The sequence below is a fragment of the Gadus macrocephalus genome, chromosome 5, assembly GCF_031168955.1.
Source record: "Gadus macrocephalus chromosome 5, ASM3116895v1".
NCBI classification, from domain to species: domain Eukaryota; kingdom Metazoa; phylum Chordata; class Actinopteri; order Gadiformes; family Gadidae; genus Gadus; species Gadus macrocephalus.
Window position 1 is genome coordinate 7,456,578 of NC_082386.1, and position 140,482 is coordinate 7,597,059.

The 140,482-nt window shown below is 43.9% G+C and overlaps 12 protein-coding genes and 2 long non-coding RNA genes across 18 annotated transcripts; 6 read left to right on the forward strand and 8 right to left on the reverse strand.

Moving 5' to 3' along the window:
• Positions 1-10,684: 10,684 nt before the first annotated feature.
• Positions 10,685-31,175, reverse strand: wdr35 (WD repeat domain 35). Of its 2 annotated transcripts, XM_060051938.1 has the most exons (28): positions 30,740-31,175; positions 30,540-30,657; positions 28,033-28,104; positions 27,596-27,688; positions 27,378-27,506; positions 26,707-26,840; positions 26,099-26,264; positions 25,479-25,624; positions 25,069-25,194; positions 24,519-24,704; positions 23,630-23,665; positions 23,453-23,513; positions 22,464-22,608; positions 21,576-21,657; positions 20,214-20,267; positions 19,968-20,077; positions 19,420-19,654; positions 18,245-18,325; positions 17,858-17,994; positions 16,568-16,771; positions 15,965-16,111; positions 15,226-15,358; positions 14,831-14,941; positions 13,627-13,791; positions 12,927-13,067; positions 12,429-12,585; positions 11,672-11,912; positions 10,685-10,916 (listed from the first exon to the last, which is right to left on the reverse strand). In XM_060051938.1, exons 1-28 carry the CDS (start codon positions 30,761-30,763, stop codon positions 10,766-10,768), a joined length of 3,585 nt encoding a protein of 1,194 aa, XP_059907921.1. In that variant the 5' UTR covers positions 30,764-31,175; the 3' UTR covers positions 10,685-10,765. The 2 variants fall into 2 exon arrangements, with proteins under 2 accessions (XP_059907921.1, XP_059907922.1); XM_060051939.1 differs by lacking the exon at positions 23,630-23,665.
• Positions 31,176-31,608: 433 nt separating this feature from the next.
• Positions 31,609-41,670, reverse strand: LOC132457660 (matrilin-3-like). The gene is made up of 13 exons (XM_060051940.1): positions 40,710-41,670; positions 39,130-39,705; positions 37,395-37,514; positions 36,874-36,993; positions 36,486-36,605; positions 36,178-36,297; positions 35,880-36,005; positions 35,390-35,509; positions 35,020-35,139; positions 34,708-34,827; positions 33,942-34,061; positions 32,858-32,959; positions 31,609-32,646 (listed from the first exon to the last, which is right to left on the reverse strand). Exons 1-13 carry the CDS (start codon positions 41,287-41,289, stop codon positions 32,591-32,593), a joined length of 2,400 nt encoding a protein of 799 aa, XP_059907923.1. The 5' UTR covers positions 41,290-41,670; the 3' UTR covers positions 31,609-32,590.
• A 975-nt stretch (positions 41,671-42,645) lies between these two features.
• Positions 42,646-47,715, forward strand: LOC132457661 (G-protein coupled receptor family C group 6 member A-like). Its single transcript, XM_060051941.1, has 6 exons — positions 42,646-43,049; positions 43,133-43,439; positions 44,690-45,487; positions 45,795-45,989; positions 46,243-46,360; positions 46,657-47,715. Exons 1-6 carry the CDS (start codon positions 42,868-42,870, stop codon positions 47,583-47,585), a joined length of 2,529 nt encoding a protein of 842 aa, XP_059907924.1. The 5' UTR covers positions 42,646-42,867; the 3' UTR covers positions 47,586-47,715.
• A 559-nt stretch (positions 47,716-48,274) lies between these two features.
• On the reverse strand, positions 48,275-48,737 carry LOC132457878 (ornithine decarboxylase 1-like; the record flags this gene model as incomplete). The annotated part of the gene is made up of 2 exons (XM_060052254.1): positions 48,275-48,415; positions 48,504-48,737. Coding segments are annotated over 2 exons (360 nt in total), but the record flags the coding sequence as incomplete, so codon positions are not given.
• A 5,360-nt stretch (positions 48,738-54,097) lies between these two features.
• LOC132457662 (G-protein coupled receptor family C group 6 member A-like) lies at positions 54,098-62,057 on the forward strand. Its single transcript, XM_060051942.1, has 6 exons — positions 54,098-54,317; positions 54,399-54,705; positions 58,573-59,367; positions 59,449-59,643; positions 59,894-60,005; positions 60,465-62,057. Exons 1-6 carry the CDS (start codon positions 54,136-54,138, stop codon positions 61,391-61,393), a joined length of 2,520 nt encoding a protein of 839 aa, XP_059907925.1. The 5' UTR covers positions 54,098-54,135; the 3' UTR covers positions 61,394-62,057.
• A 1,515-nt stretch (positions 62,058-63,572) lies between these two features.
• On the reverse strand, positions 63,573-69,836 carry LOC132457663 (ornithine decarboxylase-like). 2 transcript variants are annotated; one of them, XM_060051944.1, is made up of 11 exons: positions 69,683-69,836; positions 68,193-68,340; positions 67,924-68,061; positions 67,624-67,797; positions 67,218-67,390; positions 66,567-66,783; positions 66,395-66,478; positions 65,584-65,746; positions 65,263-65,378; positions 64,936-65,150; positions 63,573-64,781 (listed from the first exon to the last, which is right to left on the reverse strand). In XM_060051944.1, exons 3-11 carry the CDS (start codon positions 68,023-68,025, stop codon positions 64,643-64,645), a joined length of 1,383 nt encoding a protein of 460 aa, XP_059907927.1. In that variant the 5' UTR covers positions 68,026-68,061; positions 68,193-68,340; positions 69,683-69,836; the 3' UTR covers positions 63,573-64,642. The 2 variants fall into 2 exon arrangements, with proteins under 2 accessions (XP_059907927.1, XP_059907926.1); XM_060051943.1 differs by having other exon boundaries at positions 65,263-65,381.
• A 1,732-nt stretch (positions 69,837-71,568) lies between these two features.
• On the forward strand, positions 71,569-77,284 carry LOC132457671 (uncharacterized). Its single transcript, XR_009525739.1, has 2 exons — positions 71,569-71,674; positions 73,181-77,284. It is a non-coding gene; the product is annotated as an uncharacterized LOC132457671 (long non-coding RNA).
• On the reverse strand, positions 77,041-89,299 carry nol10 (nucleolar protein 10). The gene is made up of 21 exons (XM_060051946.1): positions 89,122-89,299; positions 88,950-88,995; positions 88,736-88,834; positions 88,497-88,574; positions 88,368-88,405; positions 88,071-88,207; positions 87,850-87,915; positions 87,584-87,644; positions 87,158-87,243; positions 86,782-86,860; positions 86,068-86,217; positions 85,667-85,733; positions 84,722-84,774; positions 83,547-83,673; positions 81,600-81,679; positions 81,365-81,463; positions 80,987-81,079; positions 80,061-80,228; positions 79,396-79,715; positions 78,439-78,541; positions 77,041-77,627 (listed from the first exon to the last, which is right to left on the reverse strand). The coding sequence occupies exons 1-21, from the start codon at positions 89,185-89,187 to the stop codon at positions 77,412-77,414; spliced, it is 2,232 nt and encodes a 743-aa protein (XP_059907929.1). The 5' UTR covers positions 89,188-89,299; the 3' UTR covers positions 77,041-77,411.
• Positions 89,300-90,371: 1,072 nt separating this feature from the next.
• On the forward strand, positions 90,372-98,222 carry atp6v1c2 (ATPase H+ transporting V1 subunit C2). Its single transcript, XM_060051958.1, has 13 exons — positions 90,372-90,637; positions 90,807-91,098; positions 91,742-91,809; positions 92,194-92,279; positions 93,342-93,436; positions 94,526-94,617; positions 94,723-94,818; positions 95,024-95,092; positions 95,707-95,799; positions 96,043-96,130; positions 96,364-96,461; positions 96,949-97,078; positions 97,767-98,222. The coding sequence occupies exons 2-13, from the start codon at positions 90,973-90,975 to the stop codon at positions 97,857-97,859; spliced, it is 1,134 nt and encodes a 377-aa protein (XP_059907941.1). The 5' UTR covers positions 90,372-90,637; positions 90,807-90,972; the 3' UTR covers positions 97,860-98,222.
• Positions 98,223-98,966: 744 nt separating this feature from the next.
• kcnf1b (potassium voltage-gated channel, subfamily F, member 1b) lies at positions 98,967-101,362 on the forward strand. Its single transcript, XM_060051959.1, has one exon. The coding sequence runs from the start codon at positions 99,431-99,433 to the stop codon at positions 100,796-100,798; it is 1,368 nt and encodes a 455-aa protein (XP_059907942.1). The 5' UTR covers positions 98,967-99,430; the 3' UTR covers positions 100,799-101,362.
• A 10,197-nt stretch (positions 101,363-111,559) lies between these two features.
• On the forward strand, positions 111,560-121,697 carry mocs1 (molybdenum cofactor synthesis 1). Of its 3 annotated transcripts, none has more exons than XM_060051960.1 (11): positions 111,560-111,910; positions 112,963-113,101; positions 113,644-113,811; positions 115,043-115,207; positions 116,509-116,570; positions 117,492-117,603; positions 117,924-118,036; positions 118,649-118,759; positions 118,956-119,076; positions 119,343-119,390; positions 120,053-121,697. In XM_060051960.1, the coding sequence occupies exons 1-11, from the start codon at positions 111,710-111,712 to the stop codon at positions 121,126-121,128; spliced, it is 2,316 nt and encodes a 771-aa protein (XP_059907943.1). In that variant the 5' UTR covers positions 111,560-111,709; the 3' UTR covers positions 121,129-121,697. The 3 variants fall into 3 exon arrangements, 2 of the variants coding, with proteins under 2 accessions (XP_059907943.1, XP_059907944.1); XM_060051961.1 differs by having other exon boundaries at positions 111,566-111,910; positions 119,343-119,405; positions 120,053-120,193; XR_009525741.1 differs by having other exon boundaries at positions 111,567-111,910; positions 119,343-119,489; positions 120,053-120,191.
• A 494-nt stretch (positions 121,698-122,191) lies between these two features.
• LOC132457676 (uncharacterized) lies at positions 122,192-125,395 on the reverse strand. The gene is made up of 4 exons (XM_060051962.1): positions 124,962-125,395; positions 123,728-124,006; positions 122,978-123,084; positions 122,192-122,902 (listed from the first exon to the last, which is right to left on the reverse strand). The coding sequence occupies exons 1-4, from the start codon at positions 125,201-125,203 to the stop codon at positions 122,667-122,669; spliced, it is 864 nt and encodes a 287-aa protein (XP_059907945.1). The 5' UTR covers positions 125,204-125,395; the 3' UTR covers positions 122,192-122,666.
• Positions 125,396-132,356: 6,961 nt separating this feature from the next.
• On the reverse strand, positions 132,357-133,189 carry LOC132457677 (uncharacterized). Its single transcript, XR_009525742.1, has 2 exons — positions 132,492-133,189; positions 132,357-132,407 (listed from the first exon to the last, which is right to left on the reverse strand). It is a non-coding gene; the product is annotated as an uncharacterized LOC132457677 (long non-coding RNA).
• A 262-nt stretch (positions 133,190-133,451) lies between these two features.
• Positions 133,452-138,896, reverse strand: LOC132457879 (uncharacterized). Its single transcript, XM_060052256.1, has 5 exons — positions 138,429-138,896; positions 137,607-137,870; positions 136,872-136,969; positions 136,512-136,787; positions 133,452-133,483 (listed from the first exon to the last, which is right to left on the reverse strand). The coding sequence occupies exons 1-5, from the start codon at positions 138,614-138,616 to the stop codon at positions 133,452-133,454; spliced, it is 858 nt and encodes a 285-aa protein (XP_059908239.1). The 5' UTR covers positions 138,617-138,896.
• Positions 138,897-140,482: the final 1,586 nt, after the last annotated feature.

A 140,482-nucleotide genomic window follows, 5' to 3' on the forward strand; every position in this document is an offset into this window, starting at 1 on the left:
CCTGGATTACACATATGTTGTTTGTGGATTTAAAGGATAATTTTTCATGCAAAGAAAACTAAAAATGTTCGTGAAGAAGTTTGATAATTTTAGGTTTTATGTGAGGCCGCTTTGTGAACTACAGCTCTTCGCTGCTCTCGACGCATATGATATACGTCACCACACCCGCCCTTGGAACTCGGCACAGAGATGGCGATCTCTCTGCCCCACTTCACCGCTTTTTCCAAGGGGAGGATAAAAGCATCGAAAGAGGTGAAAACCATTATAAATCGGGGCACGTGCAGAGTTTCAGTTATGCCGATGGGAAGATTGTCGGTCTTCTCCACGCCAGTCGCAGGGAGCGTGACGTCACATACGAGCCGTGTAGTCTTTCTCGTTGTGTTTTCTCTACAGCCTTTATCTGAACAATTGCACAATAAACGGTCGAACTCTTTGCATGAGAAATTATCCTTTAAATCCACAAACAACATATGTGTAATCCAGGGCATATAAAGACCGGGACCAGAAAATAATTATTTTCTCTCCATTGACACCCATTCATATTTTTCGATCTCATAGGTCCCATGAGCCCTACCGGAAGGGGCGTGACTTCGCCACTCTATAGCAGAGTTTCCGTTTTCGGTTATTACCGGTCGGAAAAAAATGAGGAGGACAAACAATTCTAAATGTCCCAGGTCAGAATGACCAGTGGCGACTGGTCATTAGGGGCAAGTCGCTACTCTCACAAGAAAAAAAGAAAAGAAAATGAAAATATATATAATATATAAAAAATAGAATATATATATATTTTTATATATGTATATATTTTATATATCTCCCCAGAAAATACTATAAAATAATAAGTTCGGCGCTTTTATTTAATTTTTAGTCGACCCCGGCTTGCATCTTCCGACTGAGTTCATCTGGAGGGGCAAGAGGGGCTCTAGCCCCACCAGCCCAATGCAATGTGTATTGGACTGGAAACATTGAAATGCGCATGCTCAGAGTGTTTCTCTGTTGAAGTGGGCGGAGAATATTTTACTTCTATGACAAAGATGGAGGCCTATTCAACATATTTGCATACTATTATTTTAAAAATGAAAGAGGGGTTTTGTTTTATATAATTTGTTTATTGTATAAGTCGCTGATGGAGGAAACCCATCGCAACGGAAATCCCGTTCGGATCCATCTGAGTGTGTGTGTGTGTGTGTGTGTGTGTGTGTGTGTGTGTGTGTGTGTGTGTGTGTGTGTGTGTGTGTGTGTGTGTGTGTGTGTGTGTGTGTGTGCGTGTGTTTCTATTCTATTCTATTCTATACAGTGTTACCCTTATATTTTATTTGACAAAGACAGCAGTGTTACCCCTTGTGTTTTTTTTCATGACGACCAACAAAAAACAACAGTGTTACCCCTTATGTTTGTTTTTCATGACGACCAATAAAAAACAACAGTGTTACCCCTTATGTTTTTTTTCATTTAGACCAATAAAAAACAACAGTGTCACCCCTCATGTTTCATTTGATAAAAACGACAGTGTTACCCCCTTTGTTTTATTCGATACATTTCCCTTAGGGATAGGGTGAGAAGCTCAGCCATCCGTGAGGAACTCGGATTAGAGCCGCTGCTCCTTTACTTAGAAGGGAGTCAGCTGAGGTGGTTCGGGCATCTGGTAAGGATGCCCACTGGGCGCCTTCCTTGGGAGGTGTTTCAGGCACGTCCAGTGGGGAGGAGACCTCGGGGAAGACCCAGGACTAGGTGGAGAGATTATATCTCAACACTGGCCTGGGAACGCCTCGGGATCCCCCCGTCAGAGCTGGTCAATGTGGCCCGGGAAAGGGAAGTCTGGGGCCCCCTGCTTGAGCTGCTCCCCCCGCGACCTGACCCCGGATAAGCGGATGACGATGAGGATGAGGATGAGGACATTTCGACAGTGTTACCCCTTATGGGTTTTTCATGACGACAGATAAAGAATGACAGTGTTACCCTTTACGTATCTTTTGATAAAAACGACAGTGTTACCCCTTATGTTTTTTCCCATGATGACTGATGAAAAACAACAGTGTTACCCCTTATATTTTATTTGACAAGGACACTTTTTTTTTTTTTATGTTTTTTTTCATGAAGACCAATAAAATACAACAGTGTTACCCCTTATATTTTATTTGACAAAGACAGCAGTGTTACCCCTTATGTTTTTTTTCATGACTACCAATAAAAAACAACAGTGTTACCCCTTGTGTTTTTTTTCATGACGACCAATAAAAAACAACAGTCAACCCTGTCGACGTTTATGCGGGGATCCGAAACTGAGCTGGTTAGAGTGTTAACCTACGAATTTATCAACCATCAAGACACTGAATAAATTCATCACAATGGTTATACTTGACTGTATAATTCGCATGAAATAGAAATAAGAGACTTCCAACAGAGGACATCAACCGGACTTGAACCCCAGTCTCCAGGGGGTTAGCTCACAGCTCTCTCCACTTCCCAAAGAGATTTTTAATTTAAATATGTCTGAGATTATATATGGCAGTGCAATAGACATGATAGCATTACGTTTAAAATTAAAGATATCGTGTTTTCCTCAGAAATTGAGCCGCGGTCTCCAGTGGGTTAGGCAGAGTGCACACCACTGCACCATTGAGGCGATGAAAATACACAATAATCAATCATCAATAAAGAGGATATACATGACATTAAAATGTATGTGTGTATTTCTATTATTTCCCTGATGTTTTTTTCATGACGACCAATAGAAAACAACAGTGTTACCCCTTATGTTTTTTTTCATGACGACCAATAAAAAACTAGTGTTACCCCTTATGTTTTTTTTCATGACGACCAATAAAAAACGACAGTGTTACCCCTTATATTTTATTTGACAAAGACAACAGTGTTACCCCTTATGTTTTTTTTCATGACTACCATTAAAAAACAACAGTGTTACCCCTTGTGTTTTTTTTCATTAAGACCAATAAAAAACAACAGTGTTACCCCGTATGTATTTTTTTCATGACGACCAATAAAAAACAACAGTGCATAAAAAACAACAGTGTTACCCCGTATGTTTTTTTTCATGACGACCAATAAAAAACTACACTGTTACCCCTTATGTTTTTTTTCATTTAGACCAATAAAAAACAACAGTGTTAGCCCATATGTTTTTTTCCCACGATGACTGATGAAAAACAACAGTGTTACCCCTTATATTTTATTTGACAAGGACACATGTTTTTTTTCATGACGACCAATAAAATACAACAGTGTTACCCCTTATATTTTATTTGACAAAGACAGCAGTGTTACCCCTTATGTTTTTTTTCATGACTACCAATAAAAAACAACAGTGTTACCCCTTGTGTTTTTTTTCATTACGACCAATAAAAAACAACAGTGTTACCCCTTTTGTTTTTTTTTCATGACGACCAATAAAAAACAACAGTGTTACCCCTTATGTTTTTTTTCATGACGACCAATAAAATACAACAGTGTTACCCCTTATATTTTATTTGACAAAGACAGCAGTGTTACCCCTTATGTTTTTTTTTCATGACGACCAATAAAAAACAACAGTGTTACCCCTTATGTTTTTTTTCATTTAGACCAATAAAAAACAACAGTGTCACCCCTCATGTTTCATTTGATAAAAACGACAGTGTTACCCCCTTTGTTTTATTCGATACATTTCGACAGTGTTACCCCTTATGGGTTTTTCATGACGACAGATAAAGAATGACAGTGTTACCCTTTACGTATCTTTTGCTAAAAACGACAGTGTTACCCCTTATGTTTTTTCCCATGATGACTGATGAAAAACAACAGTGTTACCCCTTATATTTTATTTGACAAGGACACTTTTTCTTTTTTCTTTTTATGTTTTTTTTCATGACGACCAATAAAATACAACAGTGTTACCCCTTATATTTTATTTGACAAAGACAGCAGTGTTACCCCTTATGTTTTTTTTCATGACTACCAATAAAAAACAACAGTGTTACCCCTTGTGTTTTTTTTCATGACGACCAATAAAAAACAACAGTCAACCCTGTCGACGTTTATGCGGGGATCCGAAACTGAGCTGGTTAGAGTGTTAACCTACGAATTTATCAACCATCAAGACACTGAATAAATTAATCACAATGGTTATACTTGACTGTATAATTCGCATGAAATAGAAATAAGAGACTTCCAACAGAGGACATCAACCGGACTTGAACCCCGGTCTCCAGGGGGTTAGCTCACAGCTCTCTCCACTTCCCAAAGAGATTATTAATTTAAATATGTCTGAGATTATATATGGCAGTGCAATAGACATGATAGCATTACGTTTAAAATTGAGCCGCGGTCTCCAGTGGGTTAGGCAGAGTGCACACCACTGCACCATTGAGGCGATGATAATACACAATAATCAATCATCAATAAAGAGGATATCCATGACATTAAAATGTATGTGTGTATTTCTATTATTTTCCTGATGTTTTTTTCGTGACGACCAATAAAAAACAACAGTGTTACCCCTTGTGTTTTTTTTCATGACGACCAATAGAAAACAACAGTGTTACCCCTTATGTTTTTTTCATGACGACCAATAAAAAACTACAGTGTTACCCCTCATGTTTTTTTTCAAGACGACCAATAAAAAACGACAGTGTTACCCCTTATATTTTATTTGACAAAGACAGCAGTGTTACCCCTTATGTTTTTTTTCATGACTACCAATAAAAAACAACAGTGTTACCCCTTGTGTTTTTTTTCATGACGACCAATAAAAAACTACAGTGTTACCCCTTATGTTTTTTTTCATGACGACCAATAAAAAACGACACTGTTACCCCTTATGTTTTTTTTCATTGAGACCAATAAAAAGCAACAGTGTCACCCCTCATGTTTCATTTGATAAAAACGACAGTGTTACCCCCTATGTTTTATTCGATGCATTTCGACAGTGTTACCCCTTATGGGTTTTTCATGACGACAGATAAAGAATGACAGTGTTACCCTTTACGTATCTTTTGATAAAAACAAGTGTTACCCCTTATATTTTATTTGACAAGGACAATTTTTTTTTTTTTCAAATGTTTTCTTTTCATGACGACCAATAAAAAACAACAGTGTTACCCTTATGTTTTTTTGGATAAAAACGACAATGTTACCCCCTATGTTTTAATGGATAAATATCGACGTGTCGTTTTTTATTGGTCGTCATGAAAAAAAACATAAGGGGTAACACTGTTGTTTTTTATTGGTCGTCATGAAAAAAAAACATAAGGGGTAACACTGTTGTTTTTTATTGGTAGTCATGAAAAAAAACATAAGGGGTAACACTGCTGTCTTTGTCAAATAAAATATAAGGGGTAACACTGTTGTATTTTATTGGTCGTCATGAAAAAAAACATTAAAAAAAAAATGAAAAAGTGTCCTTGTCAAATAAAATATAAGGGGTAACACTGTTGTTTTCATCAGTCATCAGGGGAAAAAAACATATGGGCTAACACTGTTGTTTTTTATTGGTCGTCATGAAAAAAAACATATTTAAAAAAATAATAATAATTTCCTTGTCAAATAAAATATAAGGGGTAACACTGTGGTTTTTCATCAGTCATCATGGGAAAAAACTTAAGGGGTAACACTGTCGTTTTTATCAAAAGATACGTAAAGGGTAACACTGTCATTCTTTATCTGTCGTCATGAAAAACCCATAAGGGGTAACACTGTCGAAATGTATCGAATAAAACATAGGGGGTAACACTGTCATTTTTATCAAATGAAACATGAGGGGTGACACTGTTGTTTTTTATTGGTCTAAATGAAAAAAAACATAAGGGGTAACAGTGTCGTTTTTTATTGGTCGCCATGAAAAAAAACATAAGGGGTAACACTGTTGTTTTTTATTGGTCGTCATGAAAAAAAAACATAAGGGGTAACACTGTCGTTTTTATCAAAAGATACGTAAAGGGTAACACTTTCATTCTTTATCTGTCGTCATGAAAAACCCATAAGGGGTAACACTGTCGAAATGTATCGAATAAAACATAGGGGGTAACACTGTCATTTTTATCAAATGAAACATGAGGGGTGACACTGTTGTTTATTATTGGTCTAAATGAAAAAAAACATAAGGGGTAACAGTGTCGTTTTTTATTGGTCGTCATGAAAAAAAACATAAGGGGTAACACTGTTGTTTTTTATTGGTCGTCATGAAAAAAAAACATAAGGGGTAACACTGCTGTCTTTGTCAAATAAAATATAAGGGGTAACACTGTTGTATTTTATTGGTCGTCATGAAAAAAAACATTAAAAAAAAAATGAAAAAGTGTCCTTGTCAAATAAAATATAAGGGGTAACACTGTTGTTTTTCATCAGTCATCAGGGGAAAAAAACATATGGGCTAACACTGTTGTTTTTTATTGGTCGTCATGAAAAAAAAAACATATTTAAAAAAAAAAAAAAATTGTCCTTGTCAAATAAAATATAAGGGGTAACACTGTGGTTTTTCATCATTCATCATGGGAAAAAACTTAAGGGGTAACACTGTCGTTTTTATCAAAAGATACGTAAAGGGTAACACTGTCATTCTTTATCTGTCGTCATGAAAAACCCATAAGGGGTAACACTGTCGAAATGTATCGAATAAAACATAGGGGGTAACACTGTCATTTTTATCAAATGAAACATGAGGGGTGACACTGTTGTTTTTTATTGGTCGTCATGAAAAAAAAACATAAGGGGTAACACTGTTGTTTTTTATTGGTTGTAATGAAAAAAAACACAAGGGGTAACACTGTTGTTTTTTATTGGTAGTCATGAAAAAAAACATAAGGGGTAACACTGTTGTCTTTGTCAAATAAAATATAAGGGGTAACACTGTCGTTTTTTATTGGTCGTCATGAAAAAAAACATAAGGGGTAACACTGTAGTTTATTATTGGTCGTCATGAAAAAAACATAAGGGAAATAATAGAAATACACACATACATTTTAATGTCATGTATATCCTCTTTATTGATGATTGATTATTGTGTATTTTCATCGCTTCAATGGTGCAGTGGTGTGCACTCTGCCTAACCCACTGGAGACCGCGGCTCAATTTCTGAGGAAAACACAATATGATTGACTGTGCAAAGTGCAAGAACCATTTCCACTACACATGTGCCAGAGTAAGAAGAAAGGTTGTGGATTGGTGTTGTGAACAGTGCAAAAAAAAACAAGTCAGAATGAAATGTTCTTCGAAGCAAATGATTTAATACAGTACTAATATTTTACATTTTAACACTTGAATGTGCAATTAATTAATTAATTAATGACAATAAACAGTTACTTACAGAATAAATCTAAATTAAGCTATCTTGGGACTATACATTTACAAAGGTCTGTTAGTGCTCCACAAACAATCACTATATCGTCTAACAGGTCAACCTGTGTGAGTGGAATAATAGTTGTCAGAATTTTAAAATTTTTCCATCTACCTATTATTCGTTCAATGTGTATTCTCACATTAGACAAACGCCTTGATATGTCCACTTCTTGAGCAGAGAGCTGCTTTTTACCTTTGGTAAAGTGAGGGATCCTAAGTGTGGCACCACGTGTGGCAAGCTCATCTCTGATGGTAAAACCCCGATCTGCTAGTATCTCATCATTATGCTCTAGAAGGTCATAAAATCCAGACTCAGCTGTAATTTGTTTGTCTGAAACTCGCCCACCCCAACCTGCCGACAGAAAAGAAATGGCTCCTGAAGGTGACATGCCAATCAAATATTTAATAGTGTTGTGGCTTTTATAATTCGAGTACGTCTGGGCTCTGGAGGTTAAATTTGTGGGTCTATTGATAAAAATGTCTGTACAGTCAATAATGCACCTGCAATGTTTATATTTAGGTTTAAAACATTTTGGCATATTCTTTAATACTGCATGCTTGCTTGGCCACTTTATGAGAGGCTTTAAAGTCGCAGACATAACAGGGAGCCAACTTCTCAAAATGTTTGAAATGTCACTTTCTGTGACATTAAATCTGAAAGCAATATCCTTGTTGCAGAGCCCTAGTCTAAGTTTCATTAGGACGATCAATAGATGATCCTTCAGGTTCATAGAGCCACGCACAACTGTCTTTAAGTTTGTGACTCAACCACTCAAATAAGACACTGGTCAGCCCTGTGAAAAACAGAACCTGCACTGCTTTACTCTTGATAGAGCTAAAGGAAAATTGTGTATTCATGAGTGTTGCCTTTAGTTCCTCATCCTCAGTTTTCAGTTTGTCGATCTCCAAACGCAGGTTGACACACTCTGTAGAAAGTTGGCTGTACTTGTGTTTCAGATCATCATGGAGAACCTTTGGGACTGTGGCTTCTGAAATAGATATTAGATAGTAATAGACTTAAGACTTAATAAAATAAGCACTGTCACTTGTTTAAGTTGAGCTTTTCTCAATATTTTTTAAGGATGTTTTCAAACAGCATGCGCTAAACAGAATAATGATCAATGTCATTAACAACACAGTTATGCTGTATTAAACAATATATAAACAAAACCTGATTCATCCTAATAATGACTGCCCTACATTAGTTAAGGTATTATAAGCTCTTACCAGTGCATTGATCAGCACCAGGCTCCATTCTGCAGTCATCTGAGGACAGGCAAGCTCCAGAAGCCTCATCACTAGCTTCTTTGGACCGCTGTACATCATCTGGTGGTCTGTGGATGTTTTCTTCCCTTTTCTTTTCCTTTTAAATCTGATACACAGAGATGAAGTCAAACAGTCAGTCCAAAACAGTTTAGTTGCTTGGTAGATCATAGGAGGTTATCAGGTACCAAAACCAAGTCAAGTGTAAATTACATAGCATAGCTTAACAGGGCTTCACAAGACAATGTAGACATTACAAAAATCTGGTCTGACAAATTATCTAAAAACTATCTGACCTTACTTGCCATACATTCTCTGCATTTTGAAGCATGCAATGTGATTCCAGTTAGCAACTAAATAAGGCTAAAGTGACAATATTTACCTCTCAAGTTTTGTATCTCCTTTGTCTATTTCACACTGGGTTGGAAAATAATAAGGAAAAGACAGAAGGTACAAAGTCGGGACTATTGAAGTCCATGGAGACCTCTCCTGTCCAAAAAACAATATTCTAGTTATTGACAGTACGATAGTGTAACAGGTAAATTTAGCCTGAGTTTGCCAAGCTTACGAGACTAGCTAGTCGTCAAGACAACGTAACACAATTTAAGGTAAGTTAGCTAAAACGACTAAAACTACATTATTCTGTTTTCTAGCGTTAGATAAGCGTACAACATTACCATTATTTTGTTGTTGTAAGCCAAACCAAGTGATGTGTCTGATTGAGTGAAGCTCTAACTTTAACTTACCTGATATAACAGGTACATTTAGCCTGAGTTTGCCAAGCTTACGAGACTAGCAAGTAGTCAAGACAACGTAACACAATTTAAGGTAAGTTAGCTAAAACGACTAAAACTACATTATTATGTGTTCTAGCGTTAGATAAGCGTACAACTTTACCATTATTTTGTTGTTGTAAGCCAAACCGAGTGATGTGTCTGATTGAGTGAAGTTCTTAGGTTAACTTACCTGATATGAAGTGTGAACTGCAAAGTCTGGCATTTTTAATAAGGTCTTTGTTCCAATCGGATCTTCTGATAGTTGGCATTAAACGAGTTGTTATCTGCTGGTATTCTGTAAAACTTCAGGTCACTGTTTACAGAATTACGATTCTGGCATCCCACGGCACAACACGACATTTTTCTGTTTGTCTTTTGCCACCGTCTTGCGCGATTGAACCTGTGTGACGTCGTTCTGACGTAAGGTGAAAATTGGTCTATATATATATATATATATATATATATATATATATATATATATATATATATATATATAATATAAAGTTAAATACATTTGCTCGCCTTGTATATTAAATGTTGTTGATTATGATTTAAGTTTTTATAGTGTATATTGTGAGGCAGAGGTAGGCTAATTCAATGGGTGCATTAGTAGCTTTACATATTTTCATAAACATATGGAAAACATGGGATAGGCCTCGGGATACAAGTAAAAAAGACTTTGTTCCTACCAATACCACATTTTCATTTGGTCTGCTGATAAAATAACTTTTGCATGCATTATGCAGGATTTCTTTCATGGTGGTTGGTGTTCATTCGTCTGTGCCCTCATTGCACTCAAGTGGGCCATCACATTCATACAGAGTATTCCCTTATGTCCCATCTCAATGTATTGATATGACAATAACAATTATTGCTGTCTTTTTATAATTCTAAGTTCAGCAGTTTTAGTTCTCAATTAGATATTTAATGATGATCGCCCAATGCAGCACAAAATAAACTAGCACTCGATCTTTCCTTGTATTCGCTTGTGAAGTAGGCCTACACTGACAATCGTTTCCATACACAAAAAAAATAATCTCTTTAATTGATTTGTCGATTTGTCAAAGTTATGATTTGAAGATAAGGGTGCTTATCTGTTTATTTATCTGGCATTTGTCTATCCGTTTTGTTTTGGATGCAATTATAAGCCCTCTCCATTAGAGGGCAGAAAGCGACCACATAATTGCTCGACTTGATGACATGCTGTTGAAGCATGAAGGAGCAAAACATCACATATTTTATGTACTGTAAAGCGTCTACCAAACAACAGAAACACATCAAAAACAGCAACATATAAATCCTGAGCAATCAAATGAAAGGCATAAACAATGTTTAATGAAAAAATATATGTACAGCAAGAACATTGAGCGTTGAATAAAATGACGTGATTGTCTTCAGGCCAGAGAGGAGTGGCACAGCGGGCAGAAGTTATATTTGCTGATCTCCTGCTCCGTGGCGCAGTGTTTGCACACGGTGCACATCCAGAACTGAAACTCTTGGATGGGCCGTCCCGTCACGATGCACGTCGGCAGCTTTCCGTCCGTCCTGCCGGGGGTACAGACGTAGAGCTGATAAGAAACGATGGACCGCTGGACGCACCGTGAGTTGGATGTAAGAGACTAGTGTAATCTGCAGAAGAAACTGCGTAGCATTGATGATAAAGTATTCACATTCGTTATTTCCTTTGTATTTAAACAGTGACACCCGCTGGCATTAGACAATGCACCACAATTGCATTATTAGACTCTGCAAAATACAAAAGAAGATCCTCCCAAAAGAAGGGAAAGAGCATTGTGTTCACGTAACCTGTTCAGATTACGTCAAGCACAGAAGTGACACAGGTGCGGAGAACAAAGGTACTTCCGTAAACTGGCCCATTATTTTGGCAACAGTGTGAAGGCTATTATCCTCATCCTCTTTGTGCAGACTGGTCTCAAGCACCTGACCTACATTACGTTAAGCCCTTAGTTGGCCCCGACAGCCCAGCTCAATTGGTTTGGCATTATTAATAAGAAATGTTTGGTCGTTATTGTCGATACATAAGCACTTCATGCAGCAGCTACGATATTATTGATGCATTACTGATAGACAATTGATCCAGTATAAAAAGCAATATCTATTCCACTTAGCCCATCACCAGACAGACTTATCCATTATGCTCTCATTCCTGGGTAAAGTTACCTGTGTTTTTCCCTGTTTAATTATTTACTCCAGGTAAATTGCTGATGTTTTTTTTGTCCCCAAAAACGAACCCCCCTGAACTGAACGCGTCTGCTTGAGAGTGCCCGCTGCCGGCTCACCCCTCGGGGGCGCTGTGGGGCTCCAGAGGGCGGCTGTCCTTGGGGCTGTGCTTGGTGAAGATCTCGAAGGCCAGGTCCTCGTACTGCTGCCTCTGCTCGGGCTCCAGGCTCTCCAGGGACTCCAGCTTCATGAAGGCCTGGGAGCAGGTGTAGAAGGCCCTGCTGGCCGCCGAGCACACGGCCAGCAGGGAGTAGATCTCCACCGCCGGGATCGTGTCCTCGTAGTCCCGTAGGTGGAGGGCTGCGGGGGTGGGGGCGTTAGGAGGTACCACAGTTAAAAGCTTTACCGCGCACCGATCGCATGTGGTTGAGTTTGCTGCCCCCTAGAGGTTTGAAGTATTGCAACGCGGAACTGTGTCCGAAGACGGTAGCACGGTTTAACCTTTGCATAGCAAGACTTAAAAAATACATTTAGCGAAGTGGATTATATGAGAAGCAATCAGATAAATAAAACCACCTTGCTATGCAAGCTAGCCAGTGAGCCAAGGCGTGGGCCCAACTGTTGCCAGCTGGTTGTTGAACTGCCTTCGCTCAGTCCTATTCCTCAATCGAATTGCATAAACATTTTCCAAACATTTTCTCCATTCACCTAAGCTGTTGTGCCCTTTTTACAGCGTTCACTTTGCATTACTCTTTAATCTGAACCCCCGATCCGTCGTCCGCGTCGCAGTATATAAACCGGTTCACAGCGTAGCCCTGCTGGCGTTGCAGAGGCCTCCACCATGCACGGTCTCACGTTCACTCACGGCCCACCTACCGGTCCGCACGGCGTCCTCCGTGTGGCCGTCTGTCAGCTGCCTCTGGGCCAGCAGGAAGAAGTGGTAGGCCTGGGCACCGCGCCAGGGGTTGTCCACCACGCGGTTGTCCGCGGGCGTGGCGTCTTCCTCCAAGAGCCCGTCCAGCGCCGACGTGGCCTTAAAACCCCCAGAGGGCAGTTCACTGTTAGCGCTGTGTTAGACAACAGTGGGTAGGACTGTGGAGTGGTATGAAGGAGGGATTCAGACAGTCAAAGTGTTAGACAGTCTAACCCTAACCCCTTTATTATGTGTCATTTTGTAGGGTATACATATCCACCTGCTAAATGTCCACAACTGCTTAATTGGGGTTATCGCTCATTTCTGAAAGATGAGGAACCTAAATCAACCTCTAACACGTGCAGGACCTGAAATGAGTGTAAACTACTTTACGGGGAGCTTGTGGTGAAATGGGAGTAGGCCGAGCAGTGACCCAGGGAGGGTGCGTTCCTGCCACGTACCTCCGACTTGCTCCCCTTGGCCTTGGTGAGCTGGGAGGCCTTGACCTGCTCGTGGTGGTCGTTGGCCAGCAGCGCTGCCAACACGTACAGCTTCTTCACCCTCAGCGGTCTGCTCCTCTTCTTGGCCTCCTCGCCTGCGATCTGGATGTAGTTTCCCCCGAGAGAGAAGTTAAATCTCCTGCCACGGCTTCAGCCTGTACACACAGGCTGTGCTGAGCTGCAGGGAGCTAGCTCTGGGATTGCTTTGTGCCAAGTGAGGAAATACGAAAAGGTGGATTGAAAATACTTGAGGGTTTTACTGATTTGTCCCTCTCTGGATAGTGGGAATGCAGAAGGACAACAGGATGAGGCCAATGATTAACGCAAACGAATGGGAAACCTTGAGGAGGTGAATGGCAAGACAGGTCGAGGGGAGAGACGGATCACTAGAGCTGCAGGGAACTGGAGTACTGCACAGCCAAGTTTACCATTTCTACACGAGGACAATTAAAGAAAATTGCCAATTTGGAAATTACATACGTTACATACTTTACATATTATTTTTAATACGAATCCAAATATAAATGATATTTTTCAGCTTCATAAATAAACAAATCAAGGAAACGGTTTCAATGGGGATTTCTTCAGTGAATATAATCAATGCATTTACTATAAGCACTGCCCTCATTAAGAAGGGGATCCGCTCGAGAAGGTGCCCCACCGTGAACATGAGCTTGGCGGCGTCCAGGAAGTGGTGGGCCTTGCGGTAGAGCTCCACCGCCTCCAGGGTCTTGTTCTTCTCCAGCAGATGAGACGCGTACTTGGCCAGCAGGGACTTGATCTCCTTCATGTTGTAGGACTTGGCCAGCTCCACCGCCTTGTTCCACTGCGGGAGGCACAGCAGGATGCGTTGACATGTGAGACAGACGCACAACGTTTACGCTCACCACACAGAGTGTGAAGTGTGCAGCATTGTAAATGTGTAAGGGGGGGGGGATGTCAAACTAATGTATGTTTCCTTAAACAGGGTTATGTGTTTTGATGTTGATTTGTGAGGTGCACAAAGAAAGTCTATGTTGTCACAGGTAAGCTTTTGAAAGCTATTAAACTGAAGGAAAAATAAAAATTTGGGGGGGAGCAGGTCTCTCAAAATCTTGTATAAATAATAAAAAATATACATAAAAAATATTATAATAATCATACCAAAGAAATAATATAGTATAAACTGTTCTTCAAGCTGAATGAGTGTTCAGAATAATTTCAAATCTCTAAACAAATGATACTATATATAAAGCTCAACAATATTTGAATAACTACAAACAGTATTGCGGAAACATGTTTGTGTTTGTTTATTGCATCCTGTGTGGTGTATTTCAAAGGACGAGAGAAACGTCAGAATGTCCTCCCTATTGCAATCATGCTGACAGTTAGAGAAAGCATCCTGCTCATTTTGTGGTCACCAAAAGAGAACATTATCACAGCAAGACCCACCGATTTAGCTTCCTCTCTCTGCCTAATAGCGGTCTTGCTGTGCTCTGAGCAACAGCCAGCTGTGGCCACAGAGGTTTGTACCACAGCCTCACAATGGAGGTAGCAATTGGTATAAGCTCTGACAAAGTAGGCTATCTGATGTCAACCATTCACATATCCTCTCAATGCAGATCTCTAAGCATAGCATCTCTTATTTATTAATTAATACTCATAATGAAAATGCTGTACGTACATTATATTAGATGTACGCAAAATAAGAAGAACGATTTTTTCTAAATAAGATAACGAAATGAGGTCATGGGCCGATTAATGAATCAAATCAAATGTGCCTAGTTTAATAGAAAACATCTCACATGGTACATACAATAATGACAGCCCATACATGGACACAGGGGAGATGAGGGCTGTGGGACAGCGGCGTGGTCCCGGCTCACCTGGTTGAGATGCACGCACACGTCCACCGCCGCCTTGGGCTGGCTGCACCTCAGGTAGGCCTTCACCGCCTGGTTACACAAGCCCACGGTGACAAACATCTGGCCAACGTCCTGACACACACACACACACACACACACACACACACACACACACACACACACACACACACACACACACACACACACACACACACACACACACACACACACACACACACACACACACACACACACACGTTTAACAATGTGAAGGAAAGGATAGGGTAGGATGGGACAGCTAGAGGGTCACATATGCATTGATCAAATGACACAATGCCGGACATGTGTCACATACATTTTTCTGTCACTCAACACAAGAATAGCAAATCGTCCATGCGTGACATAATGCAGCTCACTGGTAGCAGTTTGTGGTTCTCGGGCAGGGAGACGCAGAGTTTCTCCAGGCCGTCATAGTCCTCCAGCATGTAGTAGCACTCGGCCAACCGCTCCTGGTTCCGTCCCCGTAGGTAGTACTGCAACGCGTTCTGCCTAGAAGGAGCAGCAACCAAACCCGAGTTTCATCTTCAGTCATGCCCAGCTGCAAGCTGTGCCATTAAACAAGGATACCAATAAGAACCAAAAAAACAAGCAAATGAATATTTGTGTGATGAAAGTCCAAAGAGTCTCCTAGACTCTTTGGACTTTCATCACACAAATATTCATTTGCTTGTTTTTTTTCAATTCATCGACGTTGTGTCCGTCTTCTTATGAGATGGCCATCATGAAACAGTAAGTGTTAAATGTGTCGTTTTGTCACTATGTTCAGCGGAAAGTATTGTTTTTATCCTTAGAGAAAACAAAAAATTCAACCAGCTCAACCTCGTTCTTATCCAAATACAAGGCGATATGCTGTCGTGGCAACATGTACATTGCATTTTACAGTCAGGCCAGTTAGCACATGCCTATCTCCAAAGCGACTTACAAAAAAAAATCACACTTGTCACAAGAAAGAAGCAACTATATATCACTCTCGGTACAGTAAGGATGTTCATAGAAACAAGTGCCAAGCACTTACTATTGCTCGGTTAACCCATTCCCGTGACCAACAAAGCTAGCTAGGTTAAGATATAAGTACTATTTCTAACCCCTCCGTACCACTTCTGGCGGTCAGCGAAGTAGTCCCCGATGGCGTTGTGGGCCTGCTCCAGCAGAGCGTCGTCAGAGTCCCCCGAGCCCGTGGTGAGCAGCTGCAGCACGCGGAACCAGTCGCCCAGCTTGATCCGAAGGCTGATGGCCAGGTCCCTGCACGCACACACACACACACACACACACACACGCACGCACGCACCGAACGCACACAAGCTGTGGTTTTAATTAAAAAGGCACAAAAGTGAACAACTTACCAAGTTGATGACTTCTCATCATCTAACCCGACAACGTTGTTGTCCGCCATGGTTCCTCACATGGATAGACCAAAAAGGACATCCAATCCTTTTTCCTCTAGCATCTAAAGAAAGTACATACATTTCCGTACATACTAGGGACTTCGGTTCACAGCCTCCATCTTCCAAGTTGAACCCCTAGCTGTTCTCCATAGATGCCGACGGTGAGGCTGAACCCCCTTTTTAAAACAGTAAGAGAGAATGCTAAGCCTCCCTGTTGTGTGTTGGCCCACATGTCCCCTTGCAGTGCCTGGACGAGCACCGCATGGGGACACAGGTGCAAACGACCCCGTTGTAGTTTGGCACATGGGGTCACCTGCGGTCCATGTCGAGGTACATCCGCTCGGCCTCCTCGAAGCGGCTGAAGTAGGCCGCCACCTCGGCCTGCTTCATGGCCTCGCTCTGGAGCTTGGCCAGCCTCTTGACCAGCTCGATGCCTTGGTAGTCCTTGCAGTGGACGAACGCCTGCTCCGCCGTCTTCATGTCCAGCTGCTGGAGGGCTGCCTCCGCCAGAAGTCGCCTGTGAGGGGGGGGGGGGGGACAGTGTTACCAAGAGGATCAGTCACTGTGTGTGAACCTTTATCATCGCGTCCATTTGACGATGTGTAAAAATGAAAATAAACACATATGAAGCATATTTCGCAACCCATCCTACCCCATTGTAGTCGAGAATCTGGATTACAGGACATAGAGGCCCTAGAGCGATCACGATACCGTGATTGAATTATCTGTACTTCTGTTTCTGTGGCAGGTATGCTAGAGTGGGGTTGTCCTTCAGTGAACGGCATGCAGCTGACCTGATGCTGCCCAGGTATGAATATGAGAGCAGCCTCACTGCAGGCTCCTCTTCCTTGACGCTGATGTCAAATCATAGGCCTCTGCATCCTACACTCAAGGTCAATTCATACTGTGTATTCGATGGGCAGTAACCTAGCACGTAAAAGGCCTGCCATCGTTCAGTGTGCGTCTTTATTTTCCAACGATTTTTGCGAGGATCGTGGCAAGACACATTAAGAGATTTGTGAGATTTGTCACCGCACGAAAGATCGGGTTGACCTCGAGTACAGAGGATCAGCAGTCATTCATTCATGTGTTCAGCAGCTCTGGTGGACGACGCTTCGGAGGTTTCTTCTGAGCTTTGGGCGCGGATGCCCGGGGCCGGCGGCGGCTCAGAGTATTTGGAGGGCGGGTGTGAGAACTGAGGAGGCACCCAGAGTGCTCCCTCCGCCGGCGACATCACTCGGCCCGCTGCTCCCTCCGTCTCGCCGCCGAGACTCAGAGGTGCCCCCCCCCCCACACACACACACACACCCCGACGCCACCAGCACCAACACGTGTTTCAAAGGACCGTTAGCCATGACGTGTCAGCCATTATTTTAGTGTTCTTCATTTTTTTAGGGAACAAACACTTGGTTGGAGACAATGAAGAGTTCCTACTTTTTTCACCCCTAAGGCCCTACTTAACACACGCACACGCACACACACACACACACGCACACGCACACGCGCGCGCACGCCACCTGAGGTCCTATGATGAATGTTACATGGTACTGTACATCCGTCACACATTCCCCTGTATTGCTAGCCTGGAGGTGGTGTGTTGTACCAGAGCCTGGGGTGCGGGTTGTCCTCGATGAACAGCGAGGCGTCTTTGATCCCCACTTTCTCTATGAGGGCCCGGCTGTCCCTCAGGGAGCGGATCTCAAAGTTGATGAGGTAGTCCTTGTTGGGCATCTCTGGTTCCTGCAAGGGGGTCACATTTACATCTGGCCATAGTAGCGGACTTCCATAAACAACTACTTTGGCTTAATTCCATGGCTAAATTCCCTAGCTAGGTTCCCTAACTTTCTTCCCTTACCACTCAGTTAGTATGTTTCAGAGATAATCTTTAGTGTTTCTGGCCTGCTGTTGATTAACTCATTACTTAATACTCAATTCATCAACGTTGTGTTGAACACAGATCTTATTTTTCTGCACGAGAATAGACTTTTACCTTCATGATCTCGTCAAGCAGGACAGATTTGATCTCCAGATCCTCAAAGTTGCAGATGTATCCAGATGTTTGAATGGGCTCCTGATTTTTAAAGACGGAATAGATCAAATGTTATTACACATTTTATAACACACATTGTACAAAAAATAATGACGTCTGTTAATAATTATTGAATCATTATTATGAATATGATTGATGAATGAAAGATGTTGATGAAGATGTTCCACTGAATGAAAAACTGTGCCTTGGCTTCCAGGTGAGCTGCAGAGCAATGGCCGAATGTCATGTACAGCTTGTTTATAATGCTCTACCCGGGGTTCAAACTCTCAACCTAAGGATCACCTGTACAAGGCAATATCCCATTGAGCCACTGATAAACCTGAACTGCAGCATCATTCACATGGTCAAAATGTATATTGATAAGCACACAACATCCAGAAAACTCCAAGCAAGCATATACCTGAATGATCTTTGAAATTCTTCTGAAATTTAACATTTGCAGTCAAGAAGGAAAAATGGTTAACGAAGAAGTTCCCCTTAATGCCATACTGTCTGTGTCTGGGCAGTCAGATTCTTGGAAACGAATGAGCCGGAATGTTGATTGCCTGATGAGTTTCAGGTGCTGTTCAATGTTGTGTTTCATAAGTGGCAATGACAGAATGTCATGTTCAGATTGTTCATATTGCTCTAATCAGGATTCAAACTCTGAATCTAAGGATCACCAGTACACGGCATCATCCCGTTGAGCCACTGACATTCCTGAACTGCATGAAGCCTCATTCTCTCCAACTTTATTGGCCAATATTTCTCAAATGGAACCAAATAAAACAAGTTCTGTTTGATGATTTTTGTGAGGCTAGGTCTAAAGATTTCCTATGGCGATTTGGTGAATCTTTTCAGCATGTTTGGCTTTAAGACGAAATTGTGGGAAAAGTTAAAAAAAATTGGGCATAAGACCCAGGGTTTTATCAATGCATCTGATTCTAGAGATTAATATTAGGAAAGAATTTTGAGTCCAGGTCAATCTGGTGAGGAGAAATAAGGCCAATTCCTGGTTTTTATGATAGCGCCACCTTTGGGTGCAGTACCAGAACCACCCCCCCCCGGCCCTAACCTCCGGGTCCAGCCCCCCAGCCCCCACCCCCCACGGTGGAACCAGCCCCCCCGGCCCTAACCTCCGGGTCCAGGTTCCTGAAGACGTACATCCGGGTCTTCTCCATCATGGAGAACAGGTCCGGGTTGTCGTTGGCCCACTTCATGTCCCAGACGTCCTTGCGCTCGAACTTGGACGGATCTCCGGCCGCGGCGCTGGCCCCGCCCCCGCGGCCCCCGGGGCTGTCGGTGGGGGGGCCGTGAGCCTCCACATCCAACAGGGTCAGCACGCCGGCCACGTCGATGACCGCCAGGCGACTGAGGTCAACAGAGGTCAACAGAAGTCAACAGAGGCTCACTCCTTTCGGTTCACGTCTGTTTCCACCATTTAGTTTGACTGAGTCTCGGTTGGAAACAGAATGTAGTTTGGGTAAGCAAACAGTTACCACTACAAGTACAATGACTCGACAGCTTAGTATGAAAAGAGAAGATGCAAAAATAGAGAAGGGCATTAAACGTTCACTTTCTTAGCAATTTGGAACAGTGTGGATCAATTGGGGGCTGGGGGTTCATCTCAAAAGACAGATGGTGGTAGTTTAGGGCCAATCACAAGTGTCAAGCTGTTGCATACCTGGAGTTGCAGTTCAGGGACAGATGGTAGGCCCTGTTGTTCAGAGTGTATTTCTGGACCAGGACCATGGTAGGGAGGCTGTATCTGTGCACGGTGCCCGACTCACGGCCCTTTGAAATCGGACGACCACAGTCAAACGTACGGTACCACATCGTCATCTTCACAGAGTGCCATCGCAAACACTTGGTCATGTGGGGGATAACTATAATCCATTCAATATTCCTAAGAGAGCGTGAGCGTACGTACCAGCAGGAGCGTCTTATCGGTCGCAGTAGTACAGCAGATGGGATCTCGCGTCGCCTGCATTGGAGTTAAAAAGCAGTATTTCAACTATAACCATTGGTGGAGTGGAATACTAAAAAATACTCCAGATTCTCAAAAAATACTGAACTCGTTTTTAGGAGTGAAAACGGTCTTATAAAGCTAATGCATTATCCTTACAGACCTACATACTAGGGGTGTAACGGTACACAAAAGTCACGGTTCGGTACGTACCTCGGTTTTAAAGTTAAGGTAGGCTACGGTACAGGACCGACGGTTCATAGTTAAGGGGACATTTTTTAAAAATAAAGAATGGCCGTAGATCAGCAGCAATGAAAACACCAATAAACTTGGTTATAGTATTTGCATTTCTGAATTCCCAGACAGAGGTTGCTGAAATAGTTTAGTGAGCTGGGTTTGCACAGCTCGTTTTTTTTCACAGCAACGGTGATACACCTGGATGGTGCCTTTTCAAATGCGTGTGCATGTTAAAGTGCTGTACGGAGACACGGAGACCCTCTCCGTAGCTTACGTGCGCATCCAACATTTTTTATCTATCCATCGACGCAACGGAGACGGCAAGGGCTGCGATTGGTCCCTCCGGAATCATTTCCGGAATCACTTCTCCGGTTTAACTTTGCACCTTATTTACTTTGTACATTGTTTACTTTGAACATTAAGGACCAATAAAACACCAAATAAGATTTGAAAAGTTTATTTACAACACTGCTTACATGGTTTGAAGTGAACCTATAAGATCGATCGGGCGGCGAATTGCATTGCGTATCCGACATCCCAAACGGAGAACTCCGAATAATCGAGGGGTCTCCGTAGTATACTTTGGCTAAACGGTCCGGGGGGAACTCCGACTCCAAGTTTTAAATTCCGCATCGCAAAACAAGCCTTTACATTCGCCATATTAACGCTATGTAAGCCACATCTACGCACCGCGGTCCACCTCTGTAACCACCCAGATGTGCCTTTACCGTGACGGTTCGGTACAAATACGTGTATCGTTACACCCCTACTACATACTGTTCTATATGATCCCTGAGTCATTCAAAAATATTTTTTATAATCTGAAAGAATAGTTGATAAAACATGTTCACAGGTCTTTCTGTGCATGAATGTCATTTCTATCTGAAGTAGATGTGAGGCTCTTTTGCGCTTTGTTGTATGCTGTTTACTGCAATAACGCACTGTAAACCGCACACATACAAACTACACAATGTGTTCTCATTAAGGCGCGTCCAGAGGGAAGGGGAGTCTCTCTCGCGTGGAACGACTTGCCGTCCTGTGTTAGGTTGAATAAAAGAAATCCCAAATCAAAAGATAAAACCAGCTCACTGTGAAGGCTGTGGTGTAATCCAGCCCTCCTCCTCCACTCTCCCCCCCAGCACTGGACGGGGCGTTGTCGATATGGTACAGTCTGGACAGAGCGGCGAGACGGGACAAACCATTGAGACAGTGAGAGGGGAAATCATTTAAACAGTGAAAGGCTGTGTGTGTGTGTGTGTGTGTGTGTGTGTGTGTGTGTGTGTGTGTGTGTGTGTGTGTGTGTGTGTGTGGCTGGATGAGTGGGGAAATGGGGTGGAGGCGGTATGAGGGAGGGGGGGGGGGGGGGGGGGGGGGTTGGCACGGGTGGCAGGAGCCCTCTGGCAGAACCCTGGGCTCGGGCCCCTGGGGGGGACCAGTCTGGGACATAAGCTGGGATCCATTCAGCCACATGAATGGCTGCTCTTCTCCCCACCTCATACCGTCAGTGTGTCAACATCAGTGGTGGTGGCGGTGGCAGCAAATAGTCTGGAACGCACCCGAGTGTCCGGAATCAGCAGACCTGCAGCGATCTTGCCTCCCTGTCACTTTCCACACCGCGCAGGGTTTGTGTGTGTGTGTGTGTGTGTGTGTGTGTGTGTGTGTGTGTGTGTGTGTGTGTGTGTGTGTGTGTGTGTGTGTGTGTGTGTGTGTGTGTGTGTGTGTGTGTGTGTGTGTGTGTGTGTGTATGCTGTTTTACAAACATACCTAAAAGGATTTGTGAATTTCTACTGTCATACTCCCTCCAATCTATTTTCCCCACCTGGTATTTCCTGTTTTAGTCTTTTGGTCACTGGCTTTTCACTCGATTTTCCATGTATTTGTCTCGTCAGAGAGAATCTTGGAAGTCCAGTGAGCTTCTCTGTATAAATACCGTCTGGAGTGCAGCGAGTTTGTGGTGCGTTCCTGTCCGAGCCTCACCTTTCCCTGCCCTCCTTCCTGGTTCTGGTGACCTGGTTGATCTCCAGAGCGGTCAGTTTCTTGGCCACGCGGTACTGCCACGTGTAGAAGGCCTCCTTGGACGCTGCGATCACATGCGTCTTGGTCATGGTGACGTAGAGCGGATCTGACCCAGGAGAGCGGAGGGAGAGAGAGAGGTTCAGTACAGGGTCAAAGGGAAGGACAGAGCAGCCTAGAGCACGGATTGATCCATCGCTTTGATACTGAGGGCTGATAGAGCTGCTGCTCACACGCGTTGTGTTCGCTGAACTAGTTCACGTGGCCTTATAATTGTTTTATACTTTTTCTTTGCTTCAAATTTTGCTCATATTTGTCTTATCTTATGTTCATTTATCACAACGTAATTCAATTTGCTGCTTCAATTAAGATTTGTCCCGTGAATCAACTCAAACTTCAGACCGCAAATAATTCTTTCATGCGTCCCATTTCCTAGGGCATGACTAATAGATTGAACATAAATGACAAAACCATCTGGTTTGAACTGATTCTTTACCTATTTGTGATTACAGACAGCCTGTGACACTGGTGTGGCTATGAAGGCCTTGTTAAGCCACAGAGAGGAGAGATCTTCCCCGTAAGGTCCTCCTCCTGTTTATTTAGCATGATGCCATGATGTATGGCGGCTGTACACCCAGCCCTGCCATTTACATCACATGTCCAGATCTGGCCGTCGCCAGCGGTAACAGAGCAAACTTTTCACCAGGGTCATGGAAAAGGAATGCAGAATGTCTGCGCGAGATATAAAAATGGCCGCTGAAGGATGGAAAGGATAGAGTCATGGAAGCCCAAACTGTGCATTGAGGCAAACTTGCTGCTGAAACTTTATGGAGGACAGAAACATGCACGGACATTCTGGCAAATTCTATTCGTTGGAGACGGAGCCATCAAAAGTAGCTCTAGTCCGAAGCTAACATTTCAAACCATTTCTTGGCTGTCACCGACCAACTCACCGATATCAATGTACTTTGAATCCAAAGGTGTCCCGATGGAGTTGCACAGGACCAGCACGTACTGTAACATAGGCATGCATGGACACTTTAGCCCCACACACACTGCAGGTGAACACTCCTTGATGTTAGCCGTGTTGGGTTAAGTACGAGTGTCATTAATAGTGGTTTGTACGTTACCCTGGCCCGACTGCCCGGCTCTATCTCAGTATCCTCCTTTGAAGCGATAAGTCAGAAGAGAAACAGCCAGCAAGACATGCAAAAGAGTCAATGTGATCCAGAAGGTTGTTATCTCTACCATAATGTCTCTTATAGAGGCCTACAACATGCAAAGAGTATGGGTGATATTGACTAAATCACAACAGCACAATATATTTGTTATCAATATAATAAAGACATAAATGGGTTTACGGCGTAAGAACGGTTGTTTCAGTGATTATTAGTAATAAATACCAAGTAGGGAGAAACATGCATTTGAGTCACTAAAAATGATACATGCAAAGCATATGACCGCTGTCAAGGAAAATGCTATTACTTTTTTCTGTCATATCACTCCGCAAGTAGTCCGGTAACTTATCAACCCCAGCGTCGCTAAGCTACGTCAACGTCTTTGGCGGACTATTTCTCTGTTGATCAACACTACGAATGCTGGAAACAAATAAATTGTAAAAGACGCACCGTGTGAAGTAATTTTTTTGGCAATAGTTTCCATAAGCTAAAGACGTGTCTAGTTCACCGTCATGCAGGCTGTGTTCAGTAAAATAAATAGCGATCTGTTTTCGGCGCATGTAGGCCTATCTGCCTAAGCCCACATGGAAATAATTTAGATGTTGAATGTTGATAAAAAAAAAAAACAGATTGATTTCATACAAATCATTAAAGCCTCTCCCTGTGTCATTGTGTGTGTGTGTATATGAAGTGCATGCGTGGGGGGTTCTTGATTGACCGATTTGAATATTATTCGAATACTTCTCAGCGAATATTGAATAGTATTTTTGCCAGAAATGCACATCCCTAGTGTGTGCATGTACATGTGTGTGCGTGTGCGTGCGTGCGCGTCCGTGTATACCTGGGGGTGGTTCTCGTCTGCCTTGGTGGCCAGGATGCAGAAGTCTCCCGAGGTGGTGATGGACAGCAGGCTCTTGACGTACTTGATGAACTTCTCGTTGTTCTTGGTGTCCCAGAAGACCACGCAGTACTCCTGCCTCTCTGGCTTAGTGTAGGCATAAACCACAGTGCTGGAGCAGTACCCCCACTGAGAGAGAGAGAGAGAGAGAGAGAGAGAGAGAGAGAGAGAGAGAGAGAGAGAGAGAGAGAGAGAGAGAGGAAGGAAGGAAGGAAGAAGAAGAAAGAAAGAAAGAAAGAAAGAAAGAAAGAAAGAAAGAAAGAAAGAAAGAAAGAAAGAAAGAAAGAAAGAAAGAAAGAAAGAAAGAAAGAAAGAAAGAAAGAAAGAAAGAAAGAAAGAAAGAAAGAAAGAAAGAAAGAAAGAAAGAAAGAGAATATAGAATACAGAATACAGACATAATGCTCACGGTATTGTAAGACACTTAGGACAAAAGCACTCCCCTAATGGTGTGCATTATGGTATAGGCCGTGATCCACATGATATTGATGTGTACCTTATAATCTGGCCTAATGTTGGCGAAGTAGATGTAGGAGTCCACAGCCAGGCCGATACGCAGCCCCCCGCCCTCCCAGGCCACCGCCGTCATCTGCTTGCCCGGCACCTTCAGAGTCCTCAAGTGCTGTTCCATCACAACAACAAACAGAACGTCGTTACTTATTACAGCTTTGAAAGAAAATGTCAACGTTGATCGCACGTCCGGTGACATTGAAGGAGGGCAGAAAAGATGGAAGGAAAAGGTAGAAGGCAGGAAGGATGGAAGGATATAATGAAGGACGTAGGGATGGAAGGATAGAAGGACAGACGGAAGGAAGGAGAGAAAGGTGAACATCCTTGGTAATAACCACGAATGAACGGGAGGTGAGAATTGAAAAACTAATACAACACAACGAGCGTGTAGCGTACCTCTCCAAAGGGCGTGTAGAACTGGACCGCGTTGACCTCCTTGTCGGACGCGGGGGCCCGCAGCGAGCCCCCCACAGCCAGCACGCTGCCGCTCTGGTTCCACTGGATGCTCACCACGGTCATCAGCGTGTCTATGTACACCGGGTCTGGGGGCGCAAGACTCACTTTCACCAGCCTCGTCAGACCATCCTGACACCCACTCGTTCCGTTTCTCTCGGCAGATCGGTCAGGGCTCGAGCCCGTTGGAGGCCAAATGACCGAGACAATGGGTGGGTGCGCGAGGAAGGCGTAGGAATCGCCATCCATCAGAATTCTTTTTTTTTTATCAGAAATAGCCTGAATAACCATTTTAAAAGATGAACAGAAATCTGCAAGGACAAGGAGACGATGTTTTCTGTCTTTAGTTCCTAACGGAATCGGCGAGAGCGAAGGGAGCCAGAGCATCACCTCGTTATTTTATCTGATTGGCTTTTCTAAACCATATTGAAAATCAATCAACACCCAGCCGAGACCAGACTTAAATATATTGTGTCACGCAAACTCGGATGACATCTGGATGGTCTCACGGGGGCTCAAACTACTAGCGGGGGCTTTCCCTCCTTCACGATTCCTTCGCTTACTTTCGTCACTCTCGTAGCGCATGATCTGGCAGCGGCCGTTGTCGAAGCAGATGGCGAGGCAGGGGCAGTCGGGCTCCACGTAGCCTTCGGCTCCGGCGTACCAGTGGATGCCCGCGATGCTGATGGCTCCGTTCCCATTGTTCAGAAAGCCCACCGTCATCTTTACCTTCGGTGTGAAGAAGAGGGGAGAGATGTCTGTCTAATCTACGGCAACAGAGGAAGCTGTACTGGGTTTGGTATGGATGGTTCTGCAGGGGTTAAGACTAGCCCTAACTATGTGGGTCCACTTGGAATCATTTCAACTCAAGATGATCATTTCACGTGATATTGACACTCTCTATTCATTTGAATCTAAGTTAAAGTTAAAGTTTAAGTTTGAATGTAATATAAATAGAGGGGAAACATGCATCACCCCATTATTGCTTGTGAAATTGAAACCAATGACCGACAAACAATGAAATGGACTTCATCGCAACGGTTCAACTCAGTAGCACAGGGGGTTAAAAAAAAAAGGTATTTTTATCAACAAACTCCAGTCATCTACACCACGTCTAGCATGATGACCATGACACTATGCTGTTTCCTGGTCAACAGGCGAGGAGACTCACTATGAAGTTGCCCTGGTTGTCGTAGACGTGCACCTCTCCGTTGGCCATTCCGTACAGCAGGATCTTGCTGTCAGGTGACCAGGCCACGTGGGCCAGCTGAATGCCTTTCAGCTCCTTACCCCAAATCCGGTTACCTAACAAATACATGAAATCACTCATTCGATTCATCAGAATGTCTACATTACAAAACTACAGAAAATGCTGTGTTGTACACATTGTTACAACACAAACTGATGTGCCCTTTGTCCACTATGTGAACTTCTAACAAAGCCTTAGTTCTTTCCGTTTGCTAAGCCCACCAAGGAGCTTAAAGATTCGCAATTTCAGGTCTAAATAAATCTAAATTATAAACACTCCTTACCCCTACCTCTCCCTACTCCCTCAAAACACTTTCAGCCGTCGAAATGAGAGATTTGCTAATCTAACGTCATGATATTTCTCTACACTGTGTGTGTGTGAGCAAATTGACCTAGATCGCTGTAGCATTAAAGTTATCGACACCATGACAATATGTGTTTCAGAGCGCGCATAAAAAATAACCTTTAACATCAGGGTGCAATTGATAGTAAGCCTCAACTGACTCACTATTATCTTAGCATTATATGGTGTCTGATAGCGCTTCCCCATTGCTTTCTTCTAAGCCAGTGGAGGACGAGATCCAGTTTTCCTACCGTCCACTGATCCCACGATGACCGCCCCGTCTTCGTACACGATGCAGATCTTCTGGCCGTCGGCGTTCCAGCTCATGCTTCTCACCACCGACTTGTTCCTGTTGTTGATCATCTCCTCGTACCACGAGCCTTGGCGGCAGAACGACAATCACTCAATGGATCGAACATTTGTCTTTAGATGTGTTGTTTTTTTTAATGATCATTTTATTAAATCTTACCTTTATACAGCATCCACACAATGATGAGCCCATTCTGGTCACTGGTCGTCAACTTCTGATACTGTTCGTTCCAAGTGACCACTTGCACTGCGCCTGTGTGTGTGTGTGTGTGTGTGTGTGTGTGTGTGTGTGTGTGTGTGTGTGTGTGTGTGTGTGTGTGTGTGTGTGTGTGTGTGTGTGTGTGTGTGTGTGTGTGTGTGTGTGTGTGTGTGTGTGTGTGTGTGTGTGTGTGTGTGTGTGTGTGTTAGGGTTAGGTGTAGGAGTAAAGTGTAAAAGATGTGAAATGGGTCAATGCCGTTTCAGTTTTCAATTCATTCAAAGACTTTTGGAATGACTAAGGAATGTGTGGAGTGCAACACATACACATGCATCCAAAGACCTATGGCTAAATACTAAGAAGCAGAGGTGATCCATTATTTGATGAGCACGTGACTTACCACTGTGTCCCTCTAGAGTCTGATTCATCGACAGATTACTGGGTGCGGCGAGGCCTTTGAGTTTGGCATCATCTGTTGAGAATGCACCACAACAGATTTACATGCTGAAACACATGATATGACAACATGACATTTATGTTGGTGCTTTCGTGTTATACCCATGTTAATGAACCATGGCAGCTTTGGGAGACGTTTTAAAAGAATACTTCACCGGTGGAGACACGAATCTGTATTGAAAGTGGGTCATATATTTAGTCATATAGTAACATGAATTTCTAATTTTGTGCCTCCTTGACCGAGAAAAGGCAGACAGTTACTTTTTGGCGCTTGCGGATTGAAGACGACAGCTCCCGCAATGCTAATCAGCGTTCACTCCCTGAGGGACGTAACATAACAGCCAATCAGCGTTCACTCCCTGCAGTCCAGCGCGAACAGCAGCATGGAGGAGAAGTGACGGTTGAACCGCACAATTTCGATGAAACGGGGTAAAAATAATGTAGGTACTGTGTCGGACACAGGTGCTGGTCGGGTCGGACGCCTGAACAGCGCGGGTCGGTCGCGGGTTTTGCGATTGCGAGCGAGACTTCTCCGGTGCCGGATATGTTATTCAGGAGCAGAGGAGTAAACTAAAACCGTCCACAGTGGATGATGTGCTTTTTTTGCACAGCAATCTAAAGCACCACGCCAAACACCAGATAGTGAACTTTAGATTGGAAGTGGAAGAACCAGAGACGTCGGAGAACCAGACGAAGTCGTTTGAGATGATATTATGAATGAACGACTGCGTCAGGTTCTCCAACGTCTCTGGTCCTTCCACATGAATCGGAAGTTGCAGTTCAATCTGGAATTCAGAGAGCCAAGCCAAGGTTCTTCCCAAATTCCTTCTCCGAGAATCAATACACGGGTCTCCACATCGGCTGTTTCCGATTGTAAATTAGCTTCTAGCATGGTCGGAGGGCGTGTCGGTCTAGTTCTCTAGCTAAGCGGTGAAGAAACATGGCGGTTTACATCTTGTACACGAGCTCCCGCCCCCCTCATTCCCTATTGGTGGGCATAGAAATTTGCGGAACCAGTGGTTCCGCAAAAAACCTCGGCCCTTCTAGCAGGCAAGCAAATTTCTACTGACATGACGTCAAACGCGTCATTTGACGTCAGGTCAGGAGAAATGTAAGGAGGACAGCTGGGCCATGGGCAGACTGGGTTAGACTGAGGCCAGAAAAAACTTTTTTATATATTATAATAGCGATTTTATAATGATAGAACGCCGGTTCTGTATTGGTGAAGTATCCCTTTAAGTATATGAACATTATAATGAGTAAGGTTGCATATGAAATGCATCACATACTGTGGTATTATACGTTACATTATAAGTGTCCAAGAAGCATATCCCTCTTTCTGATGCCAAAATCCAAATAAATCAATATTCAGAAAGAGCTCCACATCCACACACATTGGGTCATTATACTAGACTGGGTAGCCCCGCTCATTATGCCGGCGATTTGAGTTCACCCTGCAGAAGGGTGAACTGCAGGGTGAGCAAAACATTTCTTTCTAGTCTTTGCGGGAGCCAATCACAAAGCTAGCTTTTCCTCCTGGCACGCTATTGGGTGGTTTAACACAATGACGACAGGGAAGCGACGGCAAGCAGCCAATTGCGTACAGAGTCATTTGAACTGGGCCCATTGATCAAGCCTCTTGTGCTGAAGAAAAATTACGGCGGCTTCCCCAGACCTTTAATAGGTCCATGCCCCAGACCAATGTGCAATCTATATTGAACAATCTACAATAGCCAGGCTAGCATTATACTACAAGGATCAGAGAAGCTTAACCTTCTCTTGGAGACCACCATCAACAACCTCTGCCCAGATGGAGCTCCACACATCCACAGACACCTAGCCACCGTTGTCCTCTGGTCGTGACCTCCAAGTGTATACTAAAAGGCACTCTCGAACTGGTTAGCAAAACCATAGGATCTTACTCATGTTTTCTCTAAAGGAATTTCATTTAAAGTGATACAATGGCATAGATTACTATGTTAAAGATCATAATAAGACTTTTTTTTAAAAAAAAAGGTTTATGGTTCACACCCCTTTAAGTGTGTATTTTTTTTAAGAATATGCCTATACATTTTTCAATATTATCATTGAAGAACCGTAATGGCTTTGGAGATTTGGTCCCAAGGCTGTAGGATTTGATTGTGGATATTCAACAGGTTATCTAAGGTTGAGTGTCGGTAGGCCTTTTGGCGTTGAAAGCAGTTATTAATGCCTTTCTACACTGAGGGGCTTATCATGGTGCCAAGAGACAAAAAATAAGGAAATAAATCCCTTATAATGACTACGTTCACAATTGAATATACTGACAGATTTATTGGTCTGGACTCTGGCTTTGGATTTAAAGCCTTTAATGTACATTCGAAATCAAATCGAGATCAGTAGCTTACTCCTGCGTGTTAGAATCTCCCAAATCTTTGGACCATTGGACCTCCAACAAGTACCACCTCGTACCTGTTTGGGTCTCCAGTTTGAGGACCCTGAGGAGGCCATCGTCCCCTCCACAGGCAATGAAGCCTTGGTCTTTGTTCCAGGAGACACACTTCAGATGGATATTGTTAGGGATCGCGATCTATGCAGACAGAGGAGACAGAGGATTAGTTGTTGTCTTTGCTCAATGCAATGAAGGTGCCTGAGGCGGAGGAGACACTCACCTTCTTGCTGAGATAGATGAACATGGCGAGTGGTCGGGATGCAGACCCCTCGATCTGACGTAGGCAGGTCAGTTAGGATGTCAATACTTTTGCTCGACGAACTATTTCGATGTATAATAATTATGAGACGAACATTGTCTAAACTTAACTAGGGCTAAAAACACTGCTTGGAAACCCCGTTAGATTAGCCCTGCAGACTGAGTGGACGGAGCTAATGCTGATGCTAATGCACGCAGAGCAGTGCAGCACATTCAAAGATCCGTCTGCTGCCGTTCACATCGCAGCAGTCGGTTTATTGGACGTTTTCTATCGATCTCATTCAGTAAGATACAAAAGTTAGGAGTTAGCTAATAGCTAGGTGAACTCTCATCAGCTCAGCATTTGGGAGTTTAGACCGGTCTCCCTTGGTAACCATAAACCGGAAACGGTGCTGTCAGGGTTGTCCTGGGTGTTGTAGTTCTGGTTGGTTTTGAAATTGCCTACAAGTCCCTCAGGGTTTGCATTGCTTTCTTTGACTATATATATATGTATATATCTAAGGAGCCGTTTGTCAAACTAAAATATGTTTTCCTTCCAGCTCTATGTTTTTAGAGAATAACCAAATCATTGAACTGGCTACACAGTCACACACACACATAGGCCCACAACCACACAAGAAATTATGCACATTTCTTAAATTCCAAAATATGAGAAAATCTGCTTCCAAATGTGCTTGATAAACGCCACTACATCGACACTACACTGCCAATCCAGTCAACACATTCCATAAAAATAGACAAGAAAGATTCTAAGAAAACAACAAGCCACAGAACACAAGTCAAGGATCAAACCCATGGATATCATAGATAATACCACGAATACACAATGTGTAAATAAGATACGTGTATTTATTTGGCAATGAGAAAATTGTTTAATATACTGTCAAAATACTACAGGTAACACAACTCAATGTTAACATATTTTCAAGACAAAGCCCTGAACCAAGCGACGGATGGGCACTGATCCATGTACTTCATGAATGCTAATTGGGCAGTGTTTTGGGGTCATTCATAAGCCGATCCTACTCGTTGATCATTAAACATGTATTTCTCTCTGTGGCCTTCTAATTATTTACACGTGAACTCTATTTCTATTCAACCAGAAGCTTCCTTGGAGGTTAATCACATTAGCTCAACAATCATGAGTTTCTGCAATTTGGCATTGTCCTCCCCTAAAAAGAGCATCACGTAACAAAATTCATAATCATGTAATGATATATTTTGTTTCTCAGAGATAATCTGCAGTGTTGTGCGGTGACACGTCCATGCCACTGCCCCGGATAATCACAGTTCAATCTCTCTTAGGCTGGATCTCATTAAAATACCGCTGAGGACACATTTTTAGATAGAATAAAAACATATGTGTGTGTTTGTCAAGTGTTTTTAATGAATGAATCTACAGTATATATATATATATTGAGGTCCAATATCTCCTAAATAATTAAACATTTTCTTTACAAGCAAACAAAGTATCCCGTTGATCCACTCTCATCAACCCAACATCATGTTCATGTTACAAACTTTCCTGCGTTACACATTGCACACATGGAATATCAACTGCTTACTTCCAATCATATTTCCAGACTTATCAAAGCTCAATATATCCAGACATTACAGACAACAGTGCCTGCATGTATACTGATATATATGCATAAATAATGTGTTATGATGAAGGTAAAAAAGTACCATACAATGATGCACAATATTAATTCAAATTGTATTTTGAGACTAATAGATTAAATAGAATCTGCGCATTAAAGTTTGGCAAATGACCTTGCCAAACATTATTCTGGGTGCTTCTCTCTCATTCTCTTCAGGAGAAATTCTGTTTCTGTTCCATCTGAGTCAGCTTGGTCGAAATCTGATCGAGTGGACCAACTGTCAAGGATATCAACAGCAACATTGTGGCAGTCTGCGATTTTACATACTGATGTTTACCATTGATATGCATGGGAAAATATTGCTTTGAATAATCAAATCCAAATATATTTCCATCAATAAACTTCCAGTCGACCAGCCATTCATTCACCCAGTCCCAATTCATGTCTTTATCAAGAATCTTTCAAGTCGAAAAGGATATGTTTTTTGTTCAGGTCCTGGAAGGTAGACTGGACTTTTTTCTGGAATGCCACTTGAGCTTCACACATGCAAGCGTCTTCAGTTATTTCCCCACGCATTTCCTCTGAAAGGAGAATTGCAACATTTTGTAAATAATAATAATATATAAATATATAAATACACATACATTACTTTGCAGACGTCTCTTACTTTCTGTGTACAAGTATGATATCAAATAAACAATGATTCGATTTTAAAAATGGACGTACGAGTTACCGTGTTTTACAAAATTTACAAAAAACAATCTGAAAATCATTAATTGAATCTGCAGCATTAATCATTTGTTACAATATTTATCTTGTTTGTTTTGTGTTAGTGTGATTGGGATGCATTATGATCATTGTAATCATTCCAATCCAGTGTCACATATATAGGCAAGAAAAAAAAAGCATACATTAAAAAGCATTCATACGATACATTCAAACTCAAACAGTGTAACCGCAAATAATTGATAATTAATACTGCTACCATATGTCCGTAGCACATTGACCTGGGTATGATGATACATAAGAAAACAGACAAGACAGCAGATCCAAAGCATCACCAACTTCCACTTTATCTTGAAATGATGGCTCATTCCATCACTTCCCATAATTTGTTACCCTACTTTATACCAGCACAACACATACATTATATCATCAGGTACAGTAGTAGTGATCTACGTATAATTCTGAATGCAATTCTTCCAGCAGCATTGATCTCCATACCTGGCCAATGCAAAATGAGTGACACTGAATTGAGACACAGAATACCCAGAACCTGATTCAGGGCAACTCGAACCCATCATCAAATGATGATGATGCATTAAGATTTGGTGATTCTCCAGAATCCTTTATTGCAATAGTTTGGAGGACTTGACTGGAAAGTAAAACTCATTTCTTTCAAATTGTCTTTGCTGAAACTGCTCATATATGTGCTAAATATCGTTAAGAAAGCGCCTTAATTAGGCTTAGGCATAGCTTAAGTCACACAATGGAATACTGTGTAGGAAAATCAAATGAATCCTAGATGCAATTCATAATGATGTACAGAAAAAGATAACTCACGTGAACAAGTGGCCTGGTCTGCGTTCAAGACGTATCCAGTGCGACACTGACAGACGTACGAGTTACCGTTATTCATGCAGACGTGCTGACAGTTATTTCCCAGAGCACACAGATCACCACCTGGAAAAAAGATTGATTGTTTCATTAACTGGTTGTTAGTTGTCTATTTTCATCCAAGAAAGTGTACAGCTAGTCCAATACATTCATGTGATAGACAATAGTTTGGACACGTGCAATTATTGCTCAGCATCTAGCTTCCATTTTTCTCCCGAGCGCTGAAATTACTGTATTGCTTTAGTGCTCAAATATTGTAAGGAAATGTTTGACAGATTGATGCATGCATTTTCAACTGTTGAAAAAGCGGGGGATCTCATGTGAACTAGTCCCCTGGTCTGCATCTCCAACTAAAAGTATATTTCATTGGATTTGTCTCCTTTCATTGTCTTTGTCTGATTCAAAAACGTGTGTAACTATATTTACTATCAATTTAACACACTGTCCTGAGTTTGTTTCACTTAGTTCAGCTTGTGTTCCACTTCAATTTCCCTCATATTTAACTAACACCCTAGCCTAATCTACAAGTCCTGAACTCCTCCATCCACAACTCTTCAAGCAATCTAATCTGTTATTCTTTGAGCAGTTATTTTGGCCCAGACCGGAGACTCAGTGACACTTCAAATCAAGCTGTGTCAATGAACCAGCACTCATGATATCACAACACTTAAATTGTTTCCTGCAATCCAAAGATTAACCATGAGCTGCTCACGTGAACAAGTTCTCTGGTCTGTGTTCAACATGAATCCCGTTCGGCACTGGCAAGTGTACGAGTTGACGTTGTTGACGCAGATGTGCTGGCAGTTGTGTCCTTGGGGACAGACATCCGCACCTGAAAAATAAGGTTGTTATGTTGTGTTTTGTAGTTGTGTCCTTTGATGATATAGAACCCTGCACAACTAGTTGTGAGGTGTATTGACCATGTGAACAACATTTTAAATCTTTTGCTGGATTGTGAAGATATGTAGTCCAATAATATGAGTACACTCCACCAAATATTAATGGAAACATTTCATGTTCTCACGTGAGCAAGTTCTCTGGTCTGCGTTCAACACGAATCCCGTTCGACACTGGCAAGTGTACGAGTCACCTTTGTTAACACAGATGTGTTGGCAGGTGTTGCCCTGAGAACACACATCTGCGCCTGGAGACAAAAAGGTCCCAATGTGTCATTGGGTTTGAGTTATTTTGTTGATGCTTGTTGCAGGTATGATTTTTCTGTTCTAATTACTTTTGTGGCTGTTAAATGTCTGTCATAAAACAAAATGTTCAATTGTAGGCCCACATCATTTGACTGTTAGATAATTGGCCCCTCCCCCTGATGCCTGTAGGTAAACATCAAGAGGTTTAGAGAAACTGACAAAGATATCTTTATGAACATTTGATTTTCTCACGGGAGCAGGTGCTCTTGTCAGCGTTCAGCGTGAACCCCGTGCGACACTGGCAGACGTACGAGGCACCGTTGTTGGCACAAATGTGCTGGCAGTTGTGTCCTTGTGCACAAGCATCAGCACCTGGAAATAAAATGTGTCATTGTTTGACGTCGTTTTTTATGACACAATTTTTCTTTTCAATGACAGGAACTTTTGCAGGGTGCTTTCACACCAAAAGCGGAGTGAATATTGTTCTCGCGTTACTTGGGCGAGATTGCTTGCCCGAACCGCAAGCTTTTCTCGAGTGATCAATTCAGCATCAGGAGAAACTCGCAGGAAAGTTCAAATATTCCAACTTGAGCGACGAATCTCCATCATTCGCATGAGTAGTATCATCCGAATTTGATTTGCATGGACTATGAATGTATTTGTGCCGCACCTTCGCTCTTGGTGTGAACTCATGATCAGAAAAATATGTAAAAATTGTTTGCAGCAATAGCAATATTCTTACGTGAACAAGTTTTCTGGTCTGCGTTCAACATGAATCCCGTTCGGCACTGGCAAGTGTACGAGTTCACGTTGTTGACGCAGATGTGCTGGCAGTTGTGTCCTTGGGGACAGAAATCCGCTGAAATCTCTGAAAAACAAGGTTGTGATGCGATTGTTTTTAGTAGGTGTCTTTTGATTGACACCCTGAAACAGCAGCGTTGAATTATTTTGCAGCCCATTTGGCGGCCAAGTCCCTTCTGATTTGTATGCATTGGCCGAATGAGGCAATAGCTCATTTGAATTGATAGTAATCTACTCACGTGAGCAGGTGCTCTTGTCGGCGTTCAGCATGAACCCCGTGCGACACTGGCAGACGTACGAGGCACCGTTGTTGGCACAAATGTGCTGGCAGTTGTGGCCTTGTGCACAAGCATCAGCACCTGGAAATAAAAAGTTTGTTGTTGTTATTTATGACACAAAATAACAGTTGAATTGCTTAAAGGTTTGTCAGCCATCCAACTTCTTATTTGTACGTCGTTATACCGAATTCAGAGTATTACGATGTCACTGTCAGGGTGTCTCAGAAAAATGTGTAAAAAATGCGTTCCAGCAATAGCAATAATCTCACGTGAGCAAGTTCTCTGGTCTGCGTTCAACACGAATCCCGTTCGACACTGGCAAGTGTACGAGTTGCCGTTGTTGACGCAGATGTGCTGGCAGTTGTTTCCCTGAGCACATACATCACTACCTGGAAATAAAGATGGTTTCCTTCATTATTTTTGCAAGAACATTACAACATGGCCATTTGTATTGGCTATGTGACCTTAAAAGGGTAGTTGCAAGGATGCCCTGCATTTACAGTATAAATCATTGGGGGGACGGTGAAGCTATAGGCTATAATGCTATGGCTTCACTCTGAGTTAAAGTTTAAGTAAAAAGCAATTAAATACACAACATCAAAGGTGGTGACTTGACCATTCTTTGACCAGCCAGAGAAACAAACATTAAGTTCATACGTGAGCACGTTTTCCGGTCTGTGCTCAAGGTGTAACCCTCTCGGCACTTGCAGGTATACGAGTCGCCACTGTTGACACAAATATGCTGGCAGCTGTGTCCTTGGGAGCACGGATCGGACCCTGTGAAGAAGTCACATGTCTCACTGCCGTTGCCGGCTGCCAACAGCCAAAGGACCCCTTGGCTTTTTTCTGGAAAGTTTCTTAAAAGCTCCCACATAATGATTGGACATATAAGGGTTAGGGTACGTGAAACTCACGTATGGCCCATGTATCCTACTTTTCCGATTTTTGTATCGATAGTTGCTATATATGTTGTAAGAATACAATTGTGTGGAAATGTCGGTGACACAAAACACAAAAACAAGACACAAAAACACAAAGAATTAGTCACAAGAGTCGATGGAGAGTTTGACCAGAAGGAAAAATTCCACATCAACTCTTGGTCCATGGTGGAGAACCATAGAGGGCCTGAGCCCCACAGAGGTAGAAGGACAAAAAGACACCGAAAGGAAATGTCTTACGTGAGCATGTCTTCTTGTCCATATTCAAGACATAGCCCACACGGCACGTACAGTAGAACGAGTTGCCGCTGTTGACACATGTGTGCTGGCAGTTGTGTCCCATAGAACATGCATCCAGACCTGAAAAGAGACACTTTCCATTTCTCATTGGCTACCTTGACACTGACAGTGCTAGTAATTCTGTTAGTGTGTGTTAGTTTTGGGTTATAAGCATATTAATTCTATGGTAATAAAGCGATGTGCAGTGCTGATTATTACGAAGCAGATAGACAAGATCAAAGATCACTTTAATAATAATAATAACACACCTAATTACCATTTATAATTCAACCAAAACAGCTTTGTTTGGTTGCAAATAAAAATCCCACGAGTTTAAAACAGACTCTTAAGTTTAAACAAAGAAGTAGTGAATGTGGTAACCAGTTCAACTAAATTCCACATTTCGTGATGTGCGTTGAGCAGAGGTATGGAGGCGAGAGCACTAGCACCCTGCATCAAGCCGCAAAGCAAATACGCTTCTCCCAGCAAATAGCAGAAAAGTGAATGACCGTAAATAGGTGGTTTTACAGTGCCTAATCGCTCGTCTTTATTAATGCTGCAATGTGTACGATTTAGCCCTTCCCAATTGGTAGGCGGGAGACTTCTGAATTTGAACCACTCAATAACCGTATTTTCTTTACACTCTAATTTTCTAGCGTACTAGCAAAGTTCGGCTGGCTGGGTGGCGTGAGTGGTAGGGGTCATGGGTGCGTCGATAGTACGATTATTCTTAACAAAGAGAGAGGTACGGGTGGCACAGCGTTATTTATTCGTAGAATATATCATTTTTAGGACGTCTTTTTATCGATAACATTATTTCAATAACTGTCCAGCAGCATTGACTACCGATGTGGTCAGGTTAATTCACGCAATGATCTAGTTGAAATGTTACACATTGCGACTTCAAACACACCATAATTAAAGAGGTATGTTCGCTGTCTAATGATCTCATGATCGTTAATTTCATTTGAGCATTAAGAGAAAATATCGCGCTGATATTAGCCTCGATGGTCCTTAAATGTAATCCCCCCTAACAAGTTACCCCTTACACTGTGATCAAAGAGCACTGTTGAGACGCGTTCTTATCTAGGCTTAATGTTTTTGGTAAGATGCTTTGTTAGCCGTTACCTCATTTGAGCACTCTAAGCATCTTTTGTAACCACATCAGGTTACCGAGCAGTGTGCACAGGGCCAGGTCAAAGTGCCGTGCAGGAGTGCCAAGAGTTGAGCGAGGCCTGTAACAAGTGTGGGCAGCATCATGCTGGGCTCCAAATCATTCCAAAGTGGTTAAAGTTAGATAGAGTTCACCCTGGCTGATCAGTTGGAAGACCAGATTTGTGTTGTCTTCTTTTGGTGAGTTGAGTAGACCATCCACACATTAAATGGACACTTTGTTAGTGGATGATGCAGCCAATGGCAGCATACTGGTGATGCTATAACTTTATTTTTGCCATATGCCTTCTACACCTAAGAAGAACACGGGTGACTTTGGAATGGAACAGGCCCTTTTTGATGCTAGCCCACACAATCACAGGCGCTTTCAAAAAGGTTGAGTCTGACATACCGGTGGTTTCCTCCTTTTTCTCATTTCCGTTATCAACTCCATTACCGCCGCGATTGGCAACTACGCCTACTCCGGAGTCAAACACCCCCCCGTATGCCGCTGGCGTCTCCGCACTCCCCCCATCATCCTTACCGCACAAGGTTTCCCTAAATTTAGATGCAAGCTTCTCAATGACCCCATAGGTCTCCACATAGAAGACGTGGTCATCCAGAGGGGGGCTGGCCATGAGCCGCAGGGACTCCATGTCGGCTCTGTCCACGCCCACCGCGTAGATCTCGATGCCGGACGCCCGCGCCGCCGCGGCCACGTCCTGAACCTTGTCCTGGGGCCGGCCGTCCGTGACGATGATGGCCACCTTGGCAATGTTCATGGAGGCGGGCCGAGCGCCCGACTCGGCGGTGAAGGCCCGCTCCATGGCGGTCTTGATGGCCAGGCCCGTCATGGTACCCGACGAGAGGGGCTCGATGCGGGCCAGCGCCTGCTTCACGGAGGTCTTGTCGAAGTACGTCTTGAGCATGAAGTCGAGCTGCACCGTGCTGGCGTAGTTGACCACGCCCACCCGCGTGGAGTCCTGGCCGATCTCCAGGTTGTCCACCATGTCCTGGAGGAAGTCCTTGGCCTTCTCGAACTCGACGGGCCGCACACTGCGAGAGCTGTCTATGATGAACACCAGGTCGATGGGCCGGTTCCTGCAGTTTGACCTTGCCGCTGTGTAAACGAGGCGTACATTGAAAAAGGTATTTCAGTTGATACAGGATGAACAATAAACGTGAAAGTGTGTTAAATTGAGTCTCTCAAAAATAGATTAATGAGATGGGATTATGAGATATGTATCATTTGATTATAAGTAAATAGAATAATTTGCCTAAAATAATCCTATGTGACATTTGGAGAGCAAGTTTCAATTACTAATTTTCAGAAACAAAAGGGTGGGGAGGCAAACGCGGATCTTGGCATGCTCGACTGAGAGGTGTGATTTAGCCTTCACACACACACACACACACACACACACACACACACACACACACACACACACACACACACACACACACACACACACACACACACACACACACACACACACACACAGGGCGACGGACTGCGGGGGAAAGTGAGGCAGTCCTGGGGGGGCCCAAGGCAGAGGGGGGGCCCATGGCAATAAAAAAAAAAAATATATATATATATATATTTTTTAATATTTTATTTGAATTATCCACCAGCCCATAGTGTTAGGAGTCGCACACGGCCACGTCTCCTACCCCCCCCCGTCAACAATTCAGCGCAGGGGGCTGGTAGGGGGAATTCGGGGGGGGGGGCCATCAGTACCTCTTGTATACAGGGCCCAGGATTTGGTGCAACGGCCCTGCACACACACGATATGATAGTATCCAAGCTTTTCTAATTGTTAAAAAATGTATATCAATCTATCTTTTAAGTTATGTATTTAATATCGCCTTAGTATAGTGTAACAGTCAAACCTATAGTCATATCCTATAGATATGACTATAGGAAATTATAGAATAACATTGTTCGCAGGATGATTATAAACGAATCTATAAACTGATTATATTTAAGAGATGGAATTTGTTTTTCACTTGCCATTTAATTTGTTTTTAGATGTGTTGTGCTATCAACTACCTTTTTGGTACTTGTTGATATGGCCCAATGTGCACACAAAAAATGTGTTCCAATTAATAGGGAAGTGTACTCACCTTCTTGCTCTGGAAGATTCTGCGATAGATGGTTGCTGACTTCCTTTCGCCGAGCTTGATTAACCGACTCTTGGTTGATTGACGCTTGGTTGAATGGCGCTGTTCTGATTGCATCAGGAACGACTGGCGATAGCTTGATTGGTGCTTGGTTGATTAGAGATTGGTTGATGGGCGCTTGTTTGACTGGCGCTTGTTTGACTGGCGCTCGGTTGATTGGCGATTGGTTGATTTGCGATGGATTTGGCGCTTGGCTAAATGGTGCTTGGTTGATTGGCGCTTGGTTAAATGGCGCTTGGTTAAATGGCCGAGGACTCTGCTGAAAGCCTTTGACCGTATATTCTCTTGGAAGGATGGTTTGGAACGATTGTCCATTTGGAAAGGCTTCTTTGAACCTGGGATCAATCATTTTAACATTTTGAAAGCTCTGATAGACTCTTGGCGGTACGTGTGGTCGCCCGGGATTTAAAAACCTGTCCGCGGGTCGGTGACTCTGATAAGCTCCATAACGTTGATAAGTCCCCTGCGTTCTGGTCGCCAGCATGCCAATCCAACAAACAAGTCCACCGATTAATAGATTCATTTTGCGCGCCCAAATAGTTATCTTTCAGGGTCGTTGCGCCTCTCGGACTCCCTGACAGCGTTGAATGTTTTATATGCCCTGCTCTGCGTGGGTGTCAAGCCATTGCCCAATCGAAAGGAGCAATCGCGTCCATGGTTCAGTAGCCATGACTACTAATTAACCCACATGTCAAGATTTGGACTCGCAACCGGTTGATCGGTCGAGCTGTTAAACTAGGCTATAGTCAACGTTCATATAGTAATACGTTTGCTTATTTTAGCTGTAATGGACCTACTAATAGAGCATCTGGCAAAGCAGGACGAATGGAAAATAGTTCATGGAAAGTAGTGATGACACGCTTACATGAAAAACTGGAGAAAGGGATGGCCTATAAAGAGACTAAAAAAGCAATGTATTAACTCTCCTCATTTGTTAAAATAATAGAAAGTGCATTGCTGTGATGTAGGCCTATGTAGCTAGGCTACATGGAATAGATCTAACAGCACTGCGGATGAAACGTTGCCGCAGGTGTTCCAAAAATTATGGAACACTACTTTTGACTGACAGGCATACATACTATAAATGTATGCCTACATGTAGTATCCATGCCACATGCCTTAAACCTATTTGAACCACCGCTGACTAGTAGTGAGTGGCAATCAATCCATTATGTCCCCAAGCATAATGCAATGATGCAACCTAACCTCTGTGTTAAGTCTGTTATTTTTGTTTGTTGTGTCTTGCAGGCCTACACGTGTAGCCTAACGAAAATATGGAAATGTCTTTTTTATCATGCACTATCGATTTTTAGGCATATTTGAAAGTTTAGGCCTACTTGCACCCACAAAAAAACACTAGCTTATATGGATGCAATAAATTGGTTTGGCTTTGTTTGTTGTTTTTCATTTTTTCCAGCTTCCGTATTAGGATAACCAGAGGGTAAGTTTAGCTATTGAAAAAACAGATGCTGAAACAAATGCCATCATGGGGGCACCGTTGATATGCATCGTGTGAAACTTGTCAGGTTTCCATTTGACTGTCTTGCTGATGATCAGTTGTTTTGTAGACTGATTCTGGTACCTTGACAGCTCTGACACCTAGTGGTTAATATATAAATGTACAAAACTGGCCGGATTATTTGGGCCTGATGCATCCATCATGGCGGGATTTTGGTTGGCCTACACAGTGTCATTCGCACAGTCTTACTTGCATGGTTAACTGAGGCATTGTTCCCAACTTAATTTCACAGAGCTAGCAGAGTTTCGGAGCTATTCAAAACATGCTGCCATTAGTTTTGCACACAAAAGTCCAGGCACACACATTGGCACAGAATATCCAATGCTCAAGAGACATTCAATTTAATGTTCATATTTATTTGTATAGCTCCCAGGCTGCAACTTGAGATAAAAATAGATGCTTTGCATATGAAGTGGCATGTATTTGACTTATAAAAGGGACCTGGGACAGGCAAGGGAAATAGTTTCTCTGACTTCCCCTATTTACAGATTATGATTGTCTCTTTCAGGGAACTGAAAAATAGCAGCAGCAGAACTAGGAGCCTCAACCTTCCCCAGTGCGGTACACTCCAGGGTGGGCAGCATGTGGTGCTTTCTGTTGCGTTGTGTGTTATGTTTCCCGGGTCTGCTTTGCACCCTTCCAGCAGCGACTCACCAGCCCCTACATGAGTACTCCGATGGGGACGTCATCATCGGAGGGCTTTTCCCGATTCACTTACAACCCAATCGCACCTTCCCGTCATCGAGGCACGTCTCGTGCAACGAGTGAGTACAGCCAAACTCAAATCAATTAATAATGTTGTTGTTTTTTTACATTAACCGTCTTTCCTTGTTGATTTTTTGTGCAGGTATCATTTTCAACAATTCCTAGCTGCTCAAATGATGATATTTGCGATCAAGAGGGTAAACCAGCGCAGAGCTCTGCCTAATGTGACACTTGGCTACGACGTGTACGATACCTGCGGGGATGTATCCCTGGCCATGCGGATGGCCCTCAACATGTCCATCGACCAACTGGACCCCCAGTGTGGGTTGTTACCTGGAAGGAAGCCCAGTTCAGCGCCCGACCCTCGAGTCAAAGCAGTGATCGGCGAGGGTTCTTCCGAAGTGTCCATCGCTGTTGCACGAATATTAACCCTGTCATCGATCGCCCAGGTAGGGGATTATGTCAATGCATTTGGTTCTCTTGCTTTATGTAGACAAAACGATATTAAAGCAGACATTAGGACCACATACTTGTAGCGCTAACCGTCAGTTTCTACTTTTACACACACACACACACACACACACACACACACACACACACACACAAGAGTGGTCAACACAACATGTTAAGTTATATACTTTTCATTCTTTTTTGGGCTATTCTCTTCTAGAATCCTTGGACGATACGTCCCATCCACTGAGCGCGTGGAAATCATTTCATTGGTGGCACTACAGTTGTGCTAATCAGTGCAATCCCCTGTATGTCGCAATTGCACCAGTGCAACAGTACGTAGCCTACTTTGTACGGGTTGCTGCAGTATTATACGTAGTAGGCCTACAAGTAAAAAATAAAAAGTATGCGATTTGGAACAAGGAATGAGGCTGCGTTCCAAATGCTTCGTGAACCGCCTCCAGAGGGCATGTGATGGGCATCTCTGAATAAACCACATGTTGAATACTCACTACTCTGCGAGTCAAGCCCCAAACCACAGAGGAAAAAGTATGCTTCATATAGGCTCATGATCTATGATCTAATTCCTAATGAGATAAAAGTTTTCTGTGAGAAGGTGAAAACCACCATCAATCAGAATAAATAAGTATTGAGGAAGGGGTAGGACAGAATATCGATACGGCGATATATCGTCGCCCTTCTTCGTGCGATATGAGAATCGATACACTGGCGACAAATATCTAATATATATTTAGATAAAAAAGTATACATAGCCTATATATATTTGCAAATAATTTATTTTGCATTTTTATGCCTTATTACTGAAGAGTTAGAAAGGAAATATTGCCACAAATATCGATATTTTAAATAATAAAATAAGGCGCTCTAAACTGATTTCCCTGCTCCTTGAGGTGGCGCTCAACACATGAATGAAGGAAACTTGAACGGAAGTTAACTAACCAAACACGAGTAACGGAAAAACTCAGTATGGACCATGTATAAAGACTGAAACCCAGCACTTTACCTTTTCACATGTGTTTGTATTCATCGCTAGAAATATATCACGATGTATTGTTACAGGATTTTCTAACAATATATAGAATATTGCAGAATCGCTGCATCGCGATATTATCATTATCGTTGGCCATGTATCACATATCGTATCGTGAGGTACCGTGTGATTCCCACCCCTAATATAGATGCCTAAAATTAAGTTTTTGTGTGTGCTTTGTGTGTTTGCTGGACCCAGATTAGTTATGCAGCAACCAGCGAACTGCTCAGCAAGAAGGCCAAGTTCCCCACTTTTCTTCGGACAGTGAACAGCGATGTGCTGCAGACCAAAGCCATGGCAGAGCTTGTGAAGACGTTCAACTGGTGGACGGTCGGAATCGTGGGCAGCGACGACGAGTATGGCAAATACGGCAGCGACGGCCTGGTGGATCGTTTCAATGCCATGGATAATGTGTGCGTTGACTTTAAGTTCATCCTGCCTGCCCACTTAGACCTCAGCGGTAGCAATGCCCAAAAGCAATTAACTGAGCTAATGGACACTATTGGAAACTCGACCGCCGAGGCTATCATTCTGTTCACCAGGGAGTCAAACGTCAAGCTTGTCCTGGAAGCCGCCATTCAGAGGAACCTAAACAGAACTTGGATCGCTAGTGATACATGGTCCAACTCCTCTGACATCAAAGAGCTCCCAGGCATCGAGGCAATCGGGCCCTTCTTTGGAATCGCCTTTAAAAGTCACATTGTTGAAGGCTTTGCCGACTACGTATCTTCAATGGTCGAAGAAAAATCCTCAAACCCCTTATGGGAGTACCATAAATTGAACCATCCGCCCTGTCAAAGTGCCCCTCAAGAGAAGCTGAATTGTTCACTAACGGCGAGCCAATGTATGGAAACAAGATGTCTGGTGCATTACATTTTCTGGGATTTGTCCCTCAATATCTACTTGGCAGTCGAAGTAATAGTCAATGCTCTGAGTAGTCTAATGAAGTGTGACAGAGAAAAATGTCAACGAAATACCAGCTTTACGGCATACGAGGTAGGCTACATTGAGGGCCTTTCAATAATCAAATTGATATTGAAAACACACCAACATATTAGGATGGATCTCCACTGTGTGGGTCTGGGTGTGGGTGGGTTTGTGTATATGAGGGGAGGGGTCAGGGATGTTCCCTGGATGGATTGAGTCGTGGATGGGTCGTAATGGAATAAATAGCTGTAGTAGAAAAGTTACATTCAGGTTTAAAGAAATCCAATGTTTCATACACTATTTGATTCTACCCTCCATATAAGAACAAATGGAATATCCTGTTAAACGTGTTGTCTGATCGTATCTGTTGCTACAGCTATTGAACGAAATCAAGAATGTCAACCTCACCGTGAATGACACACACATAGTGTTTGATGATAATGGAGACCCCATGCTTGGATATGACATCGTCGCATGGAACTCGCCCAGTTCGGGAACTATTGGAGAGTATCTGCCAGGAGGAAAGATCAATCTGCCCCCGAGCCTTGTTGCAACGATGGCTAATGTAACGGTGAGAACAAAGTGTGTGTGTGTGTGTGTGTGTGTGTGTGTGTGTGTGTGTGTGTGTGTGTGTGTGTGTGTGTGTGTGTGTGTGTGTGTGTGTGTGTGTGTGTGTGTGTGTGTGTGTGTGTGTGTGTGTGTATGAAATGATAGAAACATAGACATGTACATTTAAACATAATTAATTTACCATTTTAATGAACAGTGAATCGCTTAAACTGAGTGGATGACCAATTTGAATTGATTCTGTCCTTCCCCCAAAGTTCACTGCTTTCAACTGCAGTAAGACCTGTCCAGTGGGACAGGAGCTGATGAAAAATGGAATGAAATGCTGCAAGCACTGTATTGTGTGTAGTGAGGGTTATGTTTCTTCTGAAATTGGTAAGCAATCAGTACTTATATCATGTAACAAAGTATAAAGAGGGAATTATACTCATTTGTTATTATTGTAAATGGCAAACTAAATCAATGTTTTTCTAATCACATTTCAATTGTAAAGCCTTCCATTCGCTTTGTCATGTGTTAATATGTTGTCTTATGTTGATGTCACCCAAAAGCATATTGGCAAGGATCATTCACATTGATTGCATGTTTTCTGCAAGCCATGCAACTTTTGTTAGATAGATAGCCCTGCTCAATTAAATAATGTATTCAACAGTCAGTGAACATTTTTGCAGGTACGCAGAATTGTACAAAGTGTGAAGAAGGTGAGTATTCATCCTGGGAACGTGACAAGTGTTTGGTTAAAGAACATGAATTCCTTAAATGGAAGAACCCCTTTATTACAACCCTGTCGATCTTCAACATAATGGGGATTGTTGCCACCGTTGTGGTGGGTGTTATACTCGTGGTTAATCGAGGCACTCCCATTGTGAAAGCCGTTGGCGGCTACCTGTGTTTCTTGGAGCTTTTCTCCTTACTCGCCTGCTTCTGCCTGAGCTTTACCTTCATAGTGAAACCCTCTCCATTATCCTGCAGCACAGGTATGCCGCTATTTGGGATAGCTTTCACTCTCTGTGTTTCCTGCGTTCTGGCCAACCTCCTCCAGATCTTAGTGTGTTTCACCTTTTCCCAGAATATGGGGGGCTGGCTCAGAAAGGTCAACCAGCCACCGGCTGTAGTCGCTATTTTATTTGGGGTCCAGCTGGTCTTGTGCACAATATGGCTAGCCTGTTTTCCACCGTCTCTTCAAAGAGAACCACATAAGAAAGCCTTCGAACTTAAGTGTGATCCTACATCCAAAGCTCTATTTGGTGCTGTTTTAAGCTATGTGGCTTTATTGGCCATAGTCAGTTTCCTTTTTGCATTCAAAGGAAAAAAACTGCCAGATCTGTACAAAAACGCCAGCTTTGTCACCATCGGCATGTTGCTGGTTTTGGTGGTGTGGATCATCTTCATACCAGTGTACCTGTTCGGAGACGGGGTCTACACAGAGGCCATCAAGGCGGCGGCTGTCCTTGTGTCCAGCCACAGCATGCTCTGTTGTCACTTGGTCCCCAAGTGTTATATCATGGTGTTCAGGAAGGAGCTGAACGACGAGAAAGCCATCACTGATTACATCAGGAACCACTTCGACCAGAAAGGCATTAATGTTTTAAAGTCATAATTGTGATGTCTCCTCAGATTCTTACTATCACCTGAACTCTTATTTTTCCAAGATCAGGTTGGAATTGGTCTGTCCAGTGGATATAATGGAGTTGTAATGTTGATCTCTGTCTTAGCCCTGTTTATTGTAAATAAAATGAAAAAAAAAATGAATTGCATCTGAATAAAGCATGCTTCCCATTATAAGCCACTACCTATAAATCAGTTTATGATTAAAAGTTTGTTTAAGGCTATGTATCAGAAAAAAATGAAGGGTGCAGTGTTCAGTCAAACCAGAGAACTTGGATTGTATAAGAACAATTATTTAGGCAAGGCCTTGCCTTGCCTAAATCAAACACATGTTCTTCACCGCCATCTGGTGGCCGTACGTGTATTTGCAAGTATTTGGCTTGGTGTCATACAATTACATTTGCGCTGAACTCTCAGACAAGTAGTATCCACATTTAAAATTTCACTTGAACAACAATCTTTCTTTTGGCAGCAAGCTGATATAATATAGTACAGTATATCTCCACAACTGTAAACTGCCATTGCAGTTGTGGAGATATACTCAATTTTATTTTCTGAATAAAGATAAAAAAAGTTTTCCCTGTTGTATCGAAAATCGATATATTTTAAGGTAGTGTATCAAAGGTATTAAATCCAGTATCGTTACAACACTATTAGCTACATGGAAAGGTGATTAATGCTCTTGGAAAAAGAGCATTAGAACAAAAACAAGACAGACAGGTCAAAGGTGAAAATTACCTCTTCAAATTTGAGTTTGACATCCTCAGAGCCGGGGAACCCTCCACCAATGTCCAGCAGGCTCATCTTGTAGCCAAACTCCTCCTGGGGACAGCAAAAGGGTAAGTGTGTGATGCAGATGCATTGAACCCACCGGAGAACCAATCTTCAGATAGAAAGGGGCTGAACTCACGGCCATATCGAACACACAGCGGGCGTCGGAGATGGCCTGGGTGTACGTCGCGGGGTCCCTGCACATGCTGCCCACGTGGAAGCTGACCCCTATGACGTCCAGGCTGAGCTCCTTGGCCCGCTGCAGCAGACCCCGGCAGCCCTTGAGGGTGGCCCCAAACTTCACACTCAGGGGACACACCGAGTTGGAGTCGTCTGTGGCGATACGCAGCACCAGCCTAGAATGGGGACAACTTTAAAAACCCTGCGCAGAATAAGAGACATGCAGGACTACCCCTGGCGCCAGAGAGAGGAGGGGGCTGTTTGAACTCCTCTCCGCCCTTTACAGTGACGGCCACCCACGCTCAAATGTGTCCAAAATGGTAAAAAGGTTTTTTGCCCACTTGTCATTCAAATCAACAGTATGAAAAATGAAGTCACCAGTTATAACTAGACAGTCAAATTCTGTGGAGATGCTAGACAATAATTCTGTGAAGTCATCGAAAAAATTTGCAGAGTATGTGGGTGGCCTCCTGTAAATATTAATAGGAGAACTCTGGGGGAGCATTTCAATACAGCAGTAAGGTATTCGAATTATGGAAAATCACCAAATAACATCTGTTTCCCCTGAAATACATTTTTTAATACAGCAGCAATCCCTCCACCTTTTTCAAGATCTACATGCATCAAAAAAGTTATAGTTGGGAGGAGCTGTCTCTATCAGAACGGTTGCACTGTTATTTTGTTCCAGCCATGTTTCAGTTAAAAACATAAAATCCAGTTTAGAAGTGGTAATAAAATCATTAACTAAAAATGAATTGTTATTAAGAGACCTAACATTAAGTAGAGCCATCGTGATGGTGTTGTTGATAGGCTTTAAGGTTGTTTTTGGTTTGGAGGCAATAGATATGAGATTTGTGAGGTTAGCTAAGTTTGCCTTTGTTTACTCTCTTAGTGGTTACTGCATGAATGCAAAAGTTGCCCTGTTTTGACGTAGGCAACCTTGGGTTCAGCAGATTATGTGAAACTTCCTTTATACTGTGTCTACGGCTGAACCCTTTTTTGTCTCAGTAATACTCAGGACTACTATCAGTACAGGGGGGGGCTGGGGCGCCATCCTCTTGGGTGTTATCAGCCTGTGGCCATGATGTGGCGATGCTATCATTGACACTGATGCAAGTTTGATGCCAACATATTCCAGTTTCATAAATTCAGCTGGAAAATCGCAAAGAGAGGAGACATTGGGGCTGGAGTTGTTGTTGTGGCTATGGGAGAGATGAGGCTGGAGGTCATCGTCGATGGGGGAATGCAGAGGAGGGGGGTGGCCGTTCCTCGCCAAGCCAGCATCAGCGATGGGGGAAGGCACAGTGTTGATGGCGTCGGGCGGGCTGTCTCTCAGTCTCTCTTCAAGGTCTGTGGGCTGTTTGCTATCTGTGTGTCAGATAGTGGCAGAGTAGATGTGTGGGGGAGGATGTAGTCTTGCTTCTTCTCAACCTGTGCTCTGACTGTGGCCTGTGCGTCAGACCATGGAGATTTGTGGGAAAGCGAGAAGAGAAGATTGGCCCTTAACAGTTTTGAGCCTAACCTGTTTGGGTGTAGGCCATCTGCTCTGAAAAGATATTTGAGCGCCAAGGATAAGTTGAAATTGTCAATAAAGCCCCTTCCTCTTTCATTGCAGACTCTGGAAAGCCATGTATTCAGTGCAAGTAGACGACTGAATCTGTTTATTCCCCTGTCAACTGCTGGTATGGGTCCACTGATGACTGACTTAGGGCCCTATTTTAATGGTCTGAAACGCAAGTGGGAAGCGCAAAGCGCAAGTAGCTTTGTGGGCGGTTCTACGGCGCTATCGCTATTTTACAGGCGGAAAAAGGACACTTGCGTTGCGGCGCAAGTGTCAAAAGGGTTGGTCTGAAGCAGCCTAGTTACCCGTAGGTGTGGTTTGGGCGTAACGTCCAACAAACCAATGAGAGTGCCAGCTCCCATCCCCTTTAAGAGCCATGAGCGCATTTGAATCGGACAAGTTGATATTTTGACAGCGCGTCTGCAGTCTCCGATGAGACAGATGTACATGAATTTCAAACTGCAAATGGCTCAGTTTATTGCCAAATAATATGGCCTAATTCACACATGGAATAAGGGGTTTTCTTCCACAACTTCAGAAATACTGAGTCCTCAAATAAATTTCGGCAAAGAAAACGTATATGATATAACATATGATATAACATACATTATAAACATTGTTTCTTATCAGTATTGTATGCTATCCTAATATGCATGTGTCCCCGCGGTAATAGACATTGCCATTGATTGTATTATGCGTTACGTGTTTAGTTTGCGTGTGTTTAAACAGAGCACACGCGCGCCCGCATTCATTCATTCTTTCTCACTCGCGGTAAAACAATGTTTTTCACGATCAAATACTCATCAATCCTAAAAGTTATGGGCATGTAGGCCTACACGATGTCTCTGTCAAGAAAATGTGTGTTTGCTGTAAGGTGTTTGCAGATGCATTGATTTAAAAGTACAACTTATTACCGCTGCATCAGCTGTTCTTTCCCAAATAATTTACCAAGAATGTGCGGCTAGGTAGATGGGAGAAGCAAAGTGTATGCGCGAGGTCCACAAGCAATCCGTATGCATCGCATGCGCCCTTAAAATAGCATCTGAACAACGCGCCACTGACTTTAAACCAGGTATTTCCTGGTCAGTAGCGCAATGGTATTCAGCAACGGCAAAATACCGTTTGCGCCAGAACACGCCTCCTCCTTCCGCCGAACCGCCCCTTGGGGCGCATGATCAATCCCTAATTTACCGGCGAGTGGCGGTGGTGGGAAAAGAACGCTCTGCGCCAGTTGTAAACTAGCAACGACACATGCGCCAGTGACTAAGTCACTTGCGCCGGATGCAAGATAGGCCCCTTAATGTGTATTTTGTCCAGTGTATCCAATAGATCAGTGTAAACCCTCTTCAGAAGTTCTGACTGTTCTCTTTGAATATCATTAAATCCTGCATGCACAATAATCTGTGAGAATTTGGGGTTTTCCAATATGATTGTGGCTAGTTTCTGGTTGATATCACTAACCAATCCATATGGGAAGCTGCATGTTTAAGGTTAAAAAGGCTATAAATCTATTATGCGGCTTGACCTTTTGACCTACCGATATCAAAACATACCTGTGAACTATATACTATTCAAGGTTGCATACAAAAAAAGTAGGCAGGCTATACTTGATTTATGTGTACTTTTTACACACACTAAGGCCCCATCCACACAGAGACGATTTTTTTGGTGAAACCGCATAAGTGCGTTTCGGCCGACCGTCCAGACGGAGCTGTCGAATCTGGTGCCCGAAACCGCACATTTCTGAAACCACCCTCGGAGGTGGTTTCAAATCTATGCCTGAAATGCAAACGATGACTTCATTAGCCCCCCACCTGCTGGGGGACGTCAGAGCTGCATTGAATTTTTTATTTATTATTTTATTTGTAATCTTTTAGTAGCTTAAAATAAAGCCCCTTGATAAATGTAATTACTAACTGTACATTAAAAAGTACTTTAAAAGGTTGAATCTCCTCGTGACTGAATGTTTGTATACAGCGCGCAGGCTGTATGCGCACAGGCTTGATGCGCTCCACTTTTTTCTGAGGAGAACCAAAGCCTTGAATATTTACTAAAGTGTTTCTACAGCTCGATACGGTTTCGCAATGACTCCGTCTTTACGGAGATATTCCTGAACCGCATAAAACGAAACCGGATCGTTTTCGCCCGTGTGGACGGGGCCTAAGTAATTGAATTAATACAAAGACACGGATTTCCTGTTCATATGTAAATATTTGACATTGTTGTAAGTTGTATTTATTTAATTACTTAGTGTGTGTAAAAAGTACTCATAAATCAAGTATAGCCTGCCTACATTTTTTGCATGCAAACTCATATAGTATATAGTTCACAGGTATGTTTTGATATCGGTAGGTGAAAAGGTCAGGCAGCATAATAGGTTTATAGCATATTTTGAGAGTAATTTCTTTTTATAAAATCAAAAGGTGGGATTTTGGAAAAAATAAGCTTTGTGTTATGCGTGGGGCAGTTAGCTGAGTTCACCAGATTTGTTTTGATATGGGTATGTCAAAAGGTCATGCCGCATAATAGATTTATAGCATTTTTTAACATTAAAGAAATTGTATAAAATCAAAAGGTGGGTTTTTGGAAAAAAATAAGCTTTGTGTTATTTGTGGGGCAGTTAGCTGAGTTCACCAGATGTGTTTTGATATGGGTAGGTCAAAAGGTTAAGCCGCATAATATATTTATAGAATTTTTTAACATTAAAAAAATTGTATAAAATCAAAAGGTGGGTTTCTGGAAAAAATAAGCTTTGTGTTATGTGTGGGGCAGTTAGCTGGGTTCATCAGATGTGTTCCGACATCGGTAAGTGAAAAGGTCAAGCTGCATAATAGATTTATAGCCTTCTTTGAGAGTAAAAAATATTTATAAAATCAAAGGGTGGGTTTTTTGAAAAAATAAGCTTTGTGTTATGTGCGGGGCAGTTAGCTGATTTGACCTGATGTGTTTTGACATGGGTAAGTCAAAAGGTTAAGCCGAATAATAGTTTTAAAGCATTTATCAACATTACAAATTTTAGAAAATCTAAATGTTTATTTTTCACAAAATAAGCTTTGTGTTATATAGGCAGGCCTTGTATTGACACATCAAAGTTGGTTTGACACAAATTCGTCCCTCGTAGCCTCGAATCTGCAAATAGTGCAAATCATGCAACCTAACCTAAGTCTGTGTTATTTTGGATTGTTGTGTCTTGTAGTCCTACATGTGTAGCCTAACAAAAATTTGGAATTGTCTTTTTATCATGCACTATCGATTTTTAGGTATATTTGAAAGTGGAGGCCTGTACTTGCACACACAAAAAACCAATGTAGCTTATATGAATGCAATTAGTCTGTTTTGGTTTGGTTAGTTGTTTTTCGTTTCGTCCAGCTTCCTTTTTAGGATAGCCAGAGGTAAGTTTAGCTACTATATTGAAATAACAGATGCTGAAACAAATGCCATCAATAGGGGCACCGTTGATAAGCATCCTGTGAAAATTGTCAGTGTGCCTACAAAGGAACAAATGGACCTCCGATATATCCTACAATGTGATATGGTTTCCATTTGACCGTCTTGCTGATGATCAGTCGATTTGTAGACTGATTCTCGTATGGGATGCAGGATTTGGGTTGGCCTTCAGTGCCATTCGCACACACAGCATGTCTTACTTGCATGTTTAACTGATGGATTTTTCCCAACTTACTTTCACAGGTTTCGGAGCCATGCAAAACATGTTGCTATCAGTTTTGCAGGCCAAAGACCAGGCACACGCATTGGCACAGAATATCCATTATTTAAGAGACATTCGCTTTAATGTTAATATTTTTGCAAATTTACCAAAGAATAAGTGCTTTGCATATCAACAGATGAAGTGCCATAACGTATTTGACTAATAAAATGGACCTGGGCAGGCGAGGGAAATAGTTTCTCTGACTTCCCCTATTTACAGATTATAATACAGATAGGGGCTCTTTCAGGGAACTGAAAAAGCGCAGCAGCAGAACGAGGAGCATCAACCTTCCCCAGTGTGGTACACTCAAGGGTGGGCAGCATGTGGTGCTTTCTGTTGTGTGGTGTGTTATGTTTCCCGGGTCTGCTTTGCACCCTTCCAGCAGCGACTCACCAGCCCCTGCATGAGTACTCCGATGGGGACGTCATCATCGGAGGGCTTTTCCCGATTCACTTACAACCCAATCGCACCTTCCCGTCATCAAGGCATGTCTCGTGCAACGAGTGAGTACAGCCAAACTCAAATCAATTAATAATGTTGTTGTTTTTTTTACATTAAACGTCTTTCCTTGTTTTTTTGTGCAGGTATCATTTTCAAATATTCCTAGCTGCTCAAATGATGATATTTGCGATCAAGAGGGTAAACCAGCGCAGAGCTCTGCCTAATGTGACACTTGGCTACGACGTGTACGATACCTGCGGGGATGTGTCCCTGGCCATGCGGATGGCCCTCAACATGTCCATCGACCAACTGGACCCCCAGTGCGGGTTGTTACCTGGAAGGAAGCCCAGTTCAGCGCCCGACCCTCGAGTCAAAGCAGTGATCGGCGAGGCTTTTTCCGAAGTGTCCATCGCTGTTGCACGAATATTAACCCTGTCATCGATCGCCCAGGTAGGGGATTATGTCAATGCATTTGGTTCTCTTGCTTTATTTAGACCACACGATATTAAAGCAGACATTAGGACCACATGAACGCTAACCGTCAGTTTCTACTTTTACACACACACACACACACACACACACACACACACACACACACGAGTGGTCAACACAACATATTAAGTTATACACTTTTTATACTTATTTGGGCTATTCTCTTCTACAATCCTGTGACGACACGTCCAATTCAGTGAGCCCGTGTAAATCATGTTCATGGGTGGCACTACAGGTGTGCTAATCAGTGCAATCCCCTTTACCGGTAAGTCCCTAGAAATTCTGGGCCCCCTGACAGAATTTATTTATCGTGCCCTCCAGTGGGTGTCGGACAATTGATGAAGTGAGCATCCTGTGATTCTTTTTTAAAATGGCCCATCTCTCCGGACTTGGACTCATGTGTACTCATGTGTACAGAGCTTCAATGTTGCCAAAGAAGGTTTTAACCTCTGCACTAGTCTGTGCAGCTTGTACACCAACAAGATTAAATGTGTGTGAGGCACAAGGGGAGAATGTTGCTATGGGAATTTTTTTGTGCTTGAACACCCTTTATTTTGCCTGACATATTTGCACCGTTATCACATCCTTGTCCCCTGCAATCTCCAATGTCTATGTTTAAGTCGAAAAGCACATTTTCCATCATGTTGGCGATCTCTTGTCCTGTTTTTTTATTGAAATTTCTGAATCGGATGAACCTCTCCGTTATTGCCCATTCATTCTCACCTGTAATATGGTGTACATATCTCAATAGCAAAACATTTTTCTCTGTGTGGGAAATGTCTGTGGTTGCATCACAAATAATGCCATAATAGATGGCCTCCGACCTTCATTGAGGATTTTTTTCAGGACTCTTAGCCCACACAATTTTATGAATTCATTTTGAATTCTTGGACTTGTGTAGTGAGTCGGTCAGCTATTTGTTGAAGTTCTCATTTGCTCTAAGCGTTCCTTTAAAATAAGATCAAAACAAGCTAAAAAAATCAAGGGTTCCCAAGAATATTCCCTAGTTCTGTGTTTCTACCCCTGAAAGGCAAATTCCTTGAGGCTAAGTGGAGAGTCACCTGAAGTAATCTCTCTAAGAGAGCTCTGTTCCTTTCTATTTCAGACTGCATCTGTTTTTGTAGGTGACAGTCAATGCCACTTGCAGCCATAACAGAGCACTGCAGATTTTTCAACTTTACATAACACTCTCTGTTGGTCCTGTTATTTTCATGGCTTGGAAATTTGTCATACATTCTTTGCCACTTCACACTGCTCATTTTGTATCCCTCAATACTATACAGGGAACTATGGGAGGGCTTTTTTAATGAATGTGAAAAAAAGGAAGCAGGGAATGCAGAAAAGTGCATTCAAACTCTTGTCATGGACTAAACAGTCTCTCTCTACCTTTTCCCTGCCATTAGTGTCTTGGTATATTTAAGGTAATCAGGGAAAGGCTTTCCCTCTCCATCGTTGGGCATCTCCTCATCTTCCCTAACAGCAATCTTTCTGACAATACTTGCCAATCATTGTCAGTCAATCTTGCTGGCCACAAACCTGTGTCAACAGAAAGCAGCTGATCTGGGTCTGAGACCAGTACATGTGGCTCATCTGCCTCTGGATCACATCTGTCTGACATGTCCCTCATTTCAGCCTCACTTGGTTCCTCCACTTCCTCATCAGTGCTGCTTCTACTTAGTCTGTCCTCCTTCTCCCCTTCTTCTATTTCAACCTCACTGGTTTCTACTGTGGGTTAATCATGGCTTGAAGAGGGCCCTGATTCTAAGGCCCCGTCCACACGAAGCCGAAACGGGCGAAACCGTTACGGTTTCGATCTATCCGGTTTCGAAGTATCTCCGTAAAGACGAAGCCAAGCGAAACCGGATAGATATGTAGAAACACTGTAGTAAACATTCCAGGCCCATAAGGGGCGCTGCTTCTGGTACACAAATCCAGAAGAAGAAGAGGCGAGCATGCGCATAAAGGCTGCCCCCCGAACCACTAACAACACAAACAAACAGCTCTTCTACGATAGCGAACTAGATTCTCAATAAATAATGGCTTAGCAACCCAACAAGGGACATGATATGCTGCAGAACGATTACAAGCTTGTAGTCATCTTTTTTGTTGTGATTTCTGAGACTCCGCGGGCTTAAGAGCCATTGGCTTAGGAGGTCGAGGGGTGGGGCGATGACGTCATGGTTTGCGGTTTCAGTCGGTTTCAGGCGTCCACACGAAACCAAAACGAAACCGGATAGATTTGAAACCACCTCCGAGGGTGGTTTCAGAAGTTTGCGGTTTCGGTCAGCGGATTCGCCGGCTTCGTGTGGACGGAAGGCCGAACCGTACAAGACCTTTGCGGTTTCGCCATGAAATCGGCTTCGTGTGGACGGGGCCTAAGTCACATTATAAAATTCAGAATATGTCTCATAATTATCTGAACATATTAAACAATGTTGTCAACAGTCTTTTTGATTTGATTGAGCTGGGCATGACTAAATATGTATTTGCATGTTTTGATTTGCTGCATTAGCCTACAATAAATAGCAGCTATTAATCTAAGGGTAGACTACTTGTAATTTTAGCTGACTTAAAACTTAAAAGCCAGCTAAAATGTACAAGTATCCTTAGTTTAATGTCTGCTAATATTGTAATGCAGCCAATCAAAATATTCAAAATCAGTTTACATAAATGTTAACCCCAAAGACTTTTGTTCATGGATTGCACATAGGCCCACCTTCTTGCCTTTCAACTGAGGGGGGTAATCCTGGGGCTGCATCTGTGCATGAGGGTAGTTTTCATTAGCTTATGTCAACAGCTATCATGCAATGGCTGGCAAGCAGTATGGAATGGTAATCATTGCATTATCTCCATTTATACCATGGTCTGGGTGAATACTCAATTCTGATTGGCTGGATGGTGTAGGTTAAAAAGTGTTAATTTACACCTAGGTAAGACGTTGACGCTATGAAGACGCTGTGGCCACGTTGTACAAACATAAAAACCCTCACGATTTTAACTATAAAACCAATTAAAGTATTATTAATTGATTAAATATTTTTTTCTTTCGTAAGTGACCATCGTATAAAGCGGGATAGTGCCCTTCGAGGTGTCCATCAACAGAAATGAATGGACTTCGCGGAAGCAACCGCGGAGGACAGTTTTCCATTCATTTCTGGTAATGGACACCTCATGGGCATTATCCCGTACATATGTCAACATTAATACACATTACACCTGACATTTCCTTTTCAGAAGCAATGTAGGCTATTTGTAGATAGGTAGGCTATTGGATATCATGTGAATGGTAATGCAAACGATCTTTTCAGTTTTATCATCCAGTGCAGGCTGTAATTATTTTAGCTACAGTAGCGCTAGCTGCTAGGCCAGGCTTGTTATCAGGTTGTTGGGAAAGTTTAGAGGGAGGGAATATACCTTTCTTGGTAAAAAAAACAAAACTGGGTGACCAACTGTCGACTCCTTTGAGCTCTTTCCTCTCTTTCTTTCCCCCCCTGACAACCTGACCTCTTCATTTCACCGACCGTCCAGTATGCACAACTGATTGACTGACTGCTTCTAGACTGCAGTCTGTCTCCGCACTTGCTTCACCACGATCTGCCTGGCTACTTTGCTCTGCAGACTTGGGCTGCACCAAATAATGACAAATGAGAGGGGTGATAAATAAATAGGGTGAAGACTCCTTATGATTTTTTTAAAATGGAGAAATAAACCACATGTTCATTTAATTTCATGTATCGTATCGTGAGGTACCGTGTGATTCCCACCCCTAATATAGATGCCTAAGCATAAGTATTTGTGTGTGCTTTCTGTGTTTTCTGAACCCAGATTAGTTATGCATCAACCAGTGAACTGCTCAGCAAGAAGGCCAAGTTCCCCACTTTTCTGCGGACAGTGAACAGCGATGTGCTGCAGACCAAAGCCATGGCAGAGCTTGTGAAGACGTTCAACTGGGAAACGGTCGGAATCGTGGGCAGCGACGACGAGTATGGCAAATACGGCAGCGACGGCCTGGTGGATAATTTCAATGCCATGGATGTGTGCGTTGACTTTAAGTTCATCCTGCCTGCCCACTTAGACCTCAGCGATAGCAGTGCCCAAAAGCAATTAACTGAGCTAATGGACACTATTGGAAACTCGACCGCCGAGGCTATCATTCTTTTCACCCAGGAGTCAATCGTGAAGCTTGTCCTGAAAGCCGCCATTCAGATGAAGCTGAACAGAACTTGGATCGCTAGTGATGCATGGTCCAACTCCCCTGACATCAAAGAGCTCCCAGGCATCGAGGCAATCGGGCCCTTCTTTGGAATCGCCTTTAAAAGACACATTGTGGAAGGCTTTGCCGACTACGTATCTTCAATGGTCGAAGAAAAATCCTCAAACCCCTTATGGGAGTACCATAAATTGAACCATCCGCCCTGTCAAAGTGCCCCTCAAGAGAAGCTGAATTGTTCACTAACGGCGAGCCAATGTATGGAAACGAGATGTCTGGTGCATTACATTTTCTGGGATTTGTCCCTCAATATCTACTTGGCAGTCGAAGTAATAGTCAATGCTCTGAGTAGTCTAATGAAGTGTGACAGAGAAAAATGTCAACGAAATACCAGCTTTACGGCATACGAGGTAGGCTACATTGAGGGCCTTTCAATAATCAAATTTATATATCCTGTAAAACGTGTTGTCTGATCATATCTGTTGCTACAGCTATTGAATGAAATCAAGAATGTCGACCTCACCCTGAATGACACACACAAAGTGTTTGATGATAATGGAGACCCCATGCTTGGATATGACATCGTCGCATGGAACTCGCCCAGTTCGGGAACTATTGGAGAGTATCTGCCAGGAAGAAAGATCACTCTCCCCCCGAATCTTGTTGCAAAGATGGCTAATGCAACGGTGAGAACTGTGTGTGTGTGTGTGTGTGTGTGTGTGTGTGTGTGTGTGTGTGTGTGTGTGTGTGTGTGTGTGTGTGTGTGTGTGTGTGTGTGTGTGTGTGTGTGTGTGTGTGTGTGTGTGTGTGTGTGTGTGTGTGTGTGTGTAACATAGATATGTATTTAAACATAATTAATTGACCATTTTAAAGAACAGTGAATCGCTTAAACTGAGTTGTTGACCAATTTGAGTTGATTCTGTCCTTCCCCCCAAGGTCACTGCTTTCAATTGCAGTAAGACCTGTCCAGCGGGACAGGAGCTGATGAAAAATGGATGCTGCAAGCACTGTATTGTGTGTAGTGAGGGACATTTTTCTCCTGAAATTGGTAAGCAATCAGCATGTATATCATGTATCAAAGTATAGTAAGGGAATTATGGTAATTTGTTATTATTGTCAATGGCAAACTAAAACTATGATTTTCAAATCACATTTCATTTGAAAAGGCTTCTATTCTCTTTGTCTTGTGTTAATATGTTATCTAATATTGATGTCACCCAAAAGTATGTTGGCAAGGATCATTTATTGCATGTTTTCTGCAAGCCATGCAACTTTTGGTAGATGGATAGCCTTGCTCAATTAAATAATGTATTCAACAGTCATTGAACATACATGCTCCTACTCTATAGGGGGCATGGGTAAAGGGGGGGTGTCTCAAATATTTGGCCTGTTAAGCCCTTTGAGACTGTAATGGTGATTAAGGGCTATACAAATAAAATTGAATTGAATTATATCAAACACAAATAAATGCAAAAAACTAACCCTTTAGAATTTGTGATTATTGCAGGTACGCAGAAATGTCGAGTGTGTGAAGAAGGCAAGTATTCACCCTTGAAACGTGACAGGTGTTTGGATAAAAAACCTAAATTCCTCGAATGGAACAACCCCTTTATAATTACCCTGTCGGTCTTCATCATAATGGGGATTGTTGCCACCGTTGTGGTGGGTGTTATACTCGTGGTTAATCGAGGCACTCCCATTGTGAAAGCCGTTGGCGGCTACCTGTGTTTCTTGGAGCTTTTCTCCTTACTCGCCTGCTTCTGCCTGAGCTTTACCTTCATAGTGAAACCCTCTCCATTATCCTGCAGCACAGGTATGCCGCTATTTGGCATAGCTTTCACTCTCTGTGTTTCCTGCGTTCTGGCCAACCTCCTCCAGATCTTAGTGTGTTTCACCTTTTCCCAGAATATGGGGGGCTGGCTCAGAAAGGTCAACCAGCCACCGGCTGTAGTCGCTATTTTATTTGGGGTCCAGCTGGTCTTGTGCACAATATGGCTAGCCTGTTTTCCACCGTCTCTTCAAAGAGAACCACATAAGAAAGCCTTCAAACTTAAGTGTGATCCTACATCCAAAGCTCTATTTGGTGCTGTTTTATGCTATGTGGGTTTATTGGCCATAGTCAGTTTCCTTTTTGCATTCAAAGGAAAAAAACTGCCAGATCTGTACAAAAACGCCAGCTTTGTCACCATCGGCATGCTGCTGGTTTTGGTGGTGTGGATCATCTTCATACCAGTGTACCTGTTCGGAGACGGGGTCTACACAGAGGCCATCAAGGCGGCGGCTGTCCTTGTGTCCAGCCACAGCATGCTCTGTTGCCACTTGGTCCCCAAGTGTTATATCATGGTGTTCAGGAAGGAGCTGAACGACGAGAAAGCCATCACTGATTACATCAGGAACCACTTAGAACGGAAAGGCATTGATGTTTTAAAGTCATAATTGTGATGTCTCCTCAGATTCTTACCATCACCTGAACTCTTAATTTTCAAAGATCAGTTCGGAATTGGTCTGTCCAATGGATATAATCGAGTTGTAATGTTAGTTAATCTCTGTCTTAGCTCTGTTTAATGTAAATGAAAAATGTCATTGCCTCTACAACTCGGTTTGTACAAACAAATTCAGAGGTCTGTATGTGTGTGAGGGATTAGACTTAGATCAATGGTGTAATTTCAAAGTTTGTCATATAGCCTACATTGATACAGGATGGTTAGCATACTTTCAAAATAATCGACAATATGAATAAAATGTTATTAAAGCAGATAATGCTATCATGGTTAACCAAAATAAAGTGAATAATTAGCATTATTTCACTCACTGAGGGAAAACGAAGGAACCGTTTATTTAATGGAAAGCTGAAAGGAGACACCAGGGCCTGCCTGTATTGAAGCCTGTTACACCCCTGCCCAGATTCCTATTATTCGTTTCCTACAGAAATGAAATTCCAGAGATTGTCAGCAAAACAAAGTATTTTGAGTCCAGCCAATTCACTATTTTCCATACCTGTGAATAAAGCATGCTTCCCATTATATGCCACTACCTATAAATCAGTTTATGCTTAGGACAGCGTATTCTGATACATATTGAGCAATAGGCCTTCAGAGACAACATTAAAAGTTTGTTTAAAGGGGTAGTTCGGAATTTTGGACATATGCCTGATTCCCAAGTGAGCTTGGGAACAGTTTTCAACCCATTTCATTCAGTCTTTCTAGTTGCAGAGTTCGCTGGTGCTAGGCTAGCGCACGTCAACGGGCAATGCTAGCCTGCTATTAAAAACAGTGTTACCCACTCCACAGTACACCCGAGGTAAATCAATTATAACGACAGACTATAAATGTAAATGTCCGTTTATAGAATAATGTTAGAAATAACCAACCTTGCATTGCATTGCATTTTGAGGGAATTGCTGGGTCACAGCAGTAGTGTTATATTCCTGGTAGTAGGCTACGGCAGCGGCGGACTGATCTAGTTTGTTTACCTGCCGCTGTCATTGCTACAAACGCAGAGTACAGTGAACGAAGGAATTCTATTAGCGTATTCAATTAACAAGATATGGCCACGTTTGGAGGACTTAGCGATGCATTTGCTTTTGAAGACGATTATGAGGAATTTGTTGTATCCAACCAACCGTACATGTACGAGCCGGTGTTTTGATGTCCAAGCCAGCAGCAACAAGCCACAGTTGAGTCCTTTCTGGATCTCGCACTGGAAATTGGTGGAAACTTTGTGGTGCCCATCTGTAGCGTATATTTCTACAATTTCTAAAAGCACACTGAACCACCATGTTACCTTGTCGTTCAATTGCGCTTCTGTCCCACGCTTCTGTTTACGTTCTTCTGTCGTGATTCGGTTACAAAACTAACCGGCGCATAGTAAAATTCCGCTTCTGCTGAGAAAGTAGTCCCTCGATGTTTCATGCGATGCAAGGTTAATTTTATTTCTAACACTATTCTATCAACACAGACATTTAAATCTATAGTCTGGCGTTATAATTGATTTACCTCGGGTGTACTTTGGAGTGGGTAACACTGTTTTTAATAGCAGGCTAGCATTGCCCGTTGACGTGCGCTAGCCTAGCACCAGCGAACTCTGCAACTCGAAAGACTGAATGAAATGGGTTGAAAACTGTCTCCAGTGATAAAGAATACCAAAGCTCACTTGGGAATCAGGCCCTATGTCCAAAATTCCGAGCCACCCCTTTAAGGCTATATATCAGAAAGAATGAAGGGTGCAGTGTTCAGTCACACCAGAGTATTTGGATTGTATAAGAACTAAGTGTCATTAAAGACATTTGTGCCCACCTCCTTCAGTTGGGCCTGTATGGCTCCACCAGCAACCACTGGTTTTACATGAATGGCTTGCTATAGGGGCCTACTGTATATGATGATTTTTTCTGAATTGTTAATTTATTTTACACTGGGCAAATAAATGGATAACTTTTCCTGTTTCTGAAAACCCGTTATTGCTTTCGGAGTCTACATAATATAATGTATTGGCCTGGAGAAGGTTTAACGACAGGGACCGAATCGTCCCTCCACAGATAACCCCATTTTTAACTCATTAAATTTGTTATGAAGAAACGACTTCAGTTATACATGATCAGGGAATAAAGTATCACACATGCCGTTTTTTCATTTATTAGAAAGAAATACAAAATTCTCAAATTTCCATAGGAAAGCGATATAAATGCAATCCCATCTCCATTGATCCATTTAAAAATGTATTGTTAATCATTTGGCTATAACATGATCACTACGGTTGAAAAAAAAAAATATCATTAAAAATAACAGAAAGAAAGTATGCCATTTGAGTCCCTATATTTTATATTTAATCAGTTCTGGACAGAAGTGAAGACCTCTTGGAAAACGATCATGTAGCAGCAGTTCTTGATATGAAAGAAGACCCCCTCTTAATGGAATGGAGGGTTCTCAGATGAACAGGATCCAAAGTTTGACGCATAAGATCCCCCAAACATACAGACATAACATCCAATTACGATGTCACAAGTAGTTGATCTGTAACGGCATGGGCGGCACAGTGATATTTTGTGAGCCCCAGAGCTGGGACTACAAAGACCTCTTCCCTCAAATTCCGCTTAGCAGAAACCTTGTTGGAATGCTACGTTACTCAAGAACTTAAGTCCACACTACATAGGGGACTAGGGCTGCTCCCCACCTTCCATACAGAACCGAGTGCACCAACAGGTCCACCTAAGCACTCCCTCCCACCCTTGCATCTTACTGGCCTTTCAATGAACGTACACGTAGTAAAGAAGAACACCATTGCCGTGTCCCAATATCCATGCTTCCATGAGTACACTTCAACGTAGTACACTATCCGTACTCACTAAGTGCGCTAATTTTTTAGATGTCAGTGTTGTACCGAATCGAATACTCTGTGGTGCACCAACCGGAAATTACGATCACGATTTCCGCCACGGCTCCTCCCCCGCAATAAACATCCCGCTTTGAATGGTGAACTCTTAACGCCTAGCAGCTATAAAAACTACAAAATGATTAATGCAGGCTATGTGGAAAGTGCGTTTTGAGTACACCATCCGGGTCCTTTCAGTACACTTATTTTCACCCGATCTGATTTGTTACGCCCTACGTACTCAAACGAAAGCTAGTTAGTACGGATAGTATGGATATTGGAACACGGCACAGGACGCTGAGGTATTGGGACCGCTGGTTAGGCCAGGAGGTTCTGGTGGAGCTTAGCGGGCAGCTCCACCGCGCTCTCGCTGCCACAGCTGGCTGCGACGCAGGCTGGGCCGGCCTCCTCCACAGGGGCGGGCATGCCCTGGGTGTTGATCTGCTGCATGCACTTCCTGGGGGGGGGAACAAATTCAAAAGGTCAGACTTCAGATTATGCCTGTGTTTAAGATTTCAGCTTTTGTAAAAGAAGACCCCTTGTGCTTCTGCGGAAAAACCGACCGGAAATGCAGCCACTTAGGAATAGGGTTAGAGTAAAGCTGAACTCACCAGGCAGGGCGGGACATGACATAGTGGATGTCTGGAGTTGCAAAGCCGTTGAAGTTAGAGGAGGCGGCCACTGTGTAGGCCCCCATGTTCTCAAACAGCAGCCAGTCTCCCATCTGCAGGTCAGGCAGGCTGCAGTACTCGGCGATGCGGTCCAGGCCGTCGCAGGTCGGCCCCCAGATGCTGCACGTGTACATGGCCTCATCTGGCTTTGGCTTCTGCTCAAACAAAAAGGGGACACAAGCATTAGTATAGCACAATTGTTGGAAATAAAATAAATGATCAACAAATTAAAAAATTATAAATAAATATTAAAGCTCTCTATATTACCGTGTGCAAAATCGGGAGGCATTCAGCATGGTCGTAGAGGATACAGTTGAAGGAACCATACACTCCGTCATTGACATAGTACATCATTGTCTTTTCGTTGGTCTCCTCGTCCTCTTCTTCTACACCGGAAAAATAGCACGTTATGAGGATGCAATGCATATAAAAGGCATTTCCAGACTGACATATTTTGAAAGGGTCAAAAGGATAGGCGTCACAACAAAGAAATGTAAATCAACCATAGTTTAGTGTAATAAATAAGTGACATTTCTCCGAAGAGCAACCGTTTTCGAAAGCCCTCTTTGCTATTGATGCCGCCATTACCATTTGAGGGAGACTGCTCCTTCACGATGACCTTCTTGGCTATGATGTTGACCGCCAGCGTGTAGGCAGACGCAACGTAGTAGCGACCCGGCTCAGCGATGATCCGGACTCCTCCATCAGCAGGGAAATACTTATCCAGGGCTGGGTTGATAATTGCTGTGATCTTTAGTAGGAGGGGAGAAGAATGTGTTTTTACTATGCCAAGCACAAAAAGGCATTGCTAGCTAATTGTATTGTCAAAGAGATGGTTTTTTCGATAAATATCTATACTGACTGTTTGAAAGGGTTTTGATAATCATTCTCTGCCGTATCATTACTCTTGTTTCCAGCTGAGCTTTCTTGCTTATGCATAACTGTACATTCACAGCAATGGCACACGTAACAAAATTTTACCTTCACAACCTTGATTATATGAAAGCTGAGCAACCACTGATTCCTAGAGCCCATCCATATCAATCTGTGACTAGAACTCAACGAACTAGAGTTAATAACTTAAATCGAGAACCAACTTCCCATTTTCTTATTACAATATTCCACATTGAAAACTTCACTTGAACAACAATCTTTCTTTTGCCACCAAGCTGACATATTATAGCCCTTGCAGTTTTAGAGAAATACTCCATTTTATTTTCTGAACAAAAATAAATAAAGTTCTCCCAGCGGTATCGAAAAGCGATATTTTCAAGCTAGTGTATCGAAGGTAGAAAATCCAGTATCGTAAAAACACTAAACCTTCGGATAGTTGATTAATGCTCTTGGAAAAAGAGCAGAAGAACAAAAACAAGACAGACAGGGCACGGGTGAAAATTACCTCTTCAAATTTGAGTTTGACATCCTCAGAGCCGGGGAACCCTCCACCAATGTCCAGCAGACTCATCTTGTAGCCAAACTCCTCCTGGGGACAGCAAAAGGGTAAGTGTGTGACGCAGAAGCATTGAACCCACCGGAGAACCAATCTTCAGATAGAAAGGGGCTGAACTCACGGCCATATCGAACACACAGCGGGCGTCGGAGATGGCCTGGGTGTACGTCGCGGGGTCCCTGCACATGCTGCCCACGTGGAAGCTGACCCCTATGACGTCCAGGCTGAGCTCCTTGGCCCGCTGCAGCAGACCCCGGCAGCCCTTGAGGGTGGCCCCAAACTTCACACTCAGGGGACACACCGAGTTGGAGTCGTCTGTGGCGATACGCAGCACCAGCCTAGAATGGGGACAACTTTAAAAACCCTGCGCAGAATAAGAGACATGCAGGACTACCCCTGGCGCCAGAGAGAGGAGGGGGCTGTTTGAACTCCTCTCCGCCCTTTACAATGACGGCCACCCACGCCACAGTGCCGTCTGAACAGAGTCCACTCAGCAACAGAGTACGAGTTCCACAGGGAACCCCTAGTCTCTGTGGCAAATGATTTAACACTTTGCACTATGGAAATGAGTCAGCCACACGCACTCTGCTTATTTTATGGCTAAAAAAATAAGCAGAGTGTATATCTATGCTGTGTCAATATTGTGTTTATTCTCTACCATTAACTTTGATTGATTTATTTTGCAAATAAGGTCCACTGGGATCATAAAGTAGGCTGTATCAGTATGACCGAGTGCGATAAAATGCGGGGTTACAATGACCCCATGACTTACTTTGCGTTTTCATGGCAGCGTGCCACCTTCAGGAGTTCCACTTCGCTATCAAAGGTCATCTTCTGGACGCCGTGGGCAGAGGCATACTTGATCTGGGAAGCCTGCTTGCAAGGGTTGGCGTAGATGATTCTGCTCGGCGCCACACCCAATGACTCGATTTGTTGAATCTCCGCCTGAAGTGCAGGACAAAATTAACATTATTCCCACATTAAAAAAGATGCATTGAACCATGATGTGGTTCCAACCAGATATTCTAGATTTTTTTAATCTTAATCTCTAGATTTAGTCAAAACATAGCCTTTCTGGGTCTGACCAAACTTCAACCATCAATAAAAAAAGATATGGCATTTATGTTTTCCGAATCAGTATAAATAATATGAAAATGAAACTAAAAATAAAAACTCACCTTGCTGGCGCAGTCAAAGCCACAGCCCAGGGAGGCCAGGGTTCGCACCACAGAAATGCTGTTGTTGCATTTGACGGCATAGAACGGAGTGACCCGTGGAAGAGCCCGTGCCCAGCGCAGGTGCTTCTTCACCACGTCACCCAGGTCACACACGTAGAAGGCATCACGGTCGTCCTACAGAGGTTCAGAAGCGTTAAATATATAATACCTTTCGGTGGGGTGACCACACGTGCATACATATTGCTGAACACAGCCAAGCAGGCGCCACGCTTTGTTAACAATTCAGAATAAGACCCTTACACCGGTGGAGGACTCGATGATCGTCTGGTCAACGCTGTCTCGGGCGGTAAAGCCTTCCTCCAAAAAGGACAGGTTGAACTCGGCCGGACAGAGAGTTTTCATCGTCACAGGGGGGATAAAAGGAGTCACAAAAACACCCTGGAAGAGGAAGAGCGCATGCATAGTCAGAAACACAGAATCAAGGGTGGCATTCAGAACACAAGTAATACAATTAATGCAACGTTAAATTCTGACGGTCAGTAAAAATAAAACAGGTCAAAGCAACTTACTTGGATACTAAGGAGATTTAATCCGTTGAGGCTTTAATCAGGTTAAGGGTAGCCAGGGAGGCTCGCCGGTAAAGTTGAATCCTTTCAGATAAGACTCGAGGCCGCGGCCTGCAGAGTAGCCAGTGTGTACTTTCCTGAAGTGGTTTATCTAGAAAGATTGCAGAGGACTAGTATTTTAGACAAATTCACTCGCATAAGTGACAACAAAAAATAACGCAGGGCTGTTACAATTTGGTCTATGAGATGACTCACGTGGTGGACCATTAACATGCAACATTTTTACAATAATTAATATTTTCTGATGTTAAAATACAGTGCAGATAAGTGAATAATGTTGTACCCACAGCTACAACCATCGGTAAAACCGGCATTGCCAATTGTAATTGAAACCAGTGTTTGGCATTACGCAGACTACATGTGGAAAGCTGCGTAACAGCACGACACCCAAATGATCTCTACCCATTAAACCAATCGAATTATAGCATGGCTCCACATTTTATGAATGATACCTTGAAGGAGCCAACATCGCAACAGGGCTTGTACATCGAAATGCATCATGGGATATTTTAACCCCGCCATTTCTAGAGTACTGGAGAGTTGTAGTAAAACCCAAAATAAGCCCTATCCTAATCAAAAAGTTGTTTTTCCACGTGGGACAAACCATGGCAGTTTCAAACAACAATTCCCCCGGAATAACGACTAATTACTCAACAATGACTACACCTAACTGCCGTTCCTCCTATACTTGCGAAATGGAGGCGGGCATGGCGATGTTACGTCACGGTGTATACGCCCTACCCTGACGTAACGGTTGCCGGTGTTCTGCCAAATATGATACCTATCAAATCGTGCTACCTAGAGGTTCTGCGCAAGGTAGCATTATGCTATCCTATCAAGCTTGATAGGGTAGCATGAATCCATTCATGACAAGGGAGCATACAATTGCAGAACGTCTAAATCGGAGATTTCAGGGGTACAGCGTGTATATTTTACACCAGTACTACACCGCGGGTCATTATTGCCGGCATGCGCATGCGCAGAACCACTACTTTCGAAGGAGAAACTTCCTCCATCCATGTGGTTGATTAACAATTTATAGAGCATGATAATCTAGCGTGGAGTAATTCCGACAAATCGAGAACGATATCAAACCGTGTGCCTTGAGTCTTTAAAACCATCACAATTCGTCTCTTTAGATATATTAACTATGTAACGGGTTCGGATATACAATGAAACGCTCACGGACCAAAGCCACGTCGTATCAAATCAAGAAGCCATTAACCCGGCCCCTAGCGTCTAACCATTTAAACAGCTAAAAGCCAGTTTGACCAATCAAACTATATTTACATTCACATTGAAAGTCAGATCGTTTTTACACAAGTGATATTTAACACATCTTAAAAAACGTTACATTTAGCCGGTGAAAACTGACATTGAATTAAAGTTAGTTGTAAGAAATTGAAATTAGTTAATTCAATCGACGTTCTTACCTTAAAAAGCATTTACAAAGAGTGTGTCCATTAGACCAGAATTCTGGAATGAAATGATAAAGTGCAGCAGTAAGACGTGGTACTCCTCTCTACAGACTGAGCTCAAACGGTAATGGACGACCCCTCTCCACCACGGTATTTATAGACGTCGCGTCGCTAAGGCAACACGGAGACTAGCTCAAACCGGCCGCCCACCGACGTCTGAACCGGTTTGGTCTTGTCATCCAATACACAGGGTGGTGGTCATCCGATTCCCCGGTTCTCAGAGCCCTAGGACAACGACAATAATTGTTGTCGCAAACTCTACAGCGACCTTTCCTTTCCAGGAATCAGTTAAAAAGGAGATGTTTAGCTTTAAGTGACTTAAATATATTAAAATGATACGAAGTGTTTGCTCTCTTCAAAGCAAAAAACTTTCAATCAATCTACACTGAGCAGCTGACTACTGCTACTTCGGATTCCATTGCTGAAATCACAATAGAGACCATTTTTATTTTATTTTTTATTTTATTTTTTACAATTCTTGAATCTGCTAAATTGAGAAGGCGTAAGATTGCATTAAACATGTCTTTCCCAGGGCTCCCCGAAGTTTAGAACTGGCTCTGGATGTAATCTCTACACTTAAGGAGGGTTTATTGTCTGCCAAACAATTATTTTCGTTACTCAGCCCTATAATGTGTCGTTACCGCTGCAAAATACAACCTTTAGTGGCCTGTGAAAGGTAATCTGTGCAACTATGAACAAAGGGTGGTTTGATGCATTGCTTATTTGATGCAAACCGATATTGTGCTTATTCCCACCAACTCCTGCTGTATGAGTATAATTCTAATTATATTAGCCTGTGTGGGGCAGTATATGTTTTTAAAGATTGTGATGAACCAATTAATTAAGAACCTGCTTATTTCTAGGTCATTTATTTATTAGTATGAAAAATACTAAACTATCCCTGGGTTTAAGTCTATATAGTAGGGATGCAGGTTCAAGCTTACTCGCAAATGAGGGCGGGACCGGACATGGAGCAAGTCTGGATTTGCAAAGCCACTAAAGTTTGAGGAGTCTATCAGTGTAGGAAACCCATGTTCTCAAACAGCAGGTCAGGCAGGCAGGCAGCAGAACTCGGCGATGCGGTCCAGGTCTGATAGGTCAAATATTATTAAACTAACAGTGACGTTGAACTTGCCTTGTGCAAGATCCGGGGGCAATAAGCATGTTCATATTGGACACAGTTGGAGGAACCGTACACTTACCGTCACTAACAAGTACATTATTGAGGTCTTTGAATCTGCAAATAACGGGAGAACTCAGTCATAGCCGCTGAGGTACTACAACAGGGCTGGCAAATACAGGGGATCGAGGTAGAAGTTGGTTGCAGGGGCTTTGTGGCCACATCTACCGTCAGGCTGCTGAAGGGGATGGGACTCTGAGGACCTCTAGCACACCATAAAGGAAAGGCCGTCAGCAGGGGTGACAGCAGAAGGGGCGCAGCTAGGACGCCAGTGTGCGCCGTTGAGCACTCGGGAGCTGTCAGTTATAACGTCCATCCCGACTGAAGTAATTGCAGTTTACTATCAAATATATTTGATGACAAAGCTATCTTATACATCTACTCTATGAAATAACTATGAACTAAACCATTAGCATATAAGATAAATAATAATAATAATACATTTCATTTATAGTGCCCTTTTCATCCGAAGATCTCAAAGGGCTACAGGTTCATGTGGCAGGAAATAAAAATAAAAAGGGGGTTTAAAAACATCTAAGAGCGGGAGCTAAAGGTTTTTTTTACAAAGAAAATGTTAAGACCTTTTTTAGAGCAATCAGTGGATTGTGGATATAACATTCACTTGCAATTGCAAAGCAGAAATCACTCTGACTCACTTTGTGTTTTCATGGGAGTTGACCAACTAATGAGTTCCGCTTCACTATAAAATGTAATCTGGACACCGTGGAAAGAGCGGTATATTTGAACTGGGACATCTGCTTGGAAGGGTAAGCATACGTTTCATTCTTGGCTCGCTAGACTCTAGATTCAACCTGAACAATATTTAACTTAAAGCTGAGGGCTTTAACCAGTCTGAAGGGAACAAGCTATCAATGATCACTGTTTTGATTGTTTTGTTTTTTTGTTTTGTTTTGTTTTGTTTTGTCTTGTTTTTGTTTTATTTATTTCTTATTGCTTATGTTTATTTATTTATTTATTTTTTTCCACAATGTCTTGTTTTTTAAAAAATGTATGATGACTATATGCTCTGTAAGGTGACCTTGGGTGTCTTGAAAGGCGCCTCTAAATGAAATGTATTATTATTATTATTATTATTATTCGTCTACTAAGGCTGCATTCTAATATGACGAAAGCATTCATTCCAGAAGGAATCAAATAATAATGATTTGACCGATGTGGTCCAGTGACACATCTGGAATTTAAATCCTGTGCATAGCTTTAGTTTAAAGTAGCAGCCACTGGATTGAAAGTGTCACAAGGACCAAATATCTGTGGGCTTAACTGAAATTATTTTCCACGACCTCAGCCATAGTCTCAAAAAAACAAGAAAAGCAATGGCCAGAGAATCAAGCAAAGCCATAAGAGAACAAAAGGTACAAATTATTCTTTCAGATTGTATGTTTTGTACGTTTTTTTATGAAATTGCTTCATACCAAACATCAATCAGATCAGTAGAAAATCAACAAGGTCGCAGTACCACAGACAGTCGTCACCATAATGGTGCCTATTTGGTATATGTACTGCATAGTATATACAAGGACCCCCAAGACCATCTCTCTCTCTCTCTCTCTAATGGAATTTCTGTTATGCCCCCCCTCCCCCAAGTTTCCAAAGGCCCAATAACAAACATGATTGAATTTGTCATCGTCTGCCCACATCCTACACTCTGTGTGTGTGTGTGTGCGCGTGCGTGCGTGCGTGCGTGCGTGCGTGCGTGCGTGCGTGCGTGCGTGCGTGCGTGCGTGCGTGCGTGCGTGCGTGCGTGTTCTTAAAAAACTAATAGAAAAGCCTCCTTCTCACAGTTTTCATTAATCAATGGGAGTAAAAGAAGAGTAAGTCATTGTTTGGACGCCATTTCCATTAATTGAAACCCAAGTTTTGCAACCTGTGCCAAATTCAACAATACCTCAATTTTTGTTGATGGCCGTCATCGGGAACACATGTTTATAATTCCATGTATGTCCAACCCTAAAACGGTGACTATGGTGATTAGGTGGTTGTTTTATAAGCTGAACAATAGTTTTAAAGTCAAACAACAATAAGAGCTGAACAGAATATCAGTTGGTGGGCCCAGATGCTACTGATCAGACCGGAAATCTGAAAGTTTCTCTTCTGGGCTGCAAGCCAATATGAGCAGATGGCCCAAGTTTGCTTCCTGTGTGTGTTTGTGGGCGTGTGTTTGTGTGGTGGGGTGTGTGTTAGGGGGGACTAATTTGCTAGGGGGGCTTTGCATTAACCCTTCCTGATTCTTTCCCCGCCTTTTCTCCTGTAAGGTCAGACCATGTGACCCAGAAAGCCTTTGACTGGGAAAGCTCTTAACGAGCCTTTGAGTACACTGATCGTTTCATCAGCTTCAAACTCACAGCTTTACAGTAGTGACTACACCCACAAGCCCACTGACGCTGAAGAAAACCTTGAACTGAGAGGTTAGGAATGGGCCAGACACAAATGCGAAGGCAGGAACTATTTCATAATGTATTTTCTACAAACCCCAAATAGTTATTTTATTGTTATGTTATTTTTCTAGGTAGTGTTTAAGTAGGCTATTTCCTCTAAACAAAAAACCAAAAAAAAACTATGATTGGAGATAAGTGGGTTATCTGCTGTATTTGTGTATAAATAAAACCTTTAGTTTAGAATGACAAGTACCCTACAAGATAGTCTAGTTATACATTCCTAAATATCGTTCGTGAGACTCTGTGCTCTTCCTATGCAGGTCCTCCTCTGTGAACTGAGCCAGGGTTTCCCCGAATGCCCGAGGCCCACTGCCAGCGGGCCGGTCCCCCACCACCCCTTCACTCCTCCCCCTTCTATCGAGGTTGACTTGCTCTGACTAAGCTCGCCCAACGACGTGGACAGCAAAATGTGGTCTTTATCATTTTTTTTTTCTTTTGGCCCGGGACTGCTTTTGTGCCCGTCTGCGGTTCCCTCTGTGCTCGCCCCAGAACGGCTTACATCAGCACATTTCACTGCTTTGATCCCATGTGGATGGAAAAAAAAGAGACGGGGAGAAAAAAGTGAATCCGTTTTTTTTCTCCCTCCCGCTTCTTTCTATGCCTTTCAGCACTGACACATCATCATAGCCCTGTGGCGTCAAGCGGGACACTTGGAGAGATGTGTTAGACAGACAGTGAACCCGTTGCACATTTGATGAGGTAACACCAATAATACTATCAGTACTGATTCTCATGACGACAAAGGTAGGCTCATTTCATATCGTGCCGATTCACAATTTCCAGACATCTCCAACTTGAGTGTGATTGATTGGACATTTGGGGATGTTTTGCTGCCCTTTTGTGGAGCTTTAAAACATCCACAAATATAGACAACATATGACCTCTTGGCACACGGTCGATTCATATTCTCTGGAACTTCCTTAGGAAGTTGGAGGAGGGAAATGGAAAAGGCAGGTGTTTCCAGCACATGTGCACGTATGCTTTTTCCTGCATGTGTAGATGAATGTCAGTGACTTTTGTCACAAGCAAGGGATCCAAATCTGGTGGTTAGGATCCCACTCGTTCAGGTAACCCATTCCGTGTCATGGGACGACCTCTGAGGAGGCTGGAGGGGATTCATCTCCTCCAGGCCCGTCTGTCTGACCCACTGCACCCTCACCCTGCTCCCCGTCTGTCTGTCTGACCCACTGCACCCTCACCCTGCTCCCCGGCTGTCTGTCTGACTCACTGCACCCTCACCCTGCTCCCCGGCTGTCTGTCTGACCCACTGCACCCTCACCCTGCTGTCTGTCTGACCCACTGCACCCTCACCCTGCTCCCCGGCTGTCTGTCTGACCCACTGCACCCTCACCCTGCTGTCTGTCTGACCCACTGCCCCCTCACCCTGCTGTCTGTCTGACCCACTGCACCCTCACCCTGCTCCCCGGCTGTCTGTCAGTGGCCCCGGGAGCTGGGTTCCAATGTGATCCCTATAGTCCTACAGTATGTGACGGGAGGGTTGAGACAGACCACTGCGCACATGAATTTGCCTTAGTAGAGAGGGGGAGAAAGTGAGATTTTGAAACTATACAACCCAAGATAATCCTCTTTGCTCCCGACTTCCCCGTTTCTCCGCCGTTGAAAAGTGTTATTCATTCACAGGTATGATTGACAGGCAAGGTGGAATACCCCAACCAATCAGGGAAGCGAAGCCCTGATTGGGCACAAATGAGCCGGGAGTGGTCCAAGATCAAAATGGACTCATACAGATGCATTTCACTCACTGATAGCTGAGGCATGGCTATGCCATTTCTCACAAATGCGAAGTTGCATATCCATGCATCAGATAATGTCATACTATAATATCCTGCACAAATATATTTAAAGATGAATAATGTCTAGTAATGTAATGTGGGGAATGAATGTGACATAGTAGACACAATAAAAATGGTTGTACCTTCCATGTGCCAACACAGACTGAAAAGGACAGCCAATAGAAAATGATTCAAATCATGACTCTGAACTTTCATGAACGCACATCGAGTGATAAAGGGAAATCTTTCTCCCAAGTGTTGAAAGAGAAAGTTGTAAATAGGCTCCATTTTACTGAGCCTTCCCGACCTTGAAAAAATAAAACCGGTATATATAACGAGTAAACCACAGACGCAAGCCGCTGTGGATGAAAACAGGAACATTGGCGTCACATGCCTCGGCGCCCGAGGTCTTTGACAAGCCCAGCCACCCACCCATGGAACTCCACACAATGATCCATGGAAAGGGAGACATTTCCTGTGTGCTGTAATCGTTTGCTCCTAACTCTTTGGCTTGGGGGTAGTGTGCAGGCAGGCCACCATAATATATCACTGTTGTCCTACCCTAGATGTTCATTGTCTCATAGTCCGTCTTTCCCAGAATTCCTTGGCTGGACATAGCCAGTGTGTAATAACTCGCTGAGAACAACTGCAATGAGATATGATTTATGAGTCATCTGAAAGAATGCCATTCTACATTTATTATTGGAGAATGGAATAACCTGAGCCGAGTTTAGTAGAAGTAGATTGAATTCGGATAGGATTCATTTATTGACTAATCATGTAACTCATGTACAAAATGTTCTTCAATACTAATTACATTTAATAGGCCAAAATGTCAGATGTTGATAAATATAAATAAATATCTCCAAGGATTTTTGCATGACATGGATTTGATTAATTTGTAATTATTTTTAAACACCACAATAACTCAAATGTTAATTTCCGATAAATGTTTCGTTATAAATACGCATGAAAAGGATTTGATACAATCTTATAATTTCTGCCGATTTGCCGAAGGAAAGAAAATACAAATAACCCACAAATCTTCCCCAGCAATCGAGGCCTAGGGCCCTTAATTGCTCCATCAGTCTAACCATCTAACGCTATGAGGAATATCAAATAGCAATCCCTTGTTCTCGTCTGTTTATGTCCTTGTTTTTTGTGCAATGGGAAGTGGCAACATTGGTTGAGCCACTTCCTGTGGTCTAAATCGAGGTTGTCACGGCGAGGCCGAGGCATATTGAATTCAGAAAGGAGGCGAGTTGACTGGAAAACATTCATTACTTCAACAGTGGCTGGTGACACTTGGCCAAAATAAAGGCCATTTGTTTTGACTGCAGACTGATGGCAAATAGGTCAGGGTGACTTCAGAGGCACAATAGAGTGAGCCGGGCCGGGGTTCTGTGGCCTCCTCAGCAACAATCCACTTTATCTGAGGGACTAAACCCTTGCCGCTCACTCTACTTATCATTACATTGGCAATCTTGGAATACTCTTCAATTGGTTCATGTCATGCCTACAAACTGGAAACTATTCAGTTCAGATGTGCAATCTCTCCCATCCTCCCCTGCCCCCCTTTCATCTACAGGGTTCCCAGAGGGTCAATTCTAGGTCCGGAAATTCATGTTTCCGTCTTTGCTGACGATACACAGCTGTACCTCTCACTGAAATGTCCCAAAAACGTACTTATGCAAATTTACAATCCAATGAATTTTGCCCCCAGACAATATAAATATGTTTCAAACAAATGTTCTAATTTTCTTTTGTAGATTATTATGAGCGTTTTTTTGACTAAAACACTGCATTCTTGGTTGTAGTTGGGCTATTTGTGCTTGGACATAAGGATATATATGTATGAGAATTTGAAATAAGGCAAATTACACATTTGTAACAAATAAAATAGTTTATAGTTCAGGCCTACTGTTGTTCAGCTGGTACCCTCACCGTATACTGTAATAAACAATATAAAAAACTAAACACAAAATAAAAGTAAAATACCTGACACACACACACACACACACACACACACACACACACACACACACACACACACACACACACACACACACACACACACACACACACACACACACACACACACACACACACACACACACACACACACACACACACACACACAATTACCAGGCTGGGCGCTGAACAGCGGAGCTGGAGACAGATCCCCCGCTCCCAATCCTCACGTTGCGTGCGTCTAAAACCCCCGTCCTCTGAGCAGGATCCAGACACTTGCCTTCTCAATAGTGGCCCCCTCCCCGGCCCCCTCCTCCGCCGCCACCACCACCACCACCTCTCCCTCTTCCACCCCGTCCTCCCCCACCTCCCCGTCCTCCGCGGCCCCAGCCCCGGGGTCGCCCCCGGGCGCTGCTCAGGTGGCTGGCCGGGCGGCGCAGCGCCTTCCGCTCCTGGTGGTGCTCTCGCTCCGCCTGCCGCTGCTTCGACTGCTCCTCCGACTGACCCCGCGGGGGGGAGAGAGACAGACACAGCAGCCACGTTAGTACCAGGGATCAGGCGCCAATGCGGCTGCTCGCAGTGCACCAAGCACGTGAACCGCTAAACGCAACGCAATCCCGTTAAGGGGGGGGGTCATCGGGTTATGAGTGTCCACAATGGCTTTGGAGTGCTTTAGAGCAGGAGCCAAAAATGGATAGGAACTGCTTTGCAGTTGCTTTGCAGTTCCTATCCAAATGTTCTTCTTAGGTAATCTCTCTAAGATTGATTCTTAGTATTGGGGATACGATGACTTGAGGAAATAAAAAGGAGTAAAATGCAATGGAGAAACTGCATCTTATTCCTAGTCCTGCTAGGGACTGATTATAGTCATAGCTGGTGTGGTTAAATACAGAGCTAGAAGCCATTGGGGCTAGAAGATTGGCATGGAAACCTCAGTCATCAATTATGAAAGCACACAGTTACACAGTTATTGGATCGGGTTTACTCCCACACCGTGATGACGTGTCTAAGTGAATCCCCTTTTTCAGCCCGATGAGATTTAGTAAAGATTTGTATCGGGCTGATAGTTCTAGGTAATTGGGGGGAGTTGGCAGTACTGTATAGATATCGGTATCAGCCCAGAAATCAGAACCGTGCGACTCCGGTGGTGGAGTCCCAATAATCCTCCTAGTCTGTGAGCCCCGAGCTAACGTAGCTTAGCGACAACCGGGTCGGGTCACTAGGCCGTGATGCCTCTCAGTTGGGCCGGTGAAGTCACACTCGAGTGTTGGGCCTTGTTGAATTAAAAAAAGAAAACAAGAGAGGACCCACCTTTTTGAGGGTGAAGGTGACCTGTTTGCTGCCCACTGCAGAGTCCTCCATGTTGCTGGTCCCAGAGTGCTCCTCCATCTTCAGCCGGTCCTCCAGAGAAGCCCTGGTGACGGGGACAGAGTCCGTTAGACGTATTGATCCTTCACCATGATAGCGTTCAGAAATACAAGCCAATGTTTACTTGAACTGCGGGACATGTTGATAACACGACCGGCATGCTATCGATCAATCACGTGACCGTTGTATCGCAACAGTTTTGTTTTTGATGCAAACTTCCTCGAAAGAGTGATCGCCTGTTTTTAGTGAAGGAACAGGGTAACAACCTCAAAAACGAAAGTCTCCAAAACACGGACGTATTAAATAATGCCCAACCACTATCTTATCCACCTCATCTGCAAACTGTCCTTCGCTACACTATTTAACACTTAAAAATCAAACATAATTGACACCTCTAAAATACATTTTGATGAAAATACAGAGTATACGCTCATATTCACTGGCTAAATGTGATTAAGGGTTGAATCTCAATTATATAAGATGTAGCATACTGTAGTCGCGTTGTAAATCAAACTTAACACGATTTCGTTGGTCTGTATTTTCTCTTGGTATGTCGTATGCTTTTTCCATTTCCTATGTTCGACTATGTGTCCGTGATGTAAAATGACCGTAACTTGCCTAACCTTAGCTGCTCTTTAGAGTCTGTCAGAGACGCAGACAATACGGGCCTGAAGGAACCTTTGAGTTACTTGAAAAGTGGTTTCATGGCACTAAATATGTAGAAGGATTTTTTTTTGTCATTAATCGATATGGTTGTTACGTAATATATGCACCTAGTACACACACACACACACACACACACACACACACACACACACACACACACACACACACACACACACACACACACACACACACACACACACACACACACACACACACACACACACACGGACTCACTTCTTGAGCTTCTGCGTGTGGCCCACGTCGCCGAAGCTGCGGAACTCCTCCCCGGCCCGGATCTGGAAGAAGCGGGGCTGGCCCCCCCTGGCGGGCCCCCCCGCCCCGCGGTCCGAGGCCGCGCCGCCCCTGCCGCCCCCGACCAGGGTGGCGTTGCGGTCGCCCTGCTTCCTGTCCTGCAGGCGCTTCTCGCGCTCCTCAAAGTACATCTGCCGCCGCTGCTCCCGCACCTCCTCCACCCAGCTCTTGTCGTCGTCAGAGCTCTCGTCCGAGCTGCCCCTCCCCTCCGGCTCCTCCTCCTCGCCGCCGTCCTCCTCTGCCTGCAGGGGGGGGGGGGGGTTACGCGCGGCTTAAAAGGACCGAAGGCCGAGCCGGAACCGGAGTGAGGGGTCGTCCCCCCGTCGTGTGCCCCCGTTCTGAGACGGCTCGAGGAGCAGAGTGCAGATCTATACCGTCAGGGCGTATACGGAAATCGCAGAGATAGCATCTAACGCAGACCCTTGCATGAACTACCACCGACAAAAGGGATGCATTGAAATGTGATCCCCCCGCGTCGGTCACGCTGCCGTCGACGGTCTTTAAGATCGTACGGTTCTCTTGTGTTGGCGCATCCACCTCACTCGGACTGGCTGGAGAAATGGGGGAAAACAATGGTGTCGGTGTACCTGGGCGGCCTGCTCCGCCATCTGCCGTAGCTTCTTCTTCCTCTTCTGCTCCACCTTGGAGACGATGGGGTTGAGCAGGCGGTAGTCCTCGCTCTGCTCGTCCACCTGGAAGTCGGGGTTCTCGAACATCACCTTGAAGCGGTCGTCGCCCAGGATGCTGGGGATGTCCTGCGGAGGGCGGGGGGGGGGGGGGTCGCGGTTAAGAGGAGCCAAAGGTCATGGGAAACCCGCTGGACACGCACGGGGCCTGAGGGCACAACCTGGCAACCTGGAATCAGCCTCTGACTGAACACTAAGGATATACTTTTTTTTTCAGGATATACTTCAAATTCAGACATTACAATTTTTCTTTTTTAAGTTCTATGCGTGGGTCAGAATACATTAGGGCCCAGATCTGATAGCCCGGGGTACCCATTCTGAGCTTCTGTCCCGCAGCATATCAGTCTAATGGCCTCCCCTGTCCCTGTGTGACCATCCTGTATGATTATTGTCCGTCATACAGTCAGAAGAAAATATTATAACGCTGAATGGAATTTGATCCACGGGACAACGTGGTGAAACAGGTTACAAACTCAACACCTTTGTTTTCGTATTCTTTTTTACGCCCAACAAACGAGCCTGCTAAGCGTTGACGATAAGCTCGTGGTTCCTCCTTCGTTGGCCTTGAGCCAATGAAGGCTCAGCCCCGGCCGGGACGCTCCACCGACCCCGGGAGGTCAGCGGAGGTCTTCGGCTCACTCTTTCGGCTATTATTCTATCTGAAGTAACGGGGAACGGCCTTGGTGGCCGATAAGGAGCCAGGAATTTATCTCTCTGGGAACTGTGTACAAAACATGACTGGGCCTTTTGTCCCTCTACGTGTGTCTCAGGGGACAGACTCTCTCTTCGGCCCTGCAGCCACGCAGGCCTGCGCCCCACCCACGCACCTTGCCCTTCTTCTTCCTGGCAGTCAGCTCGGCCTGGTCGTCTCCTTCCTCCATCAGCTTGAGAGCCAGCTGCTTGTTCACCTTGGGCAGCTTCTGCTCCGAGACACACACACACACGCACACGCACGCACACACACACAGTTTATTTTAGAGCCCTTCAAAAACAACAACAGTTGACCAAGGTGCTGTACAATTCAACTATGTAGTTATAAAAAACAAACCAATAAACAATTAAATCCACAAAAAAGGCACAAGCACAGGATGTAAATGTATACACGTTATGCATTGAAGTTAGATCGAGTTAGCCATCTCGGTGTGTTTGCCGGCCTACGGTAGTGGTGGTCATGGAAAGAGAACATTGCTGAATCAATGACTCACCTGGATCTGCACTCGCTGGGCCCGGGACTCCTCGATCTTCTGTCGGATCTTGTCCTTGCGGTACTCGTCGTAGGCAAACGGGTTTGCCATGGTTTTGACCTGAAAGGGTAGAAGGACATGCTTGTCAAACACATTTTTATTGCCCATATGCAGGCCTCCGGACATGTCTCTTCATCTCGGATGATAAAAAATAAAACGCTAAAAGTGAATGTTTGAATAGTATTGGCTGGCATACCTTGTGGTACAGTCTCATGTCCATGAAGTAGCCATGCATGTAGGCCTTCAGGAGCGAGGAACCCACCAGGTGACCCAGACCTTGTGCAACCAAACAACGACATTTGGCATTAATACCGCACTACCGCAGCCCGGGCCACATGCATTCACGGCACACACGTTAAACAATGACAGCTTTAACTTCCAAAGAACACTTCACAACTGTGTGGTTTGAATTGAGCTGTACTCAGGAAGGGTATTAAGGGTGCACAGTAGGAATGCAGCTCAAAGTCTCTTTGTGGACGGCCTCAACTCACTGGGGTGGCGGTCGCATTAGGTTCCATCGGACCAGTGTTAAACCTGCTCGACCGTGTTCAAAGCATTCACGGCGTGAAACACACTGTTAAATGGTACGTGAAATAAAAGAAACTGAAATCAAAGACGCACTCTGTGTGTGTGTGTGTGTGTGTGTGTGTGTGTGTGTGTGTGTGTGTGTGTGTGTGTGTGTGTGTGTGTGTGTGTGTGTGTGTGTGTGTGTGTGTGTGTGTGTGTGTGTGTGTGTGTGTGTGCGGCCGCTAAGCGGGGGCTCTCCCATCCCCCGACAGCTTCTGTGCTACGTAACAAGGAGGCCGCAGTTCACAGCTGCCGTAACGCGACCCCTCCCCTAACCAACGGCTCATTTTCTTCCCCCTACAGGCTGATTTATGGGTCGGTTCGGTGTGCAAAGGTGGGGCACGGTTCGCGTTTCGACTGCCAGAAGTGGGCGTGATCCGGACTGAGCCGTATTCCTTCGTGGGGGTACCAAGACATCTGAAATGGCGCCGGCAAGTTCGAGCTACGCACGCTGTTGGTCGGTCAACAGAATCATCACTTCCGTGCGACAGGGGGATAATAACGAGCAAACACATTACCCGCAAGGTATTTTCTGAACGGCGAAAGCTTTGTTTCTTGAAGAAATGTCACGCAAAAGTTTGACGTCCTTCTTGGATGCCTTACATTGTAGCTTGCATTGTAGCTTGTCGCGTTTTTCTTTTTCCTTTGATTTATTATCAGGCTACACTGCGTCGGTATGCCATGAGGTCACGAGGGTTACGTAGCTCGCGGCTATCTCCATACGGCTTAAACCCCGCCCCACCATAAGGGTACTGTGGGTGGTGGAAACGGCTATACCGCACCTTCACTACTGGGCTGAGGCGTGCTGGGCCGAATCGTACCCGCTGGTGGAAAAGCGCCATTACACAACGTACATCGATTCATTGGCCTGGTCCGGGGTGAATCAACTGCATTATGCTGCACAACTAAAGGGCCTCACCCTCCATAATCCATGCAATAAACGACTAGGGATGGGTATCGTGGCCAATTTCCTAAATCGATTCAATTTCGATTCATAAGGGTCTGAATCAATTAATCACGATTCGATTCAATCTGCTCTTAAATAATGAAAATGCCTCAACTGTGTTACAAAATACAATTGTACTTTGTTTTTGCTCTTCACCTTAAACAACAGGTTTTAAGTGCAAACTTGTAAATTGGACAGTTTAAACTTAAGCAGTTAACAAAACTGTCTCAAATCTCAAAAGTGCAATTCTGAAATTAGAAAGGAATTGCAAGTGATGGTGTACTTGAACTACAAGATTCCATCATTGCAAATTTCATTAAGGCATTGTTTATTAAAGTGCAAAACAAATAATACCAAAAAAATAACTTAAAAAAAAATCGAACTCATGCCCTATGAATGGATATTGCAAAACGTAAATGAAACCGATCCAAAATAAAAAAATTTTAACCCAGCCATCTAAACGACCATTAATAATCTGAACGATCCGGTGAAAGGACTTAATCGATGTACAGATCGGAGCGCATGTAAGGACGTATATGTAGAGATCTATGTGTGGTGCGGGTGGGGGGCTGCATAGGTGTACAAACAGGACGCATGTACAGGTGCACGCGCGCATGTCTGTGTCTGTACCCAGGTTCTCCAGGTCCTTCTGCGTGACAAACTTGTAGTCGTCGTAGACGGTGCTCTCGGGACTCTCCTCCAGCTCCTCGGTCAGGTTGTCCAGGAAGGAGCACCATCGAGGAGCGGGACCCAGGGACTGAAGAGGGAGACACACAAACACATGCGTCAGTGTGGAGCCCCGGAGCTTTGGGGCGGCGTGTGTGACGAGAGCAGCGACACCGAATCAATGCCGAATCACACACACACACACGGGCAGATGTCAACAAAAAGGTATTCTGATTCCACATTCTTTATTTTCCTAATTCTAAGGGGGTTCAAATACCTACGTGTTTTGGTAGCCTTAACAAGCTAACCATTGGTACATGCGTTATCTCAAATGACCGGAACAGTTTCTAATGATGCGGTCAGTTACCATAGAAGAGACAAAAAGTCTAATCGAAAAAGATTCAAAAGATTCTTTAGGCGTCTGGTTGTGTAGATACGAAAATGTTCATGTTGTTGGCATGAGGCCAGATGCTACTGCCAAGGCAACCCACGTTGCTTCCTTGTAATCATTGATGGAAAAAAAAGGACAATAGCGTTCTGGGTGAACAACCCAACCGTCTCTCCTGGCTTCACTAGAACATAGTTTACCGGTAGCATTTGTCAAAACTACTCCCTCGCACACATTCTGCCGAAGAACATTTGGCTCGAATGAACCTGCCTCGAATACTAACGACGGCCTCATCTTAAGAAATCAATGTGCATCTGTCAGCACAAAGTTTGTGAACAACATATGAATGAATCGCCTTACTTCCCAAAAGAGGCAGATTTACTATGCTTTGATTACCCAGAGCGGTATTATCCTTTTAAAGTAAGGAAACACAGAAACACTCGGTAGCTGACGAGAGCTGCAGCTTGAGGGGAGAGAGAACAACAGTTGCGCGGAAGACAGATATTTTAACACTGTTTCTTATTTTACCAACCTACGGCGCCAAGAGGGACCGCCGACAACGCAAGACTATTTCTCAATTTCTCAAGAGTAGCTGATTACGAAATTTACGCCTACACACGGCAGTTTACCAGCCACCCACACACACGTGGGACTGCACGGACGGTCAACCAACTCACCCTCTGCTCCACTCCCTTTTCTGGGAGCACTCCTTGCACCTTGTACCTGCTGTGTGAGGTATGCAGCAACTCACCGGGATGTAGAAGGTGTTCATCTTGGGGTCCTCATTGGCTGTGAAGAGCATGCCTGGAGGCGGGGGGGGGGGGGGGACAGGTTAAGGGCGGTCACAGGGCGAGGTGTAAGAAGGAGCAGCTTTTTCTTTGACCTCACCTTTTGTTCCAGGGGAGATTTACATTTACATTTGGGGCATTTAGCAGACGCTTTTATCCAAAGCGACTTACAATAGTACATGGGAGATGACATGATGAGCTGTCGGAATTGAACGGCGGACCGCACCGATTCCACTTTCAAGTACTTGCATTTGGGTACTATTGACTGATAACGAGTACCGATGTGAATACTTAATAATACCCTTACAGTTTAAAAAACACGCGCTTCTCTGGGAGAGAGGGGGGCGTAGGTGTCATCGCCATGGTTACGGCCCACAGCAGCTTTGTCTAACTTTTTTAGTACCGTGGTTGTGTATGAGCATTATAATGAGCGATGTCATGTATGAAATGCTCCACACACACAATGTAGCAATAGCCTATAGGAGTCCGGGAGTCCTCGGATGCGGGTATTAATAAATTGCTGCTCAGACGGAGCTTCATCCTCCACACCCTAGCGTTAAAATATGCATGTCCGGGTAAGTGGTATCGGGTGGTATCTGAGAAGTTTTACGAGTACATCAGCACAGTATCGTGCCCTAGTCAGAGTACTGGTATCGGTATGGAGGAAATCCATTCATAGAGAGCAACGCTCGTGAGTGAACGATTCTTGAAATAGGAGACGAGGGATACTATAGCCTTTAGGTATGCATTCTGCTCTCGATGGCGCTCTCTAGTGGCCAAGCCCCAGACACGGGCTAATACAAGTTACATGTGTAATAATGTTCTTTCAATCTTGCGAATCATCCTTCTGGTACCTGTAATAATAATCCCAATAGTCTACTCCCTAACGGTAATAACGTTTCTCTCACCTGATTGTGGGTAGACGCAAACATCATTGATGTTGGTCTGTGGCTCAATGGAGGAGAACATCTTTCCCTAGGGGCCCATTGAACAATTGTTAAGATAAAAAAACAACACAGTGCTAACTCTCTCCGTGCAGATTAGGGTTAGCATTCAACAAGTTGCTTTCAAGATATAAAATAGCCTTTATATGCAGGTGTCTGCTTCTGATGGCCTAGAATAGAGCCGTTATTATCTTGCTTTTCTCAACAAACATGTTTACTCAAGTTGCAACAGCTAAAGCCTGCCTCTCTGATAACAGCCAGAAGGCCAGGTCGTTTACAAAAGCAGTCTGGGGATACAGCCCAAAACAATTGAATTTCATCACGTGACGACCACATGTGTAAGGCTTATAAAAACCAAGTCTCACGGTGTCCTTGTTCCACATCTTGATAATCTTGGAGTCAGCAGACACGACCAGGTCCAACGGCCCGTGGAAATTTATGGACTTGATGGGCAAGTTGTAGAAGTGGTCTTTGACCAACAGGGGGCGACTTGAGCGCAGGTCATACAGCAGCACCTACAAGAACAGACCAATGAGCAAGGATGAGCAATGATGATCAGTTGGTCCTCTAAACCTGTTCCTCTAAACCTCTGAACAGCTCAGATTGGCATGAGACGTTGGGTTTGACAGGTGTTGGGAAACCAACGGCGGTTGTGACTTTATAGGACATGGCTGACAAATAAACATTTATTAATGCCTCATTTTTAGGCCTTGTGTCTCCTTCAGTGTCTTGGTCTCGATCACTCCTAAGGTGACTGTCTTTATCTCTCTCCTGACTAGAAGAGGTGAACACTTAAATGATTTGGCTGTGAATGTTAAATAATCCCAGTAGGGTTGCCAGGTTTGGCAGTATTTGAGGTAAATGCGCAATCTATTCCTAACCTTTTTCATTATTATGATGATTCATTCTAATTTAACATTTTTAAAAAGCAATCGAGTTGTTATGCATTTATTCTCGAATAGTAATGAAGTGTTGTACTGGTAAAAGAGGGAATGGACCAAATGGAGCATTTCAAATACATCTCCCCTTTATTGCACCAATGTAGATAATGTAAAGTATTCAAAGCAGGTAAACTGTACCTGTCCAGTACTGGTGCCGACTGCCATCATCAGGGAACCGTTAAATTTGAGAGCGCTCACGGATGGTAAGCCTTGAACGCTGGTGAGAGAAGTCCAATTCAAAATGTTCAGTGTCAGGAGTAAAAGCTTGGATGACAAAATAAATTGTTATTTTAAAATTATTGATATTGCTTCACTTGATGACGTGAAATGGTTTGAAAGATTATTAAGAACGTTTAGATGTATTACAGCTTTATTAAAAAAAAAAGATGTTTATACACGTTTTCAGCAGAATTCCCCAAATCAATTTGCATCTGTGGACCTCCTTTGGACCCAAGCTTTTCTCCCTCATCCCTTGAAGACCAACAGACCAAACATGACATCGGCGCCGACTCACTCTGTTCCCTGGGTTACGCTGCTCAGGGCACAGTCCAGCAGGCCCACTCGGTGTCTGATGCGAGGGTCCCAGCACTCCACCTTACCCTGGTGGAGACGGAGAACACCAAGGCCGAAAAGAGAGAAGCCGGTACAAGAATGAGCTCACAGAAACACACGTACACATTTGAGACAGACAGGAAACCTCTAAAAGACAATACCACAAGGCAGAAATACACCTGGAATGTCATTTTCCAAAGATCAGTAAATGAACCCCCCCTCACATCCCATCATCTTAAGGGAGTTCTTTATTCCTGACCTCTGTGGTCCTAGGGTTAGGGGGTGTCAGAAATAAATGTCCTGTTAAGCCCTTTGAGACTTAGCCCTTTGGGCTATACAAATACAATTTAAAGAATGGTTGGCTTCTCATTCATCACAAGGCACTCACCTCAATGGTTCCCGCAGCCAACAAGTGATGGACGGGGTTGATGTCACACACATTGTGCTCCCTTTAAGAATAGAAAAGGTAGAACGGGGTTGTCACCCCTGATACAAAAAAATACAGAGCTGCCATACAATTAGGCTGTTCATAAATATGCTTTCAACTGCTTTATGGTTAACTAGACGAGACCCTCCATCCACGCCTCTTTGAAAATACAGCCACCAAAGATTTCCACAAAATCATTAATGGGGTGAACCTTACAAAATACTCACACGGCATCGGTCTGAAGAGAGTTCAGGAAGCGGCCCTGCTCCAGATTCAGTCGGAATATCTCTGAGCTGAAAAGAGACATCGGGGGCTTATTAAAACTGAAATCAAAACAAACTAAACCTGCCTTAGCTGATGTGGTGCAGCCAATCGCGAAGAAAATAAACCGCAAATAATAAGTGCAACCCTCGTTTAATTCGTTGTCTCTAAAAGGGCATATTCTTACCTGGCACCTACAAAAAAAAGGTCACAAGAGGGATAGTGATAGGAAAAGTCCCGTCCGAACTTGGGAATGCGAGTCTTGTAGTAGTGTCCATGCTGGGAATGGAATTCCACATAGCGGTCCAAGTGCAGCATCACCATCTTTACGGATACAATTTAAATTAGATGCCAGACTCTATAGAAGCAGATGTATCCTTTGCCAAAAAAAATGCATGGATACACAGACAGGACTTCCACCCTCCCAATGATATAAACACACTCACAACTGACATAAATTATGGCTAGTGCCCCCTTTGCTTACCTTAGAATAGTCATCAGACAGGATGTCAAAAGCCACAACTTGAAGGGAGAGGAAATACATGTATTTCAATAACTAGGCAGTATGTTCATGTGATTTACAGATGTTCTGCACTGATGGCCATCAACTTACCTTCAGAATCCAAGCAGCGTTCAAATTTCAATGACAAATGGTAGGTGTCGTAGCAGCGTATCCTAGGTTTGTATGTGCCTGAAACCGATGGAAAAAAGGAGGGAATTGTTAAAAAAAAAAAACGTACACCATTATCTACAGGTCTCTGTGTATGTTTGGTTGATAAAAGCCAAACATAATATGTCGTCATCATCAGTACCACAAAGGCCGAGGCATATAGACAAACCCAATTCGGTTACCTGCTGCCAAGATATATTGCCCATCCCGTGACACTTTGATAGAGGTCGCCACAGTCGGCATCTCAAAGTCCTGGATGAGCTCAATTCTGCGCTGAACGTCTGAGGTGAAAAAAAAAAAAAATATCCGACATTAATAGGTTGCCTTTGGAAAGTGGTTGTCAATGTTAGTTTGCTGATATATTCTCTGTGTGTATGAGATGTAACAGAAACTTACCAACATCTTTATTTTGCAGCTGTCTCTTTTTCCGATCTGTGAGCCACTGTAAGAAGAGTGTTTGGTTAGGTTAACGTTAGTTAACGTTGAATTCACAGAACCACATGTAGTTCATCTTGTGGCTATCCAAGACTACATTAAATCAAGTTTTCAAAAGTGTCGGGGTGCTTACCTCTGGCAGAGATTTTCCATAGCTTAAATTATAAATCTTAACGTCATTCACGCTAGATATCTGCATTTTTGATAGCGAATAAGAGTCTCGTTACACATAACAGTGAATGATTCCCATGCCGAAAGAATCCACGTTGCTACACAAGAGCAAAACAGGAAGTAGTAACGCACTTGGCCAAACTGGTCCGTGTGGAAATATGCTGCAATGACTAAGTTCCGGCTTCCAAATTAACTTTAAAAAGCTGTACATATCGTATACCACATTTACATTTATATTTTCTGTCATTAAAAAATAACCATTACATTAAGATCAATGTCAATTTTTACATATGTTGAACTGTTTAATAGGGTGAGGTTTTAAGTGTTCCTTTAGCGCCAGTGGTTCCCTTGACTTTACCATTAATTAAGGCCATTGTGGACCTCCTCATATGCAAACAGTAAAAAAATATGAATGCAATTGCAGATGCCAAAAATTAGTGTGAACGCACGCTTTATACTCAAGTATTACTGCAAGAAGACAACTGCTCTACCTCCTGAGCTAAGCCGACTATTAACTAATTAACACAAAACATGAATATAAATCATTACCATGCAAAACACATGATTTTTTAAGAATAACATGCCATTATACTCTATTTAATGAACCATATTATGATAAAAATATATTTATTTTCCATTATCTATATAAATGTTTATGTTATCATGAATTGGTATATTTAAGAAATAAAATCCCAGGTACCTCCTGCAGTACCCTCGCGTAACCAGTGGTGCGCGAACCACAGGTTGAAAAAAACTTTTCGAGGGTACTCAAAATGAAAATAAAAGTGTGAACATATATTTATAGATAGGCTATATGTATCTTAAAGAAGTTGTGGTTACTGGTATAGAGTTGTGTTTATTTATTATTCATTTTAATCCTCATTTTCTTTTTCGGATTAAAATGTCTATATCGTAGCCTAATTGAATTATAACGTCGCCAAAACGACTTATTGATATATAGGCCTTGGCCTGGAGATATATAGCTAAGGAGATGATATTATCTAACGTCGAACATTAAGAGAATGGTCGATAAATGATTTGAAAGCAAAACGTTTTGTGGTAGTGCTCATTAACAAAGAAATGAATAGGCCCAAACTGGGAATGGACCCTCAACATTCAGTTGATCTATCGTTATGGTTGACCATGAATGCAATTTTTTAATTGCTTAGTCCGTCTATCATTAACTATTCTGACCGCGGTGACCCGGTCAGGGCGGATCAGGCCTATAGTACTGGCACGTAAGCATCATCGCGAATAAAACAGATATTGGCATAGCTTTGTGTTAGAATGTATAGCACAGTAATGAGAAACGAGGATCTTGTGATCAAATTTTCCCCGGGACCTGCTCAAGGAAGATGTAAATAATATCATTTCACTAACGCGTTGACGCTTCTCACGCGTAACTTGGGACGCGCTCAGTAGCGAATCCCAATGTGTATCTCTGGTGCAAGGACTGCTCAGAAGCAATACAATTAAGTGTAAGTATCCTATTAACAATTTCTAGTTTGTGTATTTGTTTTATTGTTTCATATTTCTGACGTAGAAAAAAAAAGCTACTGCTCTTTCAATCGAATTGCAATATGCTAATTTCATTTACCAATCGATTACCAAAATCAAATCAAAAGTCTGTCTATGTTCTCCTTATAGGTAGGCTACTTCCTTGACCATCGAGGAGATTTATTTGCTCACGGTCAGGTTCCTCGGATCTACTGCGCTTCACACTACGCACATTTCGTGCCAAAGCAATTGTTTGGAGAGACGCCGACTGGGTTTCAGATCTGTAGATAAGTCGGCTATTTCCCTGAAAGTTGCAATGGAGTTTTGGTTACTATCTCTCCCATTGGATAAAACGAGCGTAGCCAGCCTGGAGAAATTGAAACGTACCATCGCCAAAACCAACCTGGCCACTTGCGGCAAGCTCTCCATCCCTGAGCTCAAGGTAGGTTTTTTCACTTTCTCCATCTATTCATCTTGCTGCAAATGTTTTTATTCATTGTGTCTATCTATTCACTATCTTGCTGCAAATGTTATCTGTCAAATACTTATGTTCAAGTCAAGCACACACATAATAGAATAATTGCATGTTTGTGTATCAGTGTATTGTTTTTGTAGTCCTGTATGCAGTAGAGGTAAGAGTAGCTGAAGTGGTTCAGGGTGTTTGGTGTCCTTCTTCGGTGATGAGCGGGGCTCAGGTTGCTTCTTATTGCTGAATAAACATTTCCATCTCACTCATGTTCAATTTCTGTCGGTATCGTCTACACACACACTATGGCTTCAGCTTGTTTTCCGAGCTGGTCCCCACATTTAAACTAAGGAATATGAACGAAAGCCAACAATCGACTGCCAGAAGTTGATGGGGACCCCCCCCCCCCCAACCCCCCGAAAGTGATTCAATACAGTTAATAAGTTAGTGAGAGACATTATAAATGCAATGCTATTGCTCAGGTTTCCTGGTCTCGGTTCCCAACAGACTTTCCAAATACTGTACAAACACAAACACACACACACACACACACACAATATCGGAGTATACGTTTGGCCAGACTGTAATGTTGCCCCCCATCCACCCGCCCTCTGCCCAGGTGGGGACACTGGACAACCTACTCAGTGTGTCAGATAACCTCAGCCAGCTCGACACACTTACGGAAAGGTAAAACGATCGCATGAGTGAATTCTACTTTGTGGTCAGCATGTGGAGTGAAGCACAGTGCGCCCCGTCCTCATGCCCTTGACCAATGCTGAGCTTAACTAGACCAGTGCTGCTCCCCCTACGTCTTCTTCATGTGCGTTGCTTTGGTCCTTTTTGGGGGTAAGAGCGGCAACGGCATTTGTGGTGCTTAACACACATACAGATATTGTTGTCTGAAAGAAGATTAAAATATGAAATAGTGAACATTTTAATAGATACAATCTTTAGCTCTACAATCTTGATGAAGATAACCCAAACGCAAACTTGCTGTAAGGCCACCAAATGTTGCTGGACCTGTTTAAAATGAACGAACGGTGTAAATGAATGATTGTGTGGTCTACACAGTGTTATTAAAAAGACATGCCACTTTATGGGAGAGGTGATGGAGCAGGCCAGTGACAAAGTGCTGGAAAATGGCCTTGTAAATGGAGGTATGCAAACACACACACACACACACACACACACACACACACACACACACACACACACACACACACACACACACACACACACACACACACACACACACACACACACACACACACACACACACACACACACACACACACACACACACACACACACACACACACACACACACACTAAATCCACCAATCGTCACCAGTAGCTATTACGTATACTCTATAGTCGTATTACAAGTATACAAGCCTTAAGCAATGCAAACAAAGACACACATTTTCACAATCCTCCGTTCAGCTTAATTAAACTTTTGTTTAGGAATTATAATACTGTTTAATACTTATAACACTGTATAATAATAACTGTAAATGCTGTAAAATCTTTAATCTTTATACGATAATACAACTATCTTAATGTGTAAAGATAGTGTGCCCGGTCTCACAATACTGCTATTAGATTAGGCAATACTGGCTGAGCATAATGGGAGTGTTACAAACACTAACACAAGCCCCATTTGGCCAGGTTGACATCCAAGACTCAAGACCAATGTGTTTCTCTGACCATGTCCTGTCCGAACAAGCTCATTAAACAAACCAATGAATCCAATTGAAACTGCTATCCAATGCTAACAACAATGTCTGGTCATTCTTCCCCATCAGACCACAGTGGGGTTCGTCCATCTCCTTCAAAAGCCTATTTCCAGGCTCTTAGGGGTATTCATTTACTAGCTATATTCAATTTGAGTTGCAGTGTGCACGTGTGTGTGTGTGTGTGTGTGTGTGTGTGTGTGTGTGTGTGTGTGTGTGTGTGTGTGTGTGTGTGTGTGTGTGTGTGTGTGTGTGTGTGTGTGTGTGTGTGTGTGTGTCTGGTGTGTGTGTGTGTGTGTGTGTGTGTGTGTGTGTGTGTGTGTGTGTGTGTGTGTGTGTGTGTGTGTGTGTGTGTGTGTGTGTGTGTGTGTGTGCGTGTGTGTGTGTGTGTGTGCGTGTGTGTGTGTGTGCATTAACACAAATGCATGCTGTGTCCGTGCGTTTTCTATATGGATCAATGTATGTGTGCTTTAACTGCTTTTCCAGTGGACCTGGTGAAATATGTGACCAAGTTCCAGTGGGACAGAGCCAAGTACCCCACCTCTCTGCCCCTCAGGGTCCTGGCAGACAACATCAACAAGGTACCTCATCCTCACATGGCACAGCCAATCAGAATGCTTGAACTGTGCCTTCAATAATAAATGCATGCTTTTGGAAGGAGGTGGGGTACGGGGAACAAAGTTACTGCAGGGACGAAACCTCAAAGACGGCCAGAGGCATATTGTGGACCTTTACAATGCTAGGGGGGGTCAGGGAGGTGGTAGCAGTTCCACGCTGAGCTCAAATTGCCCCTCGTCATACATACAACATACACATACATACATACATACGTACGTACGTACGTACGTACGTACGCACGCACGCACGCACGCACGCACGCACGCACGCACGCACGCACGCACGCACGCACGCACGCACGCACGCACGCACGCACGCACGCACGCACGCACGCACGCACACACACACACACACACACACACACACACACACACACACACACACACACACACATACATACATACATACATACATACATACATACATACATACATACATACATACATACATACATACATACATACATACATACATACATACATACATACAGCAGCTCAGGGATTGGACTGGGATTAACCAAATGTGTTGCAAACATTTAGAAGAATATACTATTTAGAATACGGCTTTATTGTCCAGCCGGGCTCTAGAAATATACTTTTAGCCACACCTCAGAGACAATAAAACATGAAATACAGACACATATCCCATAAAACAATTACATACAACTGTTATGTTTGATTGCAGCAGTTCGTCAGGTCTTATTTATTGAACGCTTCGTGTTGGTGCAAATGACCTTTTGTAAACAATGCAATGTTATTGCTTTGCACTTGGTTCCATTGAAAATCCTTACTGTACCAACAGCGTTATGTTGTTGTTTCACCTTCTTCTGACAAATGTGCTTATTGCAAGACGCTTTGGACAAAAGGGTCTGCTAAATGCCCTAAATGTATATTTACATTGCGTGTTGCCAGGCTGGTTTAAAAACCTATCAGGGCAGAACTAAACTGGTAGGAGGGGATGGCTGATGTCCTGTATAACATGATTGATCATCATGTCAACTGTGGCCGATTATTCGCCCCTCTTGTTCATGTGTTTGTGAATGAACACGCCAGCAAGTGTCCCAGGTGGATGCCGAGTTCAAATCACGGGCGTCGACGTACAACAGCGTCAAGAGCAGTCTGCACTGCCTGCAGCGCAAAGCGGAGTGAGTGGACGGACCGTCGTGTGGGGCAGGGACTGCCATCGGTTGTTCCTGATGTACACTAACGAGCCGTGGTGTGTTTCATCTGACCCCTAACCCCCCCCCCAGGGGCAACCTGCATACCCGCGGGTTGAATGACATCGTAACCAGAGAGGATCTGCTGGAATCGGAGTATTTAACCACACTACTGGTGGTGGTTTCCAGGTACGAGCCAATAGAGTTTCATCATGATTATGTGCGTATAATAGGTATAATTGTACTATAATAATGAGCTATTTGGGCAATTGGAGACATTGTAATGCAAGGAGTAAAGTAGGCTTACTCTGAATCTCATCATTGATTAATGCAGGCCTTTTCTCCCACTCCTCCATGTGTATGTGATGACCGTTTGGGGGTCCCGCGGTCGTAGGGGGGACTATAAGCAGTGGGACAGCACCTACGAATCCTTTTCGCTGTTTGTGGTGCCGCGGTCCAGCAGGTAGCGTGTGCCCGTTGGTTTGCGTCCAGCAGCCATGTGATCCATGTCTTAATGCACGGGCCGGGGAACGGTTCTTTTTAGTGCCAAAAGGATCCCGGGTAACCACGAGTGTTCCATTACCAGCTGAAAGTAAGAGTCCTGTTCCCGACAAAGCTTGTATCGGTTGCCAAGGGAGGGCGACAGCGACTTGATATGCAGGGACTCCTCCAGGTTTGAGGCTGATATTGGGATCATAACACAAAGCTTTCCTTATTATGCTCCGATTCTACATACAATGATACTTATCATAAAATCAAAAAAAATTATGTCATATTTATACTGCATTCCTCTAAACACAGATGCATGTTGCTTGTATTGCTATCTTCTAAGCTAATTTAAGGTTATCCAGATGTGCCCATCAGCACTACCCTGTGTTGTTGTGTTGTGTGCATTAGCACTACCCTGTGTTGTTGTGTTGTGTGCATTAGCACTACCCTGTGTTGTTGTGTTGTGTGCATTAGCACTACCCTGTGTTGTTGTGTTGTGTGCATTAGCACTATCGTGTGTTGTTGTGTTGTGTTCATGTTTTTGACCCTTAATATTTCCCCCTGGCCGTCCGGCGGCCCGTCCCCCAGGATGCTGTACGAGGACACCCAGTGCGGGGTCTTCTCCGTCATCCTGTTCAGGAGGGCTGTCAGCGACTTCAGAGAGAGAGCCAAACAGAGCAAGTAGGCAAGACAGAGAGAGAGAGAGAGAGAGAGAGAGAGAGAGAGAGAGAGAGAGAGAGAGAGAGAGAGAGAGAGAGAGAGAGAGAGAGCGAGAGAGAGAGAGAGAGAGAGAGAGAGAGAGAGAGAGAGAGAGAGAGAGAGAGAGAGAGAGAGAGAGAGCGAGAGAGAGACTGGTCTTCTCCAGAGCTCATCTTGTGTTGTTCTGAGGCAGTCGCCCAAACTGTGGTCATGGAATCCACACAGGTTCACAGTGCGTCAATGCAACATGGAGGTGGAGGAAAAACACCTGCAGGAAATACAGAGGCTGAACGTAGACAACAAGGAGCAAAATGTGAGTGGTGCTTGGGTCAAGATGTGCTTGTGTCGCTATATGCTTACGCGTGCGTGTGAACATGTGATCCTTTCTTGATGATTTGAGTGTAAGTATATCTATACATGAATGTCTGATAGTATATTGATGTGTGTTTGTTTCCGGCTGCAATGCCGTCTGATTGTGTGTGCGTATGTCTGTAATGTGTGAATCTGTGGTAGTATATTCATGAGTGTGTCTTCCTCTTTCCTCAGGTAGTGTTTGTGCGTTGGCTGAAGGTCAACTTCAGAGAGGTGTTTGTTGCTTGGATTCATCTGAAGGCATTGCGGGTGTTTGTGGAATCAGTCCTCAGGTCAGTATCAACCATTCATCCCTGATGAACTCCCCCATCCCTAATTGCATAACGAGGTTCTGAAAGAATATGACTTTGGCAGTTTAAAAATATAAAAGGGATTCCAAGTTGGATGAGCGTTTTAGAGAATCAGTAGGAAACAATCAGTCAAGGAGTTTAGACCAATCACTAGGCACACTGCCCACAAACATACCACATGTTTGAGTCTTGAAATTGTGTTTGAAATTGAATCCAAGTGAGAACGAGGTGTGTGTTCTGGCACGTAAATATCATACTTAGCATTGTGTAGAATCTTATCCTAGCTATCCTATATATGGGGAATGGTTTAACCAACAGCGACTGTTAGTGCTTGGCCCTTGTTTCTATGAACAACCTTAGTGTACCGACAGCGATATATTTCCCTTTCTTCTTCTAACTAATGTACTGATTGTACGTCGCTTTGGATAAAAGTGCCTGCTAAATGCCCTGGATGTAAATGTTGTGCTAGGTACGGGCTACCTGTAAGCTACCAGGCGTTGTTGCTGCAGCCGGACAGGAAGCGTGTGAAGAGGCTGAGGCAGGAGCTGTCCTCCCTCTTCATGCACCTGGAACCCTCGGCCATGTCCAACAAGGTCGACGTAAGAAGGCCCTTCACCATTTCACATGGGACGGGAGAAAGCTGTGTTGTTTTGGGTGTTGAGGGCAGAGAAAGCATGCATGCATACGTGTGAAGCACAAAAAGCAAATGCAACAGGGCCATGTGACTTATCTTCAAGATTTGATTCGCTTCTTGTTTTTTCGTAGAAATGTGTGTTCATATTTGATCATATTTGAGTACTGACTAAGCCCAAAATAGATAGAATTGTGTGATGGAATAATGCATCATTTAGTATTTCGGCTAGATTGTGCGTGGACATTGTGTTAGTAGCTGTTATATATCTTTATTTACTGTATGAATAAAAAGCATGTTGAATCAGGCTCGATGTAAGAGTGTGTTGGATTCTCGCAGAACGACTTCATACCACTTTTGGAATGTCAACCAAAGGTAAATGATATGATGGATCTTATCTGTACTGGTGGTTCCACAAACGGAGGTATGCTCTGTGCAGGTTAACTGTAGTTGGTAGAAATGGTGCAAAAGGACTCAAATAGCAATGGTATTTTAGTGGAATCAATGGATATTTTTATATAGTTATATAGTTGATGGATATGTAGTCCTCCACTTTATTACGATCTGACAACTACAATCAGATATTGTTTTTTTTATTTGCTCCTATTGACCATGCATTCGTTAATTTGCTCTCTGTCACCCTCGGTCCCTTGCAGGCCAGCTTTGATGTCCCAGAAATGATTCAGCAGGAGTACTTCTCCTATATCTGCTTCCAAATCAACACCAACATGTTGGACACTGGCAAGTAGCGGCCGGAAGAGCCAGCAGGGTCATTCTACAGGAAGTCCCGCCCCTCATTCTGCATCTTCTTTTTCCCGGAGCCAAACAGAGGTGATGCAGGAACGCTGCAGGATTTCTCATGAAACACAAGTTGGGTGTCCAAACACAACCATTGTGCATGTCTTCCATGCTAGCAAGGATTGCCCACACTACTAAAGCGACCCATACATTTGTTGTTATTCTGATGGATCCCTTCATACCACACTGTTAATATGGTCATCGACTGTAAAATAAAATATACATATATATGGGGTGGGGGGGTTGAAATCTATATGGGGAGGGGGTTGAAAGTGGTACGATTATTATACAGATGATGCTTAATCTCATTAGGAATTTAGGAACTAAATCTTTCATGTCTTACAGTCTTATTCACAAATATGTTTCTAGGATTTTACAAAATAGCCCAGCAAACCCACCAAGTTAAAGGTCATTATAAATAAAAGGTTGAAAGGTGAAACCACTTGTCTTTGACTCTGTACAACTATTCAGTTGAGAAGTGAATGTGTTTTGTGAATGTTCCCTATGGGCGCATTCATAATATATAAATTGAGCTACTATTAGTTAGATACGTTGTTGATATTATTTCATTCCTTCCTTTTCCTTCCTTTCCCCAATTCCATGTTCGTGGTTGCTATGTTGCAATGAGATCTGAGCCCTTGCCTATATGGTCATGATGAGAAGGAATTATCCTTGCAGCCATCGTCGGAGCAACAAGTAGGCTCATGTGAGCTGCTCCGTCAACGGACTGTCGTTACGCGCCGTAACGACATTTGCAACAAATGGGCGCCAGAAGGCGCAGTTGAGGCAGTCGAGAACCAGGCAAATGCGCTAACCATATAAACGATGAAATTGACATTATTACATTTTCGTTGTGCTTTTTTTAAGTTAAACTGGCAATATTAAGGTTGCGAGATGCTCTGTGAAATGTTAAATTTGCATTCCTTTCGCCTATATGTTCCATTATACCAAATGCACGATCTCATAATATTACAGAGATAGTAAATAATTAGGATTAGCTAAAATCTATCACCTGCCTCCCATACGGTAATTGTAGGAAAAATAGCCAAGCGTGTTTGTGCGCGCGCGTGCGCGCGTGTGCGTGTGTGTGTCTGAGAGAGATCGCGCGAAGGAGACAGAGTTAGAGAGAGAGCTAGAGAAAGATGACAGACAGACAGACAGACAGACAGACAGACAGACAGACAGACAGACAGACAGACAGACAGACAGACAGACAGACAGACAGACAGACAGACAGACAGAGACAGAGACAGAGACAGACACAGAGAGAGAGAGAGAGAGAGAGAGAGAGAGAGAGAGAGAGAGAGAGAGAGAGAGAGAGAGAGAGAGAGAGAGAGGGAGAGGGAAAGGGAGAGGGAGAGGGAGAGGGAGAGAGAGAGAGGGTATAACTTGGTATCCATCTTTTCCGTTCATTTTGGCAGAGAATTAACAGCAAAAACAACAACAACACCACCAACAACAACAACAACTTACTGAGTCCTAAGTATCGCCTCTCATTGGAAAGTCCTCCTTTCTCTGGAATATGTGGACCATACCCAAGCCCAGATACAAGAACGGTTCCGCCGGGGAGGAGAGTGAGGATGAGATCGCTGTGAACATTGGCGGGGTGAGAGTGGTGCTTTTCGGGGACGTTTTGAACCGTTACCCGGAGAGTCGCCTGGCGGAACTAGTGAACTGCTCACCTCAAAACTACGACGGCATCTTGTCTCTCTGTGACGACTTTGACCCGGGCAGAAACGAGTTTTACTTTGACCGAGACCCCGATGCCTTCAAGTGCATCCTTGACGTTTACTACTTTGATGAGATTCACATCAAGCGAGGCATTTGTCCCATTTGTTTTCTCAAGGAGATGGAGTTCTGGAAGATCGACCCCAGCGTGCTGGACGAGTGCTGCAAAAGTGACCTGAGCGAGAAGGAGGTCGAGTTGAAGGAGATCGCCAGCAAGGTGCTTCTCATCTTGGAGGACATGGACAGTGAGCCCCCCGTGACTCGCTCTGAGCGGTACCAGAGATTCCTCTGGAAGATGATGGAGAAGCCCGGCTCTTCGTTGGTGGCGCGCGTCGTCGCCATCGCCTCGTTCCTCTTCATCCTTGTCTCCTCCATGGTGATGTGCGTGGGTACCATCCCGGAGCTCCAGGTTATGGACACCGAGGGGAAACTCGTGGAACACCCGACCCTGGAGGCGATAGAGACCGCCTGCATCTTGTGGTTCACCGTGGAATACATGCTGCGTCTCGCGTCCTCTCCAAACAAGCTGCACTTTGCCTTCGCGTTCATGAACGTCATCGACTTCATGGCCATCGTACCGTTCTACGTCGTCCTCAGCCTCACCTACCTCGGCACCAGCGCCATGATGGAGCTGGCCAACGTTCAACAAGCGGTGCAGGCTCTTCGTATCATGCGCATCGCGCGCATCTTCAAGTTGGCACGCCACTCGTCCGGGCTGCAAACCCTCACGCACGCGCTCAAGAGGAGCCTCAAAGAACTGGGCCTGCTGCTCATGTACATGGGAGTGGGAATCTTTGTGTTCTCTGCACTGGCCTACACCATGGAGCAAAGCCACCCGGAGACTCTGTTCAAGAGCATCCCGCAGTCTTTCTGGTGGGCCATCATCACCATGACCACGGTGGGCTACGGAGACATCTACCCCAAGACGACGCTCGGGAAGTGCAACGCGGCCGTGAGCTTTCTCTGCGGGGTGATAGCTATCGCTCTGCCCATCCACCCCATTATCAACAACTTTGTGGTGTTTTACAACAAGCAAAAGGTGCTGGAGACGGCTGCCATGCACGAGGTGGAGCTGATGGAGTTGAAGTCGGGCAGGAGCGCGCGAAGAACCAGCGCGACTCCAGGCGACTTGCAGCAACCGCGTGCGCGCACAGCACAGTGACATGCGTGCGTCCCCATCATCCCTGCAGTTGTGCAAAGTGTGTTATGGCACAGGAACGGCGTTGCAAGCATTTTGGACAAATAGAATACCGTGTTGATAGGGCTTTATAACTAGCGTTATTGGCGGTTTTGATATCTGTTTTGATTAATCTCAATAGTGTGCATGCCTCTATGTGTCTATATTCACGCTTTTATGTTATACGTTGTAAACATTAAAAAACAAAACATTGGAAACGATATTTATTCATATTTTTCTTCTTCTTTTTAAAATAATTATATTTGATTTGCTGCCTACAAAACAAAGCTGCATGACATTACTGTATTAACGGATTTGTTTGCCCGTGGTATTCGCTTATTCTAGAATAACGATGATGTTTTTTTCTGTGGCGTTGCAATGTTTTTCTCAGTAAAATAAAGAAATTAAAAGCAACATTTTTGTTCAAGTGTCTCCTGTGTGTGCGTGTGTGCGTGCGTGCGTGTGTGTGTGTGTGTGTGTGTGTGTGTGTGTGTGTGTGTGTGTGTGTGTGTGTGTGTGTGTGTGTGTGTGTGTGTGTGTGTGTGTGTGTGTGCGTGCGTATTCCTCCCCATGTCGGCTGCGTTGTCTGGCGTATGTGTTTCTGCAGGTTTAACCATGCGTGTACACTGCGTATACACAGCCACTGGTCTGTGAGAATATTCTCTCTCCCCACTCCCAGTGCCCCCGCATGGGGAGTGGGGGGGGGGGGGGGGGGGGGGGGGGGGCTTCAAAGTGTAGCCGCAGCCGCCCACGGTCCGGGCTCAAAATATCCCCCCTCATTTTAGCCCCCATCCTCTGGACGAGGGAGAACAGTGCGTCCCCGCCATTGAAAGCAGCGCAGAGAAATACCTTAGATAGTTTTTTTTGCTTTCCAATGAGTTTCCAAAGTAATGACGAGTCACATCTAGTACAATGTAATGTCTGTCCACAAGGACGTATCTACATCAACTTTTTTTCAGTTGCATTCAGCGGTTGATGAAGACGACAGGTACAACGACTTATGGGGTCAGATTCTATCGTTCTTCAAACACGCCCTCAAAGTATAAGCTCAGGCTATTATTTTTGCATGCAATTAGTGGATGTTAAAAGATGAAAGCAAGGACAAAAGAGAGGCATTTAAATACCGACAGGCGTCTCCTTTTATCAAATATAGCCCTGCATATTTTATGCATCAGCAATCTTTTCAGATGACTTGGTCACACACATCACACACACAGTGAGAGACACGGATACACACGCACACAAGCACGGCACACTCAAACTCACTCACACACACACACACACACACACACACACACACACACACACACACACACACACACACACACACACACACACACACACACACACACACACACACACACACACACACACACACACACACACACACACAGAAACACACAAATACACACATGCACACATCCCCACTCTCTCCCACACACACACACACACGCACACACACACACCCCCACACACAAACACACACACACACACACACACACACACACACACACACACACACACACACACACACACACACACACACACACACACACACACACACACACACACACACACACACACACACACACACACGTTTTGTAGCCGAATACCAGTAAACCAACTCTTAAACATGATTATATGAATCCTGCATGTAAAGTTGTAGATACACTTGGGAAATGAAGGGGTTAAACGGCATTGTCAATATCCACCTCCATCCATACCCCGCCCCCCCACTTACCTGCGCTCTGGGATTCTTTGTGGGGAGGAATCCCACGATCACTTGCCCTTCACAGCCCTTACTGGAGGTTATTGTGTCTGTGTTTTTGTGTGTGTGTGTGTGTGTGTGTGTGTGTGTGTGTGTGTGTGTGTGTGTGTGTGTGTGTGTGTGTGTGTGTGTGTGTGTGTGTGTGTGTGTGTGTGTGTGTGTGTGTGCGTGCGTGCGTGCGTGCGCGTGCGTGCGTGTGTGTGTGTGTGTGAACATACAGATATTCTGACACAGATGTGATAGCTGACAATCTGAGAAAAAAAAAAGCTTCTTACACAGCATGTATACTTTACATATGCATCTTGGGGTTTTACCCGTCTCATATTTTCTAACTGCCTAAACCATAAAATGACAAACCAAGTTTTCACACAGCCACTGCTTTTCGGTTGTCATGGTTTCCGTCTTTAAATAACAGCCATTACATTCATTATATCAGGCTCAATGAAGCCAAATAACAGACCTGACCCGACATAGTGAACAAACTATACACAGTAAATCACAGGACATAATTAAGCTTCACCCTGTGACAAGAACATTGTGAATGCCACATTATGACACATCACACGTCCTTGTCATAAAAGATATTAGTTACCCGGCTATTTTATGTGTTCGGAAAGGAAGGCTCTTTTTTGTTATTGTGCCACAAAAGTGAAGGCGATTATGCCACATTTTCTTGTGGCAAACTGCCTTCACAAAAAATACAAAAAAAACGAAAAGAAATACAACACTGCATGTATGCCAGACTCTCAGCCAACATTGCTCTCTAGGTCTTATCTTCTTCTTTCTAAGTGTCGTTAAGGTCAGTTATCCCCACGTCTCACACATTCTATTCATTATTGATGAATTGCCTATGCAATGGTTTATGCATGTGACCATTGAAACCCTTAAAGGAGCCACGCATAATACTACTGTGTATCGTATGTTTCTGCTCAGTACATTAAAGTGAAAACATTGTTCTCTCTCCCGTTATACAAATTAAAGCAGTAAAACCATGCTAGTTACCGCTTGATAGTGTGTTCACTTTTAGATTTGACTGGTCAGGATAGACAAAGAGCATCACAGTCTAAGCTTATGTTGAAAAAGGTCCCATGACATGACACCAAAAAGTGTGAGTGTGATTAACCGTTACAAGCAGTTTTGAAAATCATGTCTCTTATGACATCACAAGTGTCCATCTAGATGTATGGTGGCATGTCATGGGACCTTTAATATATTTTACCCAGTTATATCTGCTTATCAATTTACCTTACCATGAGAAGAAAAAAATTGCAAACATTGCATCAAAAAATTTGCCTACTCATGTGATTCAAGCAATCTAAAAAATAATGTTTACGGTGGTCACTAATAATTTATGCCGTAATTGAACATGTATGTTCATTCAGATACAAACCTAATCTAGCCCCTGTTGCATGTTCAAGTCTGCTTTCTTGAACGCGAATGATCTTCCCATGCGTCGTTTAACTATAAAAATAGCTGTTCCCCACAGGAGAGATCAGCAAAAAAAAAGAAAAGATGCTCGGCAGAGAGGTAATGATTGATTAATGACTCAACCCTTACATAATTATTTACAGAGAGGTGGCTGCTGTCGTCATTTTCCCAAATAGTTGTATTTTTTGAGTGGCTATGAGCTGGAGGAGCAAAGATGTATGTTGAGCGGTCGAGCTGAATTATGTTGTCTGTATGGACATGAAGGTGGTCACATTACAGTTTTTTTCAATTGCTTGAACACATTTTGCAAATTTTGGCTCATTGTGTCAAAACTCAACACACAAGCAAATAAGACACAACACTGGGAAATAAACCATTCACATCTATGTCAAATTGAAACTCGGCTATCGAAACCTAACAATTCTTTGTAAAAATGGCACTCTGATGACAAAATGATACACACTTGCATCATATGAATACACTTTCAGATCAGCAGCAACACACTAGTCAACTTTATATAAAACACTGCAGTCTTCCATATTCACTGTTTTTATTCAGTTCCACAGAGGGCACGTTTTTACCACAACCATAATGTACTGTAATGTAATGTACAGTACATTGCAGTACTGTACATTACAGTGCAGTAAATACAGTTTGAGCAAAAATAAAACAAAAATAAACCCTACTGTAGTGTAAACACAGAAAAACATGGCAATTGTGCATGGGTGGGCTTATGGATCCTGCCGTCTGTTGGGGTCTGGCCATAGGATCTCATCAACATCACAAGCAATGTTTTCTCCCGCTAAGCATCGGGGAAAATATTGCCTTGTGTGCCGAATCCATCCATGGATTGACCCTAAGTCGATGTCTCCGCAGGCCTGTTCCATTGCCTGCAGAAGAGGCATGCGAGCATGTGGTTGGCGGTCATATACGCGCCATCTCCAAGCGCTGCCACGGGACTGGCACAATTGCCCTTTGGCCAATTATGTTACGACCCCGTCGTCTTGTTTTGCTGAGGTTGAATCCAGCCTCATCAATGAAAATAAATTCATGAGGCTGTGCAGCTCCATCCATTTCCAAGATGCTCTGTAACAAAACAAAATACATGCAGTACATATTTTGGATGGCATTACTCAAAACACTCAACTACAGTACTACACATACAGAACCCCCACCCCATCGAACAGGTACCTGGTACCTCTCTGAATGTATCTATGTGGTACTGATAAAATGGCACATATTCAGCTGTAACTGGATGACACCAATACTGTATTGTAAATGTAAAGGACTGTAACACTTACCTGTACATATTCACCCTGCAATACAGTACATGTGATATGGTACAGTACAGCAAATACTCTAGATACAGTCTAAGTAGAGTAGAAAGTAGAGAGTTGAAGACATACCTGTTTTCCATTCGGATTGTCCTTATTATGGATGAAACTGTGAAACGGCTTAGATTAGGGTGGACTCTCTGCCCAGCTTCCCTCATAGTCAGGCCATGGTTTATGACATGGTCCACCAAAGTGGCTTTTATGTCATCGGAAATAATGTTCCTCTTCCACCACGTCCTCCTCTATGTCTCTGTCCTCCTCTTCCTCCTCTACCTCTGCCTCTTGCTCTTGCTTCATCCATGCTTGCAAAGTTCTCAAAATGGCTTAACTGAGGCCTTTTTGTAGCTGGCTGATTGGTGTTCAGTTTTGGAAGAAAGTGTTTTAAGGTGTGTAAGTAAGTATTCTCAGTTAACCAATGTGTTTAGGATTTTGAATAGATGTGTTTTCCCAATGGTACAATGAGACGTCATTTTTTGAATTAAGTGTCTTATGTATGAAATAGTGTGTAGTGTGCAGGAGCAAGTGTGTTGCAGAAAGGAGCAAGTGTGTTGCACAATTGCAACTAAAGTGCAAAGCAGCGCTTTTGTTTAAGGAATGGTTACATGTGTTTAAGGTATGGTAACAAAAACTTCAAGTTGTGTTACTTTGGTCTAAGCATGTGTCTACAGTGTTCAAGCAATTGAAAAAAACTGTAATTAACCATCTTTTACTATCCCATTTTTCACGAAGTAATCTGGAAAATCAACCCCTCATTTACCTTTTGTGCCTTGTGAAATGTGTTGTAAAACACGGCGTTTGAAACATGAAAAGTTGTTGAGACTAAGCAACAGATAGATTTAAAGGAAAGGAGAGAGGGGGGCTGGTGGGTCCTCTAAATTATTGATTGTGGGAGCCACGCTGTAAAAGCCACCAACAGTTTGCGTGTTGACCTTCTAAAGTTTATTTTTCTCTGAGGGAGCACTCAGGCCTCCTTTGTAGACACCACCTCGCTGGCTCGCTCCCAGCAGGACGCCTGGTCCGCTTGTTATAGCCTACCCCCGTCCTTCACTGAGTGGTTTAGGTCTTTATCAAAGCAGTGAGGGCAGGGCTGTGGATATATGTCTGTTTTGTTTGTGTGTGTGTGTGTGTGTGTGTGTGTGTGTGTGTGTGTGTGTGTGTGTGTGTGTGTGTGTGTGTGTGTGTGTGTGTGTGTGTGTGTGTGTGTGTGCGTGTGTGTGTGTGTGTGTGTGTGTGTGTGTGTGTGTGTGTGTGTGTGTGTGTGTGTGCGCGTGTGTGTGTGTGTGTGTGTGTGTGTGCGTGTGTGTGTGTGTGTGGGGGCAGGGTTAAAAAAGTCTCTTGGTCAATAGTGTTTTGTTCCGCTTAAATGTTACTGTCAGCAGGAGGCAAAGAATCCATGTTAAATCATACTTTAAGAAGACATAAAGGTTCCAACACCTCATTTTATATGAGGTGATATGAGTGCAAGGCATGAAAAGCAAGCGTTAGTGCATTCAAAGTACAGGCACCACAGACACACTGACAGACTGGTACATCTTACTAACCATAACCATAACAAAACCACTCACATCGCTTGAAAGGAAATCATGTTAACAATGGTCAGTCAAAAGTGCAAACAATCACATCCTTATAAATGTTTTGAGGGCACTTACGGTTGTACAGGATTGGGATATAAATGTGGGGGAATACTCTGCCTTGTGAAGTTAATCTATATCCAATTTAAAAGAACAATGAGTTTATAAGGAATGTTTGATGGATTCGAACCATAATTGCATTATTCCTTGAAAATATAATGTAAAATTCCTGAAAGGAATTCACAAGAGGAATTCACGAAATGATGGGGTTACGTGTTCAGGTGAATGAAGAGGACACACCTAAATTATTCATGCACTCACTGCCATTTCTATTAATCTAGAAGAACAAGAAAGTGCTGGCCCTCTGCAGTGGATATTAACAGCAATGGACAGCGATGCAATGGGAATACCTTGAATTTCATACCGAACTAGTTGCAGGGTTTAAACAGTTGGACACAGAATCGCTACATGGCCCACCCCGGAACTTTACTTCTGCTGCTGAAAATGTTGAAATGGCTGAGCTTTTTTAAACAGCAGCTCTGCAAATATTTACTCTTTATTTACCATACATTTTATCAGACCCATTTCTGTTTACAAATTCATTCATTAGCATTCAATTGCACAATGTTATGTTTCCACTGTGGTTTTAATGAGTACTAAATTATAGATTGGTCTTCTAGCTCTGTGGACGATTGTCTGAAATAAAAGGATTATATTTTTGCACCGCCTTTATGGACACTGTGGTATATATAATCATGAATAAAAGAGTTGGCCTACTTCTGGACTATTACTGTATATTACTAATGATGATATGCAGTAACAAGGTCAATGCCACACTTCACCTAAGTGACTTCCACTTCCAGACAAAAGGTCGCAGGGCGGTGAAGTTGGAAGACCGGTTTATGGTGAAGGTTTGTTGAAAATCACCCATGGCATGGTTTTCCATGATGCCATCTAGGAGAACTATCCCTGAGTGTGTGTGGTGATGGCTGGTTAACCTGTGCACACTGATTACCCAAGGTGCAACAGTTGTGCAGCCTCACCTAGCCCCAGAGTTCAATCAGACTTGGCCAGGTGAGGCTGCCTAACCAGCCAACATCCACACACTCTTAGGGGCCACTCACACTAGGGCCGTTTGCCTGTTCCGTGCTGCAGGAAGATACAGCCCGTTTCCCCTCCACCCCACACCCCCCGCGGCCCGTGGTCACACTGCTCCCAAAGGCCGTGGCCTGGGCACGATTGCTCCTTCATACATACGTCATCATGTGGTAATACGATAAATACGTCATCACCAAGCGTGGTGACCAGCTGTGACTGAATGCTGTCATCGGCCCAAATTTCAAGTAAACACTCAAATTCACTGTCGCACCAACGTAAACCCACTCGTGAACCGCTTGCCGCCATTGTTTAAAATGATTGTTGTGGGGAAGAAGGGCATGGACCTATAAAGAAAGAAGGGTCACGCAAGGACTACGTCATCCAGCTCACGTTGCGTATCCGCGCGTGTGCGTGTGTCATCTCATTGGCATCTGTACTTTGGCCACGGCACACCTCTCCCAAGTGTGCCGTGGCCAAGGGGCTGTTCCGTGCTGGAATACGGATGGCGTGGTCACACTAGCCAAACGTTCTAGACTTTAGTATGCAAATGAGCTCGAGCACGGGGCCGCGGCCCTAGTGTGAGTGGCCCCTTAGTTATGCATTGACCACCGTCAACCGAACAAAAGTATTGCATTTGTTAAAAGTAGGATATGTAATTTGTCCTAGATCTTTCTCTATTAGTCCATAATTCAACAGTGAAACCTACAAGCCTAGTAAGGGGCAACTATTGTCTGTTTCACTTTTTGTGAAATGACAGCAGACAATTCGGGGAGAGTGGGGTAAGATGAGCCAGTGGGTAAGTTAACCCACCCCCTGTATCCCTACTCTGGGGCAAGTTGAGCCAGAAAAACTTATTTTTTTGTCATATTTTCACAGACTTGTGTCCTAGGTGCATTGTTATCATTTGAATTGACCGGGGACATCCTGAAATAAAGGTAGATGTTTTCATTGTACTTCTGTCTTATTTTTCCTCGCCTGGAGGACAACATGAGTAGAAATGTGCCAATCATACCCCACTTTCCCCTATATCCCAATATAAATCAATAAGTGGATAAAATGCCTCATTGACATGATCCCATTGACACTATAATCATGCCAATGTGCGACTGATCCCCTGCAGCATATCAAAACTTGTCTTGTAACAACCCACCAAGGTTTCCCACTGTCATGTTGCATCTCTCCAAGTGTCTTCTCTGTCCTCCACTCCCCTTGCATCCTCTCGTGAACGTGAACACTCACTCTCTGGCGGAACAATTGATAACGGTGCAAGGATTATCTCTGGAGGAGCAGGACGCGCATGCGCTGCAAGTCCCCGAGCTATCAGACGCAAAGTCAACAAAGGGCGAAGGCGTAGGAACAATTACACCAGATGCAAGGAAAATGCAACATGGGGGGGACAAATAATGATTATCGTGTCTGTTTGTCTCAAGGTGAGTCGTATACGTGGTCTTTTTCTAAGCCGTCGCTAATCTACTATAATCCTAGCCCTTAGCTAATATCTGAAGTGACCAGTGACCAGTGACCCTCCCTTCATTTATCCGCCATTGAGGAGTGTTGCAACCACGCACCTATGTGGTGGAGCTATGGCAACGCTGTGTGACTGAGAGGTAACATGGACTCCAGAACCAAGCATGAACAAGTATACCTGATTGGTCGGAAATGAGCCGGGAACGGTCTGAAGTCAAGCTCAGTCCACCAGAGCAGACGTTCTCGCACAGAATTTCCTGCACTTATAGCTGATGGATGGCTATGACTATGAAAAACAGACAAATATAAAACACTGAAATTAAATTAAATTAGGTATTGTCATATTAACTATGACAAAAACAACAACCACTAAGAGAGGGCAGTAGAGAAAAGATGGGTTTTGAGACAGGATTGGAAAACTAGTAAAACTAGATGTAAATTAACTGCACAGTTAAGACATTTTGGCAAACTCTCAATGCTCTACATTAGGGCTTTTGTGTAAAGACAGCATGTTAAATGAATAAAAAGCAGTCAACAAGATGTCAATGTGTGTTGTCTTGAGGCCTAATCTACCGTGAGGACTTGATTAAAAAAATATAATGTGCATGTAAGTGTGCAAGGTGACCCCGACTGCTAACAAACTTCAGCAGTAGTCAATTACCACAAATCTTTCCAAAAAACTGGTACGGGCACTCTAGCATATATAGCAGACTGAAGAACATGTGTTTGGCCAGAAAGAAAGACAGCGATATGATACTGTCGAGGATTCTTATCTGTGGAACAAATATAAGCTATTTTGAAAGATTGACCCTTTGCACTGATGAAAGAGGAGGAGCATACAGATCAAAGGTATGTCCACACGCATAATCAAGGCAGGCTGCGGATTATTCTGGGCAAACTTGACTTGATATAAGATTTTTTGGCCATGCAGGAACATTATTTGCACTAGACACTTTTGCAGGGGACCAATCACGCCCCTTAGCATATAAAAGAAACCTACACTGGAGAATAGCAGGGAGCAGCCTATCATTTGAGGTATCCTTTTCTAGATTGGCTCTGCCTTTAAATACCCCTGTTTCATTGGTGTGTCACGACAAGATAATCCCCGGCGTCTATCAACAGTACAAATGGACTAATGGGCCTACGCAGAGAGACTGCCATTACATCTGGCACACGCCACGATATCCTATTGGGGTGTTTTTTGCCACGGAAACCCTTGCTTGCTTCCTTGTAGTTATGCATTCATTATAATAGCTTCGGTATGAAAGAGGTCATGGGTGTAAGAAGATATTTGCTCAAATGTCTCGACAACTGTTGAGACATTTTTGCTGAATTTAAGTTAAGTGCTAACAGCTTTGAATTTAAATTAAAGTGATAACAGATTATTTCAATTTAAGTGAAAGTTCAAACAACTTTGAATTGAAGTTAAAGTTCTAACAGCTTTGAGTCTTGAACATATTATAGTGTTGAGTAGATAAGCGATTGGCCATACTGTCCTGTGCATGTAAACAGTTGTGTTCAGGACTCTAAATTATGCGATGCATGTCAGAATTCCCCACAAAAAACAACAACAACTGCACATAAAAAATGAATATTTTGTAAACCAGAGAATATTTCAAATCAACCTAAGCTTAACCAGCTAGCAAACAAAGTTAGTTTATTCAACCATCCTTGAGAACGTTGCCCTCAAATAATGAGAAATGATGCAGTCTTTGTGGAGGATCAACCCTACATTAACGCATTAACAAACAGCACCACTCATTTTTGTTCAGAGGAATAATGGTTGTGGTGCCATCTCCTGGACACATGACAGACTGCATTCAGTATTGGAACTCGTCGTAAACCTTACTGCGTCCCAAATAAAAAAAACAACTAAAATCTATTCTTGAACTGGTCGATCGATACTGCTCAGCGTGGTTCGGTGGTTTCCACGAGGTAGATCCTGTGATCATGAGGCGTAAGGAGGAAAAGAAAAAAACGTAAAGAAGGACCCTATCATACACATCAGTGGTTCAGTCGTGTGATTGGCTGCTGGTATCCACGCCTCTTTCCCCATGATCCTCCTTCTTCGACCCGGACTCTCCCTAGTCCCACCCCTCCTCGTTCCCAATCCTAACGGGTGTTAGCAGCATGGTGAGCTGTTGTTGTCGGGTACAGAGTTACATTTTGACAACCCACTGATCACCGAGTGGCCTTCTTGTATCCAATTTGCTCGATCTACTTCCAGGAAATGGCTTCGGCGGGTCGCATGTGCTGTCGCTTGATAGAAAGAAACAACAGAACTAGACACCCCTTCACGTACAGGGTTAGGAACACCGCAAAGGAGAATAATCAACGCTGGTATTCCAGTGCTACGCAGAAGGAAAATGAAGTTGAACTCTCGCAACCAAGGAAAAACTTCGACGCAGTCCAGAAAAACATTGCAGAACAGGTAAATCATTTGTATGGGTCATGACAGCAGGTGAAAGGTCTCGCCTCGTATGACGTTCCATTGCATAACTTTTGAATGGGAAATGTGACCAGGCCAAATATGAACATTGCAGTTAAAACATGAATACCTACTGGCCAAACATGTTCACTATTTCAAGACGTGCATGCACACAAGAGGGGACCCTATGTAACTGCGTTATTACATAGCGATTTACCGTGACACATTATTTTTTGAAGCTGTGAAGTAAACGAAGATTGATCGTAAACAGACTGTAAAGTAAATTATTGCACAACTGGAATACAGGGGATCAAAAAGTTAGTTATTAGAACTCTGTCGCCCTTGGAAGCTTAGCTACGGTCATGAGTAATGACCCTACATGTTAAACATAAACGGATTTCAAACCAATGAACTAAAAAGATTGCAAGAGTAAGAAATATGTGCTGGTCTACGTTTTACCGAAATGTCCTCCACACATTTTACTTCATCCTAAAAGGGGGGCGAGATGGGGGAAACAAGGAGTATATATATATTTTTAAGAGTTTGACTATGACGATATTATAACAAAACGAATGCAATACTTTAAAACACTGTAACCCAAACTCTAACTAACACAAACTTTATTGACAAGAGATGGGGTCAAGAATTCCGGCTGCCAGCCTCTCGAGAATAGGAACATATTACTTCTCCACATTGCTTTTAGATCAGTTTTGCACCACCAAACTCTCAAATGTGCATTATGCATTTATGTTGTTGGTGTCAGACTGTGTCGGCTGACACAGTCCCATCAGGTTCTGCATTAGTATTCTCAATCACCTGGGGAAGAATTGCTTTCTCTTGTATATATGGCATCAAAATGTGTGCTGATATCCGACCCATAGGTATTACAAATGTAGATTTTATTTACCGTTCCATTTGAATCGCAAGCAATTTGAGAAACCTTTGTGAATGAAGCTCCTGCCTCAATAGTAACACAATGATTTACTAAACTGTGATCGACTGGACCTGGCCGGCACAATCATTAACCAACTGAACCCTGTGCTTGCCCTTCCCAGGAGCTAGCGTCCAGCCCCTCGACGCGGAGTCGGGTCTTAAAGGACGACACCTTACCGTTCTCTGCGTTCCTGACTGACAGCTTTGGCCGAAGACACAGCTACCTCCGCATCTCCCTCACGGAGAAATGCAACCTGCGCTGTGAGTCAAACCCGTCACAAAGTATTTACATTGACGTTTAGGGCATTTAGCAGAGGCTTTCATCCAAAGCGTGAGCGTAAGTAGTACATTTGCCCATTCCCTGCGTACAACAAAGCTAACTAGGATAAGATGCTACACAACTAAGTACTATAACTAAGTACGACATACAATAAGTGCATACATTAAGTGCCAGGACGTACAACAGACAATAAGTGCGTAGGAGTAGTTCCATAAGTGTCAGATTCACTTAAAGCACGGGGTGAACTGTAATGTCGTCTCTCCATTTCTTGAACCTTTATATGCCAGCAGCCAAACCCAGTCCCTTGCACATGTGGGAAGTAAGATTACCTCTGTGAAAGAACTATGATATAAGGCATAAACTTGGGATTATTGTTAGCTACCATTTTTGATTTTCATATATATTCCATCTATTACTACTCAGTACTATATACAAATATATATGAATGAGAGTCCAATACCCATTGAACCAGGGTGATGATTGGTCCATTTCCCGCTGTGACGTTGTCCCATTTGCCTCTCAGGTCAGTACTGCATGCCGGAGGAAGGGGTGAAGCTGACGCCGCGGGCGCAGCTCCTGACCACCGCGGAGGTGCTGCGCCTGGCCCGCCTCTTCGTCCACCAAGGGGTGGACAAGATCCGGCTCACGGGCGGCGAGCCGCTCATCCGGCCCGATGTGCTGGACATCATCGGTGAGGCTCCTGCGCTGTAGGCGGCCGCCGTGCGAGGACCGGTCCTCCCTGTGGCGCTTTGTGTGTCAGGGATCCAAAACCTGCCATGGTGTTGGGGGTATTATATAAAGGTGTCCGTCTGAGGGTGGTCTCAGACAGGGGCGCCTGCTACCACTGCTCTGTGACGTGTGACGTGTCCCGTGTCAGCGGCGCAGGATCCTGTAACTCCAAATCAGGTTGGGGCAGCTGGTGTGGGTTTTAGATTTGTTGAGCAGAAGATAATGCCTCTATTTGTGCACGGGCTCTCGTGAGTGACACCAGGAGAGCGCCGTCAGACCTTGCGTGGTTCTGGGAGTCAGTGTAGCAGATTGGATTCGCTACACCATAGCTCTCAGCCAGGTCCTAGAATCATTGTTTGTAACTGCTGAAATCATCCCATTATGAGAGAGAGAGAGGGGGAGAATGCTGTACGAGGACACCCAGAGCGGGGTCTTCGCAGTCATCCTGTTCAGGAGAGCTGTCAGCGACTTCAGAGTGAAAGCCAAACAGCAAGAGAGAGAGAGAGTTCCATAATCAGCATGCGCCATGAAGCCATGGCGAAATATGCTAAATTTTTGGAACACGTTTTGTTCCAGTAAGGGAGATTTGTGTGGATTCGGTGTCATGTGAAGATTCAAGTGCGTGTGAATAAAAATCCACACAACTCGTCACTTGACTGGCCTTTGCCCTGCCCGCCCCTGACCTCCACACACTATTGCCCAAGTCGAAACAACAAGGTTGTCTCGCGTTGCCTTCGCGGTTTGGATCTGTGAGGACGTGCTCTGCCGTCGTTTGTGTGTATTTCCCAGCATGCATGTCTTCAGTAGCCTAGCCACCTAGGCTACTAGCCTAGCCTAAGTTTGTACGTTTGTAGAATAGGTTCGTGTCACCTGATGGCTATGTTACCTTATCATGAAATACAGTGAAGAACCATGAAGAGTGTTATGAAACTCCTCATTACCAACTTCTTGGTTGGTGCTGTGAATTGTTGACCATCTGATTGTAAAAAAAATAGGCCAAGGTGTTATCAGCATGTGTAGAAAATATAGCTTTGCCTGTATTAAAGTATTGGGGTACAATAAAATGTATTTGATCAACTTTATAAGCTATTGATCGTTTTTTTTTATGTGTTTTTTTAATCGACACAGCATCGTTCTCCTTTCATTAATGCATCATTGATGGTTATGCCTCATACTTTTGCACCGCCCTTTAGCTGAGTTGAGGAAGTTGGAGGGCCTGAAGACCATCGCCGTGACGACCAACGGCATGAACCTCGCCCGGCTGCTGCCCAAGCTGAAGGACTCAGGCCTGGACCTCCTCAACATCAGCCTGGACACACTGATCCCCGCCAAGTTTGAGTTCATCGTCAGGCGAAAAGGTATTCGTACAATGGAAAGAAATTAATGCTAAGAACCAACGGTGCCCCTGAAAATATAGAGGATTACTGTTGGGGATTCGAAATGAGGATTTCTGAAGCATGGGAGCTTGGTAATTCAAAAATCATTAATTGCCATGCATTTTTGGAGGAATGTTTCTTCAATGGGGATACTGATTTTGGGATACTGACATTTTAAAGTTTTTAGGGGTCAAAAAATGAGGATTGGCACGAAAAACATGGAGAGCCACCTCATCAAGCTCCACTGGATGTTGGCCCGCATCAGATCCATATTCGTATAAGCATGTATTCGGATGGTCGCATTTCTGGAGACCCTAAGTCCAGGCCACAGTGGGCCCACCATGTTGGTTCAAAGACTGCAGCTTCCAGCACTAGACCACACACACACACACACACACACACACACACACACACACACACACACACACACACACACACACACACACACACACACACACACACACACACACACACACACACACACACACACACACACACACACACACACACACACACACACACACACACACACACACACACACACACACAGGGAGCAGGCCCTAGCAGGCTGACAAAGGCAAAGACCGCAGCATTGCTCTGCCAAACTTCTGGGCCCGAGCCAGAATTCAGGTCTGGCAAACATTGACAGATGAGGCTTTTCACCACAGCGCATTGTCACATTTCTGCCTGCATGCATTTAAGTTGTGTAACTATTTGACAGTTGGTACTTGAATGGTTGCCTTTTAGGTTTCTTGCTACCGGTATCAGCTGTTTTAGATAAAAACACACAATGAAATGCTGATATTGATCTGGAGTCTAGGGTTCAATAGCTTTCAGAGTAGACTGCTCTCAGTGCTCTGTCTCAGTCTAATTGTGTTCATAGTACATAGTCGACTGGTCAAATCAAAGATACAGGGTATATAAAAAACCCAAAGGCCAATAGTCCAAGCTGGAAACAAAGAGCTGATCGTGTTATGTATGTATGTTTACCCTCAAGCCTACTAGTGAGCAGTCCACTGTTGAGCTTATTTTATGAATAGCAAGCATCACTGTTATCGTGGTTTCCCGCTCACCTTCTGCTACCGCAACATGACTGTTGCCTGCTTACTGAAACTAAATTGAACGGGCGTCACAGTGAAGCAGGCACCCCTGCCTGGAAAGGCAAACAAAGCTCAAAGCATTTCTATTTCTACAAATCATAAATGAGCAGCAGGCAGAGTTTAGGCACTGAGGAGGCATCAGTCAATTGAACACTCAACCACCACCATGCTTTCATCTCACAGGCTTCCACAAGGTGATGGAGGGCATTGACAAGGCACTAGAGATGGGCTACAACCCTGTCAAGGTATGGTCAAGCACACCATTTCTCTGTCTCCGCCATCCTGAAGTGGGACTAGTTTGACGTTAAAGCCTCCGACCAGGCACATCCATGTTCTGTTTTTTGTACGTAATTAAGGACCGCTTTTACATCTAATAGGGGTTAGGAATCAGTAGGCCTCAGATTTTAAAAATGTCAACAATGGCTATTACATTTAAATCACTGTTCAGATGTGTAGCCCGCCAGCTGTGCCGTCGGAGCTCCTTTGGGAACTGAACACACGTAGAATGTATAAATGACAGGTTAAACGGATTATCCATATGTGTACATCTGTGGAAAGTATATTTAAGACTTTTAAGAAAAAAGATCTGGACCGACTCTACGGAAGAAGGGAGCTTACTTGCTATCTATTCATTGTTCTATGGGCCATTAGTGTTTAATGAGACTCTAATTTGGCAAATTGGCATATGAGACACACAGCATTGTAGGCTGGACAATGTCGTACATTCTACAATGACTCCTTTCACCAGCAGCGCAGCTGTGAACGTTTTTATTATTTGTATTTGTTTTAAACAAACACCATCATATACCGTACACTTATGACAATTATACTACGATTGTTATGATTGATTTATTCATTACATCTTGGTTATGATAAAAATGCAGATAGGGACATTTGTATACGTTGATGTTGTGTTCATGTTATTCTTAATTTTCTTTATTCAACCAAATGGGGAAATTGATCCGCCTTCCCATCGTTAAATGCGCTAACCGTTGCGCCCTCTTGTGGCGCCCTCTTGCCTCGGTAACGGGCCGGGCAGGAGTGTTGACCGACATGTTACTGTTGTGTGGGAGGAAACCGGAGCACCGTCCGGGGGGGAAACCCACTTAACCACAGGGAGAACGCATGTTAGACTGAAAAGGTTTGTGCGCGTGCCGCCCCATCAGGTCAACTGTGTGGTGATGCGAGGACTCAACGAGGACGAGATCCTGGACTTTGTGGCGCTGACGGAGAAGAAGCCCATTGAGGTGCGCTTCATCGAGTACATGCCCTTCGATGGTGAGTAGTGCTGGCCAAGGCACGGGAATCAACCCTCCACCTCGTCAGCCAGTTCGTGTTAATGTCATGTGATGGTTGGATTGCTTGAGTTTCACTCAATACCCTGGCATCTGTCTGGCCAAAAGAAATTAGTCAAGCGAAGTTGTCGCTGAAACCCAAAATTATGTGAAAGTAATAAAGTTTCAATGAGATCACTGCAACCGGGGCGATGTTTTAAAACGCCACAGGTCCGGGGTTCAGGCTGAAGGGTTTTTAGGTACTCCCTGAGAACACGGTTACTTTCAATTTTGATAAAATCACATACTTCCTCTTTCTTCCAGGAAACAAGTGGAACTTCAAGAAGATGGTGAGCTATCAGGAAATGCTGGATTGCATAAAACAGCAGTGGCCTGCTCTAGAAATGGTTCCCACCGGACATGCAGACACAGCTAAGGTCAGCTCCCTCTGCAACATGCTGGGAGGAAGTACTCACTCGGCAACACCAGAGCGCTAAATACATGTCTGTTGCACTCACTCTGACAAAAACAACGAGGATGAAATGTAAGATGTTAGTATATCAGCATCTCTGCGCGAGGCTCAATAGTTGGAAACAAGACGTGCCAATTGAAAAAATTTAAAGAGCCATTTGGATTGTGCTTTTGACCAATCAACATACAGTTACGTTACGCACAGTTCCTCTTCTGCTAGAAGAGAACCGACCCTGAGGTGGGCATCTGTGGCGCTCTCAGAAATACTGGGAAGTTCCTCCGGTCCGAAATGACTGACATTAGCATTCCTGCCTGTTACACATGCATTAGAAACTAATAACAGCTCAGAACACTGCACAATAAAGCATCGAAATGTTCATCAAAATGCTAAACGTATACGTAGTAGTACTTGCACATCATAGTACTAATTATTGCAAGTACTTCCATCATTCCGTAGTTGTGATGTCTATAGGTCACAGGTCATTGACCGTCCCAAACCTGCCAGGTCATTCATGCAATCACACAGACCCTCGCATTAGTCTTGAGTCTGTCCCCCCCTCTCTCCACTCACACGTCAGGGGTATAAAGTGCCAGGCTTCGCGGGCAAGGTGGGCTTCATCTCCTCCATGTCGGACCACTTCTGTGGCTCCTGCAACCGCTTGCGGCTCACCGCAGACGGCAACCTCAAGGTGAGACCTCAGCACTTGACCGGTGTCAGCGCCCGTGTGCACGTGTGTGGCCAAGCGTGTGCACGTGTGTGGGCGCGCGTGTGCACGCGTGTGTGTAACGATACACTGTTAGATTTTGTGCGTTGCTTTTGGTGTGGTTTTTGCCCAGGAAGCGTCCTGCTCACTCCTCTCTCACTCTTAATATGTTGTGCACCAGGTTTGCCTGTTTGGCAACTCTGAGGTGTCCCTCAGGGATGAGCTGCGTTCGGGGGCGACGGAGACGCAGCTGCTGGACATCATCGGTGCGGCGGTGGGACGGAAGAAGAAACAGCATGCAGGTCTGACTAATATATCACAACACTGTGCAGCATGTTAAAGATATCACAGAGATGATACACTGTACGGGACTTAACCCTCATCCTATTTTGTTTCACGTGTTCCAGGGCATAGGGGATTGGTTGGTTATATTCACAGTACAAAGATTCCATGAATATAATCAATTAATCCCCTTTATATCACCTGAATAAATCTTCTTCTTATTATTGTTATCTAATATGACAGGAGTTCTTGAAAATAAGACCTACTTTCCTCTGTTTCCCTTCAGGCATGTTGAACCTCTCGAAGATGAAGAATAGGCCCATGATCCTGATCGGTGGGTGACGTTGCTGTACGTACAAACACCCACGGACACATAGAGACAGCAGCCTAAGCACACCGGCGTATGATCTAGGCCACTGTTTCTCAACCTGTGGTACGTGTACCACTGGTGGTTTCACAAAGGTTTTGCAGGCGGCACATGGGATTTTTTAAATGAAACCATAAATAGACATAACACTATCGATAATTTAAAATAAAAATATTATAAATATTGTTCAGAAATTTAGCATTAGGGCTTTTATGATTTAAAAAATAGTCTTGCTGTGTGTGTGTTCCTTGAAATGTTATAATATATCATATATATATGATATAACGTTCAAATTATAATGTTTCCCATTTCTGTTTTGTGTTGATTTGTGTTAAATAAACACACTGAGAGCTTAAGCAGCCTTGCTCTCCTTTTCTTTCGACTGTCTCCCACTGGCTCTCCCACTGCCCCATGCAGTATTAGTTGTGTATAAAGGGGGCGCTGGCACTCTTTGCTCCGCCACTGCATCTGTATTTATCTGTTATTTGACCGCTTGCATGTACGGTGCTCTGCACCAGGGCTTGATGACAATTCAGTGGTTCACCTGACGCCAAAGGTTGGGAACCACTGATCTAGGCCACTCCACTGCCTGGGAGTTGACAGTGATGAACTGTGCCATGTATCCACAGGGTCGGCTACCCAGAGGTCTCTCTTTCTGCGCAAAGTCCCCCCGGCCGTGAAGAGAGCTTCCCTTCCCGGCCTGCCCATCGCACGTCCCCTCCCCCGCCCCATGACAGTAGCCCCTTGCCCCGCCAGAGTCTCCGGTCCAATCGGTTTTTGGTGCCTTCCGGACGGCTTTGACGGCTTATCCCGGGTCGCTGATGAAGGAGGGGCCGTCGGTCTTCAAAAATCAGCGCCCGCCCCTTCTTATGAGCCCAGCGATATCCGTCATGTACCTAACTACCCCAACAACGCCTTCACACATTCTCAAGCACGCCCACGGCCTGCGAGTGGCACGGACACGGCCCGCCTCAGGTACGCACAAACCTCGGGTTCCCTCGCCGCACGCAGCCTCTCTCTCGGCGCCCCGGGGTATTCCGGTTCCGGCACGCTACTTCAGAACAGCAAAGCCCCCCTCCCCTCCAACCACAGCCTCAGATTGTACCACAGACCCGCCTCCAGCCCCCAGGTCCCGCCCCCCGCCCAGGTCCCGCCCCAGGCCGAGAGCCCCGGAGCAGCCCGCGCGGACGCGGGCGACGCTGCCGCCGCCGCCGCCGCCGCCGCCGCCGCCGCCCGGCTGACGCACACGGACGCGGACGGCCGCGCCGCGATGGTGGACGTGGGGGGGAAGGCGCCCACGCGCCGCACCGCCTCGGCCCGCGCCACCGTTCTCCTGGGCGCCGCCGCCTTCCGCCTGCTGCGGGACAACCAGCTGGCCAAGGGCGACGCGCTGGCCGTGGCGCAGCTGGCCGGCGTCATGGCCTCCAAGCGCACGGCGGAGCTCGTCCCCCTCTGCCACCCGCTGCCCCTGGACCACGCCGCGGTGGGCCTGGAGCTGGACCCGGCGCGCCACGCCGTGGTGGTCACCGCCAGCTGCCGCACCACGGGCCGCACCGGCGTGGAGATGGAGGCGCTGACGGCGGCGGCCGTGGCGGCGCTGACCCTGTACGACATGTGCAAGGCGGTGAGCCACGACATCGTCATCACGGAGGTGCAGCTGGTCCACAAGACGGGCGGGAAGCGGGACTTCCAGCGCACGCCCTGAGACGCCGCTCGGTTGAAAGTGTGGGTGTGTGTGTGTGTGTGTGTGTGTGTGTGTGTGTGTGTGTGTGTGTGTGTGTGTGTGTATGAGTGCGTGTATGCGTGTGATTGTGTGTGTCGCTCACTCTGATGTTGGTGATTGATTGTCGTGTTAGATCATTGACCCTTGCTGGCCAGCATTGTCACATACCAGCTAGAGGGGTCCAATCAAAATCAAACTAGTGTTTACTAATGTTGTAACTAATGCTATGGACAGAATTGTATTAGTGTTGCTCTCTCGGTTAGGCTACATGGGATGAGTTGGAACCGTGTGTAGAAGATGTACATAATGTTGTTGGTTATATCCCCTTAACAGCATCAGCATGTGTGGACGTGTGCAAACAACCCTTTTGACTTCTGACAGCTGCTAAAGAAGTACACAAAGTATTGCATTACTGAATCTCTATATAGCTACTCCTATTAAAAGATGTACCTGTAATGTAATTTGCAAAGATGCAAACCCTAAATTTTGAATAATGAAAATGTCATAACCATCTTTTATAATATCTCAAATTGAAACTCCCAGATAAGAGGGCTAGACAAATACATTTAAAAATATTTTTTAGCCCCATTTTTAACAAGATCAGACTGGTGCTTACTGATTACAGGTGTGGCCAATCATAGTGTGACTGTGAAACATGCCGATGAAGACAATCGATAGTTAGCCACACAAAGCTCAGCTACACGGACTACTGTATGGAGATGGAGAGGAGCTTTCTCTAAGGAGCATTCCATAGAGAAAGCTCCTCTCCATCCAGTGTTTGGTGTCGGAGCCTCACCAGTAGCTCCCAGTGCCAGTCCAACTGGGAACAGCCTCCAGTTGGTGTCCCTGATAACTCTGTCCTGGTCTACACCAGGAGGGCTTGGGCTTGATTTAGAAACATATCAGACACCAGAATCTGTTCACGGTAGTATTTATTAATACTACCGTGAACAGATTCTGGTGTAAAATATCGCTCTGAATATTTAACAATTAATCGCCAGTGGAGAAGTGAATAGTGCAAATAGTGAATAAACAAGATAACACATTTTGCCAGGATTTATTTGTTTTTATTAGCGTGACGAGACGGACATTTTGCGATGAAAACAATATCTCACGTTTGAGATGTCAATCATGGGATATTGCCCAATATCCCAAGGTAGCAAACCAATCAAATTGCGCCATCTTAGGAGGTTCACGTGTAAGCATATACTAAATAAATATAGCTAAAGCTTATAACTTGCCAAGTAGTTGAAAGCGGTGAAATGCCATTGCAGATTTAACACATCATTTAACTTGTAGGATTGCACAAAGATACAATAAAGGAAAGGGCCATGCAAGCTTCCTTTTAGACTTCATGGTGAAAATGTTTACATTTTTAGATTAAAGTAGGCTACCTTTGTCATTGTCACACACACATCTTCAGTTTGTTAAAAAGCAATTATCATTATACTTTGATGGCAACTAACAATCTTTTCTGGTCAACAACCGATAAGTTCCAAAGCTAAATTCGAGAAAGACCACTATTTTTTTGATTCTATAATGGCTTCAATGAGAAGATCGTATTCATCGGAATGTCTGTCAAAGTCGCCATCTTCGCCATAATGATCTGTGACATGGTCCCACAGCTCTAACAGCTCTTCGACATCGATGATGTTTCTATCTAAGAAAAACCTGATCATTTCCAGAAAGCCATCTCTGTAGATTCTCATCGTTCTATCCCTTCCAAATCTTTCTTCCGGGCGATCCCTCTGAATTCCTGTAACAAATGCACACATATGAATTAGGCAAAACAGCTGCAGCTGTAGACAGTAATCAAGTAGTTAATACAAACCTGCTTGTTCTCTTAATTCCATGGAAGAAATTGGGTGGCTGACCAAAAATGTTTGCTTCAGCGCTGACACCACTTGTCCTGTGGCAAATGTATGTGCGAGAACAGCCCTGTGGACAGAATACATGCAGGGTGAGGGCACATTGGAAACATTCTCTCAACAGTCCAAAGGTTTTTGATGAAAGAAACCCCAGCAACCATGGTTGTAAATAGAGATGTATGAGCCGGCATGACCTATGTTGACTACTACTGCTTTGAATATGATTGAGAAATAGGAAATAGCCGCAGCTAGGGGTTCATGAGCACACCACACAATGTGCTTTCATGGTCGGATGCAGAAATGGGTGTGGCGTGGTTGGGGGTGAACTGTGGAGTTCGGCCCTTGTGCATGTGTTGGGCCATAAACATCTGGAACTAACAGCTTTAACATTAAGCCTGATAGCAGGGACAGTGGCAGGGCAATCCTTTGTTTGGTTCTGTTTTTGGGCTCTTTTTCTACACGTGTGATTCCATGGAAAAATACTGTTTTGGTTTTTACTGCCTCTGTCTCATTAGTACTACATCGGGAAATTCACCCTCTTGTTGTTAATTGCCGTATTCGTTTTTTGTAACACAGCAATGTAATAACCTGATTGTTTTATCTTTGTATGGTTTGGGTGTTGGATGTGAGTGTGTGTGTGTTTAATGTAGATCTGAAGAGGATCGGTGGGTGATCTAAAACTATTGGAAGGAAGCAGGAAGGAAAGAGAGTACCTGACGGCCACAGACTCTCTACTGTTGCCGGTTGTCAGAGCCGTCCTGTGTTGGCCCGTGAGGACCTGTAGGGTGAAGAGATCCCTCCCGATTGGATCCTTCTTCTGCAACATTTTCAAAAGCCCCTCAAATTTTTCGCTTTCTCCCAATATCCAAATCAAAGGCTCTTCTGCCGCTTTCTTCAGGGAGTCCTTGGGTGGCATGTGATCCGCTTCAACTACCCCCTTGTGCCCAGGGTTCCCAGGGCCCCTGGAGAATGGCCTGTGGTTCTTGAGGACACTGAAAGCACAGAACATCTGCTTTACCAAAACATATTGGGACACATTTTTCTGGCGCGATTGCAGGGTCCCACATCTTCCCAATTAGATTGATAGTGTGTCAAGATTCAAGTGTGGCAGTTTCCAATCTAATCTGTCTAATCAGTTTTAAGTGACATATTCCCGAGCAAACAACTTATAATTACGTCCATGAGTTCTGTATTATTATATAGGTTACAATAAGATATCAAGGTCTGGGCAACATTGAGAAGTGATTGAGAGTCAATGGGGAGTTTCCATAAAATTATATACGACAAGGTAATTGCACTTTAGATTTTACTATTGTTGTAATTTCTGACGGTGGATAAGAAGATCCACTTTTTGTGGCAATATTGGTTGATTAAATCTTGAACCTTTTGGTTAAAAAACTAACTTTTTTTTATCAGATTTAGGTAGTATCCTCATGTTCATGACATCACCAATGTGTCCCCCTCCCGGCCCCGACTAGCCCCCCCCCCCCCCCCCCCCCCGATTCACACTGGCTGTCTCGCTCAGTGTCCACAACCTTACAGTTTTTAAAGGCCTGTGTCTCACTTGGTATTGCTCTCTCTATAATAGCTCTGGTAGATGTAGGTTGAGTAGTTACGCAGGAAATTCTAGCCGTTATATATTTATGTATTTGTTGAATTACAAAATTACAATGTGATTTGAAGAATTTAATGCTTTTTAAGATTTGATGTTACGTTTTATAGTTAGTCACTAAAGATTAAGCGTGGTTCATTTGTTTTACTACACATTTAAGTGGCTATAATAATGCATCGGCAGAATTTGATAGGAAATGAAGGACATCCTTAATTCTGATGTTGCTGGAACATCCTTTATATTGAAAATGATAAAAGATGGACCTAAAAAATTCTGTTGTCTGTAAAGCATTATCTGACGTTGCATCATTGGATTTGAGCAACATAATAACTTACTCTTTATACATTCCACTGGCTCCCACGTCGAATGTTCCTTCCAATTCAGATGAATCCGTATCTCTTACTTTTTCACTTTTTGCTGCTTGTTCTTCAGATTTAGGTTTGTTAGATTGAGCTCCATTTCCTGAGCCGCTATTCCCCTCAGTGAAGTTGTGGCAGAATTGAGCAAAACTGTCGAACAGAAGGCGAATGGGGCCACCGCTCGCAGATGTGGCGAACCCTGGTGCGCCAAACCCCATCCCGTCAGTCGGTGGTGATCTTTCGTTGTATCAAGAGCTTGATGAAAAAACAAAACAAGGAACCAACCTGCAGCTTCCGATGAAAAAAAGCTTTTTGTGTATTTCCTCAACACAAATAACAGAGAACACAGGAGAAGACAAGGTTCACTCTGTAAGAGGGTCTGCGTGTGTGAGTGCTCTGGGTTCATGAGCAGTAACTTATTTGACAAGAAATACAGAGGGGAGGGGGGAGCAGGTCTGCTCCCCCCTCCCCTCTGTATTTATTGTAAATACAGAGGGGAGGGAGGAACAGACCTGGGGCCAGTACTACGAAGCTCGATTAGAGGGTTAAGGCCTAAATACACCGGCGCCGCGGCGCGCATTTTACGCGCGTCAAAAGCCGCCCCTAGTACCAACAGGAGGCGGCGCGACGGCCGCGCTGCAGTATAAAATCAGGAAGTCACCTGTCAATCAACCGCAGCAAAGAGACGAAACGCAATGGGTGAGTAGCCTATTGTAGCCTAGTTTATTTATTTTCCATCTTTTTGGCTGAATAATTTGAAAAATGTATAATCTGCGCAGTGAAAGTATGTTTTCAAGCATCAGATCAACTTAGTTTGTAGGGCACTTTATCGTTTTATTTAGGCCTACTGTCATTTCTTATTTATTTTATATTTTGCAATTATTCATCTACTGCATCAACAATCTCAATAAGTGCAGGACCTTCTATTAAGCCTTTTTAGTATATAGGGCAGTCACCTTTTAAGGAAAATTGTTATGGTGTGTATATATTGTATTGAGCTACTGGATGGCTTTATTGGTCCCCATTGTGACCAACAAAGTAGCTATCTATCTATCCATCTATATAGCCTTAACATAGCCACATATTTACATGTATGCAGCCAGTAGTTATCCATTTTAATTGAGCAAGCTCTTTTACATTTTATTGAGGTTTTTTTTTTCAACAGAACAAATAACTGTTGCCAGACAGAGGGGGGCTGCCCTTCTTCTCCTGCGCTGTAGGCAGGCAAGGAGAAGACGAAGGGTTTGGGTGCACCCCATCAATGAACAGAGACAAGAACAGGGGGTATGCCATAATCTGGTCCAGGAGCTCCGTGCAGATCCTGAGAGGCACGCCAATATTTCAATTCGCCACTAAGTGTGCAATGGCAGAACAATATGGTGCAGCCTATATGATGACCTATAATCTAGTTATTATCCCTCTCTGGTATACTCAGTCTAGCCGGAGATCGGCTACTTAAATCGGCGTGCGCAGCTTCCTAGCCCCTCCTCCGACAATGGCGTCACCATTTGTGGGTGTTCCCGTGGACCTCGGCGCACTTATCGTACAGGTGTCTCTCCGGAGACCGAGGGTTTTTCGGGACAGAACCGATCCCTTGGCATTGTCTGACGATATTCTTTATGAGAGATACAGATTCTCATCAGAGGGTATTCGTTATTTGATCTTCCTTGTTGGACCGTATGTAGTCAGTAGCCGCGTTTACATGGACACATCTGTTCCGCATAGATTTCTATGCGGAACAGAAAATGATCATGTATACGCCTCATTCGGAATACAATTATCTGTTCGGCATAGATTCTATGCCGAATAGAAGAGGTGGTGTAGTCCGTTTTAATCGCCATGTATACACTTATTCCGAATAGATTGGGGTTTAACTTAGAGCAGCCGCAGTAGTTCGCAATTGGTCCACTGATTTCCGTCGGTACTTTTAAGCACACCGAACTTGACCGCTGTCAAGGAAAGTGGATTTATTGCCTGATTCACGTCTTTGTTAGCACTCCGTAAAAGTAGTCCGGTAATCGTGTCCGGTTGCTAAGCGACGGGACATGGGTGTTTATTAATGACGTGTTTGCGTATTGTAGTGTCCTCGCGCGTCCGGGATAATTGTAAATGAGTAGGCTACTATTAGTACTTTTGCAGGCTGAACGTTAAAATACTTCTTAACTTAGAGAGACCACTCTCTCCCACCAGTCTTGGCTGCGGACTCGCTTCCAAATTCCTCTTGTTGTCGACGGAGCTGGGGGTAGATATGAAGATCTGACGAGAAATTGACGTAGCTGCGCTGTCCTCCTCCTTCTGAATTGAAGGAGCAGGCAGAGAAAAGCTCTCTCCTGCTGTGCTTTCATTAAAATCAAATTTAAAATCCCCGATAGTGATAAGACATCCATTTTGTCGCCGCCGGTCCAGAGATGTGTCAGGTGTGCGCGAGAGACATAACGGACACTTTTGTTACTGCCATGTATACAGTACATTCGGATCACATTTTAGGAACAGATCTATGCCGCATAGAAATCTATGCGGATCAGATGTGCCATGCAAACGCGGCTACTGTCGCTGGGGCTGATCGAGGACTGCGGGTGGACGGGGCGTGCCACCCAACTTCGTCCCAGCCGTCAACGGGCCACTCTGTTCTTATCTTGTGTGCTGCCACATGCAGGGTCCAAGTGTCAGGATGCACAGACGTCAAACTTAGGCTGCTTTTTGAAAAATATGCTGACATGCACAGTACACATGTACACCATTGCTCAGTGTGCAAAGGGATCAATGTATGTTCAAGGTAAAGCTGTGACCTGGAAAAACATGTTATGTAAATCAACATTTTATGTAAGTCTGACTTTGTATTATGTTAGATATAAGGAGCAGGACGAGAATCATTCGGCAGTGTCTTTGCAAACCTCACTCGGCTTCGTTGTTGCTTGTTCGCGGGTAGCAATGAAGACTTCTGTCATACTTGATCCGGACTCCTCGATTCCTCAAGCTATCTTAGTTTAGTTGAAGTGACGGAATTCGGTTATTTTCTACCACAACGTAGGTGATTTAAGTCGTAAAACTAGGGGGGTCGCTAGCAATTGAAAACATTCAGGGCTGTAGCCCAGAAGTTAGAGTCCTTTTAAGACGGGGGTTCGGGGAGAAAATTCAGACAATCTGGCTGATGAACATGCAATTGTAACGTAGTTTGAGAAGGAAAGGAAAGGATTGTTATGTCTGACTCACGTCGGGGAAGGCCTACTGAATAGGTTAATGTTTACGTTAAGGACAGGAAATTGCACGCCAGCAGCCAAAATTAGACATTGGAATAGCCCAGGGCCATCTTGAATTCTGTCTCAGAATTTTGCTCGGTCACCACTGAGTTCAACCGAGATGGCGAGTTCGCCGTCCGAGGAAAAGGGGCGTGTTTGTGCGTGTCGCTAGGCAACGTCCTCGGACCTCCGAGACGGTTGGATATTAAAACGCAGCATAACTGAAAAGCTGCTCCCGACCAGGTTTGTTTGCGAGCATAAGTCACCATGGTGATACAGCGACGCTTAAAGAGATCGACTTTCGTGGTACAGCTAACCCAGGCTTTCAGCTCAACATACCTCGCTAACCCTCTAATCGAGCTTCGTACAGGCCCCTGCTGCCCCCTCCCCTCAGTATTTATTGTAAATACAGAGGGGAGGGGGGAGCAGGTCTGCTCCTCCCTCCCCTCTGTATTTATTGTCAAATAAGATACTGCTCATGAACCCAGAGCACTCACAAGCACTGTAATTACCTTGTCCTGTATCATTTTACGGATAATACCCATTGACTCTCAATCAGTTCTACACTGCCTTTCCTCAGATGTGCCCCAGACCTTAATATCTTATTGTAACATATATAATATTACAGAACTCATGGACGTAATTATAAGTTGTTTGTTCGGGAATATGTCACTTAAAACAGATTAGACAGATTAGATTGGAAACTGCAACACGTGAATCTTGACACACTATCAATCTAATAAGGCAGATGTGGGACCCTGCAATCGCGCCAGAAAAATGTGTCCCAATATGTTTTGGTAAAGCAAATGTTCTGTGCTTTCAGTGTCGTCAAGAACTACAGGGAATTCTCCAGGGGCCCAGGGAACCCTGGGCACAAGGGGGTAGTTGAAGCGGATCACATGCCACCCAAGGACGAAAAAAAAAATGTAGAAAAAGAGCCCAAAAACAGAACCAAACAAAAGATTGCCCTGCCACTGTCCCTGCTACCAGGCTTAATGTTAAAGCTGTTAGTTCCAGATGTTTATGGCCCAACTTATCCAGTTGTTTTAACTGTTATGCCAATTGTTCCCACGTTTAACTTTCAATCTGTGTGGGTTGCTAATCACAGCGCGAGAAGGAGGGGCTCGGCCCGCCAACTAACGTGCAGAGATGCAGGGGCAGCTTCGCGCTTCGTAACAGAGACAGGGCAGAGCGCGCAGGGGGAATTTTATGAATGGTGAATGTAGGAGATAACTTCCCCTGCTAAAAGTATTTGATTGCAGGTATACCCAACCGGTATTTGCGAAAAATAAACACAGAAGTGAAAGATCTGTCACAAGACGATTGATACGTATCCCCTTGCACATTTTTAAGTGGGTATACGCAAATCCTGGTGCGTTCCTAGTGGGCGGGAAGCGGGACTTCCAGCGCACGCCCTGAGACGCCGCTCGGTTGAAAGTGTGTGTGTGTGTGTGTGTGTGTGTGTGTGTGTGTGTGTGTGTGTGTGTGTGTGTGTGTGTGTGTGTGTGTGTGTGTGTGTGTGTGTGTGTGTGTGTGTGTGTGTGTGTGTGTGTGTGTGTGTATGTGTGCGTGTGTGCGTGTGATTGTGTGTGTCGCTCACTCTGATGTTGGTGATTGATTGTCGTGTTAGATCATTGACCCTTGCTGGCCAGCATTGTCACATACCAGCTAGAGGGGTCCAATCAAAATCAAACTAGTGTTTACTAATGTTGTAACTAATGCTATGGACAGAATTGTATTAGTGTTGCTCTCTCGGTTAGGCTACATGGGATGAGTTGGAACCGTGTGTAGAAGATGTACATAATGTTGTTGGTTATATCCCCTTAACAGCATCAGCATGTGTGGACGTGTGCAAACAACCCTTTTGACTTCTGACAGCTGCTAAAGAAGTACGCAAAGTATTGCTTTACTGAATCTCTATATAGCTACTCCTATTAAAAGATGTACCTGTAATGTAATTTGCAAAGATGCAAACTACATTTTGAATAATGAAAATGTCATAACCATCATTTTTTAAATCTCAAATTGAAATTCCCAGATAAGAGGGCTAGACATACATTTAAAAATATTTTTTGGCCCCATTTTTAACAAGATCAGACTGGTGCTTACTGATTACAGGTGTGGCCAATCATAGTGTGACTGTGAAACATGCTGATGAAGAAAATGGATAATTAGCCACAAAGCTCAGCTACATGGACTACTGTATAGTATCCACATTCCATGGAGAAAGCTCCTCTCCATCCAGTGTTTGGTGTCGGAGCCTCACCAGTAGCTTAATAACTCTGTCCTGGTCTACACCAGGAGGATTTGATTTAGAAACACAACAGACACCAGGATCTGTTCATGGTAGTATTTATTTTAGGTAATAGCATGCCAAGTAGTTGAAAGCGGTGAAATGCCATTGCAGATTTAACACATAATGTAATTTGAAGGATTGCACAAATAAACAATACAGGAAAGGGCCAACCAGGTTCCTTTTAGATTTGATGGTGAACATTTTTAGATTATAGTAGGCTATTTTTGTCGCACACAAATCTTCAGTTTGTTAAGAAGCTAATCAATAATCATTATAGCCTACTTTCATGGCAGCTAACAATCTTTTCTGGACAACAACAGATAAGTTCCAAAGCTATATTCGAGAAAGCCCCTCTATTGTGATCTTTTCACGGTTTCAAGGATCCCTTGGTATTCACTGGAATTAATTTCCAAGTAGCCATGGTTTAAGACATAATCCTTCAGCTCAAGCATCTCTTTCCTAGTGATGACCCCTCTTTCGTACATAAACAATCCGAGAAAGCCATCTCGGTAAATATCATCCCACTGCAGACACAAATGGGCATTCTCGTGTGGTTGGGGTTCTCGTTTACGCTGACTGGAACGCCCCCTTCTTCTTCGTGGCCTTTCTTGCTGAACTGTATTAAAATGTCAAATTATACTACTCCGACTCCTTAATCCGGCTCCGTAACTATGGAGTCCCCTCGAGCATTCAAAGTTCTCATATTCTCATACTCGTAGTGGGGGTTATCTCAGCCATTGTTGAGAAGGAATTGGGGGAAAGGAACTTTGGCTTTGACTCCCTGAAGTAGGCCTACATGAACTGCGACATGGAGGAGAAAGGGATTGTTGCCCGCAATTGTCACCTGCCGGAGCCCCGCTCCCCGCTTTAATGTGCTAAGTAAACAACGCGCAAAGTAAATAAGGTGCAAATTCAAACTTGAGAAGTGATTCCGGAAATGATTTTGTTAGAGATAGATAATATTATAACAATATAATAAAAATATTGGATGCTCAGGTAAGCTACATGTCGAGCACATGTAGCTCGACTCGACACGACTCGACACGGTAGCAGCACGGGTGCTTTTCCACCGCAAAAAGTACCTCCTGGACGTGGGCGGGGTCGGCTGCGCGAAAGGGCAGTGACGTATTTGTGTACGCGACGCAAACAACACATACGCAACCCACACATGGACAGAACCCACATAACAACAATGGAGGACATCGATCACATTACTATTATTAGCTGGCATGTTGAAGAAGTTGGAGAAGTGGAACATGTTGGCTGCGGCGCTGCTATGGATGTTACCAGCATGGTTGCCATGTCGCTCTCGTGACTTCGTCACACTCTCTGGCCAATCAGTCGCCGGCCGTCTGCCGACGTCACCTTTTAGCATCGGCTCAGCTCGCTTGGAACCTAGAGCGAGTAGGTACTAGAAAAAGCAGCCACTTCAGGTACCGGATACCATGGTACCGCGGTGGAAACGCAAAAAATGCGAGCTGAGTCGAGTCGTGTCGAGCTGGTACCATGCAGTGGAAAAGCGGCAATAGTATGCTCCCTGGCTACTGAGATAATATTGTTTGAGTATGCTTTACGAAACCCTGCATGCCTTTTAAACATGGAAACACCCACCCTGTTTATTTTTGTTTCTTTTAATCCCTTTTCGTCTCTGTAGTGATCTTTTCACAGTTTCAAGGATCTCTTGGTATTCTATGGAATCTTTGTCAAAGTTTCCACCTAGGGCATAATGTTGACTGACATAATCCTTCAGTTTATCCCTCTCTTCCGCAGTGATGACCTTTGCTTCGTAGTTAAAATTGATCAATCCCAGAAAGCCCTTTTCGTAGATCTTCGTCGTTCTATCATCTGAAAGTGAGCATTTTTCTCCTGGGAAACTTCTCTGTATTCCTGTAACAAATGCACACATATGAATTAGGCAAAACATATACAGCATTGGATAGTCACCAAGTAGTTACTACAAACCTGCTTTACCTCTCATACTCTGGGAAACAAATGGGTGGGCGATCATCATGGCTTGCTTCAACATTGGCACTACTTCTCCTCTTGCAATTTTACATGTAAGAACAGCCCTGTGGACAGAATGCGTGCAGGGTCAGGGCGCATTGGAAACGCTCTCTCAACAGTGCAAAGGTTTTGGATGAAATAAACCCCAGCAACCATGGTTGTGAATGGAGATGTACGACCCTGCATGACCTATGTTGACTACTGCTTTGAATATGATTGAGAAACAGGAAATAGCCACGGCTAGGGGTTCATGAGCACACCACACAATGTGCTGTCATGGTCGGATGCAGAATTGGGTGTGGCTTGGTTGGGGGTGTGCTGTGGAGTCGGCCCTTTTGGCTTCTGCATGTGTTGGGCCACAAACATCTGTAACTAACATCTTTAACATTAAGCCTGGTAGCAGGGACAGTGGCAGGGCAGTCTTTTGTTTGGTTCTGTTTTTGGGGTCTTTTTCTACACGTGTGATTCCATGTTAAAATACTGTTTTGTTTTTTACTGCCTCTGTCTCATTAGCGCTACATTGGGATATGCACCCTCTCGTTGTTAATTGCCATAAACGTTTTTTGTAACACAGCTGTGTAATAACCTGATTGTTTTAACTTTTTATGGCTTGGGTGTTGCCTGTGAATGGGTGATGATGATCTGAAGAGGATCGGTGGGTGATCTTAAACTATTGGAAGGAAGCAGGGAGGGAGAGAGTACCTGAGGGAGAGAGTACCTGAGAGTACCTGAGGGAGAGAGTACCTAAAATTGAGAGTACCTCACTTAAAACAGATTAGACAGATTAGATTGGAAACTGCAACACGTGAATCTTGACACACTATCAATCTAATAAGGCAGATGTGGGACCCTGCAATCGCGCCAGAAAAATGTGTCCCAATATGTTTTGGTAAAGCAAATGTTCTGTGCTTTCAGTGTCGTCAAGAACTACAGGGAATTCTCCAGGGGCCCAGGGAACCCTGGGCACAAGGGGGTAGTTGAAGCGGATCACATGCCACCCAAGGACAAAAAAAAAAAATGTAGAAAAAGAGCCCAAAAACAGAACCAAACAAAAGATTGCCCTGCCACTGTCCCTGCTACCAGGCTTAATGTTAAAGCTGTTAGTTCCAGATGTTTATGGCCCAACTTATCCAGTTGTTTTAACTGTTATGCCAATTGTTCCCACGTTTAACTTTCAATCTGTGTGGGTTGCTAATCACAGCGCGAGAAGGAGGGGCTCGGCCCGCCAACTAACGTGCAGAGATGCAGGGGCAGCTTCGCGCTTCGTAACAGAGACAGGGCAGAGCGCGCAGGGGGAATTTTATGAATGGTGAATGTAGGAGATAACTTCCCCTGCTAAAAGTATTTGATTGCAGGTATACCCAACCGGTATTTGCGAAAAATAAACACAGAAGTGAAAGATCTGTCACAAGACGATTGATACGTATCCCCTTGCACATTTTTAAGTGGGTATACGCAAATCCTGGTGCGTTCCTAGTGGGCGGGAAGCGGGACTTCCAGCGCACGCCCTGAGACCGGCTCGGTTGAAAGTGTGGGTGTGTGTGTGTGTGTGTGTGTGTGTGTGTGTGTGTGTGTGTGTGTGTGTGTGTGTGTGTGTGTGTGTGTGTGTGTGTGTGTGTGTGTGTGTGTGTATGTGTGCGTGTATGCGTGTGATTGTGTGTGTCGCTCACTCTGACGTTGGTGATTGATTGTCGTGTTAGATCATTGACCCTTGCTGGCCAGCATTGTCACATACCAGCTAGAGGGGTCCAATCAAAATCAAACTAGTGTTTACTAATGTTGTAACTAATGCTATGGACAGAATTGTATTAGTGTTGCTCTCTCGGTTAGGCTACATGGGATGAGTTGGAACCGTGTGTAGAAGATGTACATAATGTTGTTGGTTATATCCCCTTAACAGCATCAGCATGTGTGGACGTGTGCAAACAACCCTTTTGACTTCTGACAGCTGCTAAAGAAGTACGCAAAGTATTGCTTTACTGAATCTCTATATAGCTACTCCTATTAAAAGATGTACCTGTAATGTAATTTGCAAAGATGCAAACCCTACATTTTGAATAATGAAAATGTCATAACCATCATTTTTTAAATCTCAAATTGAAATTCCCAGATAAGAGGGCTAGACATACATTTAAAAATATTTTTTTGCCCCATTTTTAACAAGATCAGACTGGTGCTTACTGATTACAGGTGTGGCCAATCATAGTGTGACTGTGAAACATGCTGATGAAGAAAATGGATAATTAGCCACAAAGCTCAGCTACATGGACTACTGTATAGTATCCACATTCCATGGAGAAAGCTCCTCTCCATCCAGTGTTTGGTGTCGGAGCCTCACCAGTAGCTTAATAACTCTGTCCTGGTCTACACCAGGAGGATTTGATTTAGAAACACAACAGACACCAGGATCTGTTCATGGTAGTATTTATTTTAGGTAATAGCATGCCAAGTAGTTGAAAGCGGTGAAATGCCATTGCAGATTTAACACATAATGTAATTTGAAGGATTGCACAAATAAACAATACAGGAAAGGGCCAACCAGGTTCCTTTTAGATTTGATGGTGAACATTTTTACATTTTTAGATTATAGTAGGCTATTTTTGTCGCACACAAATCTTCAGTTTGTTAAGAAGCTAATCAATAATCATTATAGCCTACTTTCATGGCAGCTAACAATCTTTTCTGGACAACAACAGATAAGTTCCAAAGCTATATTCGAGAAAGCCCCTCTATTGTGATCTTTTCACGGTTTCAAGGATCCCTTGGTATTCACTGGAATTAATTTCCAAGTAGCCATGGTTTAAGACATAATCCTTCAGCTCAAGCATCTCTTTCCTAGTGATGACCCCTCTTTCGTACATAAACAATCCGAGAAAGCCATCTCGGTAAATATCATCCCACTGCAGACACAAATGGGCATTCTCGTGTGGTTGGGGTTCTCGTTTACGCTGACTGGAACGCCCCCTTCTTCTTCGTGGCCTTTCTTGCTGAACTGTATTAAAATGTCAAATTATACTACTCCGACTCCTTAATCCGGCTCCGTAACTATGGAGTCCCCTCGAGCATTCAAAGTTCTCATATTCTCATACTCGTAGTGGGGGTTATCTCAGCCATTGTTGAGAAGGAATTGGGGGAAAGGAACTTTGGCTTTGACTCCCTGAAGTAGGCCTACATGAACTGCGACATGGAGGAGAAAGGGATTGTTGCCCGCAATTGTCACCTGCCGGAGCCCCGCTCCCCGCTTTAATGTGCTAAGTAAACAACGCGCAAAGTAAATAAGGTGCAAATTCAAACTTGAGAAGTGATTCCGGAAATGATTTTGTTAGAGATAGATAATATTATAACAATATAATAAAAATATTGGATGCTCAGGTAAGCTACATGTCGAGCACATGTAGCTCGACTCGACACGACTCGACACGGTAGCAGCACGGGTGCTTTTCCACCGCAAAAAGTACCTCCTGGACGTGGGCGGGGTCGGCTGCGCGAAAGGGCAGTGACGTATTTGTGTACGCGACGCAAACAACACATACGCAACCCACACATGGACAGAACCCACATAACAACAATGGAGGACATCGATCACATTACTATTATTAGCTGGCATGTTGAAGAAGTTGGAGAAGTGGAACATGTTGGCTGCGGCGCTGCTATGGATGTTACCAGCATGGTTGCCATGTCGCTCTCGTGACTTCGTCACACTCTCTGGCCAATCAGTCGCCGGCCGTCTGCCGACGTCACCTTTTAGCATCGGCTCAGCTCGCTTGGAACCTAGAGCGAGTAGGTACTAGAAAAAGCAGCCACTTCAGGTACCGGATACCATGGTACCGCGGTGGAAACGCAAAAAATGCGAGCTGAGTCGAGTCGTGTCGAGCTGGTACCATGCAGTGGAAAAGCGGCAATAGTATGCTCCCTGGCTACTGAGATAATATTGTTTGAGTATGCTTTACGAAACCCTGCATGCCTTTTAAACATGGAAACACCCACCCTGTTTATTTTTGTTTCTTTTAATCCCTTTTCGTCTCTGTAGTGATCTTTTCACAGTTTCAAGGATCTCTTGGTATTCTATGGAATCTTTGTCAAAGTTTCCACCTAGGGCATAATGTTGACTGACATAATCCTTCAGTTTATCCCTCTCTTCCGCAGTGATGACCTTTGCTTCGTAGTTAAAATTGATCAATCCCAGAAAGCCCTTTTCGTAGATCTTCGTCGTTCTATCATCTGAAAGTGAGCATTTTTCTCCTGGGAAACTTCTCTGTATTCCTGTAACAAATGCACACATATGAATTAGGCAAAACATATACAGCATTGGATAGTCACCAAGTAGTTACTACAAACCTGCTTTACCTCTCATACTCTGGGAAACAAATGGGTGGGCGATCATCATGGCTTGCTTCAACATTGGCACTACTTCTCCTCTTGCAATTTTACATGTAAGAACAGCCCTGTGGACAGAATGCGTGCAGGGTCAGGGCGCATTGGAAACGCTCTCTCAACAGTGCAAAGGTTTTGGATGAAATAAACCCCAGCAACCATGGTTGTGAATGGAGATGTACGACCCTGCATGACCTATGTTGACTACTGCTTTGAATATGATTGAGAAACAGGAAATAGCCACGGCTAGGGGTTCATGAGCACACCACACAATGTGCTGTCATGGTCGGATGCAGAATTGGGTGTGGCTTGGTTGGGGGTGTGCTGTGGAGTCGGCCCTTTTGGCTTCTGCATGTGTTGGGCCACAAACATCTGTAACTAACATCTTTAACATTAAGCCTGGTAGCAGGGACAGTGGCAGGGCAGTCTTTTGTTTGGTTCTGTTTTTGGGGTCTTTTTCTACACGTGTGATTCCATGTTAAAATACTGTTTTGTTTTTTACTGCCTCTGTCTCATTAGCGCTACATTGGGATATGCACCCTCTCGTTGTTAATTGCCATAAACGTTTTTTGTAACACAGCTGTGTAATAACCTGATTGTTTTAACTTTTTATGGCTTGGGTGTTGCCTGTGAATGGGTGATGATGATCTGAAGAGGATCGGTGGGTGATCTTAAACTATTGGAAGGAAGCAGGGAGGGAGAGAGTACCTGACAGCCTCAGACTCTTTACTTCTGCCGGTGGACAGAGCGGCCCTGTGGTGGTGCGTGGCGACCTGTAGGGTGAAGAGTTTCATCCCCTCTGGATCCTTCTCCAGGCTCATCACCATATCATAAAGGGCCGGATTTATAATTTTCAGCCCCCCCAACTCAGCCTTCTTCAGGGAGTCAATGGGTGGGATGTGGTCCGCTTGAACGTAACCCTTGTGCCCAGGGTTCCCTTTGCCCTTGGAGAAGGCCCTGTTCTTGATTACACTGAAAGCACAGAACATCTTGTTTACCAAAACATATTGTGACACAGTTTTCTTGTGGTTAGTGGATTGCAGCCAGGGTCCCACGTCTGCCTGATAGATACGTGTCAAGATTCAAGTGTGGCAGTTCCCAACCTAATCTGTACAACCAGGTAAACTAACAAAAGGACCTAATTAGATCGTTCTGCTAGTTCACGTGGTCGTCGGGAATATTATCTTAAGTGTCATATTCCCGACCAAGCAACCTAAAATTACGTTGATGAGTTCTGTACTATTATATATGTTACAATAAGATATTAAGGTCTGGGGCACATCTGAGGAAAGTCAGTGTAGAAGTGATTGAGAGTCAATGGGGAGTTTCCATAAAATGATATTGGACAAGGTTATTAAACTTTAGATTTTGCCATCATTATAATTTCTGACGATGGATAAGAAGATCCACTTTTTGTGGCATTATGTTAATTAAATCTTGATCCTTTTGGGTACAATTTAAATTGTTCAGATTTAGGTAATTTCCTCAAGCATGTTCATGACATAGTATTACTTACATAGTATTACTTACGATTCATACATTCCATAGGTTGCCAGCTTGAGATAATCTTCCACATCAGATGAATCAATATCTCCTGCTTCTTGCTGTTCTTTAAGTGAAGGTTTGCACTCAGGTATTGTATGCTTCTGAGCCAGCCCTATCCCGTAGGATACCAATAGAAGATAACTGGTGACCGTGATAACCTTGCAAAACGCCATCCCGTCAGTTGGTGGTGGTCTTTCGTTGCGTCAAAGAGCTTACCACTTGATGAAAGAAAACCAAAGAAACAACCCCGAAGCTTTCGTTGAAAATATACGCTTTTGGTATTTGTGTATTTCCTCAGCACTAATAACAGAGAACACAGAAGAAGACGAGGTCCACTCTGTAAGAGTGTCTGCATGTGAGTGCTCTGGGTTCATATGAGCAGTCAGTCACTGACTGTGTACAGCCATCATCAGAGCAGGTCTGCTCCCCCCTCCCCTCTGAATTTGTTGTAAATGCAGAGGGGAGGGGGGAGCGGACTGGAGCATTATCGCAACCCGCTCTGTTCCTTCCTCCTGCAAATATTTGGTATCAAGGCGGTCCAAGAAGAGATAAAAGAAGCAAAAACAACTGGTTGTTCACTGAGTGAAGAAACGTATAGATACAAATTTCATACAACTTTTTTTATCAAACAAAAAATGTTCTGCTGACGTTAAGGATGGCAGCTTCCTCATACGTTGCACTGGAAGATAAATAGTTGGGAGGGAGACGATTAACTCAAACCCTTGGGCATGGTTTATTCTTCTCATTACCACGTAAACATCTTTTGCTCAGCTGAGCTCACTTAGAACACCGTTAAAAATCTTGAACATGTGCATCAGGTGAACGCACCTTCATTTACATATGACGCAAGTCTGCGTCCTATAGTGTTCCACAGTGTTGCAATAATTATACTGTATCCCTTTTGTGGACTTGGGTACAGAATAGACACAATCTATCTATATATAACAACTGAGGGCATATTTATAAATTGCTCTTAACAGGTTCCAAAGAAGGTTCCATTCTAGAAAGCCCTATTGTGATCTTTCTAATTGACCCTTGCTCGCTAGCGTTGTCAAATTCTAGCAAATTAGATGTTTACAAAGTACATTTGCAAACTAATGTTTACAAATGTTGTAACTAATGGTATTGACCTTACTGCATCAGTGTCACACTCTTGGTTAGGCTACATGGGATGAGTTGGAACAGTATGTAGAAGAATTACATAATCTAGTTGGTTATATCCCCTTAACAGCATCAGCAGTTTTACATTACTGAATCCCTATCTAGGTTTGGGTGTTGCCTGTGAATGGGTGATGATGATCTGAAGAGGATCGGTGGGTGATCTTAAACTATTGGAAGGAAGCAGGGAGGGAGAGAGTACCTGACAGCCTGAGACTCTCTACTGTTGCCGGTGGACAGAGCGGCCCCGTGGTGGTGCGCGGCGACCTGTAGGGTGAAGAGATTCTTCCCCCGCAGATCTTGCTTCAGGCTCTCCACCATATCAATAAGGGCACCATTTATTGCCTCCAGTTCATGACATTTTGGCTCTTGTGCAGCCCTCCTCAGGGAGTCCAGGTGGTGGGATGTGGTCCGCTTCAACGTAACCCTTGTCCCCACCTTTGGCCTTGGAGAAGTACCTGTGGTCTCTGACACTGAAAGCACAGAATATCTGGTTTACCAAAACATATTGTGACAATTTCCTTCTGGCGCATTGTGGATTGCAGGGTCCCACATCTGCCTGATTAGATATGTGTCAAGATTCAAGTGTGGCAGTTTCCAACCTAATCTGTACAACCAGCCTGGTTGTACTGGTTGTACCTGATTGTACGACCTAATTAGGTCCTTCTGTTAGTTTACCTGGTTGAACCAGGTAAACTAACAGAAGGACCTAATTAGGTCGTTCTGCTAGTTCATGTGGTCGGGAATATGGCCCTTGTCTGAATTGACGTATGCCCGATCAAACAACCTAAAATTACGTCCTTGAGTTCTGTACTATTATATGTTACAATAAGATATTAAGGTCTGGGGCACATCTGAGGAAAGGCAATGTAGAAGTGATT

Excerpts from the sequence above, each read along its gene's own strand:
- atp6v1c2 (XM_060051958.1), top strand. The coding sequence starts at position 90,973 with ATGGAGTTTTGGTTACTATCTCTCCCATTGGATAAAACGAGCGTAGCC. Across the intron at positions 94,618-94,722 it reads TGCCTGCAGCGCAAAGCGGA|GGGCAACCTGCATACCCGCG; the intron begins GTGAGTGGACGG and ends CCCCCCCCCCAG. Across the intron at positions 95,800-96,042 it reads GAGAGAGCCAAACAGAGCAA|GTTCACAGTGCGTCAATGCA; the intron begins GTAGGCAAGACA and ends GAATCCACACAG.
- LOC132457660 (XM_060051940.1), bottom strand. The coding sequence starts at position 41,289 with ATGAATCTATTAATCGGTGGACTTGTTTGTTGGATTGGCATGCTGGCG. Across the intron at positions 39,706-40,709 it reads GAATCTTCCAGAGCAAGAAG|CGGCAAGGTCAAACTGCAGG; the intron begins GTGAGTACACTT and ends TCGTTTACACAG. Across the intron at positions 35,140-35,389 it reads TGACAAGAGCACCTGCTCCC|GCGCAGATGTGTGTTCTCAG; the intron begins GTGAGAAAATCA and ends TTTTGTCTCCAG.
- LOC132457879 (XM_060052256.1), bottom strand. The coding sequence starts at position 138,616 with ATGGCGTTTTGCAAGGTTATCACGGTCACCAGTTATCTTCTATTGGTA. Across the intron at positions 136,970-137,606 it reads AAAGAGTCTGAGGCTGTCAG|GGCTGTTCTTACATGTAAAA; the intron begins GTACTCTCTCCC and ends TTCTGTCCACAG. Across the intron at positions 136,788-136,871 it reads TGTTTCCCAGAGTATGAGAG|GAATACAGAGAAGTTTCCCA; the intron begins GTAAAGCAGGTT and ends CATTTGTTACAG.
- LOC132457676 (XM_060051962.1), bottom strand. The coding sequence starts at position 125,203 with ATGGGGTTTGGCGCACCAGGGTTCGCCACATCTGCGAGCGGTGGCCCC. Across the intron at positions 124,007-124,961 it reads GCCAGTGGAATGTATAAAGA|TGTCCTCAAGAACCACAGGC; the intron begins GTAAGTTATTAT and ends CTGTGCTTTCAG. Across the intron at positions 123,085-123,727 it reads AGAGAGTCTGTGGCCGTCAG|GGCTGTTCTCGCACATACAT; the intron begins GTACTCTCTTTC and ends TTCTGTCCACAG.
- LOC132457662 (XM_060051942.1), top strand. The coding sequence starts at position 54,136 with ATGTGGTGCTTTCTGTTGTGTGGTGTGTTATGTTTCCCGGGTCTGCTT. Across the intron at positions 54,706-58,572 it reads CCCTGTCATCGATCGCCCAG|ATTAGTTATGCATCAACCAG; the intron begins GTAGGGGATTAT and ends TTCTGAACCCAG. Across the intron at positions 60,006-60,464 it reads ACATTTTTCTCCTGAAATTG|GTACGCAGAAATGTCGAGTG; the intron begins GTAAGCAATCAG and ends TGATTATTGCAG.
- mocs1 (XM_060051960.1), top strand. The coding sequence starts at position 111,710 with ATGGCTTCGGCGGGTCGCATGTGCTGTCGCTTGATAGAAAGAAACAAC. Across the intron at positions 116,571-117,491 it reads TGGGCTACAACCCTGTCAAG|GTCAACTGTGTGGTGATGCG; the intron begins GTATGGTCAAGC and ends CCGCCCCATCAG. Across the intron at positions 119,391-120,052 it reads TAGGCCCATGATCCTGATCG|GGTCGGCTACCCAGAGGTCT; the intron begins GTGGGTGACGTT and ends ATGTATCCACAG.
- nol10 (XM_060051946.1), bottom strand. The coding sequence starts at position 89,187 with ATGCAGATATCTAGCGTGAATGACGTTAAGATTTATAATTTAAGCTAT. Across the intron at positions 81,464-81,599 it reads ACATGAGACTGTACCACAAG|GTCAAAACCATGGCAAACCC; the intron begins GTATGCCAGCCA and ends CTACCCTTTCAG. Across the intron at positions 77,628-78,438 it reads TCACCTTCACCCTCAAAAAG|TCGGAGGAGCAGTCGAAGCA; the intron begins GTGGGTCCTCTC and ends CCGCGGGGTCAG.
- wdr35 (XM_060051938.1), bottom strand. The coding sequence starts at position 30,763 with ATGTTCATCTATCTCAGCAAGAAG. Across the intron at positions 24,705-25,068 it reads ACATTAGGCCAGATTATAAG|TGGGGGTACTGCTCCAGCAC; the intron begins GTACACATCAAT and ends TCTCTCTCTCAG. Across the intron at positions 16,772-17,857 it reads AACCCGCACCCCAGGCTCTG|GCGACTTCTGGCGGAGGCAG; the intron begins GTACAACACACC and ends CCCCCCTCACAG.
- kcnf1b (XM_060051959.1), top strand. The coding sequence starts at position 99,431 with ATGTGGACCATACCCAAGCCCAGATACAAGAACGGTTCCGCCGGGGAG.
- LOC132457663 (XM_060051943.1), bottom strand. The coding sequence starts at position 68,025 with ATGAAAACTCTCTGTCCGGCCGAGTTCAACCTGTCCTTTTTGGAGGAA. Across the intron at positions 67,391-67,623 it reads GCTTTGACTGCGCCAGCAAG|GCGGAGATTCAACAAATCGA; the intron begins GTGAGTTTTTAT and ends CCTGCACTTCAG. Across the intron at positions 64,782-64,935 it reads GTCATGTCCCGCCCTGCCTG|GAAGTGCATGCAGCAGATCA; the intron begins GTGAGTTCAGCT and ends TCCCCCCCCCAG.
- LOC132457661 (XM_060051941.1), top strand. The coding sequence starts at position 42,868 with ATGTGGTGCTTTCTGTTGCGTTGTGTGTTATGTTTCCCGGGTCTGCTT. Across the intron at positions 45,488-45,794 it reads CCAGCTTTACGGCATACGAG|CTATTGAACGAAATCAAGAA; the intron begins GTAGGCTACATT and ends CTGTTGCTACAG. Across the intron at positions 46,361-46,656 it reads TTATGTTTCTTCTGAAATTG|GTACGCAGAATTGTACAAAG; the intron begins GTAAGCAATCAG and ends ACATTTTTGCAG.